General features: G+C 35.4%; 7 protein-coding genes across 14 annotated transcripts in view; 3 read left to right on the top strand and 4 right to left on the bottom strand.

Annotated features, from left to right (window-relative positions):
• Window positions 1–3,786: 3,786 nt before the first annotated feature.
• LOC122317471 (sm-like protein LSM4) lies at window positions 3,787–7,800 on the bottom strand. Of its 2 annotated transcripts, none has more exons than XM_043134581.1 (8): window positions 7,562–7,800; window positions 7,355–7,390; window positions 6,953–6,994; window positions 6,730–6,828; window positions 6,511–6,588; window positions 5,102–5,138; window positions 4,552–4,719; window positions 3,787–4,055 (listed from the first exon to the last, which is right to left on the bottom strand). In XM_043134581.1, exons 2-8 carry the CDS (start codon window positions 7,355–7,357, stop codon window positions 4,039–4,041), a joined length of 444 nt encoding a protein of 147 aa, XP_042990515.1. In that variant the 5' UTR covers window positions 7,358–7,390; window positions 7,562–7,800; the 3' UTR covers window positions 3,787–4,038. The 2 variants fall into 2 exon arrangements, with proteins under 2 accessions (XP_042990515.1, XP_042990514.1); XM_043134580.1 differs by having other exon boundaries at window positions 3,787–4,061; window positions 7,562–7,799.
• Window positions 7,801–32,244: 24,444 nt separating this feature from the next.
• Window positions 32,245–35,559, bottom strand: LOC122314715 (thiamine pyrophosphokinase 1). 2 transcript variants are annotated; one of them, XM_043130268.1, is made up of 6 exons: window positions 35,315–35,559; window positions 35,099–35,195; window positions 33,815–33,887; window positions 33,462–33,563; window positions 32,962–33,211; window positions 32,245–32,522 (listed from the first exon to the last, which is right to left on the bottom strand). In XM_043130268.1, the coding sequence occupies exons 1-6, from the start codon at window positions 35,445–35,447 to the stop codon at window positions 32,404–32,406; spliced, it is 774 nt and encodes a 257-aa protein (XP_042986202.1). In that variant the 5' UTR covers window positions 35,448–35,559; the 3' UTR covers window positions 32,245–32,403. The 2 variants fall into 2 exon arrangements, with proteins under 2 accessions (XP_042986202.1, XP_042986203.1); XM_043130269.1 differs by having other exon boundaries at window positions 35,099–35,200; window positions 35,315–35,458.
• Window positions 35,560–38,335: 2,776 nt separating this feature from the next.
• On the bottom strand, window positions 38,336–66,632 carry LOC122315265. Of its 2 annotated transcripts, none has more exons than XM_043131086.1 (27): window positions 66,305–66,632; window positions 65,934–66,153; window positions 65,679–65,809; window positions 61,910–62,026; window positions 61,654–61,800; window positions 60,743–61,413; window positions 60,363–60,484; window positions 60,171–60,262; window positions 59,737–59,956; window positions 59,526–59,592; window positions 59,148–59,311; window positions 58,964–59,037; window positions 58,711–58,884; window positions 58,510–58,581; window positions 56,605–56,706; window positions 56,425–56,514; window positions 54,696–54,771; window positions 54,508–54,604; window positions 54,317–54,386; window positions 54,005–54,184; window positions 53,726–53,848; window positions 53,558–53,641; window positions 53,189–53,373; window positions 52,953–53,091; window positions 52,790–52,849; window positions 41,559–41,663; window positions 38,336–38,783 (listed from the first exon to the last, which is right to left on the bottom strand). In XM_043131086.1, exons 1-27 carry the CDS (start codon window positions 66,383–66,385, stop codon window positions 38,670–38,672), a joined length of 3,777 nt encoding a protein of 1,258 aa, XP_042987020.1. In that variant the 5' UTR covers window positions 66,386–66,632; the 3' UTR covers window positions 38,336–38,669. The 2 variants fall into 2 exon arrangements, with proteins under 2 accessions (XP_042987020.1, XP_042987021.1); XM_043131087.1 differs by having other exon boundaries at window positions 59,148–59,296.
• Window positions 66,633–70,841: 4,209 nt separating this feature from the next.
• Window positions 70,842–72,942, top strand: LOC122316306. Its single transcript, XM_043132835.1, has 2 exons — window positions 70,842–71,413; window positions 72,735–72,942. The coding sequence occupies exons 1-2, from the start codon at window positions 70,842–70,844 to the stop codon at window positions 72,940–72,942; spliced, it is 780 nt and encodes a 259-aa protein (XP_042988769.1).
• An 8,613-nt stretch (window positions 72,943–81,555) lies between these two features.
• Window positions 81,556–84,305, top strand: LOC122314771 (alkylated DNA repair protein ALKBH8 homolog). Of its 3 annotated transcripts, none has more exons than XM_043130356.1 (4): window positions 81,566–81,931; window positions 82,248–82,279; window positions 82,598–82,799; window positions 83,707–83,843. In XM_043130356.1, the coding sequence occupies exons 1-4, from the start codon at window positions 81,577–81,579 to the stop codon at window positions 83,739–83,741; spliced, it is 624 nt and encodes a 207-aa protein (XP_042986290.1). In that variant the 5' UTR covers window positions 81,566–81,576; the 3' UTR covers window positions 83,742–83,843. The 3 variants fall into 3 exon arrangements, with proteins under 3 accessions (XP_042986288.1, XP_042986290.1, XP_042986287.1); XM_043130353.1 differs by having other exon boundaries at window positions 81,567–81,931; window positions 82,598–82,804; window positions 83,707–84,305; XM_043130354.1 differs by lacking the exon at window positions 82,248–82,279 and having other exon boundaries at window positions 81,556–81,931; window positions 82,598–82,804; window positions 83,707–84,305.
• An 11,445-nt stretch (window positions 84,306–95,750) lies between these two features.
• Window positions 95,751–96,543, bottom strand: LOC122315131 (translocator protein homolog). The gene has a single exon (XM_043130902.1). The coding sequence runs from the start codon at window positions 96,487–96,489 to the stop codon at window positions 95,926–95,928; it is 564 nt and encodes a 187-aa protein (XP_042986836.1). The 5' UTR covers window positions 96,490–96,543; the 3' UTR covers window positions 95,751–95,925.
• Window positions 96,544–119,900: 23,357 nt separating this feature from the next.
• LOC122316532 (dol-P-Man:Man(5)GlcNAc(2)-PP-Dol alpha-1,3-mannosyltransferase) overlaps window positions 119,901–123,219 on the top strand; it is an 8,290-nt gene continuing 4,971 nt past the window's right edge. The window contains exons 1-4 of one of the 3 annotated variants that reach the window (XR_006244265.1): window positions 119,901–120,153; window positions 120,243–120,277; window positions 121,181–121,318; window positions 121,686–121,754. Coding sequence is in view for 2 of the 3 variants with exons in the window: in XM_043133132.1 (XP_042989066.1) it covers window positions 120,003–120,153; window positions 120,243–120,277; window positions 121,181–121,318; window positions 121,686–121,754 (393 nt within the window). In the remaining variant the exon portion in view is untranslated. The remainder of the gene's footprint in view (window positions 120,154–120,242; window positions 120,278–121,180; window positions 121,319–121,685; window positions 121,755–123,219) is intronic. The other 2 variants (XM_043133132.1, XM_043133133.1) reach the window with 2 other exon arrangements.

Raw genomic sequence — 123,219 nt, 5'->3', positions numbered from 1 at the left:
CCTATTGTTTGCAGATGATACACTTATCATGTGTGGAGCGGAACAGAACCAGATGCAAGCACTGAAGGCTTTATTCCTTTGTTTCGAGGCAGTGTCCGGGTTGAAGGTGAATCTTGAGAAGTCAGAATTGGTGCCAATCGGGGTAGTGCCTAACAAGCGCCAGCTAGCTAGATTGTTGGGGTGCAAGTTAACGTCATTACCCATGACTTATTTGGGACTTCCTCTGGGAAGCGCCTCAAGGGCGTTATCGGTTTGGAATACTGTGATTGAGAAAGTTGAGAGAAGATTGGCGGGATGGAAGAGAATGTATTTGTCTAAAGGTGGTAGGATTACTCTAATAAAGAGTACACTCTCTAACCTACCAACTTACTTTTTATCTCTTTTCCCAATACCAGCGAGTGTAGCAGCCCGTATTGAGAAACTCCAACGTGACTTCCTGTGGGGGGGGGGGATGAGGGAGGAGTTTAAGTTTCATCTGGTTAAGTGGGCAGAGGTTTGTCGTCCTATCTCGGGTGGAGGGTTGGGGATTAGAAACCTAAGGGTGTTCAATCGAGCTTTACTAGGAAAATGGCTATGGAGATATGCGACAGAACCAGAATCCTTATGGAAAATGGTGATTGAAAAGAAATATGGTGCTCTATGGGGGGATTGGTGCTCTAGAGAAGTAAGGGGGGCCTATGGTGTTGGGTTGTGGAAAAACATAAGAAAGGGATGGGGGGTGTTTAATTGCTTTGTTAAGTTACAGCTGGGTGTGGGCTTAAGGATAAAATTTTGGAGTGATGTTTGGTGTGATAATAGGGCATTGCAAGATCTATTTCCCTCTCTCTTCCAGATAGCAAGCGCAAAGGACGTTTCAGTGGCAAATGTTGTGGAGACATCGGGGGGACACATTCACTGGAACGTTACCTTTAGTAGGGCGGCCCAAGATTGGGAAATAAGTTGCTTTGCTGATTTCTATAGCCTATTATATGCCATCAGACCAAACAGGCAGCTTGAAGATGTTATGTGGTGGAAGCCGACAGCTAAAGGCTCTTTCACTGTTCGCTCATTCTATAAGGCTCTTACTATGGAGCCAAATGCTCAGTTTCCTTGGAAAAAGATTTGGAGACACAAAGCACCACCCAAAGTCTCCTTCTTTGTCTGGACAGCTTCTCGGGGAAAGATTCTCACAATTGATAACTTGAGGAAAAGGAAGATTATCATTACAGAGTGGTGTTGTATGTGTAAAGGAGGGGGAGAGTCGGTAGATCACCTTCTCCTGCATTGTGATACAGCCGGAATACTATGGAATGAGGTATTTACTCGACTAGACCTGGCATGGGTTATGCCGAAGACGGTGAAGACAGCTTTGGCGAGTTGGCCAAATTTAAGAGGAAGGCAACCAATCAAAGCAATGTGGAAGATGATTCCTCTATGCATTATGTGGTGCTTATGGCAGGAGCGCAATGAGAGGACTTTTGAAGACCGAGAAAGATCCTTAGAGGAACTAAAAGTTTTATTTTTCAGAACTCTTTGTAGTTGGGCTATAGCTGTGGATTTTAATGGCATGGTTTTTCATGATTTTCTTGTCTCTAATGTGCCTACCTAGTTAGGGCATTAGACTAGTGTAACTGGCTTTGCTTTTCTTGGATCAATATATTTATTTATTCATCAAAAAAAATTATCTTGCTAATGTAAAGAAAAAGTGTTTTTTCACGTTTGTTTAAAGAGAATTTTCATTTAATCAAAAGTTTCAAATTCCATTCCTGATTGTGCTGACACAATATTTTTATTAACCGTGTACTGATATACTATTTCAAAATTAGCAATATATATATATATATATATATACATATTTATGAACTGAAAAATTACATAAAGAATATAAGTTGAAACCCATAAAAATTACGAGACCAAAGAAAGAACTCATAAAATGTGAGTTGAAATGGTAATGCACGGGTTGAAGTGCACTTATCACTTCCCCAAAACTGCAAAATGGCGACTGGGAGCAAAATCTAAAATTTTGATCAAACAACCAAAAAAGAGGGAAGCATATTATAATCGATAAATGTAAACGACCTGAATTTACTGCAGTAGAAATAATCTGTACAAGTCTCAAATAAATAATTCTTATACAAGCTATTCTAAAAGAGTAGACCTCACTTAAAAAAATATGTAAAAAAATAATAATAAATTATTCTTTATTAATAAAACTTATTTTTTTATAAAAGATTTAAATAAAATTTTACTATTTGAATCTTGTTCCCAACTGTACCGTTCCTTGCGATTGGGATAACAAGAAAATAAGAGGGTACGTGATAGATCTGCATAAACTATCACATCTTTTCAGTTTTTTGATTAAGATAAAAATCCCGCAGTTGAGACAAGGAAAATAATACCTGCACGGGACTTGGCGCAAAGATTGCGCACAAATTTTACGTAAAAAATGATACGGTGCATTTTGCACGGAAGATCTATTCAGATTCCCTCTTCCTTCTTCCTCCTCCATTCTCATTGTTGTCCATCTCCTCCATTCTCACAATCCATTCGCAGCCAAGACCTAAGATGGTTTTTGAACATTTTCCATCTCCGAAGCTTTCCCAACCCCAAGATGGGTTTTTGAACATCCTTCATCTCCTCCATTCTCACTATCCTCCATCTCCAAAGCACAACCAAGACCCAAGATGGGTTTCCTGGACATTGCGAAAACGTTCAACAGCCACAAACTCCCATTTTAATCTCAATGTCTTTAGTTGATTTCAACAGTTAAGGTACTCTCTCTCTCGCTAAATTTGATTTCATTTTGTTCTTGACTGAAGGCAGGCAGTTCATTTCTGCAATTAAATTTGCAAGTTTTGGAACTCTATCCGGGACTTCTTGTAGTTTCCAGCATGGCACTTGTTATGCCTCAAGCTCTCTAGCTGTCTTTGAGAAGGTACTTGGTCAGCTCTTTAATTTCTTCAGTCCAATTTTGTTGAGCATTCAAATTCAATTTAATATTGTTTAAACCCAATCCAGATTCATGTTCAATCTAGAATTCACTTATATTCTGTTCTTGATTCCAGAAATGCGTAAGCAAGCATAAATGAATGCTGACTGTATCAAACAGCAATTTTGGTGCAAACCCATGTCCAAACATATCAAAAAAATTATTGGTAGAAGCTATTTGTGGGGTGGTTGGCAGAGGAGTGCAATACAGCCCAATCGAGGAACAGGTCGCGAAGGAACAACAAACTTGAATAGATTTTGAAAATGGGTTGCAAAAATCAGTGATTTTGAGATGAACACAAATGAGAGACGAAAACGGGTTGCAGTTCTTCTACGGGCAGGGAACGACGAAGGCCTCTATTCATGTTTTGTGCATTTCAGCCTTCCAGTTCCATTCGTGGGCAATTGCCCATTAGTTATCTTCTATTTTCTTTTCTTTACTTAATAGTTGACGTGGCAATCCCAACTCGTACGTGCGCCCAGCCTGCACCAAGTTCCCTGCCCGTAGAAGCACTGTTGAGACAAATAGCAATGATTCTTTTGTTTTTGACAAGTAAAAAGTGGTTAGTAGAAACAAATAGCAATGATTCCTGAACGAGCAAACCAATCACGTAACATATCAGCTTACAGAAAAGGAGTTGGAAAAAGAAATACATAATAGTATATTAGTACGCTCTCATTGATATAATTAGTAGGAAAAGACACGAATACCAGATGTTGAGTATTTTTTTCCCCCTATTTTGCTTTTTTTTTCTTTTTTTTTGGGGGGCGGGGGGGGGGGGGGGGGGGGTGGAGGGGGTGATTTTATAACTTGTAAGATTCAGTAATATAGGGCTTCTCAATAAAAAGAAAAACAACGGTACAAGCTTGTCACTTAATTCTGAGATAATACACCTACATTAACTACTCAAAATTAATCAATTCCAACTGGATTAATCCTAAGAGGTAAGCACTGGAGCAACTGAACACCTGGACGTTTCCAGAAAAATCTAACCACCCAGACAGCACATATGACTTTGGACCCAATGCACCTTCAACCCACCCACCGAAGTTGTTTTGCCATAACATGAATCAACCACGGCCACGCCCTGCACCTGTCAAGAAAAGTACGAACATTATGGCTTATTATGGATTCACATTAATCTCTAATAATCTCTGTGTGTGTGTGTATTGAATGGTAAGTCACACTGCACTAGTGGGTATTGTACCCACAACTTATGGGGAAGGAAATCCCTTTTGAGTTGGAGCTCGTTGGTCACCAGCATTAAGCAGAAATAGCATGAAAACATATAATGTCATGCAATACTCTTTTTAAATCAGTGCATAGATTTTGGTCATTGTGCTGATAGTTCTAACCAGATGTGACACCACAGAAAGGGCAAGAATAGTCAATGAGTAAGCCACTTTTACTTTTGACATAAACATAGATTAAATGTCTATCAGCACCTTGTATGATGTGACTACAAAAGCATATAACTACCACTGCGCATACTTGTAAGATGGAATTCATCGTAAGCACACTTGCATTCAAATCAACAAGAATAGAAATCACTAAGCAATATATATGGGTTTAGATAAGTTCACCTCTGCTTCCACCTGCTTTTCCACCAGATCCACCTCTGCCTCGGCCTCCACCTGAACCCTTAGCACCTCCATCTTCCAAACCACGCCCGATTCCTTTTGGTTGGCGTCCACCAGGACCATCCTCTCTACCCCTTCCTCTTCCACGCCCAACACCAGGTGGTCTCCTATCTGGAAAACACAATTGATAAAATAAGAAGCTAAATTTAAAGTAATTTCCACTTTTCTGATATAAAAGGCTTTATATTACCCCATTGGAGGGGAAAGCCTAAAAGGAACTCAAAGCAGGATCATGATTGGGATAAACAAAATCATATTCGTCAAAATATGGCATTTACAGTAAATTTTGCCAATCCTGACAAGAATGAATCCTTATAACCCTAAATTTGTGTAAAGTAAGTGATGCATCCAGCAGCAGGTTACAACCTGATTTCACAGATTCAAGAATGCAAGATGCACCTATCTGAATGCATATCTATTTAAACTATCCCCTCATTGCAGAAGTGAGTATCAGAACAAATAACCTAGATGTCTCTGATGAAAAAGTTTATACCTGAGCGGCTCTTGTCTTCCTGAACCTTATCTATCACCTAATAACACGACAGAAAAACATCTGATCAGTGAAATACAACACTAAAACAACCAAAAGAAATAAGAAAAAACTAGCCAAAGCAAATGATAACAGAATCACGGCATCCAAATTTCAAAATGTGTAAGCTAACAGTCGACATCAATTCATTCACAACAATATTGGATCCTGGAGTGTCACACCCCAATGGAAGGTCCAACCACATGACCAATACTCTAAAAAGACTAGTCAATGATAAAATTAGAGCCCCATTGGAACCTTACAAAGAGCAGGAACTTCACCTTCCCAAGCAATGTGGGATCCCATATACCACCTATCCTTATTCTTATCATATGGGGTATTACAATCTACCCCCCTTAAATTCCCGACGTCCTCGTCAGGCTAGTCTATCATATGTGGCACAACTCAAGTCTCGCATTTTTTGTTGAGATAGGTTCTAATACTATTTGTAACGCCCCAATGGAAAGCCCAAACCACATAGCCTATACTCTAAAAGGACTAGTCAATGATATAATTAGAACCCAATTGGAACCTTACAAATAACAAGAACTTCACCTTCCCAAGCAATGTGGGATCCCATATACCACCTATCCTTATCCTTATCATATGGCGTATTACACTCTACCCTCCTTAAATTCCCGACGTCCTCGTCAGGCTAGTCTATCATATGTGGCACAGCTCATGTCTCGCATTTTTTGTTGAGATATGCTCTAATACCATTTGTAACGCCCCAATGTAAAGCCCAAACCACATAGCCTATACTCTAAAAGGACTAGTCAATGATACAATTAGAACCTAATTGGAACCTTACAAATAGCAAGAACTTTACCTTCCCAAGCAATGTGGGATCCCATATACCACCTATCCTTATCCTTATCATATGGGGTATTACATAGAGTCATTCAACCAAAACAGTTGTGTTTTATGCTCATCTTGACCCAATCAGGAAAAAAAAAAAAATTGAAAAAGTAACAGCCATGTATTTGAAATAAAGGTGGGGGGGACCTAGTAGGTGGAACCCAATGCAAAAAGTGAAGCTGACTATTAATCCAAATAAAAAGCCAAGCATCTTTAATATTCATTAAATAGAAGAATTAATCAGATGCAAATAGCTTCAAAGAAAATAAATCAATAAAAAGTAGTGATAGTGCCATTCACAAAGTATAACACAAACTCTAGTCAGCCCTCACTTAATGCTGCCGGAAGAAACTAATAACTAACAATAGGAGTAGAAAGGGTGACAGATCAAATTAAGAATCTCATTATGCCTAGAAGATGCATTAGCCAATGAAAAGAGTGACACTAAAAGAACAAAAGACTGCCATATTACTTCTCTATTATCTGCAGATAATTTTAAAAATATTCTAATGTACCTCATCAGGAACTCGAAGGTATTTGATTGTATTCCCCCGGATGTAGCATTCAGGCATTCGCCAAAACCTATCTCCATCCTACATTATGATTCCAATAGCATGTGGTCATAATCTTAATCAGAATGCAATATTCATATTATCAAGAACAAACTCTTAGGAGAACAAAAGAAAATTCTTTTACAAAACATCATAGGGGCCAGCCAAAGGCAATATAATTACTTTAGAGGTACAGATGACTTCACGGAGATGAATGTTCATCCAAGTATCACAGTTGACCAAATGCCCGTTGTAGGTCTCCCCATTTTTCAGTTCCACCAGCTGTTACAACGCATGATAACTTCACAATATGAATCCATAAACATAACAAAATGCCTAGGAAGCTTTACAGACTGATGTTTATTAAAAACGTATAATAACTTCATCAAGGAGATGAAACTCTCACCATCGGATGCCCTTGGGCACTCTTAAGTAGAGAAAGTGGAAGCTACAAAAAGAAAAAAAAAAAGTGAGTAGAAAAGGTTCGTTTCAAGATTAAATTAAAATCAATATCAACCCGAATTCTCGGTTTGGTCGCGGGAAAGTCATAGAAAAGAGAATAAACTGAACTAATAAACTTGAAACATTTCATATTATTCATGAATTTCGAGGGCAAAAAAAGGCAACTTAATTGAAATCAGTACAAGCAATCGGCTCGTTTCAGTTCAGCTTCATTTTTGTGCTCTGTTTAAATAAAAACCAAAACGGTGGGAGAGAACGTTCTCGGAACCAAAGTTTCGGTTTCGCGTTTTTTCCCTCTATTTCCTCAGCAAACAAACAGAAGGTAAAAACCTTGTTCGGAACATACCATATTTTAGGGCACAGAAAGCAGGCCCAACAAAACCTGCAACAAAAAGTCATAGTCAAAATCTAATGCTTTTGAAAATACAGAACTAAGCTTTTTGCTAGATCAAGCAATATATGAAAAAATAGAGTTCAAAATGCTAACCTAAAAATAAAATAAAAAAGAAGAAGAAGAAGAAGAAAAAAACAAAGTTACTGATTGCGCTCTTACAGGCAGAGAGAGATTGCGTGTACACAGAAGATGAATTGCTTTGGCAATGAGAACCTTTTTCTTTGGCTACGTATTAGCTTTGAAACCCTAAAGTGCGATGCTCCGATCGCAGCCGGAAGGCGAAACAGAGAGAGTTTACCGACGAATCGAGCGGGTTTTTAAGGTGTTATTTTTTTGGGCGAGTACGCATAAGCTACTGTTTGGGAACCAAAGTCCTAAAGGGTTTCTTTTTCTTTACCGCTCTTGAGTTTTGACAAACGAAGAATTTATTTTTATTGGCATTGATTATTAAATTATTCGAATGAAATAATAATCCCATCTTATCACGTGATTTTATTGAAAAATTCTGTTGTCCAAATGACTAACACAATAGAGGGTGAATTGATTTGTATTAAAAAAAAAATAACAATTATAAATTAAATATATAATATAAAATATAAACAAAATATGAAATAACAATAAATATAAAAAGTAAGGGTAAGAGAGAAGCAAACTCAGTATGTTAACGAGGTTCGGCCTCACTGCCTACGTCCTCGCCTCAAGCTACCCCTTGAGGATTTCCAAATTCACTATTCAACCTCCTTCAGGTGGAGATAGAAACCTATTACACCTTTGAACAACACCGCTACAAAGGATCCGTGTAGAACACCCTCTACACTTGCAATCACCTTACACGTGGTGATTCAACTATTCCCCGTGTAGAATACTTTCTACACACACAAGGGTTATACACACCTTTTTTATGATACAAGAGCTGATAGTGGGTAGGTTATCAGAAAACACTCCTCAATGAGTGAAATAAGAACAATACAGCGCAAAACTATATCTCTCAAAATAAACAAGGATTAAGGCTCAATGCTTAGAGAAGAGAGAATGAAAGCTTTGAATGAATGTTGTATGCTCTTGGTGTAGTAAATGTGAAGTTCTCAAATTATCTATTTATAGGCATATGAGACTTCATATTCAAATTTAAAAAGATTCACATGTCAAAGACAACATCATTCACTTTTTCAACAAATTCAAATAAAAGGTTCTTCCTTTTCAATTGTCAAAGACAACATCATTCACTTTTTTTAAAAAATCAAACCTAATATTTTACTTTTGGCAAATGACAAAATGAGCACACTTTCCTTTTCAAAAAATTCAAACCTAATCTTTTACTTTTTGTATATGACAAAATGAGCACACTTTACTTTTCAAATTTTTCAAACAAAATCATCTACCTTTTGTATAAGTCTAAAAAAGCATCAATCACTTTTGAAAATATTCAAATAAAACATGCACATGTGAAAGATGACAATCAATCATCTTTAATATTTTCAAAGTTCAACCCTTTAATCAAGGCATGCACATGTAAAAGATGACAATCAATCATCTTTCAAAATTTTCAAATTTAATTTTCAAAAATATTCATGCACATATGGAAAATGTATTTTAATGTTTTATGATAAAATATTAATTTTAAGCATTAATCCTAATTTCGAATTTTGAAGAGATTTACAACATTACTCTATAATTTTAATGTGAACTTGTTCCCTTCTTGCTCATGCTTGTTTCCTTGATGTGCTTGATTCCATTGTGTAGACAACTTGAGTTTGAGACTTCTTTATTCTTTGAATTCATTTGTTATCATCAAAATCCATGTGTAAATATATAATTACACAAAACTTGAAATCTTGGGTTCAACAAATTCTTTTTATCATTCTCACACATTATATATCACATTTATTTTTATTTATTTTTTATTTGATCAAATATATAATATATAGATAATGATTATAAGAATTTAATTAATTTAAGAAGAATAAAATTAAAAAATAAATATAATATGTGAAATATAAGAATAAAAAATAGCAAAACTCGAGCTTATTTTCTTATAATTTTTTTTATTTGTCAAATAGTACTTATAATTTTACGACAATATATTAAAGAGTGAAGTTACAGGCCGAACGGGTGGTTATCACATTTTTACACCCACTAATGACAATAAGCCACATTTGAGTTACAGCTTGTAACATTCTACATCCTTATGTATGATAAAAATGTGACCAGAAATATCACTAGCAAAAATCTCTCCCTCGGACAGCAATATTTCCTCTTCCCCTCTCCCTCGTGAAAATTTTTTTCATAACAGCTAAACACATTTTCCTCCTTCCTCTCCCATAATCAATTTCCTGTCCCCAATGACAAAAATGGATGAAGATATGCATTTCACATATGATATTGGTAATGAAAAAGACTTAGCATATTGAAATTGGTATGCGGGGATGGATGAAATGGGTATATTGATACGCAGGGGATGGATGCAAAATAAACAACCCAGCAAGAAAAAACAAAGAGAAGTGCTATACTTAAGCCGCTACAGTGGCATACACCACACACCGCTGATCTAGAATTTTTTTTTTTTAAAATTGCTACAGTAAACGCAGCATTTTACTCAAACTTTAGTCCTGATTTTATTTCCCCCAAATTTGATCTTCGAATTTGAAGTCCCGTTTCTCCCTCCAGCTTTGCCGGAGCTCCCACTCGGTTTCCTTTCCTCGGCTGCCGCTACCCTTCCCGTCCAGCCACCACCTATCGTCTTGTCCACCGGCGTCTCCATTCAAGGACACAGTTGAAATACGAGATATAGTACAGTCTCATTCTATTTAGATATGAAATTTTGGCCTAAGTGAGGTCTGTCGGAAGAAGTCCCAGAGAAACTATACACTCACTGCTTCTTCTTGATATATGCTATAGAATTATTTTTTTATTTAAAGAAAAACATTTTGTTATTTATTTTACATGTCCCGAGCAGAATGGGTTTGAGCATTTTGCGAGTCCTGGGTTTGAGAATGTTTTTGAGAACTTTTGATGCACCAAATTTATTTATTTTGTAAAAAAGAATATGCGATTGAATTGGTAAAAATTGTAAAGATTATTTCTTAATTTTAAATCTAGTTAGGGTAAGGCATTAAGGGGTTTAAGTAGTGTATTTCACAAAATAATTTTGGCGTTCAAGATCTATAATTTTTTGTAAAATTAGAGGCGACATCCTTAATTTTATTGATAATCTTCTCTTAGGATAAAGGAATACATTTTATAAATAAGAGAAGAGTGTTAAACAAGTGTTATAATAATTTTATTTTATACTTTTGAATAATGAAATACTCTTGTTACAAAATTTAAAAATAATAAATAAGAACTTTATGGTGATCATGTCAAGATTTGTAATTTTTTGTAAAATGAGAGGCGGTAACCTTAATTTTATTGATAATCTTCTCTTATGATAAACGAATATATTTTATAAATAAGAGAAGAGTTTTAAACATGTGTTATAATAATTTTATTTTATACTTTTGAATAATGAAGTACTCTTGTTACATAATTTAAAAATAATAAATATCAACTTTATGGTGATCATCTCTTTAAACTTGTTAAACTTTGAGTGTCAAATGTAATTGTAGTTAGTTTGAAGAAATTTGAATTAACATAATTTATTTCTTGTTACTGCATTCTATAAATTCAATAGAAATAGCATGATAGACAAAGAAGAAGATAAAAAGTCACCCAAACCTTCTACACCAATTCCACCGACTCAGATATGATACATTAATGTCTTTCATAAAAGGAATGTGTCTGGGTTCGATTTCAATTAGTTAATGTATTTTTATTTGTGTATTGTAGGAATATTATGGTTCAGGAAATGCCTACTACCTGCCATTTATGATGCATCCAAATACGTATCTGAATTCATATACATATGCATGGGGTAGCCAGGTACATATCTTTCTAAACTTTCAAATTTTATCTTCCTTGAGTTCATTCTTACCCATTCTAACACCGTGCCTGATTACAGGCCCCACCAATGTCACATTTTTCAACAACGTTCATATACCCTCCATTGACTAATGTAGAGGAATCAAGCCGTCTTCAACAAACGATCCAGGTACATAGCTTTCTAACCTTTTAGTTTTTTGATACGAGTTGTTTATTTCCTGTTATAACATCGTGTCTGATTACAACTCCCACCAATGCCACCTTTTTTGACAACGTTAATCTACCATCCGTCGACTAATGTAGAGGGTTTGGGTTGTCTTCAACAAACGACCCAGGTGAATTATATGCCTTACCTTTCAATTTTTTGGCTTAAATTGTTTATTTATTACCCGTTCTAACGCCCTGCTTGATTATAGCCCCCACCAATACCACATCTTCCAACAACGTTCATCTTTCTTCTTCTTCTTCTTCTTATTTTTATTTTTTATTTTTTATTTTTTTAAAAAAGAGGACGGTACCCCAATTTTATTAAAAAACCCTCACTTGTGGCGGAGGAAAATCGTGGTTACAAATTGGTACATGGGGGATACAAAAAGCCAAAACCCATGCGTAAAAAAACCTTAATAACCAAAACATTCAAATACAATGTCAATAGAAAAAACATGAACCTAACTCAAAACCAACCGAGGATAAGACAACCTGCAAAAAAAAAAAACAAGCAAACAAAAATGGAGCATATAAACAAAACAAATAGAAAAAACTGACCAATCACAAACCTTACGAAACCCTTAAGTAAGGAAGGCCCAATTTATCCATGCGAATAAGACCTCTTAAAAGACTGGGCAACGTCTGATCACCAGACCAATCAGAGTTCAAACCCTCAGCACCACTCTTTGCTAAAAAATCAGAAACTGCATTACCTTCACGAAAAATATGAGTCACAGTATAATCCATACAAGTAAGAAAAGCATGTAGTTCTTCCCAAAATTCTTCTAGATACCAGTTGGGGCAAGCATCCTTGGTGATCCAATTAACCAAAAGTTGAGAGTCAGTCTCAATTTGAACACGAGAAAAACCAAGAGTATGACACCTGCTAACTCCTTCTAATAAACTTTGAAATTCAGCAAAATTATTAGTACCATGACCCAGGGAGACAGAGTAAGCCACTATCAGTCTGCCAGTATCATTCCTAATTACACCCCCTGCACCAGAATGGCCAGGATTTTTAGACTACTGCCATCAATGTTAAGTTTAACCCAGCCTTGGCGAGGTCGAGTCCATCTAACCACACGAACTCTCTTAGGTTTAGGATTCAAAACCGGGATATCCAATCTATTCAAAATATCAATATCCTGAGTAGAAACAGAAGAGACTTTCATAACCTGATCCACAACACGACGGAGCCATAATTTAATAGCGTGCCAAACTGACTCAACCGTATTGGCCTTATCTTCATATCGGGCTTTACAACGCCTCTCCCAAAGTTTCCAGGATATAATAGAAGGAAGAATACCAAAGATAATACGCACCTAAGAGGAATTACTCGCACGACGAAACCAAAAATTTATTTGTTCTGTCCAAGTGTAAAAAGAAGCCATATGAACCCCTAAATGACTAGCCGCTAAATGCCAAACGTGTCTAGCGAACTCCCTCGTGCAAAGAACATGATTCAAGTCCTCAGTATGACCCTCTTGGCAGCAATTACATTTGGAAACTATCGGAATACCCACTATCTGAATCTTATCATCAACATTTAAACAATTATTAATCGCCTTCCACATCATAATGGAAATATTCTTAGGAAGATTAAGGTGCCAGATCCACTAAGCCCAAGGTAAAAGAGGCGCCCTAATCCTAATACAATCCCAGGCACTCTTAGTAGTAAAGTGACCATCCTTATCCTTCAACCAAACAAGCACATCTTGAGCCTCCTTACGTCTGGCCAAAAAATCATAGAACTCAAAAGCTTTCTGATGGCCCACTAAACTAGTCAAGCGAGAAATATCCCATCGATTCTCAAAAGAGAAATATCTCATCCAACAACGTTCATCTACCCTCCCTCGACTAATGAGAAAGAGTTGGGCCATGTTGAACAAGCTAACCAGGTTATAATTTTTGCGTATAATTATTTTTTCCCTCACGTTGTTACGCATTCTAATATCTTATTTACTACAGCCCCCACCAAGGCCACCTCTTCCAACAGTCAGTTCATCTACCCTCCCTCGACTAATGTAGAGGAGTCGGGCCATGTTTAGCAACCTAACTAGGTTAGAATTTTTGCGCATCTTTTTTTACAAATTTTGTTACCCGTTCTAATATCATGCTTGCCATCAGCCCCCTCCAATGCCACATTTTCCGACAATGTTCATCTACCCTTCCTTGACTAATGCAAAGGAGTCGGTCCATGTTCAACAAACGAACCAAGTTCTTAATTTTGCGTATAATTTTTTTCCCTTATGTTGTTACGCATTCTAATATCGTGCTTGATTACAGCCCCCTCCAATGCCACCCTTTCTAACAACCTTCATCTACCCTCCATCAACTAATACGGAGGAGTCCAGTCATGTTCAACAAATGAACCAGGTAACTACATTTTGACTTTGTATTTTTGTGATTTAGTGGATTGTTACTCGTAATGTATTAGTTCATCTACCTGATTACAGCCCCCACCGCCACGCCCTCCATCGAGTGTCAGAGAGGAGTTGAGAAGCTTAGAAAATTCTACAACAAATCCATCGACTACTGCGACATTTATATCTGAAAGTGAAACAGATGTTAGAGATACATCTCTTTTAAATGAATAGAATGAAGAAGCCGATGAAATAAATGAAGAATATTCTGATAATGACCAAGTTGAGGAGAATCCCAAACCTGGTATGGAGTTTGCCACTAAACATGAGCTTATGGCAAATTATAAGCGATATGCCAAGCAAAAAGGTTTTGATGTTATAACACAACGGACGAAGAGAGAGGTAGATGGGAGGGTGAGGTATTTGACGATTGGGTGTGCTCGAGGTGGCAAGTACCAACCTAGCCATAGTAATATCTCAAGGCCACGACCAACTATTAAAACGGATTATAAGGCAAGGATAAATGCTCACTTAGTGAATGGTACTTGGGAGGTGACCACTGTTGAGAATGCTCATAATTATAGCACTGTCAGCCCCCAAAAATCTATATTCTTTAGATCGCACAAGTATTTAGACGAATACAGTTAGAGGATGCTTGATTTGAACGACAGAGCAGGTATTAGAATGAACAAGAATTTTAATGCACTTGTTGTTGATGCAGGGGGTTTGAGAATCTTGATTTTCAAGAAAAAGACTGTCGAAATTTTATTGACAAAACCAGGAAATTAAGGTTGGGTAAAGGGGGTGGAGAAGCACTTACTGAGTACTTCAAGAATATGAGGTTGCAGAATGATGGTTTTACATATATGATTGTTGTGGATAAGGAGTTGAGATTGAGGAATGTGTTTTGAGCTGATGCACGTAGTCGAGCAGCATATGAGTATTTTGGAAATGTGATCACATCCGATACGACATGCCTAACCAATAGATACAGTATGCTATTTGCTCCATTTGTTGGGATAAATCACCATGGGCAGTTTATACTGTTAGGGGCTGGATTGCTTTCAAGCTAGGACACAAGTACTTTCGTGTGGTTGTTTCGAGCATGGTTAGAATGCATGAATGTTAGTGTTCCAAAAGCGATCATTACTGACCAAGATTGAGCAATGAAGAGTGTTATTGCTCTAATATTCCCAGACACACATCATAAATATTGTCTATGGCATATAATGTGAAAATTGTCAGAAAAATTGGGATCTCACACAATGTACAATACAGAGTTGAAGACTTCCATCCAAAGTGCCCTATATGATTAACAGACATGTGCAGAATTTGAGATGAAGTGGGGGCAACTTATTCAAAAGTATGGACTCGGTGATAATGTATGGTTGCAAAGGTTGTACAATGAGAGGTTGTTCTGGGTCCCGGTGTACCTTAAGGGAGTATTTTGGGCTGGCATGAGCACAATTCAGAGATCTGAAAGTATGAATGCTTTTTTTGATGGGTTTGTGCATTCTGGTACCACGTTAAAAGATTTTGTCAATCAATTTGACAATGCGCTCAGGAAAAAGGTGCAGCTTAAGACGACAGCTGATTTCAATTCCTCCAACCAAACCATCCCATATTCATTGGCATTCCGCATTGAGAAGCAATTTCAATCGGTGTATACGAGTGTAAAATTTAAAGAGGTCCAAAGAGAGGTGTGGGGAATGATTTTATATAATTGCATATTTATCAGCAAGGATGGTTGCATTTCAACCTATGATGTTTTGGATGAAATTACCACTAATGGTGACCATGTCAAGAGTGTGAAGTACACAGTTTACTTTAACCAGGAGGAAGTTGATGTTAAATGCACACGTGCTTTATTTGAGATTAGGGGAATTCTCTATAGGCATGCATTGAACGTTTGCCATATGAATAAGATTCATGCATTGCCAGATAAGTATATCTTGGATCGATGGAGGAAGGATTTAAAGAGGAGATATACGGTGGTAAAAAGTAGCTATGATGACTTGCGACAGAGTGCGGACTCAGGAAGGTATGAGTTCGTGGTTAAACGGTGCCTCACTTGGGCAACTCGTGTTTGTCCAAGTGATGACCATGTTTCTGCATTCATTTCCCACTTGGATGAATTTGAGAATAAATTTAAAGGATTAACACTTGAGTCTGGTTCAAGCAAGGTAAAAGAAACTATGGTCACAGAAAAGGGTAAGAAAATCTTAAGCTCCCACATTGTTCGAGGGAAAGGAAGGCCACCAACGAAAAGGAATGTTCTGCCTGTGGAGAAAGCTGCAACAAAGGAAAAGAAGAAACCGGTAAAACATCAAATATTATAGTGTTAATTATTGATTGCTTAAGAATGCACTCTATAATTGTTTCTAATAGATGTGTATTTTTTTTTATCTTTCAATTCATTTAGATTTGTAGGAAAATATTTGATGATGCATCACAGGATGGTGAGGTATCGGAAGCTCCAGAAACTGATAAGGTAATAGGTTTCCCTTACGTGCATTAGTTCCATTTTGCTTGAGTCAGAATTCAGAATTTTTTAGTAATTGGGTTGTATATGTGCTTTTTTCAAATTTTTAGGTACTCAATGGTTGCCAGGATGATTTTGTTGTTTTAACACAATAAAATACTGTCACACAGCCACCGCCATCAGTTAATGAGGAGAAATGACGTTATGGTTGCAAATTAGTATTTGATGAGAGGAAGGGTTTCGTGATGTTATGGTTCTGATGTATTTTGAAATATTTTGGTCGTTGTGATGTAATTGAGAATAATTAGATGGTTGTGGTGTATTTTGATGTATTTTGGTCAAAGCGAGGTTAGATTTTGATGCGTTAATGGTTGTTGTGATGTAATTGAAGTTTTTAGATGCTTGTGATAGGTTTTTGCATTTTTTTTTTCAAAGAAATATGTGTCCTTATTTATGGGTATTTACTCAATTTATTCTACACCTTATTTGTAATATCAGGTTGGGATATTATTTGGTTATTTGGCAGGTTATGATTTAATTGGTGTAATATCTATCAAATGAATTATACTAAGGTTTGCCATATCGTGATGTATTTTGGCATATTTATTGGCGTAATAAGATTCATAAGAGATTAAGCAATTTGTAATATCAGGTTGGGATATTATTTGGTTATTTGGCAGGTTGTGATTTAATTGGTGTATAGGGGTGTAACCGGTCCGGTTCGGTCTGGTTTTGTACAAAATCTAGGACCGAACCGGTAGGCACCGGTTTTACATTTTTCAAAATCAATTACGCACCGATTTTCCTCCTAAACCGGTATTCCGGTTTTACCGGTTTCCGGTCCGGTTTGGTCCGGTTTTAATAAAATACAAATTTTTTATAAAAATTCTGTTTAAAAGAAAAAACTGATTTAAAAAATTCTGTTTACCATTTACAAAAATCTGCTTTGTAAAAAAAAATCTGCTATGTAAAAAAATTCTGCTATCAAAAATCTGGTTTATAAAAAAATAAATCTGCTATGTAAAAAATTCTGATATAAAACATCTGCTTTATAAAAAAAATCTGTTATATAAACAAAATTCACTATATAAAAAACTGTTATAAAACAAAAACTAAAATAAGAAATCTAGTGTAAAAAAAAGTCTGCTATAATCCTATATTAGACGATTAGTATTAGTATATATATATTAGTATTAGTTATAACTATATAATATATTAGACAATATAATAGTATTAATACTAGACTATTAGTATAACTATATGTTAGTGTTAGTTTTGATGATTTAGTATAACTATATTAGTACGAGTATAACTATAATCTATATTAGAATATTAGTATTAGTATATATGTGATTATTTTTTATGTGATTAAAAATTATATATAATATAAAATATATTATATATAATATTAATATATAAATAGTACCGGTCCGGTCCGGTCCAAAACTAAGCGAAACCGAAACCGGACCGGTTCCGGCCGGTTTTTCATTTATGAAAACCGGTTCCGGACCGAACCGTTCCAAAATCGGCACAACCGGTCCGGTCCGGTTTGGTCCGGGCCGGTTTTCCGGTTTGCCGGTTTTTTCTTACACCCCTATTGGTGTAATATCTATCAGGAGAATTATACTAAGGTTTGCCATATCGTGATGTATTTTGGCATATTTACGGGTGTAATAAGATTCATAAGAGATTAAACAATTTGTAATATCAGATTGGGATATTATTTGATTATTTGGCAGGTTGTGATTTAATTGGTGTAATATCTATCAAGTGAATTATACTAAGGTTTGCCATATCGTGATGTATATTGGCATATTTATGGGTGTAATAAGATTCATAAGAGATTAAGCAATTTGTAATATCAGGTTGGGATATTATTTGGTTATTTGGCAGGTTGTGATTTATTTGGTTATTTGGTATAATATCAGGTGAATTATACTAAGGTGAATATCTACGCCATATTCAACAAATTAGGTGAATATCTACGACATGTTCAACATTCAGGAACCATCTATTTTACATATCAAAAGTTTACAACCGGTTCTTCAAATTACAATCGGGCCATGTTAAACATCTAGCAACCCATCCATTTTACATACCAAAAGTTTACAAACTACTAACACTTGATATCTCCCTTCACAATAAAAAGAAAAATACGCTTAAATATTTTAATCCGAACTATCCATTTCCGTCTAACTTCGACCAAAATACATTTATGGTCCAAGCCAACCAAAAATTATTACAATTGATACCACCCAATACATACACAAAGAGATGCAAATACATCTATTTTGTACGACCTGCTTCACAATTTGCTCATCTTGATTGTAAAGAACATCCTCTCTTTCAAGTAGTTTATCTTTTTTTTTCCTGAACTTTATACTCACGGAGCAATACATCGTCCTCCCTTTTTCAAACTGCATTCTCTCTTGTGCGAATTTTTTCATCTACCAATTGAAATATATTTGCCCATAAGAAGAATTGGCACTTTGTTTCTTCCTGCAGTGCAAAAGGTATATTTGAACTAAGTATGAATATGACATGTTAAAAAGTAATACAAAATATGACCAAAAAACTATGTTTTACCGTGTTGTACTTTGGGCATGTGTAAAACTTTCTTCCAGGATTTTTGTTAGTTTTGGAGGTCGTTAATGGGGCTTTCAAGCCATACCAACAGGTTGGTGATTCGAAAAAATCATCAACCACACATGATGATGCGCTCAATGCCATAGGTTATCTATCTCAAACAGTGAAGAAAAATTTTAAACCATTTTAGGAAAGTAAGTAGAATGACCATTTGTGATGTTCAAGAAGTTGTTAAAATATGACGTTAAATGGAACTCCAACTAAACAAATTAGTAACTGCTAAATTTATAAGTAATGTTAAAATTTATTGAGGAATTCTTAACACCACAACAAGATAAGCAATTTGACAGGCAATTGCAGCCAATGAACTCTAGAGCAAGTAGAATTTCTTTCCCAAGAAGTACACAGTCATAACTGAAATTTAATCACTAATGATCTCCACAATCCAAATGTGGCCATTTTTGGTTATAGAATGTGAATAATACTGAATTGATTTCTTTATTTACTCACCTTAATTAACTTAATTAACTACTTACCACATTTAGAAGGGTACAACATTCCCGTTCCATCGTACGTTATGGCTAGCTTATAATTTCAAATAAATTCTTAACATAACTTCAATTCTAATTAACTCCCCTCCTCCATATCAGGTTGAATAGACTAGTCTTAAAATAATTGAAGAGTTATAAAATTATTATTATTATCTTTTTACTTATGAGAAGTGATGAGATTATATCCTTTCTCATAAACACCTGCAGATCATGAAAAGGGAATGCATTACAGAGAACATCAACCTTTAAGGCAATATCCTATATATATATATATATATATATATTCCTTCCCAAGGAAAAAGAAAGTGATGTAATAATCATAATATGGACAGTACTACAGTGTAAACCAGGAGAAGAGACAATAAAACAACGTATGAGAAAACCAGGATGATCTGCCCAGAAGTTGAAGAACAAGGGTCAAGCCAAGCCCTTATTTATCATTTCACTTATCATTCTTTCAGAGCATAAGAAATCTGTTCTTTTCTATAAAAAATATTTGGGCAAATGGTAATGAATTTAGATATTATGGAGAACTTAAGCCTTTCAAACACTACATAGACAAGCAAATCATTTTCATCCAAGTTACCATAAGCCCAATTATAAAGTTCTACTTTTTCCAGGTACTTAAAATGTGTGCGTGTGCTACATAAATAAATACATATATATATATATATATACACACACACACACATGTATGTATACACAGCGTATGAGAAAACCAGGATGATCTGCCTAGAAGTTGAAGAACATAGGGTCAAGCCAAGCCCTTACTTATCATTTCACTTATCATTCTTTCAAAGCATAAGAAATCTGCTCTTTTCTATAAACAATATTTGGGCAAATGGTAATGAATTTGGATATTATGGAGAACTTAAGCCTTTCAAACACTACATAGACAAGCAAATCATTTTCATCCAAGTTACCATAAGCCCAATTATAAAATTCTACTTTTTCCAGGTACTTAAAATGTGTGCGTGTGCTACATAAATAAATATATATATACACACACATGTATGTATGTACGTACTACCCTGGAGGTCAAGCATTCAATGAGCATGTTTCACCCATTTCCAATATCGACAAATAGCACGTGTGGACAAAATAGAAATAAGGATCTACAAGGAGAACACAATAGACACATCCTTGAAAGCAACAAAAAGTGAAAAAGTTAGCAAACAAAACCTCAAGCTCTTCTAAGTTCCCAGTGGAATATAGACCACCCCAACCATCCTTGGACCCAACTTCAAGAGCAAAAACACAACCTCCGAAACCACAACACAAAAAACCCATCAACATATACGTTTTATTTAATATCAAAACTCCATCAAGATTTTTCCCACAACAAATACAAAATGAGGGAGTAAAATCCAACTTTCAAGAGTAAAATCACAACCTTAGAAACCATATCTCCAAGCATTAATAAACTAAAAAAAAATTAAAACAAAAAAAACCAACCAAAGTGAAAAAAGAGATTACCTTACTGTCGTGGAGTGGAAGATATTTGAGGCTTACGAAGGAGATGAAGAGACCGGGCGATTCAGACGTGAGTGGAGGAAGGGTTTGTAAGATCTAGGTTTTCTGTGATTTTAAATTTCTAGGGTTTTCTGTGGGTTTGAGGGAAACGCAACTTCGATTGGGGGAATTGTGTTGCTTGGTTTCGAGGAAGGGGGGGAAGGGGTGCTGCAGACCTCTGAATTTTCAGAGGAGCAGATCGTGCTTGAGGGAGATCAATCGAAGTTAGGGGAATCAGCAGATAGCACTTCTCGTTTTTTTTTTGGGGGGGGGGGGGGGGGGGAAGGAGAGATGGGAGAGATGGCCTTCAGACCCAAACTGCAAACCGTGTAAATGGAAATCGTGACATGGCGGTCAGACCGGGTTCGCCATGTCACAGTGTGGGGTGTATGCGCGTGGACTGGCCTTAGAATAGATTTTCTCAAAAAGAAAACGCAACCCAATGCAAAAACAACACAACTAACTGAAAAACACGTGCAAATATATAAGTCTCTTCTCCACACCCAAAAATCTAAAGAGCCAACAGGAGCCCCCCGGTGGAGGAAGAGCAAGTGGCGGCATTTTTTCGCATCAGCGGCCATAGCGGCGAGTCCATAGGGAATGAATTTCAACACTGCAAACCCAATCACTGGGTGCCAGAAGAAGTTTGAAATAGACGACAATACCAAGCTATAGGAACCATATGCTCTCTATTTCTTTTTCTCTCTGCAACCTTAATTTTCCTTTGCATTTTTAAGTTTTAAGGTTGGTGTTGGAATCAAAATTTTTTTTTTTATCCAATAAATACCATCGGTTCGTACTTGTGATTGTGGATTTGTTTCTTTACTTCCTAAATTGTGGGTTGGTTGCCGTAGTGTTCCTTGGAAAGTTTGTATGTAAAACTGTTGTTAGTGACAGTCCGATACAAACTTCCAAATCAACCATATCCCTAAAAAAAGAAAAAGAAAAAAGGAAAACACATTAAACCAACTACTCTATCATTGATTTTCTATAATAATGAACTGTAAAACACATTAAATCAAACCATTCTATCGTGGGGAGAGAAAATCGCTATGCGAGGGAGGGAAAGTGTTCAGTTGATGTGAAAAAAAATTTCACAAGGGAGGGAAAAGAGGAAAGATTGCTGTGCAACGGAGGGATTATTCACATTTTTATCATGCATGCAGATGTAGAATTTCACAAGCTACAACTCCAACGTGGTTTATGGTCATTGGTGGGTGTAAAAATGTAAAAACCACCCATCCGACCTTGAGCTTTTCTCTATATTAAAAACGTATGATCACGACTTCGACAGTCAGATTCAATGTCCATATTTTTTTTTTGTTTCTACAAAAAGGACTCTTACGTCCAAATTATAACATATGATCTTAGGAGGTCTTCGGACAGTGAGTTGAGATAAAATTTAAAAGTTGAATAAAATATTATTTTTTAATATTATTTTTATTTTGAGATTTGAAAATTTTGAATTATTTATTGTATTTTGTTTGAGAATTTGAAAAACTTAAAATGATTAAATGAGATAAGTTGATATAAGTTTGATATCTAAGGGCGGGTTATGGTAGGAGTCTTAAAAAATACTTAAATAACTTTAAAAGCTCTTTAATAAAAAAGTTAGATTGTTTGAATGTTACATATTAAAGTACTTTTAATTTCAAATAAGTTAAAAAGTAAGTTTTCAAACGTGCTTTTCAGAATAATGCGAGACATAATTTGAATTTTAAAAAGACTGTTAATGGATGAAAATATCTATACAACTTTAAGATAATTATAACTTTCAAATTTTAAAAGATATGATCATAATTTTTAAAAATTCAAATAATCGTTATTTCTATCTCAAAAAATATATATTTTTAATTCGTTTTCAAACAAACATAATATATTTGAAAATATTTTAAACAGATTACTACCAAACAGTAAATAACTTTTTAATAGTGAAATTTATTACTTAAGTTATAAGCTATAAATGCTACAGTTATACTTTTCACCGCAATCCTAAACATGCACTAAACATCCCTAATCTCTCATTTATTACAACAAAGGGAGAACACATCTGTTGAATTTTGAGTCAAGCAATTTATAGCATTATAATTATTTATATAATAATTAGTCCTTATAGATATAAAATTAATAAGATAAGAATATCCTATGTTCGTTCTTTAAGATCACTTAATAATTAATTAGTCTTGATATTTAAAAAAAAAAAACAAATGGCTTAAAATATAGATTGATAATTCACAACTATTGATTAAAATAAGTTATCTTCGTCACCAAGTTACTTTCGTTTTGGTTGTGAAAATAACTCATAAATGACATCATTTTTCATAATATACTATAGAAAATAAAGTAAAAAAAAAATTCTATTAATCATTCTTTTAACTATTGGATTTTACTTATCTATAAATTATTTACTATAATGTCAAAAAATGATGTTTAAAGAAGGATAAATTACATTAGTTCCTCAATTATGTAAATTGTTGGTATTTTTTTAATAGATTATATTTGAGTAAATTTTATTTAGCTTGACGTTGAACTCTTCAAAATCTGTTGAGGGAGGTTTCCAAAAATCATTTCTTTTCCCGTTAAGATTTATTTGGTTGTTTTTCAGCTTTCTTTACTACCTAGTCAACAACTGACTTTTCTAATAAAATCTTATTTTATTTGCTTTTAAGGGCTATATGATAGCTAGGCTATGTGATGCTGTTGGGATGCTTTCGATATTTTAGGAAGCACGTATCAGATATGTTTTTAGAAGATCAAGTCACCAACGTTCAGTTTAGGCTTTTAAAACTCTATAAATAGGTGGCTAGGTTAGTACGTAGAATCACACAAAAGAAATTCATTTCTTCATCATTATACGTGTGGTGAAAACAAGATAGTGTTTTGAGATATTGAGAATTTCTAGATAAAAGAGAGGTGTTATTTTTAGAGGAGTTTTAAGCTCAATAACTTGTGTAGAGTTTATTCGAGTTATATGACAATCAGTTGTGCTGTTGTATCTTAGAGAAAACAAGTTAAAAAGGAGTCTACTGCACCGGTTCAATTGAAACTTTACATACCGCAAAGGGTTTGAATCTCCTTAAAGAGAGCGACATTTTCGTGCCTCAATCCAATTTGATTTCGTTTGTATTTTTCATTTCATTATAATTTTTATTTTATTATAGTGTATTTCACTAACAAGTTTGAGGAGATTCAACCGTGGAGCTTACAAACAAAAAATCTACGAAAAATGTTTGAGATCTCAACAAGCCCTTCCACTTCAAGGGAGCCCATTTCAAGAGATAGAAGTGCAATGTGCTCTTCTATCTAAGCCTTCTCAACGTCTCATATGTTCTCATTGAGAAGAATCCAAACAAGTTCACTACCAAGAACATGATCGAAGCACAAGTCAAAGCTCATGAAGAAAAAATTGAGAAATATACAAGAGATGAGTATAACTATAGATGTTACCTTTTAAATTGTCTTGCTGATCAATTTTATGATTTCTACAATACCACTTACTCCTCTGCAAAGAAGATTTGAAAATCCTTATAGAATAAATATGATACGGAAGAAGCTGGAGCAAATAAGTATGCAGCAAGTCATTTCTTTCGATATCAAATGGTAGATGGAAAGTCCATCGCTAAACAAGCGCAAGATTTCCAAATGGTTGTAGCAAAAGTTCAATCTAAAGACATCAAAATTGGAGACAACCTAATCGTCTGCAGTGTCATTGACAAGCTACCACCTTCATGAAGAGAGTTTCAAAAGTCGATGCGTCACAAACAAAAAGAGACGTCCTTGGAGACCTTAATTACATGTATTTGGGTAGAAGAAGAAGCTAGAGGCCAAGATGCGCTGATGGTTCAAAATGGAAATGAGAATTCCATGACGAAGGTACATTTAATTTTTGAAAAATGGTGTCTTTCCCAAAGGTCAGATTTCTAAAGATAGTCATTTGAAGCTGCAAAGAAAAATTTTCAAAAAATTTAGTAGACCTCACAAAAAAGGTTTTTCCAACCAAAAGGACAAGAACCAAGGACCCTCTTCACAAAATTAAGCCTGTTTTGTCTGTGGCAAAAGTGGGCATTTTGCTCGAATTTGTAAATTTCGAAAGCGAGGAAATAATCCTCAAGTGAATGTAATCGAGGAGCAATTTATAGCAATGATTACAGACATTAACATGGTTCATTTTGTTGAAGGGTGGTGGGCAGATTCTGGTGCCAATAGGCACGTCTGCTATGAAAAAATTGGTTCAAAAAGTATACTCCCTTTGAAGAAGAGAAATTTATTATACTTGGTGATTCAAGCAAAACTAAGGTCCTTGGGAATGGTGAGGTCAAACTGAAATTCACATTTGGACGTATATTGACGCTTAAAGATGTGCTATACACCCTCAATGAGGAAGAATTTGATGTCAAGTTTTCTTCTGAACAAAGCTGGCTTCAAGCAAACTATGGAATCTGATCAATATGTTATTACTAAAAATGGAGTTTTTGTGGGCAAGGGCTATGTTTGTGATGGAATGTTTAAATTGAACGTTGATAATAAAGCATTGGATGTTTCTGTTTATATGCTTTCTTCTTTAAATTTTTGGCATGCACGTTTATGTCGTATTAATAGTAGATATGTTGGAATCATGAGTAGTTTAGGATTAATTCCCAAATTGAAAAATGATTTTCAAAAATGTGAAATTTGTAGTCAAGCAAAAATTACAAAAAGGCCCCGTAAAAATGTTGAGAAAAACACCAAATTGTTAGATTTAATTCACAGTGATCTTTGTGAATTTGAAGGAATTTTAACTCATGGAGAAAATAGATATTTTATCTCTTTTATAGATGATTTTTCAAAATATACATATGTTTATTTATTAAAAAATAAAAGTGATGCTTTTAAAAAATTCAAAGAATTCCTCCATGAAGTTGAAAATCAATTTGGTAGAAAGATTAAAAGATTTAGAAGTGATAGAGGCTGAGAGTATGATTCAAATGAGTTTAATTATTTTATTCAGTCATTGGGAACTATCCATGAAACTACCACACCATACTCACCTGCTTCTAATGATGTGACTGAAAGAAAAAATAAAACGTTAATTGAATTGACAAATGCCATGCTGATTTATTCAGGTGCTCCATCAAGTTTTTGAGGTGAAGCAATTTTGACTATTTGTCATGTTTTAAATAAGGTGCCTTATAAAAATTCAAAAACTACTCCTTTTGAATTATGGAGAGGGTATAAGCCAAGTTTGGGATATTTTAAAGTTTGGGGTTATTTGGCATTTGTAAGGCTAACAGATCCTAAAAGGCAAAAATTAGGTGTTAGAACTACCACTTGTGTCTTTCTTGGTTATGCAAAAAATAGCAAAGCCTATACGTTTTTTGATACTGAGAATAAAGTGATTTTTTATTCAGGCAATACAATTTTCCATAAAGAAAAATTTCTTTTTAAATCCAAAAATAGTGGGGGTTAAGAATTTAAACTTTTTTTTTTTTTTTTTTTTTCTGAAACTAGTTCTTCTATTCCTTTAGAATATGAAGAAAATTTTGAATTAAGAAGGAGTAAGAGAGCTAGAATTGAAAAAGATTTTGGTCCCAACTATTATATTTATAATATTAAGGAAAATCCAAATACTCTACAAGAAGCTTTAGCATCACCTGATTCAGTGTTTTGGAAAGATGCTATAAATGATGAGATGGATTCACTAATTTCTAATAGAACTTGAGAATTAGTTGAGTTACCACCGGGTTGCAAAACCATAGGGAGTAAATGGGTCCTTAGGAAAAAATTTAGACCAGATAGAACCGTTGAAAAATTCAAGGCTAGACTCATCACAAAAGGTTTTAAACAAAAAGCTGACCTTGATTTTTTCGACACCTTTTCTCCGGTTACAAGAATAACATCTATTAGATTATTGATTGCCATTGCAGCAATATATAATTTAAAAATTCATCAGATGAATGTTAAAACAGTATTTTTGAATGGGGACCTAGGTGAAGAAATTTATATGGATCAACCCGAAAGCTTTGTAGGGCCTGGCTATGAAAGAAAAGTGTGTAAGTTGACAAAATCCCTATATGGTTTAAAACAGGCCCCTAAACAGTGGCATGAGAAATTTGACTCTTGCATGGTTGAGAATGGCTATAAGTTAAATGAAAGTGATAAATGTATTTATTATAAATCTTGAAAAAATTTTCATGTTATTATTAGCTTTTATGTTGATGATTTATTGATTTTTGGCTCTAATTTGCATGTTATAGATGAAACAAAAAGCATGCTTAGCAATCATTTTGATATGAAAGATCTTGGTGAGGCTAATTTTATTTTGGGAATAAAAATCACCAATATATGTGATGGTATTTTTCTAGATCAATTGCATTACATAGAAAAATTATTAAATAAATGTAATTATGTTGGATGCAAGCATGTTGTTAATCCTTTTGATCCTAGTGTTCATTTATTTTCTATTGAAAATGATGATGATGTGATTAATCAAAAGGAATATGCTAGCATGATTGGTAGTTTATGTTATGTAACTGATTGTACTAGATCTGACGTTGCTTATGCAATAGTAGTACTTAGTAGATTTACTATCAAGCCTGGAAGAGACAATTGGTTTGCAATGGATCGGATAATGAAATATTTATCCGATACAAAAAATTATGGCTTGTTTTATAAAAAATATCCTGCTGTACTCGAAGGCTTCAGTGATGCCAATTGGAATACCTTGTCAGGTGATTCTCTTTCAACTACTGGTTATACTTTTACATTGGGTGGTGGTGCTGTATGTTGAAAGTCTAAAAAATAAACTATTATTGCTAACTCAACTATAAAAGCTGAGCTTATAGCTTTAGCTTCAGCAAGTGAGGAAGCAAACTAGTTGAGAGATCTACTACATGAGATTCCATTGTGGGAAAAACTAGTTCCACCCATATTAATTCATTGTGATAGTACTGCTACTATTTGTAGGGTACAAAACCGTTATTATAATGGTAAATCCAGATCCATAAGAAGAAAACACAGTGCTGTGAGATCTTATTTGAGCAATGGTGCCATTAACATGGATTATATTAAATCTTGTGATAATTTAGTAGATTCACTAACCAAGGCTTTGACAAGAGAAAAGGTTTGGAATACATTGAGGAGAATGGGATTAAATTCTATACAATCATGAACCACAGATGAGGATACCTAACCCAAAGATCAGAGATCCTAAGAACTGGGTTCAATGGGAAGAACGAATCATTTGGTGGTCGTAAGAAATGCACTATTTTTTTTAGAGTTTTCTTCATTCCTATGGTGTAAGTGCATTAATCCTGTAATGATGGAGGATGAGTTTTTTTTTTTTTTTAAAGAAACTCTTAATGAAATTCTATAGCTCTTATGAGTAGGGTGTTAGAATTACAAGAGTACCCTTGACAGATTTCACCTATGTGAATGTGAAAGTGGGGCCACTCTCTATGAGAATTAGACTTATTCTCAAATACACTCATGAAACCAAGAATAGCATAAGGGCGTAATGTGCTGGCTAATAAAGTTCATGTCAACACCTGGACTGTTATGTGTGAACAATAATTTTTTATTTTTCTTTAGAAGTTATAGTTCAAGTCTGAGACTACTACTAATTCTGGAGTAAAAATTATTATTTCACTAAGTGAGAGTTCAATGCAGAGCATACTTTCATGATGCATAATAATCCTTCTTTGTTTCGAAGTATCTTTTATTATTATTATTATTATTAAAAAATAGTGGGGGATTGTTGGTATTTTTTTTAATATATTCTATTTGAGTAAATTTTATTTAGCTTGACATTGAACTCTTCAAAATCTGTTGAGGGAGGTTTCCACAAAATCATTTACTACCCGTTAAGATTTATTTATTTACTACCCACAAAATCATTTGAGGGAGGTTTCCACAAAATCTATTTAGCCATAAACTTTTCCCGTTAAGATTTATTTGGTTGTTTTTCAGCTTTCTTTACTACCTAGTCAACAATCGACTTTTCTAATAAAATCTTATTTTATTTGCTTTTAACGGCTATGTGAGAGCTAGGCTATGTGATGCTGTTGGGATGCTTTCGATATTTTAGGAAGCACATGTCAAATATGTTTTTATAAGACCAAGTCACCAACATTCAGTTTATGGCTTTTAAAACTCTATAAATAGGTGGCTGGGGTAGTACGTAGAATCACACAGAAGAAATTCATTTCTTCATCACTATACGTGTGGTGAAAGCAAGATAGTGTTTTGAGATATTGAGAATTTCTAGACAAAAGAGAGGTGTTATTTTTAGAGGAGTTTTAAGCTCAATAACTTGTGCAGAATTTATTCAAGCTATACGACGATCAGTTGGGCTGTTGTATCCTGGAGGAGACAATCTAAGAGGGAATCTGTTGCACCAGTTTAATTGAAACTTTACATATCGCAGATGGCTTGAATATCATTAAAGAGAGTGACATTTCCGTGCCTCAATCCAATTTGATTTCGTTTGTATTTTTCATTTCATTGTAATTTTTTATTTTATTATAGTGTATTTCACTAACATAAATCAGTGTAAGTTGAGAGCCAAGGGTAATTGTCACTAAATCATTTAGAACAAGAAGTTCTGAAATGAATTAGATATAAACCACATGACGATGTATACTTATGGAAAGATCATTAAAAGGTATCATCTTTTTTCTTCCGAACTTTTGCAAATGTTTTCATCTTGCATTCGGGCAATTCCAACTAGAATTCGACCTATTATTTATTAAGAATTAATAAAAGGATAATTATTTATGTAGATCCGAACAAACTTCAATTCTACTTTTTTTTTTTGTTAGGTCCTAATTTTTTTTAAGAAGTTTGCATCAGGCTTGAACATGATGAGCTATCTAACATTATTCTAATATAAAATGTAATATTTCAAAATATTTTCATAATTTTATGAAAATATTTAGATGAGCTTTTAGGCTTGTTGGACACTTGAAATATTTCATAATTTTATGAATAGAAATCAAATAATTTGAATTAAAATATTTTATTGAGTTTTAAAAAATAATAGAGAAATGGTTTAATACTATTTTTAGGAAATGAGATAAACAATTTAATGCATTTTTGTTATGAAGTTTGAGTGTTTTATTGTAAAGTTGTAAAAATTGTAATGATAAAATAATAATTAGATGAAAAAAATAAAAAATAAAAAAATTATTTGAGTGACGTTTGGAAAAATAATTACGGAATTTATTATTATTTTAAAATTTCTATCTCATTTGCCAAATCAAAGGTATCTTCAAGAGTCTGTTTGGCAACACAATTACTTTCAAGTATTTTTATATAGTTCATTTTTAAATATCACTAAAACACAACTACTTCTCAATTTCAAGTTTTCAACTTTTTCATATAACAATTTACCTAATAATTACAATTTTTTGAAACTCTCAAACAAAATATAAAAAAGAATACCACTTTTTCAAATTTTAAAACAAAAATTCTATTCAAACAATTTTTTAACTTCATAATTTTTTTTATTTAATTTTTTTTCTCACATCTCTTAAAATTCAATAAAATATTTGAATTTAAACAATTTTATTACTATACATTTTGAAGTATACAAATGGCCGCGAGAGTCTAGTGAGAATATTTATACGAAGCCTCCAAGATTGCCACGAGGCCATCATTATCCTTGTCTTTTTTATTTTTAAAAATAAATTGTATAAATTTTAAATAGATAAATTCTATATAAATCTTTATAAAAAATTAAACTTTACTTTAAAAAATTATAAAAAAGTATTATTTATTAATAAAACTTTTTCTTTTTGTTTTTTTTTTGCGTGGACATCCATTTTCAGACATTAAAAAGGCAGAAGGTTGCCTGGCACTTCCTCCGTGGAATAACATCTAAGAGCTGGTTTGAAGATTTAAAAATTTTGTAAATAGTAATGAAATAATTTATAAATACTAGTGAGATAATTTAAGTTAAGTATTTTTAAAATGATAAAATAAAATAAAATAAAAAATATTATAAAATTAAAATATTGTAAAAATATAATTTTATAATATTGTTTTTATTTAAAAATTTTAAAAAAAGTTGAAATTATTTTTTAAAAGTTGACAAAATTATAATAATTTATTTAAAAAAATTATAATGATTATTTAGAAAATTTTATATTTAAATTATATTTAAAAATAAAATAAAATAAAATTAGATAAAAATTTTATATTTCATTGAAACCCCAAACCCGCCCTGAGCTTTAATGTTGTCAAAATAGACTTTTGTATTCCATGAGGACAGAAGTCTTCTCCATGCCTAGGCATGCAGAAGCCCATCCGATGAACCCATTTTGGGAAGGGAAATTGACTCGAGTGTACAGTCTACTTATAAAAAAACAAAAAAGACATGGACTCCTCGTCATCTGTCAATAATAATCACCTCATGCATTTTGCCAAAATGGAGAAGGCCGAAGATTCATAAAAGTGTCAATTTGGTAAAGGAAAAATCTAATTACAAGCATAACCACGTATTAATATATACATCAATCTAATGTAATTGGTTAAAGAATAGATTTTATTAAAAACAATATTAGTTTAAATTTTGAATATAAAAGAATCAATATTAATATGTAGATTAATACACGATTTTATTTATATCTAGTAAAACTCATAAAAGAAAAATCTCTTTGTACATTTAGAGTTCGAAGGCATATACATGGTGCCAACCCCACAATGCCCCAAAGCTCACCCATGGTTACCGGATTTTAAGGGATCCAGAACCCTAATAAAAGTGATTGTCAAGGGGAAAAGATGTTCAAATGTTTCCAATCTTGATTTGGGCCTACATCTGGTGCAAAAAATTCATTAGATGTGTCCAAGTGAGATCATTCTTTTTTCCTAACCACAATCAATCTCATTTGTTCATTTAATGGAAAAATATAATTGCAAGCATAATTATACACTAATCTGTGCATCAATATGATATGATTAGTCAAAAAGTAGATTTTATTGAAAACAGTTTTAATTTAAATTTTAAGTATGAATAAATCAGTATTGGTACACAGATTAGTGCACAACTGTGTTTGTATGTAGCAAAACTCTCATTTAATTAACAGGACATATCCAATAACTTTTTCACTTAATGGAAGCCTAACTCAGAACTTCTTTAGAATTCTCAAGAACACTTATTGTTCTTGAAAATATGACAGAATGCCCAATAAATCATCCCCAAAATTTGAAAAGGAGCATCATAAAATGAAATGCTTGAAGAAAAAGAGATACTAAATCCCCAATTAATTACAAATACTAAAATCCAACAAGAGTTCAGGAGACATTCACCTTAACTTCAATAATTTAAAGGTGATCCTGACAATTTACGAAGGTTATAAGAAATTGTGAAAACTAGTGTGTGCGCGCCACTCTAAAAAGTAATATTGATTATGACTTCTTAATAGAGATCGTCCAAAGAAGATCTGAATCGGATCGTACTGTTATTTTTTCTTCTTTTACAATATTTGATGTGCTTATTAAACCACCAAACTTCATCTCCATGTCAACTGGAATAGAAAGAACACAAAAATCAAAGTATATCAGACATGGTATCAAATCAGGTAGTGAAAGAGGAAAGATAACAAGAACAAAACGTAAAAGACCATCAGGACCATCAGCACCACAACAACACGCCTATAGCACTATCGCCTAACCCCAATATGTGAATATTTAATCGGTTTCCCACCAACCATCCGCATTTGGATGAATAATGGATGGAGGGGTCAACCACTAGAGGACTTGCATCACTCATTGGAGAACCAGCACCATTACTCAGTGCCTAATAAATCAGCCGTTGCCACCAATTTGGGCATATCTTTACGCACGATTTGAAGGCAATGATTGGTGATCCGACCATCAAAGCCAAGAAAGGATTTCTTCCCATTAAAGCTTGGTAAATGAAAGCAAGAACTCAGATAGTAAGTGTTGGATTGTGGTTATACTTACTCAGATCCCACTGGAGTCCAGTGGTTGTAGTGCTTCCAGATGGCATACCAATAGGAATGAGTCCACAATGCGGACCCTCAACAGAGGACTGGATATGGATCTCATGATGATGAGTTTTTGGAAGAAGGTGAATGAGACAATCATCAGATAAAAGAATTATTCGCATGCTTGAAAAGCGGCAAAGAACATTGATGTTTCCAATCTCGTGGTCAAACCGCCCACCAAGTGCTCCGGCGACAAGAATACATAACTGGCATTTAAATCAAGAACAAAAATGAATAACAATGCCAAACGGAGCATGCATGCTGGTGACTAATTCAGCAGAATCAGAGTGTCTGGCACACTAAAAAAGAAAAAACAACCAGTATCTAATCAGGAGGTGCAAGAACAGATGCAAATAGAATTGCATAATCACAATTTGGAATACAGAACCAGACAGATTCAAGCTAACACTGGCAGTTTCACATAAAGAGATTCTATGATGACCATACTTGACTTACATTTGACTTATCAATGTCTGGTGTGAAATCACGCAAATATGCTATACACTTATGTAGATCTGTTGTGTCCTGGTCCTGAGATTCATCCAATGTCTCGGTTCCCTGAATTCAGTAAACAAATATAGACATACTAAGAATCGTTCCAGAGCACTGAAAATGTTAAAACCAAACAGAAACACCCCCATAATAACATAATATATATGAAACTTGTAAACTTGGATGCATATATAATGGTCTTTAGATGCTAGCTCCAGGTATAAAATCATCCTTGTAAAGTCAGGTCACAAGTTCTAGAGTCAAGACTCCACAACAGGATAGCTGAAGGGTTTTCCAGAGAAAATGAACCTAGTTACCAGGTTTGCATAAAAGTCCAGTACTTCTGTTCGAATTGAATCCATGTCACCTTTGATAACATCCGGCTTGTACCTGCACAAATATCAGAAGTAAGTGTTACTTAACATACCAGCTTTATTTTAGAAACCACGCTGTAATGAACTAAACCAAAATCCAGCATCTATATAGCTTTCAGAACAAGACAATACAACCAACTCGATAACCACTCAAGCTCTATCTTGTGCAGTCTAACATGGTGGCTTCAGATGCACACAGAGGCACTTGGCAGGTTTGCATCTAGAGGAGCAAAATTGATTTAGTTAAAAGCCAAAGTAGCACAAATACTGCCAATGAATTCTAGGTCAAATGAGATCCTCCTCCAAAAGAATGGGATGGAGGGAGAGATTTTGGGTTAAAAAGAAAGTGTGCATAGAATTTTTTTTTTTTTTTTTTTTTTTTTAAACTGTCTCATTTGAAAGAGCATCAGGGAACAGCAGAAACAGCCTTTCATCACGAGAGACAGAAGGCGTGAATGATGGAATTATGAAACATAAACGCTGAAGTAGTTAATGCCAGATCTAAGAAAAATTCAAGCTTATATGCATCCATTTCAGTTGGTAAAACAGGATGCTCAATTTTCTTTTTAGTGAAGTAACGGGAAGCTTCATGATGCCATGATCCAAAAACAGGCAGCCAAACAATGAGCCCTAAATTGTTGTAGCTAACATAAACTAAAGTAAGAAACTATCTTAGCAGTTCTCCGCCATGTTCCAAATGATTGGCAAAATGATACTCGGAACTAACGATAAAGAAATGGAAACCACAAAACGTGTTAAATTTCAGCTATTTCTTGGTAGTAGCAATAGCACGTATCTGTTATTAAACTTCGGCAGTTTTTAATTGACTTCAAATTGGCAGCGGTTCCTCATGCCTCTCTAAATCCGTATAGGGGCTTCTTTCGCACAGGTTAAGCAATTGTTCAATCGTTTACCACCCAAAAAAAAAAAAAAAAAAATTTAATCCTATCAACTTTCCATGTACCGACACAAACTGGAACTATTCCTAAAGCTTAAAAGGCCAAAAAATTGTCTTTTCCATACTGAAAATTACGTCCCCGCGCACGCACAAACCGATCTCGTCAAAATCAAAACTTAAAGTACAACCACTTTAACTGAAAAAAGATTTCTGCATCGAGTACGAATTCAAAGAAACGATAAACATAAAAAGAAAAATTCAAATTAAAAAAAAAAAAAACAGCAAAACAAGCACATACCCTAGATTAAAGCTACAAAAGAAATTCAAACCTGTTTCGAACATGGACAGCTTCCTCGCGAGGAAAGAGCAGAGGCATTTCATCATACAAGCGGTTCGCGCCTCCATCAGCACAGAGACGGAGTTGTGCTGCTCTACACAAGCGCATGCACGCACCGTATTATTTCTCAGAGAGCCAAAAATCACCGATTAAAACCCTATGAATGCAAACAAGAAACAGAGCGGGAAGAAAGGTGCAAGAAAAGTACCGTGCTCCCAGAGCAAGGGAGTAAATTTCGGGATGTGTTGGTTAAGCACGACAAGCGCGTACGTTAGAGAGGGGCGGTGGTCGGGCGGGATTTTGGGCAAAAGGAAGGCCGAAGAATGAGACATGACGTCCATCGCTAACGTGCGCGTTTTTGGTACGCAGACTAATTTCACAGATACAAGGAAAGACAGAGAGAGATATAGAGGGGAAGACTGAAGGCCCTGCCGTTATAGAAGATGATGACGTGTCATGAGGGGTAACGTGGGACCGCGGTCTATAATGGCTGCCGGGCTCATAATAATAATTCATCAACTATACATATTTTATACAATATAGAATTTTTCATAATTGGCATTCATTTAGAATTCTAAAAAAGAATAAAAATACACGCATTATTTTTTTTATATAATTATTTTTTAAAATAAAGAGATATATATATAAAGTAATATTATTTTTAAAAATTATTATTTTATAAAAATATATATTAATTAGCATGAAACACAGCTTAATGGTTGACTTGGACAACCAAAGGGTGGGTACACCCCAATCCAATTAGTTGGAAAAGGGGTTTGCTATATACCCTCGGTAATAAATACAGTCAGCGTGCAGTCGGCTATACGGAATGAATAAAAAAAATTATAAATTTTTTTTTTATATTCAGGGGGACCTACATGAATAAAAAAAAGTTATAAAAATAATTTTTTTTTATATAAGTCTTGTATTAATTCACTTTTTTACAACCGACTGCACGCCGACTGCATCTGCCGACTGCAAAAAGTATTTCTCGTTGGAAAAATGCGTCCCCTGAGCGGGCCTCTTTTGTCTTTTTGTGTGACGTGGTATTTTATTTTATTTAATTATATATTAAAAAAAACTAAGCAGGAAACAGACTTCGACCCAATGAGAGTAATTTTATTTACAATCTTCACTTAGATTGAGTTTAGATGTTGGATTGAGTTGAATAAAATATTATTAAAATATTAATTTTAAATATTATAAATATGTTAGGATTTAGAAAAGTTAATTTTTTATTATATTTTATATAAAAATTTAAAAATGTGTATGAAAATTTAAAAAATGTGTAATGATGAAATGAAGTGAATTAAAGAAGATCTGGAAACCAAACTGGGCGAAATGTGCATGTCTTTATTAAGAGGAATATTTTAATAAATAAAAAAAAATTAAAAATAAAATTACCTATACTTATATTTAAAAGTTATACGTAGCATTATTAAAAGTATTAGTAATGGATTTAACAAAGCTAAATTATAACTGAAGAATAGCTAAAATATGAAATAAAATGCTGCAATGGATTCAATAAATCTACAATAAATTTAGCTATCAATCATTTAACTGGTCAATTTATTGAGCCAAAGAGACTAGGCTAATGTTATTTTTAGAGTAAAATATTAAACACCAGTTAGTATTTGTGCAAACTCAAGGATTTAGCTTTTTACCTAACACGGTTTGGCCAATGTTGGATTATTATGTAGGAAGTGTTGCCCAATTTGGGTTTTTGTTGTGGATTGACTGGAGTATATATAATCATAAACTTTAATTCAATCATAAATTTTAATATAACAATAATATAATTATAAATTTTAATACAGTAATGATATAACTATAAATTTTAATATAATAATAAGCTTTAATACAATCATAATTTTAATATAATTATATTTAAATTACAATTAAAATTAAAATATATAAAAAGTTTAAAATTAATATTTTAATAAAATAGTGAAAGATTTGTTGAGTCTATTATTTAGTATTGTAAAAAATGATTAGTTAAAATTTATAAAAATAAATTTTTTAATTAAATTTTAATTAAAATTTATTGAACCCACTACTAATATTTTAATAACAAAAACTAAGAGAAAAAAACCTTTTACGAAATCTGAATGGAGAGAAAAATCCTTTCATAATCAGGGGGTCTTCTTCTTCTACATGAGCTGCGTCTTCTTCGTCCTTTCAAATAAAACGTGTATATATTTTAAAAAGTGGACCTATCTGTCAAGCAACTGTATGCCGACTGCACACATATAGATTGTATATAGAGTTTCTGTTAAACAAAATAAAACACCACGTCACGCAAAAAGACAATAAAACAAAATTGGCTGTTGGTTATAGAATTATTGATTTACAAATGGTGCATGTGGCACTTGAAGGGTTGAAAAATGGGCCGTGCACAAGGCCATTTTAGGAGAACCGACGGCATTGCGTGAAAGAGACGGCCACAAAGCACAAACTCTCAGTGCATACCAATACGTTTCAGAGTTGATATCGACACATGCTACAAGTTTCTGGAAAAATTGAACCTAAGTTGTCTTTTGTAGTGGCTTCTCCTAATTAATTCTGAAGCCAAATGAGAGAAGCTGCTCTTCGAGAATATATGACAAAAAAGGCCCAAGGAATGATTGCTTTGTGAAGAGAATATGTTGATCAAGGCAGCCTGCTGCTTCAATTGTAGATTAAGCACATTGACTGATGCTTTCTTGTAAATCCCATGGATATGCTGAGCAAATTTGGTGATTGGTTAGCCTGACAAAAGCCATGCACCTATCTTGTTCCTGAATCCTGATCATCCATATCAGATGGTAGCTATTTTAAGTGACAGCTTGAAAATAGACAAGTCCAAAGTTTCAGTCATTTGAACATCTGGGTCCCTAAAAACATCTGGGGTCTAATGGAAAGAAATAATCCAGCAGGCAACTCTTCCAATGGAGCTCTTCATTTTTTGCTTTCCATTTTAGTTTCTATTCCTTCTTCACTGGAAAGGTGTTTGAGTTCAGATGATATGTCAAGGACAGTGATATATAAGCAATACCCTTCTTTGATCAATTAGAAAAATAAACAATATTATTTATCATCTTTGATTTACAATTATAAAGTAAGCTCTACACCTACTTGCAAACAGTATTTTTCTAATATATTAGTAATTTTTTTGAAAAAAAGAGAGAGATTGGATAACCATTGAGGCAATCACAATTGTGAAGCAGAGAGAGGGAGAGATGACAGGTTGTGAACAAAAGAATCATCAGCATGATCGATATACACTTTCTGCAACTTATTATCCTGAACTTACAATTTGTTTTAGAGAAGAAATAGATTGGATTAAAAAGATGCTACAGTTAAATTTACTGCTCGGGCACTTGTAATTTTCCTAACAAAAAGGTTAAAGAAATTTAAAATAATAAAAAAAAAACAATAAAAGGGGAAAACCCTATATATAATACAATGGGGGTTAAGGACCTGCAAAGGAATTTCCACAAATTGAGGTCCCTAATCTCATCTCGCTACACTTAAGCGTGACGAAGAATGACCTAAAGAAATGCTATACAAAAGATACATCCACCCTACATGAAATAGCTTAGAGATCTCTTCTTCCTTGATCCACCTTCTCCATAAAGGTCATTCCACTGCAAGAGTTCGTTCATATTTGTCGACTCTGATGACACACTTGCACACACCTGCATTAAGACGAATGATTCAATGAAGTAGTAGTCTTCAAGTCCCATAAATATGGAGAATATCATTGATAGGGGAGCAACCTGGCGGCTAGTTAAAAGTTTTCAAACCTTAGGTCCCAACAAAACCAAACTCCTACTTCAATTTGTACAAATAAAATTTAATATGGTACTTAACTCCCAATTAAGAAATAAGATATAATGTGATGCATCAATAGGAAATAAAAACTAGAATGATAATAATACCACGGCTGCAAAAATATAAAACAAAAATAAATACACCTCAAAATAAGAACCAATTGACATTACAACAAAAATCAGTACTAGGTCTACAAAGAGATTTTATAAAAAGTTTTGCAACCTGGCTTGTCCTAATGCTATACGTCGCATGACTTCACAATTAAAGAGCTTTATAATATAATGTACCATATTAAATCATGTAAGTTTGTAAGCTTCCTTTGTAAGTTGTAGACCAAGTATTTCTCAAAATCAATATATAACTAAATATGAAAGTTAAAAGCCACAGATATTAAAAACATGGGTCAATTGAAGTCAAATAAGCATGCATATCTGACAGCTTAAGGGTATGGAATGAGCAAGTCTTCAGTAATGAGGGCATCGTAATATCTATTGGAGGAATGACAGAGTTTGGATGGTGCAGAAGAGAAGAGAGCATTATCTGAAGAAAAACTAAGAAAAAACAAAGCAAGCATTGATCTAGAAAGAATCACTTTACTAGAGGAGTCTTGGAGGCAAAATAAGAGCTCTACTGTTAAAAGGAGATTGATATACAAAGGTTTTTGCCTCAAGTGACTCTCGGATAGGAGAAACGATGCTATTGAAATGCTTCTAGTCGATGACTCAACCTCTCTTATCAGATGATGCTGTTGAGTGGTTGCTAGGAGGCACAAACCTGCCGGATAAGCACTTGAGTCCGTAGCGCAAGAGATGGCTATGTGGCTTGAAAGTAAGGCTCATAAAGTTGTAAAAGGTACAATCAATGATGAAGCACCAGACAAGGATGGTTGTACAATGACTTTCTTTTGAGCTTGCTGGGATCTGATTAAAGAACGCCCCATGTGCGTAATCAAGAAGTTTCATACCAATAGTAAGTTTGAAAAAAGCCTTATTGCCACCTTCACAACATCATTTGTAAAAAATAGGGCAAGTTGATGATTATCACCATAAACAATGGGGTGTATAAAATAATTACCAAAATTGCCACATTGGGGAAGGTTGTTCTTATCTGTTTTGTATGGTTTATTTGGTGGGAAAGAATGATAGAAATTTTGTGAGTGAATAATAGAGGAGCCTATAAATTTATTCATAATACTCTGTTCCTTTGGCAACATCTATAGACTTTAATAGGCTGAATTTCCATTATTTTTTTTGTCACCTTTTCTATTTCTAGCTGGGTGTTCTTCTTGTACAATTTCTTTGTACCAGGGCGATCTTTTGCATTTTCATAAAATATTAAATTAACTATCAATTTAAAATTTAGGACAGCGACTAGAAATCAACATTTAGTTTACATTTATTAGAAATATTATGTAATTATTTCCAAATATTTGGTTTGGTATCTTAATCTACATGTTAGGGTTACAAGTTGGGTTTGAACAACTACCAAAAAGTAGTAATGTGCACAATCAGTTAATTGACCATCAACAATTTGACGGAATGTGTTATTTGAAACAAAGTTGTAGTTTAGGGATGAAAAGTGTCAAAAGTAATAGTTTGCGTCACATTGTTGAACGGGTGATAGTTTAAGCATGCAATGTGTATTTTTCCTCTTTAATTGAAAGTGAGAGTTTTCAACCCAAGCCCACCATGGGCTTTGAAAAATTCCAACCGGAGCTAGAACTTTAGGCTTGAGTTGGTCTGGGCTGGTTTGCGTCGCATTGTTAAACGGGTGATAGTTTAAGCATGCAATGTGTATTTTTACTCTTTAATTGAAAGTGAGTTTTCAACCCAAGCCCACCATGGGCTTGAAAAATTCCAACCGGAGCTAGAACTTCAGGCTTGAGTTGGTCTGGGCTGGCTTGCCTAAGTTGGACCCCTAATCGCTGAAAAGATGTGCCACAGGCACCAAGTGGAGAAAAAATCTACACCTAAAACTAAAACACATGCGGGATCTGTACTCCCAAACTAAAAAATCACACATACCTTCTTTTAATTTTTTTCAAAGAGCCGAGGTCACATGTCCAATAGTGACCCCTTCCAACTTTTATTAAAAAAATAATAATAATAAATAAATCACACATACCATCCTATATTATATTGCTAGAGATCTTTGTTGACATAACTCCCAACAAATCCCCATATATTCAAATTTAGCATATTCCATAAGTTTTTAAATCCCAGCAGCTACTTTATGAAGTTTGACTCCACCTATGATGAAGTAAAGAATTACACCATGACATAAATTTAAAGACATGTTTAAACTCTATTACACAACCAAATACAATACTCGTAATCATAAAGACCACAAGAAAAGAAAAAGGACCTAATTTGTTCCCTAAAAAAAGAGTGATTGATTCCAAGAAATACAATCCAAAAATCAAACAAAGAGAGATATCAATTACCCAACATTGGCTAAAACAAAACTATTAACGAAATACGAATGCTATTTTTAACACGATACCTTTGTAGCTAAATGGTGCAATGTGATTCATGCTGGGAAAAAATACTTAAAATTGCTGTCTTAAAACCACGCGACCTATATTTTCAAGGGTTCAAAACTAACTTCTCAAATTTTTTTTCTTAAACAATGCATCATACCTGCTCATGCGCATATTTGAAATCCTCCATCTTCAGAGAACGAACATCAGCACTGCTATGCAATGATGGTAAAGCCCTATTCTCTGCCAGCGCTGCATTCTTTTCCTGGAATATACACAAGGGGGGGTTTTCTTTAAACCAAAATAGACCTGTTATGAATATCACTAGCTAGCACATAGGTGTAAAGAGAATAACAACAGAGGTGGACACAAACTAGGAGACGCGACGTAATTGCAAATTTAAACTAATTCCTTGAAATTCCACAAAAAATAGCCAAAGTTCAGCGGAGAAAAAGCCAAGAAGATAACATGATGATTAGATACAATAATAAAATCTTATTTATGATACCCCATACTAAATGATAATGATAGGTGGGGTATGGGATCCTACATTGCTTGGAAAGGAAAAGTTCTTGCTCTTTATAATGGTTCCAATGAGGCTCCAATTATATGATTAACTAGTCCTTTTGGAAGTTCTTGTTCTTTATAATAGTTCCAATGCAGCTTCAATTATATTATTGACTAGTCCTTAGTAGTATAGGCTCAGGTGCGACTTGGGCCTACATTATTAGTATACAAACAATTTCACTACATGAAGTGTTATGGCCAAGGTACCCTATTACCCACTCAATAGGAAAGCTCCATGAATCAAGGCTTCTAATTTTGGTTTATAATAAAACATTTTATTAAAAACAAGAATGTAGGCCAAGTGCACAGGACGTATATCAACTTCCTAAAGCATCTATAGGCGTAGAAGAGAATCATTTTCCCATTTAAGAGTGTTCAGGAAAGAACATTCTCGTAATAAATGTTTGAGGGCACCCATGTAATAAAATATAAATATACAATCCAAAGGTGTACTAGTCAATTCATTCATCATTCCCACTACATTTAGTAAAAGATTGAGAGGGAGAAAGCATGACTTCCTCTCATTTTGTGCCGCTCTAGAGTTGACATGGTATCAGAGCAAGATCCTAGGATTCAGCATTTTTCTCCCTTTCTCGAAACACTTCTCTCTCTTCCCAACCATTTTTCTTTGTAATGTTCTTGTTTCGCATTTTGTTCTCCCTAGTTCTCAAACAATACTCACCAATGGGCTTGGGACATAACCGAAGCCCATGGAGGTGGATGGCTTTGTCATCATTGCCACAAATGGAGGGATGTCATTTTTTCCATTGCATCGCTTCTCATCTACGTGGTAGACAACAGATCTAGATGGTCGCTGTTGAGGAGGTTATTTTCCCTCAAAAAAGCTACTCGTCAAAAATAAATAATCCCTCAATAAGCTTATCGATTCAAGGATGTTGGCGGTGATGGAAAATAATGTTTGTTCAATTAAGTGGTGATTACTAATGTAATTGCTGGGGTTATTGGTCATCTGTGTGATGGTGTGGGCATGTCTGTGTTGAGAATCATCAATCTCAACTATAATTGATTTTAGTGGTTATATTTTGGTGATTGCTTTCATTGTGACTATGGTGGATGTTGGCCCATCGGTATGGAGCAACAGGCCTGAAAACAAGGTTTGAAAACTGTAAAGCTCGATCTGCAGATTTTATCCTTGTAATTATACCAACCTACACTCCCAATCATGATTGAAACCGATCAATTCTGCCAATTTTTTTTTTTTTTTTGATAATTAATCAATTATGTAAAATTCCATTCAATTCAGGTGGGTTTTCCTGCCAATTCAATTGAATCCATGCTATTTGGGCTATTTCAAACATGAGTTCCTTTGAATGAGATTCCGATGCCTAATGCACAGTGTCATCTGTTTAAAACTATACTAAGATTGGCTTTTGTACTTTTTTTGTTCCAGTTTAGCTTTATTCTCTCATTTCAATAGTTCCTACTGAGCGCACTTTCTGTTTGGTCTGGTTGGCAGCCTTTGGGCAATTATTTGGTTGGTTGGGAAATTCAAGTTATTACCACTAATTTTGCTTGTTAATATTAGTGTATGGTTTTGCTACCACCATGTGTTTGTACAATTATTTGGTTGGTTGGGAAATTCAAGGTATTACCACTAATTAATTTGATTGGCTTGCTTGCTACTGTTAGGTTTTGAACAACTATCATGGATGCTAAGGGCTCATTTGGGAATTGAGATCAGATGAGATGAGAAATCTATGAATAGTGGTGAGATGGTTTGAGTTAAGATGTTTGAAATGGTTTTGTAAAAGCGTGGGTCCCATTGTCAAAAATGTTTGGATGTAGAATTGAGATGAGATGGTTTTAACTTTTTATGGAAGTTTGAAAAAGTGATGGGTCCCCAAATTCCAATTATTAGACTGTTTTTAACGATTAATATTGATGAATCTTATTAACGGAAAATTTCTCTCCTCGGTTTCTCTCTATTTTTTAGAAGCTCTCTCGGTGTCCCTCTCTCTCAACTTCTCTCTTCTCCACCATGAGACCAAGAAACTGCTGCCAAGGATTGGTCACCGACGGAAGCAAACCCAAGTACAACATCAGCCCAAACACCAGATGCACCGCCACCAACCCAATCGAGAGCCACCCCTCCATAAAAACACAGCCGCTGTCTCCTGCACTGAGGGATTCCTACACATCCAATAGCAGCTGCAGCCCACATCCAAGCTCCATCTCCCACAGCCAGTTGCACCACTGAAAAAACCAACGATGGAAGCATCAAGCCAAGACACCGTTGCATAGAACCACGACGCCTCAGCCAATAAACTGCCAGCTGCCACCGACATCCCGCACGGCATCAAAACGCACCTTGGGAAACCAATCAATGAAGCCTCTGTAACACCCTCCCCATGAACCACTGTAGTTGCACCACCGAAGCAGTCAAACAACCTCTGTTTTACCAACCTGAAAACAAAGCAACCACTTCGGCAGTGTAATTGTCACAACCCCTAGGAGGATTGCCCAAGACCACACCTCGACATAGCTCTTGGAGAGTCAAGACAATCACATGGCTAGCCTGCATACATGCCTTGATTCAGGCCCAGACATGCAGTAGGTGCCCATGGAGGCTACTGGCCGAGTGCAGTCCCTGTGTGCAAGCCTATGCATTCCCTTGCCCATGCGCATGCGCGCCCTAGCACCACTCAGCAAGGTTAGTGGCATGGCCTCGCAGACACGCCATCCAGGGCACAGCTCCAGCCCGTACCTTGGTAGGCAAGGCTAGTGGAATGCCCACCAGGCATGCCATCCAACGCAAGGCTCCAGGCCGTTCCTTGCAGCCCTAGCACCCAGACCGTCAGCTTGGGCCATGCATGCCCATCTCCCAGGCCATGCAGGACCGGCACCCAAGCCACTTGACTGGGCCTCACAACAGCAGCACAACACCACATTGTGCCCACCATCAAGCCTAGGCATGCCCACCATCAACAAGCCATGCAAAACGCCATTCCGTGCCCACCACCAGACCAACGCATGGCACTATGCTATGCCATGCCATGCCATGCAACCAGCCATCGGACCGACTAGGACTAGCCCAACCGTGGGCCATGCACCATCCTTGCCCACCATAGGCCTTGCATGCCACGGCCACCATAGGGCCTTTTATCCATTATATTTATTTTATTATTAGCTTTATTTATTTAATTTAATAATTAGCTAGGGACCTTTTGGGGGTTTCTAATTTGTAAGCTCTACAAATAGGACCCTTAGTCATTTCATTTGGAGCTTTTGAACATTAGACATTTTGCCTTGTGTGGCCGGCCATTGTGCCTAGGATTCTCTATTCAGTGCTTAGCACTTAGGCTTCTTGGGGTGCAATTTGTGAATCCCCAAGGAGAAAAATCACATTTTGCAATTCGGGAATAGGTGTGATTCTATTTATCTTTATTTATCATTTGAGGTTTCCTTTCAATCTTTGTGCAATTCATGAATCAAAGTTGATTGGTTATCTTTTTTCTTTGGAATTTATCTTTGTTATTGTTGTGGAGTGTTGTTGATTGGAGGGGCATTGTGCTTTTCGGATTTGTGATTGAAGTTCAAGTTCTTCTTGTGTTCATGTATTTCTTGGAAATTCATAAGTTTTCCTTTAAGTTTCTTGAAGATCCCATTTACCAAAGACCATATTCAGCCAAACGTAGCCCCACCACTTTCCATAGCCGACCATCACTCAAAACCCTAATTACCATATTGAGCCATTCGGCCATAGCCTAAGTGGCTTGACCGAAACCCTACTTCCCATATTACCCCCACCTTATCTTTCCATATGTTATTTGATTAGTCATTATCTCTTAATTGACTCAATCAAATCTCATCCCCAACCAAATCAAATTCAGCCCTATCTTTTATCCCTATATTCGGCCAACCCATTCCAAATTCAAATTCAAATTCCAATCCCAATAATTTAGGAGATCACCATCCATCTAAGCCCTAGCCGAAACCCATCACTACCCTTGGCCAAAACACACATCCAACCCTAGCCTCATTCACCCATCTTCCAACCCTAAATTACTCAAGTGGCATGTAGCACCCAAGAGAGACCTTGTTGTGGCCCATTACCACCATACCCGAGATCACCATAGCCCATACACCACCATTATTCCCACCCTTAAACACTAGCCACCATTCACCGAAGCTTCCATATTGGGCTACACGTGATCAAGACCAAGCATAGGAATCCATTTGATCAATCAAGGAGCAACGAGGAGAGGATAGACCCCTTAGTGTGTGAGGGCTTGACCAAGGCCCCCAACAGTAATGCTCTTCGTACCAAAGTATTTGAGATGTGAGTGTCTCTATGTAAACAAAGTGAGAATGGTGCAGGCACAGGTGGGAAGTAGGATTTTACTTTCTAGGCCTTGTGAAACAGAGGAAGGAATGGCAAAAGAAAGTAGAAGAATCCTTAGGGTAACATGGGATGAGAGAGGAGCCATTCTAGGCAGAGGCTTGGGATTGTGCATCTGTATTTTGTGTTAGTGTATAGTGTTGAGATGATGAGAGACTGATTGGGATGAGATGAGATACACTTGGATTTATATTTGGATACCAAAGGTTGTCTATCTATACCAAACACACTCAAGACAATTTGTGTTTCATCTCAGTGTCCAAACAGGCCCTAAGACTATTAATCACCTCAACCTTTTTTTTAATGCCAAAATGACTTGCGTCGAACTTAATGGCAAAAATCATATCATGGCCAGATTTGTGGAAGTGTTTTTTTATTAAATAGGTAAAAAAATAGGCTTAGCCTAAGGGCACGGTATGTATACAAAGAAAGCACCTATCTAAGGACTAGAAATAGATACAAGAAAATCACTGAAACTTAGCCCATTGAAATCTTTAGCTATTGCTCATAAAAACAAGGTATTGATGAAGAGATTTCTAAAGTCATCCAATGACTGTTCAAGATCTCCAAGCTATTGCCCTTATGGAATGAACTCTTCACTCGGGTGGGACTAACTTAGGTGATGCCGAGAAGGGTGATCGATCTCCTAGCTTCTTAGAGAGGACTTCGAAGGTAACTCTCATATTGCAACAATATAGAAGATGGTCCCAACATGCCTATGTGCATTTAGAGGGAGAGGAAACAAAAAAGGCTTCCAAGATCGAGGGCAGTCAATGGATGAGCTTAGAAAATTTGTTTTTCAATACTCTACTCCATTGGTTGGTTGTAATTGATTTTATCAGAATAAGTTTTCATGAACTTCTTGTATCACTAAGCTGGCATGCTTGGGCGATGCTCTTGTATATGTCATGTATACTTTGGTCTTTGCTTATTCTAATGATCAATAAAATCTTGTTTACCGATTAAAAAACTGTTCATAACATATGGAATTCCGATAATTTATTTCCCTTTAAATACATCATAGTGAGCATGTGGGCCATCTGTCATACTGCTATGACTTGGGGATTGCCTTATAATCTTCTCCAATTTGCAAGAACAACCACCCTTATGAACATCACCCATATTAACCCAACTCTCCTGATTCTGGTGTTTCCTTAAGTTTTCCTAATGAGGATATTCTCTAAAGAAGCTGTCATTACAAAAAAAGTTTATAGAGGTATTGCAGAGGCAAAGGGCATTATCATCATGCAACATCAAATACGTCCAACATAGCTCTCAACATTGCAATCCAAATGGTTTGAAAATTGTAGGCTCAGTCATGAACACTAAGGATGAAACCAAAAAAGGGCAGGTCAATGTTCAACTAAACCAGCCCACTCAATAGTGGATTAAAACGAAGGCCAAAGCCCTCAAACCATCATCCTCAAGGACCTCAACCTTTGAATTTTGACCTACTGAAACAGTAGGTCAAACTCAACCTTTGAATTTTGACCTACTGAAACAGTACAAGCTACGTTTGGATGTTGAGGTAAGTTGAATTGAGTTGTGAATAGTAGTATTTTATAGGTCCCATTGAGATGGGTTTAACTTTTTAGGTTGAAATATATGAAATAGGTTGAGATAAGTTTAATTTTTTTATGAAAAGTTGAAAAAGTAGTGGGTCTCATCAATGATTGGTTTCAAATGAGTTGAATTGGGTTCAACAACCAAACACACCAAAAGAAGCACTTGAGTGGGATGAACAATTGTGGCCTACTCCAAGCACTATTGTAGTCCTATAGGCCCCAAAGAAGGATGAAACTCACTTTGCTTTTGTAGAAAATCATCGAGAGGAGACCCAATGGAGGAGGCATAGTCTGACAACATGTCTACCAACACCTATCAAGTACAGATTTCAAACACCATTATCCCTTTTTTATGCATAGAGATTGTGGGAAAGGGTTATGGACTATGGGACCCTTGGGGAAAATCTATTGAGCATCCCCTTTGCATAGGGAGACATGATGATGGTCCTAGAGCTGAGCCCAGAACTAACAACCATTATTTCAGGGTGCAAGCACTCCAATTCAGTTTTAGTAACAAGAAAAGGTTAGAAGGAATCTGATTACTCTTCTCATTTTTCCTTCCTTCTATTATTGCCATTGGAGGAAAATGTGGGGGTAACCTGAGCAAATGAAAGGCTGTCGCTATGTCTTCAATGGATGCTTGTGGAATTAAGATCCCCCTTAAGTGCAATAGGTAATTACAAGGGACGGCAATATTGTGAACCTCTGACTGTGTCTTCCTTTGAGAGGGATGACTAATGTCACCGTGCAGAGAAGTTTGATATCAGGCTTTTAAGTGCATGTTGGGAATGGGATGGATCTCAGTATTTCCCATCTACTTTTCACAAATGACACCAACATTTTGTGAGGTGAGTCATGACCATTTCCAAAAGCTAAGCTGTTTATTCCTGTACTTTTTACCTATAAAAAAAATAAAAATAAAATAAAAAAAAAAAGGTAGTTAGTGATTTAAAGATCAACTTAGCTAAATCTTAATTGCTTTTGGTTGGTAGGGTTGAGAATGTCACTAGTTTGACGGATCCCTCGATGTGAGAATGGGATGTGTCCTTGAGAGCTCTATCTCTACACAATCTATCACGCCATAATTTGATTTTAGATCCGTATCCCATCACAATTCTAGTATGTCAAAAAAAATCTCCAACCTCTTCTAATAGGCTTCCAGATTCCAACCCCTTCTACCACCGTAGTGGTCCACCCCTCCTCCCCCAACATACCCACATACTTACAATCAATCACCAACTTCCACAAAACCTCCCTCTCAACGTTATACCGCCACAACCATTTCCCAATAAGAGCTTGTTACCTTCAAATTTCTAATCCCCAACCCACCAAAACAGATTGGAGAGCAGAGCTTCCTCACTTGACCAGGTGAAACTTAATTCATCACCTACCCGCTCCAAAGGAAGTCACGTTGGAGCTTCTCAATACAATTCGCCACATAGGCTAGAAGTGGGAACAAAGATAAGAAATAGGTTGGCATATTGGACAAAATGCTATTGATTAAAGTGGTACTCCCCACCTTTCGACAAATACAACATCTTCCAACCTGCAAATCTTCGTTCGATCTTCTCTATTACTTCATCCCATATTGATTTAACCCGAAAAGAGGCAACCGAAGGAAGGCCAAAGTATTTCATGGGAAAGGAGGATACCTTGCACCCCAAAGTTTTAGCCTACATCCAAAGCTTGCAAACGTTTCCAACTAAAACCAACTCCAACTTGTAAAAGTTCACTTTCAAACCAGACACAGCTTCAAAGCAAAGTAGGAGTGACTGTAAAGGACGAATTTGACTTTGTTCTTCCAAAAAAAAAAAAAAAATTCAAAGTATCATCTGCAAACAGCAAATGAGAAATGTCAAGAGTACCGCGATTAGTTTCACCAATCAAAAAAGGCACTTCCAACCATAGCAAGCATCATTCTGTTAGGTGCCTCCATAACAATGACAAAAAGAAAATGGGACAAAGGATCCCCCTACTTTAGCCCTCGAGAACTATTAAAGAAATCAACTAGACTGCCATTCACCAAAACTGAGAACCTTATTGTGCAGATGCAATGCCTAATCCATGAGCACCACCGTTCCCCAAAACCACATCTCCCAAGCAAGTATATTAGGAAGTCCCAATTAATGTGATTATAAGCCTTCTCCATATCCAACTTGCATAAAATACCCCGATACGCCCGATTTTAATCTACTCTTCAAACGTTCATTGGTAATTAATAACAGATCCAATATTTGTCTTCCCCTTATAAATGCGTTTTGGGGCCTCAATATAATCCTTCCCAAGACATCCCCCGATCAGTTTGCTCGAACCTTGGAGATAATCTTATACACCACATTCATAAGATTAAAGGTCGAAAATCCTTTACGTTCATTGCCCCAACCTTCTTGGGAATAAGCGCAATAAAAGTGACATTGAGGCTTTTCTCAAACTTCCCAAATGCGAAAAATTTCTGGATGACCTTCATCATATCATCCTTCACCACTTACCAACAGGATTGGAAAAAACCCATACAAAAACCGTTTGGATCAAGTGCTTGATCTTTGACTATCCTCCGCACCAGTTACTAGACCCCTACCTCATCTAAAGACCTCTCCAATCAAGAATCACTCTAATGCTCAATGGTCTCAAAAGCTAACCCATCATCCAAGACATCAGCTCGATGAACAACTATTCATAAAAACCAGCAACATTCTCCTTAATCACAGAAAGGAAAAACTTCATTGATGTTCAACATCTCAATGGTAGTAGTCCTCCTATGTGAATTGGCCACTCTTTGGAAAAACTTCATACTTCGATCCCCCTCTTTTAACCATAGAGCCCAAGATTTTGGACGCCATGAAATCTCCTCCAATAAGGTGACCCTCTAAAGTTCTGAAACTAGCTGTGTCTTCCAAGAGAGTTCTTCTAGAGATAATCCCCTATCCTCCTCTTCACTCTCTACCTCTTGTAGCTTCTCCAACAAAGACTTCTTCTGATCATCTATATCACCAAAAGATTGTTCATTCCATATCTTCAAATAATTTTTTAGAGCATGGATCTGATAGAAGGAGGACCACCATTATCTGACCCTCTCCACAAAATCTTCAATTTTAAGCCACATATTCTCAAACTTGAAGTACCTACGCCCCTTTGAATACCTCCGCAATCCAACAAGATCCGAACAGAGGAGATGTAATCTTTTCTAACATAACTTCGTATAATGAGTTTCCCAATCCGAGAAAACTAAAAATTTGTCCAATCTAGACCATATTTGATTGTTTGACCATGTGCATGTTCCACCCATTAGAGGAATATCCACTAAGCCCAAATCAAATATAAACTCCAAGAACTCCATCATTGCAGGCCGAAGCCCACTCTGCCCCGATCTCTAGCTTGGGAATCTAATAACATTAAAATCACCATCGATGCACCATGTCAAGTCCCACCAGCTATGCAACCAACATATGGACAAATCCACAAGCTTCGAACAATACTTCTGGAAATAACTTCCATCACAATTTCCTGCAAGCAAACAATGTCCACCGTCCATTCACAAAGCAAATTTTTTATCTGAAGATGCTTATTAGCCACATTAAGCTCCAGGACATTCCAAGATGCAATCTTAGGCTTCAAAAAGAAGTTGAATGCACCCTCCCTTTGGAACCTGACTTCTTAATCTAAGCATGACCTACGGCTACTACAATGGCAGTGAGCAATGCCATAAATTGTTCCTCAAAGCCCTCACACACAACCCCTACACAGCCTTGGATCTCCTTCACCTTTGGTATCACCCAATCAAAGTAAGCTAAGCTAACATGGAGGCAAATAATTTAAAGGAACAGGTTCATCTTCCATCTCAGTTCCTTCCCTTGTGGCTCATTGCAATTCCATCAAGTCCCCCATCTCTCCCTCAAGAAAGAGAGATCTGCACTCCCAATCTTGATCCTTATTAGTAGCTACCAGCATCCGTAAGGCATCCTTATTACCATCGAGAAATGAAACTGAAAACTCTGGACCCACCTTAGTACAAGGCTCTCAAGAGCCTTCTCCTTTCAGAGATTCCTTCGTTGGCGATGACACCCCTTTGGACTCCAGTGGAATAGCTTCTGTGCAGCCCATCATATCTTTCTGTCCATCTTGGACCAAAGCTCCAATGCAAAGCAATGAGTTTTCATGTTGGCCTGATTTTGTACCCATTAAACACCCTACTGCCAACTCCTCTTCCACTATTTTCTCCATCTAGACCACTAGCAATGAAACAGGCCTGCCATGTATCCAAATCATGGACTTTAGGAGGATCGAGGATCACTATTCAAAGATCCCGCTTATCAAAAAAGTTATTCCTAATCCTAGCAAATATCCTTAATAAGTTAGGAAGCTAAATTATCATACCATCAATAGCACAGATATGTCATATGATGTTGGTATAGCCAATTCTAGGAATTCCTACAGTCCCAATTGGGACACCATCTTCATAAGCTCCTAGACCCAAGTCATAATATATGTTAAAATGGGGACCTTAAAATAGGCTCTTCTTCAAATAGAAGATATATTTGCAAGATATTGTACTTTCGAGGCAGTAATTTGATTACGTGTAAGAATAAGTAAAAGGTCGCAGCGCAAATCAATGCAAAAGCAAAATATAAAGCAATGGATCACCAATCTTATTGTTTATTCCTAGCATATATAACAGAATCTAGAGAGGGAGGAAGCATGCTTTTCGTCACATTGTTGACAAAGGATGTGGCCAAGCTTAGAATACAATTAGCACCAAACATATAGATAAAACTTGACCAAACAGGTGTGTCAGGCTAAGCTTATTATGCCCTCATTAAAAGATAAAGCAAATTTTCATTCATATTCCAAGATAGCAAACCAAAAAGAAACACATCCTTGAACTAAAAACGTCAAACTCACCTTCTTTTCCTTCTCCAAAATTTCTCTAATCGGACAATGTGCCGCAGTCACACAGAGATTCTACAACCAAAAAAGTAATTAGATGAACCCAAAATGCAATAAAGAGATAAATTATCTAGCTGAAGGAGAGCAGATTAAAAAAAAAAAAAGAAGTAATGGGAACCTTTAGGTCACTCCCAGAATATCCATCAGTCATATTTGCAATTGCTTCCAAATCAACATCAGGTGACAACTCTTCTTTGGCTAAAATAACTCTCAGAATTTTTTCTCTATTTGGTGCATCTGGCAGATTGACCATCAGTCTGTACACAACAATTGCATGCAGAAAGCATATGAAACTTGTTTTGTGCCAAATAGTAATGGAACGAAGTGATGACAAGTATGAAGCGATTACTTTACCTCCGGGGAAGCCTCCTAATAACAGCCTCATCAAGATCAAAAGGCCTATTGGTAGCAGCAAGTACCAGCACTCGCTCCTTATCCTTTGTTCGCAGACCATCCCAATTCACCATAAACTCATTTTTCATTTTACGCATAGCCTCATGCTCTCCTGGATTTTCCCTTCTTCCTAGCATGCTATCGACCTGTAAAAATAATTGAAGTGAACAGTTTTTTCTCTGTTAGAGAGGAGGGAGAAGCTTATATGAGGGCTGTGGTGAACCCCCCCCCCCCCCCCCAAAAAAAAAAAAAACAAAAAGGTGGGGCAAGGTTTGGATCAAACTGATCTATCAATAAATAAATAAATAAAAACCGATGCATTAAACTTACCTCATCAACAAAGACAACACTAGGAGCAATTTTACTAGCTAAAGAAAAAACTGCTTTGACATACTTCTCCCCTTCACCAAACCACTGCAAGCAATAGAGAGACATCACTAGAAGTTCAGAAGAAGCAACAGAATAGAGTGCAGACAACCTTTTCATATCCATAAATACCTTTGAAGTAATGCTCGACATTGATATATTGATAAAATTTGCTCCGGCCTCAGTTGCAACAGCCTTTGCAAGCATTGTTTTCCCAGTACCAGGAGGCCCAAAGAGCAATATTCCCTTGCATGGCTGTCACATGAGTAATTATATTAAGAAGGTGAATCACAGTCCCCCACCCCCCAAAAGAGAGATCCAAAATAGGTGTACATGGGAAAATAAAGCATAGTTTCTTAGCCAAATATAGGTAGGAGAAACTAGTGAAAACACATATATAGATCCTCTCACCTTAGTCAGCTGCCCTCTACAAAATAATTCAGGCCTCTGAAGAGGAAGCATCACCAATTCCTTCAAAGTATCCTTTACATTTTCTAAAGCCCCAATATTATCAAAAGTAACCCCAATGTCACTTGGTGGAATAACATCAGCAAGAAGTTTCTTCTCAAATTCATTCTCAGTAACCACATCCTGAAAAATTTTGAGCTTAAACAGAATATAAAGTACAAACAAATCGGGGGAGTACATTTCATTCCCAGAAAGGAATGGGAGAGGTGACAATTGAATCTGTGAGAACCACCAATAAGTAGATGTTAACTTTACCTTAAGTGATTTCTTCAAGTTTTTGCTTTCATTTTGAATGCTCTGCAGAATGTTCAGCCCATACTTAATGCTGCAAATTAACAGTCATGAGCAATGTTAACATGGGGAAACAGAGAGGTAAACCATTTTTTAACTATTTGATTATGAATTTCCAAAACAATGATGACCACAACTCAAAAGAATTGTACTACCTTTCAGCAGAAATCACAAGTTTAGCATCTTTGACTGACGCTTCAGTATGATGCATAAAGTGGTTACTTAGAGCCCATCCTATTATTTTCTCAACACCTAGCATAAGAATAAGTAAAGGAAAAATGATATCACAGTGAAGATCCCCGCATAAATTGAAGAAACAAAGGTTGAGACAAAGAATACATACTTTCAGTAGTAAGGGCTTGATCTTTAATAAACAAAGTTTCAAGGTCAGGACAATCCAAGCCAATTCGGTTTAGAACCTGAAACCAAAACTTATTTTGTTAACATCCAACAATAGCACAAAGTCAACAAAAACTAAACAATCTGACTATCATAACAAAAATAAATTTCAAAGAAATACAAATATTAAGGATTCCTGAAGCTGATGAGACATAGTCTATGAATGCATTTGTCCTGCGTCTGCACATGCACGTGCGTGAGAGAGAGAGAGAGAGATCATACTATTCAACCTCAGATATTATTCATGAATGGATATCTAATTCCCACTAGGCCCCAAATATGGGACAAATGTACAAGCACTAATGCACTACCACTGCCATAATGTCAAATGGTTCTATAAAAGCCAAGAAGAATGAGCCAATGGATTCTTTTTCTAGGCAGAAATGTCTATGGTGGATACCGGCAGCCAAAGGCACTTTCTCGATGCACTCTTTTTATAAGTCTCTTACTCAAGAGACACCTGCCCAGTTCCCTTGGAGAAAGTTATGGAGACATAAGGCACCTCCCAAAGCTGCGTTCTTTGTGTGGACAGCATCCTTAGGCAAGATTCTTACTACTGATAATCTGAGGAAGCGTAGGGTGTCACCTCCAAAAGCCTCATTCTTTGTCTGGACAGCATCCTTGGGTAAGATTCTTACCATTGATAATCTAAGGAAAAGAAGGATCATTATCGCAGACTGGTGTTGTATGTGCAAAGGAGGGGGAGAGTAGGTAGATCATCTTCTGTTATATTGTGATGTGGCAAGGACTTTATGGAATGAGGTATTCGCTCGTTCGGCAATGGTCTGGGTGATGCCAAAAACGGTTGAGGCAGCTTTGGCCAGTTGGCCAACCATAAGAGGCAGGCAACCGATTAAAGCTATGTTGAAGATGATCCCTATTTGCATCTTGTGGAGTTTGTGGCGGGAGCGCAATGAGAGGACTTTCAAAGACCAGGAAAGATCTTTAGAGGAGCTTAAACTGTTATTTTTTAGAACTCTTTGTAGATAGCCCATAGCTGTAGATTTTAATGACATGGCCCTTCGAGATTTTATTGCCTTGTGCCCACCTAGGTGGTACATCAAAGTTGTAATTCAAGCGTTGTCATTTTTTGATCAATAAAATTATTTATTTATCAAAAAAAGGAAGCGTAGGGTGATCATCGCAGATTGGTGTTGCATGTGTAGGAAGGGGGGCGAATCGGTGGACCATCTCTTAATACATTGCGAGATAGCGAGAGGGTTATGGAATGAGGTGCTGGGCAGAATTGACTTGGCTTGGGTTATGCCTGAGAATGTGGTAGGAGTAGTGGCTAGCTGGACAAATTTGAGAGGCAACCAACAGATAAAAGAGATGTGGAAAATGATACCCATATGCATCATGTGGTGTTTAAGGCAAGAACGCAATGCAAGGACCTTCAAAGACAGAGAGATCGATGGAGGAATTGAAAGTTTTCTTTATTAGAACTCTTTGTATTTGGACCATGGCGGTTGATTTTAATGGCTTAGAGCTACATGATTTGTTGATGTCCATCGCCCATACCTAGCGATGGAAACTATACTTTGTACTGGGCATTTGCCTATTCTTTGATAATATAATTTATTTACTTATCAAAAAAAGAAATAGCTATCAGCATAGAGGAACGTGGAGAGTGAAAGTAAGATCCCCAAACAATAGGATCAGGTGCTACTCACCAAGCGAATGCTGACAATATTAGACTGAGCTTTCAAAGTTTCAATATCACGCTCCAACTGCTGCTTCCAGTCTGAAAGTAAAGTTTCATCCTGTCAAGAATAACAGAATTATGAAATATGAAATATTTTCAGAAAATAACAGCATCATCATGGCAGTATAGATGAAGGTGGGCCCCATACCTGAGGCAGTTGTACCATCACTTTGTTAGGGAAAAGTCGAGCGAGTTGCTTCATTGCTTTTGGGATTTCTTTGCTCCTATCATGCAATCTACCAAAATTATCCTGAAATTAAAGTAGTAACCATATCATTTAGATCAACATCGACCATTGTGCATATGTGTGAGTGCATGTCTATCTCTGTTTGCATTGAAAGAGGGAGAGAGATCGTATAATAAACTTTCTATCCAATAGCAAATTTTATGTGCAGTAGACAAGATTGTATTCCATAAACAGAGTAGTGACCAGAAATCAGATTGGTGGCTGCCTTGCCATCATGGCACTCAAAGCAAAGGTAATGCTATCAGTGTTAAAAGCCAACCATTCCTCGTCCTGAAGGCCAATTTCAACTCTATCCTAGAGGAAGAGGAATCACACAAGCCTTGATAGGTTATTTTTTAATGCCACCAACAGACCCAAAATCTTAAATGATCCAACTTCCATTTCATGAAGAGAACCATGTCAAGTTCCACAGTCCTATATAATCATGGTCCCCAAATAGCCATGCAATACCATAATACAAACCAAGCAGAATTGACATGTGGAAAAGTAAGAATACACCTTTCAGCTTTTTGGCCAAAGAAGAAAATCTAATTAAAACAAGATTGATGAAGGCTACCCGGATGAAACCTAGAAAATGGGGCTTACTTCTTTCCAAGGCTATCTGAAAAACTTAGGAAATGGAGCTTACTTCCCTTCAAGGTTATTTGAATAATTTAGCTCCAAAGAAATATTAAACCTTAACAGAGATTAATATTTTCCAAAATTTATAACACATAATGGCAATTGATAGAGGTGAAAGTAAAGAAAAAAGTGCGGAAGAGATCCTAAGGCATAGTCATGCGAGGATTTATTTCATGTGATTCTTATCCTTAATTCTTCATAAATAATCATAATCTGATCAATTCCCAGGTTAGAGTTTTCAAGTCAGGGCCTTGCTATTTTTAAGGCAAACAGTCAATGATTATCAACAAATTAGTTCAATTTGTCTTTTCTAGAATTGCCCAAACCACACCTAATACACGGTGATCACTGATTATTTTAAAAACTGTAGCTGTGATTTTGCAGGTTCTTCTCATCCTTCACAACCACCATTATCCTTTAGTCATTCATCTGCAAAATAAGACTCATTTTCTGTAGCCATCTCAACTAATTAATACAGGATCTGTGAGGATCATCTCAAGTGGACCAATTTGAGAATAATCCATAGACATGTGCTTGATCTGCTTTGGTTGCCTTTATGCTACATAATAGAACTGTAGTCAGAGGACCACATAGCTAATTTCTTAACATGCTGAATATCGTGCATGTCATCTATCATTGTTCGACAATTATCTACCATGAGCTAAACTAACTAGAGGGGGAAGGAAAATACTGGTGCTAGATCTGCTTTGGTTGCCTTTATGCTACATAATAGAACTGTAGTCAGAGGACTGCATAGCTCATTTCTTAACATGCTGAATTTCACGCATGTCATCTATCATTGTTGGACAATTATCTACCATGAGCTAAACTAACTAGATGGGGGAAGGAAAAAAAAAACAAGTAAAACAGCGTGACATCAGCAAATGTGCAATTGCAAGAGATATTTCAAGTTTCCCAAACATATATACGAAAATGACAACTCTGAAAAACTATGCCACTAAGGAGATGTTAGGTATTGCATGCAGTGTATATACACGATAACAAATTGAGACACTAGTTAGAATCATCTACATATATAAGTTAGTGACAATCTTTATAGGCTAGAGAACAGAGCTAAGACACCCAAACAAATACATATGGATGCACACATGCACCCAAGTGCTACAATTACTTCAAAAGCAGAAAGGGCAGAAGGGAAAAGAGAAATGGCAGAGGTCAGCATACCGGAAAAGCAAGATCAAGCAAAGCTGTCTGGTTGCTTCCAAACTTAGTGAACAGAAGCCCACCAGGATGGCACTGGAAAAATGGGAGTCATAAACATTAAGTAGGAACAGTATTTCAGCAGGCTAAATACAAATCTTGGACAAGAATGTCAGTACCTACATTTGCAAACAACCCAACAGAGGAAAACAAGCAATTTCTTACCTTCTCCTTACGACTGTCCATCTGGGTATGGGAGCCAATTATAACAACATTCTCTGGTAAATTTTCGAGCTTACTCTTTAAGACCGTATATGAATCCGAGCTACCCACCATAGCCTTTTCTATGTCTTTGATGAACAATATTAATGGACCAACATTACTTTCTTTAGCAGTAACCTACAAACACGAGACATCTCAATCTTGATTCCAAAACACCACCACCACCACCACTTAGACCAGTAAAGAGTGGAACTACCTCAAAGAGCTCATTAATAGCAAGCTTGTCAATATCATCACCTCCAAAACCATCTAAGCGTTGTAAACTATTGGCTGCAGAGTAAAGTATCAATAAGTCACACAAGACAACAGAAAACTGCAACAAATAGAAAGCCAGGATTCAAAATGAAGAAAATAGAGGAGATCTGGATCAAAGGAATCACCCGAACAAAAGAAACCATGGTCATCTTCACAAAGGCCACCGAGATTGTTGCCATCTGGAATTGATTTATCAAATCTAACCCCAATTTTTGAATTACCATTTTCTTCAAAAGCAAGAACAACTTTGCCACGACAACCAACTGTTGGTCCCCTGCTTAGGGATGAACTAAATACAAATAAATAAATTTGCAACAACATAGGTGTTTTACACAAAATACCTTTAATTTTGCATCAAAGAAATTAATACAAAAGATCACTAATCATTCCCTCAATACAAAGAATTAGTACCAGATCCTGATACACAAAATAAAACCCCAATCCCCAATCAATCCTTATATGATAATAAATGGTATGCGGTTTATAGCATGCAAAAAGAATACCTTAGCGGACAATTAGGCAATGGAGGAACTCCAGAAGGTATTGTACCGACAAATTTTACTCTATCACCTGTAAATTTTACATGATGCAGCAATAAATTATGTGTATACTAAATAAATAATGATACAACCATTCATAGCATAGTAACCAAGCACATGGATAATCAATCATCCATATATTATAGTTACAGAAGAGAGCAGAGGAATAGCATGCCTGCTTTGAGTGTAGTGCTTTTTGATGATGCAGTGGATGCCTCCTGCTTCGGCATAGCCTGAGAACTTAATGTGGATCCACCTGTAATATCAGCCTCAACGCTAGAAGCTGGTTTCTTAAACTGAAACCCAGCAGCCTGCGCAGCTCGTTTAACAAAAATTGATGCTCGGTCAGGCCTCAAAGCTTCTTTCACAGAATCAGAATCTTTTGGTGGTGGTCCCTAAAATTATTTGCAAGGGTGCAAAAAAAAGGTAAGATGCATGCAAACTGATAATTATTTGGTCCAACCAAAAGCTTATATTACAATAATGTAGAACAGCTTTTGTTAACAGAAAATTGCAGCTTAAAAGACAGTAATAAAATCGTTACAACACAGAGGAGGTAAATTTCAAAAATGAAAGAGAAAATTATATAAAGACATCAAGGAAGCTTACACCAGGCAACAGAAGAGAATCAACGATTAGCAGTCTAGCGCCAAAATGTTTGGCAAGCGCCTTTACCAAAGTCTCCTGATATATCTCTGAACCTATAAAATTCCATTGACAATGTCTCATCCAGGATTAGGAGTAGAAAAACTTCAACACGCACAACATAGGAATCACATCAACACAGAAATGGCAGATTACCTGCAGGACCAGAGAGTAATATACGTGGGGACACAGTAGGTAGGTCTGAGGCATACTTCACAAATTTATTACATTTCAAATGAACATGCGTTGAAGCAATCAAAACATCCCTGGTAGTATCACTGCCACATCACACATAATTCAAAGAAGATAAGTCTCCAATGTACAGCAGGATATGTAACATGTACGGGCAATATCAGGCTATCAGCCTGGATCAAACAAGGAAGTACAGGAACGATATGCCTTTTTCTTTTTCTTTCTTTGTGTAGTTTCCTAGGCATGGAATGTGCAACACATTGCCAAATAAAGCATATGCAATGATTAAAATAAGTTTCAAATGACGTACAACCTAATTATAAAATAAAAGTAAATTTTTATACCTCAAGTAATATGGAAAACTGTCAAATGAGGCTTCAATATTGTCAGAACTGAAAATTCCTTGTTGTAATCTATCCTTATATGCTTGCCTCCTACTTATCAAATTTGATGGAGGATCAAAATCCTTAAGGATTTCTCTCATTTCCCTCTGCTCATCAAGTCTTTTAGAGATGCTGCTGCTTAAACCAAAATCTGAAGATGCACCAGCAAGCATCCGCAATAGTGGCCTTAATTCATAGTTTGCTGGAGGGACTTTTCCAACATCAGAGTCCATAAAAGGATCCAATCCAAGATTAGCAAGATTAGGGTTCTCATTGACAGCATCAGGGGATGGAACAATAGTTTTCTCTCTTGGAGAAATACCGGCAAGATCATTATCATTAGCACTATCCTTCAAGTCAATGTCTGGAGTATGATCATCTGACCCTCCACATCCAGAAGGTAGCGTGGATATCTCAGTATTCTGTTCCACATCCTCACCAGTCTTGGCAGGTTCCTGAAGTAAGGTTAGCTCCTCTGGCAAATTAGACAAAGAAGCTAAAATTGATGCTCCAGCAACAGCTGAGGGGTCCCCAGATCTTGCCTCGATATGAATCCCCTTTATTGGAGCACTATGTGCTTCTAATATACTTACAGGAGCAGCTAAATTATCACTGGTGAGCTGCTGAAAGATCTGATTTCATGTCAAGGAATATATAGAATATCCATATGAGAAAAAAAAAGATTGCATGAAGCAACTGTATCACACCAAGCCACCACGTCAAAAGAAAACAAAGGGATTTCTTCTTTTTCTGAAGGGTGGGGGGATGTTTTAAAATAAATAAATTAAACAGCTTTACCCACGATGGGATTCACTGTAAAAAAATTTGGGGGGGGGGGGGGGGGGGGGGGGGGGGTGTGGTTTAAAGGATACATATGCATGCTTCCCAAAAGTGCTGAAGACCAACTCATCACCTCCGCTTAGAATTACACTAGAATTCTTTCTATAGGTCTTGCCATTTACTTGCACGACACCTTTTCCCCCAGTGACTTCCAGTAATGTAACAGATGACCCTTCACGCTATCCAGAATTATTTTCAACAAAAAAAAAAAAAAAAAAAACAGGTCAGTAGTATTACGAGTCATCTGAAATATATAAGCAAGGTCCTTGCACTGTAAAGAGAACCAACCTCTATGTGCTTGAATCTACACAATTTAGCACTAATGGATTCATCATTAATACACAAATCGCATTGAGGGCTTTGACCAACAGTGAAGGTAGTACCACATAATGACAGGTGAGGGTTCTGGGAAAAGATAAGGACCAAACAGCAGATTAGTTCAAAAGCAATGATACAACATCAAGATCAAGTTAAGACCCTGCCTGCCTCACTAGAAGAGATGAGAAATAAATAAAATAAAAAATTCTAGGTAAAGAAACGGTAAGAAATGAGAAATAAAAATCAAGTCCTCATTTACCTGTTTACTGTGGCAACCATAATTCACCCCCAAAATATACAAGGATTGAAGCTAATTAAGCAGATTCGGACTCCAGGATATATTTGTAATAAAAAACAGGATCCAAGTTTTTTAAGGCAAGGAAAAAACTAAGATTAAGAGAGATGGGAAGAGGGCGAGTTTCATTAACCAAGTTACAGATTCTTTTCAACTAAGCTTTTCATCTCAACAATAATATCCATTAGTTTCTTGATCAGCCAAAACAAACAATGATATGTTGAAAAGGCTGCATGAAAAAAATTTTGGTAGGAAGTACATTAATGATTAAAGGGAAAAACAACTTTTGGCAAAAAGAGAAGAAGAAATTCTCAATAGACAAATCAAAAGGATAGGATAAAATACCTTCTTCGAAGGATAAATGTTACCAAAAACAAAAAAGGAAAGGCACGTTCTCAGTTGTGCTATTCTTTTCTTTTTTCTTTTTCACTGATTGGTAAGTAAAAAACACACCCAAGGGTCTTGGACTCACAACCATACTCTCCACCTTGCTCTTCTTGAGTCTTGGCTGGGTGGGTGGTCCTCTTTTTTTTTTTTTTTTTGGGGGGGGGGGGGGGTTGCTGGGGAGCTTCTTAGGAACTTTCTGCTTTCTTTGATAATATTTATACTTCCATAGATTCCACTAAGCAACTCTGGCCAAGGAAAGAAGAAATTTGACAAGCTAAGAAATCACTGCACACCAAACCCCTAGGGCTTGGCTCAAGTGGTAAAGGCTTTGGGCTTGAGGGTATACTTCCCCTAGGTCTAAGGTTCAAATCCCCTTAGGTGCAAGCAATCTCTAGGGCCATCGGACTAGAGGATTTTTCCCTTGAATTACCCAATATGCACTTGCAGGAAACTCCTTGCCGAGGGTCTATGCACCCCCAGGATTAGTCGGGACATCTGGTGCCAATCAAAAAAAGAAAAGAAATCACTGCACACCACTAAAAGCCTCACAAGAGAACTTCAAAAAACTTTCCCATCAATTCTACTGGCTGCATCTCATGATCCAAACTCATATCTCAATAAATACAGGCATTCTAAACCTGCATCACGCAACACTAACGGTTCCACATAGACATGCAGAGTAAGGTTTTTTCCTTCATAAGTAGAGGATACATTATAAGACCACCCTTCTAAACCGGTAATGTCACTTCCACCCCTCAAGAGTACACCAAATCATCTTCTTTCACCTTGCTCTTAGCTGGGGCGGGGGCTGGGCTCCTATTAGCAGCGTTCTGCTTTCTTTGACAAATTATTATTTACACTTCCAGAAAATTTTTCACTAAGACACTCTGGCCAAGGAAAGAAGAAATTGACAAGCTAAGCAATTAGTACACACCACTAAAAGCCTCACAAGAGAACTTCAAGCAACTTTCCCATCAATTCTGCAGGTTGCATCATGATCCAAACTCATGTCTCAAGAAATACAGGCATTCTAAACCTGCATTGAACAACACTCCGGATTGAGGAAGACATGAAGAGTAAGGTTTTTTTTCTTCATGAAACAGAGGATACATGATAAGACCACCGTTCTGAACCAGTAATGTCACTTCCACCCCTCATGAGAACACCAAGTCATCCTCCTCCCTCCTCCTCCTACTTACACTTTGATGAGTGAATTCATTTCATTAAAAGCACAACCCTAGTACACAAGATGTATATAGATGAGATAACCCTGTTTTTTTATAAGTGAGAGAGAGAATCCCTTTAATGGTTAAAAGAAGTACAAGAATTCATAAATCCAGAAATATTACAAACTTGGGAAATATTATACATCGTCATCCATGTATGAAGTATTTGACCAATATCTTCTATAGATCAACTACCAGCATCTCACAATCTTCAAAGCATCTTCCACTGCACTCTCTCCATATGCTCTGCAATAAACAAAAGGTACTGTCCTCAAAGCAGCTAAAACTGGGTGATCTCCCAATCGAACTCTAACAATCTAATAACTCCATCACCCTTCTAGGCATGACCCCATTCTACTCTGACAAGGCTTAAAATTGCAGTCTTCCTGCTTCACAATGGAGAAGATGACTAATGGATTCCCTGCTTCCATTGCACATACAATACCAATCCATCACAGAAATTTATATAAATTTCTCCCTTAGGTTATATAAAGTCAAAACCTTCCCAAGGTCCACCATCCACACGATAACATTTCACAGGCACATTAACTTTTCAAAAACTCTTCTACAGAAAATAATCTTCCAACATAAATAATGCTTGATAGTGCAACCTAACTTCAAACTTCCTCCTCTTGGAAGGGAACCACTAAATACTATTTTCACCACCTTGTCTCACTTTGAGAGAGTACAACATTCAAAAAAAATAATTCCCAATCTTGAACAGATCTAATAAAAGATAAATTTCACTGAAGAGTTTCATATAATATTGAATAATCAACTACCCACACCTCCGTACTACAAGCAATACAGAACGACTACAGAAAAGTCATTTAATGGTTGATCCCCGCACCATAGGTCATGTCAAAGCCTCATGTTAATTCCATCCCCAACTTCATATCTGAAAAAACTCAAAAATCTCCCCACCCCTCCTAATGCATTTCCAAACGCAACTCCATAAGGACCCAGTACCACTTTAGTCTATCCTCCATTCAAATGATATTCTGTTTTCACTACCCTTCTCTATAAAGCTTCCCTCTCTGTAGAGTAACAATGTAATCTTTTCCCCTGGTAGCACTTTCTTAAACTGATTTAGCTTCTTACCCCCTTTCCCTTTTTATTCTTTCAAAATATAAATTAGTCTTAAAAGCAATCATTTTTTTCGTAGGATATTCTTAAAAAGATTATAAATGCAAACAAGACTAAGTTCAAGTAAAATGGTAGTAACAAATTTATCGCCAAAAAGCATATCAAGTTTAAGGCCATTGTAAAGTCTCATCTTCTACTTATCCAATAATTACCAGTCCAATTGCAAACCTCCCTAATGAGAAGAATTACAGGGTCACATTCCAAATGAAAGTAATTGATCCATGCCTACTTTTTCCCTTCGTGATTTCAACTTACTTGAACAGAAATCAAACTTCCCCACTTCACACTGCTACTCCAGACAAAAGGTACCCACCATAAAGAAGGCAACCAAAACAATTTTATCAGGCCTAGCAGATCTAACAAATGCAGGCTTGAGAAGGGAGTCACAGCTCAAAAAATCATGCATAACCCAATAAAAGATTTAACAAATCATGTATAACCAATTCAACCAAATCTCAAAAGTTCAATACAAAAAACCCAGAGTCCTGGCTCGATTGCTTAGAAAACCCAGGAGAATGCAACAAGATAAAATATTGATTCTATTTGGAAACGTTCAAGTAACAAACAGCCGTCAAAATGTAATTCTTTCCTCTCCATGGATTTTCCCAATAAACCAAACAGAGCAACGATCGCATCAAAATAATCCAGATTTCGGAGGAAGCACAGGGAAATAAGAAAAGCCCACCTGAGAGCACTGGGAAAGAAGCTTTCCCCAAGCGGCTTTGGAACTCGATTTGGTCAGCTTTGTAGGACGCTTCTTCGAACGTAGTGCAGTGCCCGCCGCCTTTGATTTATCAGCATCCACGGCAGTTCCACCTAAATCCACCACAAACCCCAGAACAAAAAATAAAACCACCTAAATGTACAACTCAAACAAAAACCCAGATTTCAAACACACTCAAGAGCACATGCAAAAGCTAAAGCTTCGAAGTTACTTTACCCAAAGACAGCGACGACACCAAGGCCTCGCCTTCGACAACGAAACCAGCACATTTATCCGCATCGCAGGCATCAGTGGGCTTTGGCGAACCGGTGTTCAGCAGATCAGGGGATTGCAGCTCCGGGTCTCCAGTTTCTGACCCAGATTCCTTAACTGGACCTAAATTCTCCACCGACGGAGCGCTCAGAGCATCATTGGTTGACGAGGACGCCTCGGATACCTAGAGTTTCACGCCACAATCAATCCAAAAATAAAAAAAAACCATACCCCCAACAATATGCATACATAGAACAAAAATAAAACATACACTGGACCCAGAAATCTCACACACCCATATGCACCTAGACAACCGTAAAGGATAAAGAGGGTACCTTGGATCGTTTGGCGGTGGTGGGAGGAGGGGAGGAGAGGGCACGTTTGGAAGAGGAGGAGCTGCGTCTGGTTTCAACCATGGTGTTGTTGGTTGTTGATAGTTTTTTTTTTTTTTTTTAATTTCCTTTTTGTCTCTGATCCAAACAAGGTCTTTGCCGGGGAGGGAGATCAAGGTGGGCTTCTTAATGATTGACGAAGATCAGTTGTGGGATTTTTCTTGTGTTCTGTTTGGCTTTATAGATTTCTGCATTTTTCTTAGCCTACGGGGGACAACACAAGTTGTGAAGCGGTGGTGGGTGGTAGGAACTTGGAGAAGGGGGCTCTCTGGCTTTTGTGGAATTGGGGATTTAATATGTATTTCTTTTTTTTATTTTACTATTAATATTTTTAGTTATTTATTAATTAAGTACTTTTTAATAATATTATCATTTTTTTACGAGTAATGTTATACATCATATTACAATTTTACTTACATCTCATTATATATAATATGACGTATTTATCATCATTTAATAATAAATAAGTATATAATAAATGATTATTTAATTGTGATAAATATGTCACATCTTATTTAGTGAAATATAAATAAAATAATAGTATGATGTATAGAATTTTTTTTTTTCACACACACATATTTTCCACGTTATATTTTCTATGGAAAATGATACTCTTCTCTAATTCTGCCGGATTATTGTAGGAATTTTTTATTTTTTTATTATTAATTTTTTTATTAATAATTAAGTAAGTATTTTTTTAATAATATTATAAAATTTAAAAAAAATACACAAAATAAACTTTACCGTTAAAAAAAAAAAAAAGAAGCACAAAATAAAGTGAAAGCGCTCAAAAAATAAAGTTACTGTGATGAATTTTCCGTTACAAAAAATATACCTTAAAATCTTAAATCAGAGAGAATAAAAACCCACTATTTTTGTTGTAAGCAGGATGTATTTTGTCATGTGATCAATATTAGAATTAGATCTTACAGCTACTACAACACAAAAATGGAACAGAAAATGGATATGGGTCTATCCTCCCATTTTATGTAGCAATTTTAATACACTCAAGTCTACAGACTTATGGACTGTAGAGCCAAACCTAGAAGGCATGACGATTTGAGTGATGTCCTATCTTCTTTGGATTGCTTGATGGCTAAATCTATTACCTCTTATTTTCTATCTTTGATTAGAAAACCAACGATAATCTGGCTCGATTGCTACCTATGAATTATTCGAGTCACTAATGTGAGAGATATATTGCTATTATATTTTCTAGTGCGGCGCATGTCACATGCCGGTGGATGTCTTGTGGTGGCGTAACAAATTAAACCATACGTGAATCTTATGTTTCGGTTATTGAGTAATACTACATATAATTATTTTATATATTTTTTGTATATTTTATTAATATGATTGGCTGCGTCTTTTTTTTTAAATACAATCAATCATATTAATAAAGTGTGTAAAAAAATACGTAAAAATAACTACACATAAAATTTTTATTTTTTTTATTGCATTCAATTATTTTGTCCCAACAAAACTCACAGAGGAAAACCTTAAAAAGCTAAACATGTGTATTAAATACTAAATAGTGTTTATTCAAACCATCTTTTGTAATTCAACAAAATTAAATATATGGTGCAAACAGTAAAAAATCTGAAAAATGATTTCTACAAATTTCAAATAGATAAATTATATATAAAGAAACTATTTTTTATTAGTGAAATCTACTTTTTTACGACAACTTATATGAAATTTGTTTATTTGAAATTTATACCTAACATTATTCATCTTATATTTCTATAGGTATATTTATACGAAAAAATATTTTCTCTTGATTAGTATAAATTATCCCATGTAGGGTACAATGGTTCTATCATTGTTCTGGATGCATGATTTTTTTTATACAAATGGGTGAGATTATTAAAATTAAAAATTTTAATTAGATAATCGAGTTATATGTTATTAAGTCACCAAACTCTTGACGCATTAATGTGTGATATTTATGAGTATCCGTATGAATTTTTAAAAATATGTCAAGTCAGCATTTTTTTTTATAAGCTAATGGTGAATATTGGCCACCAAACTCCGACGGCTGTTGACCGGATTCAAGCGAATATCTCGAGTCTACGGCCAGAATAATGGGTAAAAAAATTTAAAAAATAATTAAAATTAAAAATTTTAAAGATTTTATGATTTGTATTTTGAAATCTTAGATATTTTCTTTTTAAATTAAAAATAATTATTTTTTAAATCAATCTATGTTATATAAGAACTTTATTATGTGTGTTCTATATACCAACGTGAGAATATAATTTTTCTGGTTAGGTTTGGATATAAAAATATTTAGACTCATATCATCTCATTTTATTATATAATTTTTAAATAAAATATAATAATTAATTAAATTTTTTTAAAATTTAAAATAATAGTTATATTAAAAATAATATTTTATTTTATTTTATTTTTTATTTTAATTCATCACATCTCAATTCATTTTTCATACCGACTTTTAATGCAAACATCGAGTCGTGCCTAAGATAGACAGGACACTTGAGTCATCCATGATGTTTATTAGATATTATTTCCACGGCGGAGCTTAGCAAGCGTAGATTTTTATTTATTTATTTTTAATTACCATTAATAAGATATGATAGGGGAGCTTAGGTAGTGTAATGAGAAATTATGAAGAATGCATGTGAATGGAATTTGATTGGATAATTAGCTTGTCAACTGTCAAGGCGAAAAGGCATTTGACACCAAAACTATAAGTACATCGACGTCAAGTTGCTTTTAAAAGCGAAAAAGGATGGCATGGCCCAGGGATAGCCATCTATACATGTGTGTGTAGGTTCAACCTCGGCGCGCGGCTAATTTATGACCGGTTTGATGTTAAGTTGGATTGAATTGAATTGTGATAGAAAGTTAATTAAAAGTTATATAAAATATTATTAGAATATTATTTTTAATATTATTATTATTTTAAAATTTTAAAAAATTAAATTATTTATTATATTTTATATTAAAAATTAAAAAGTTATAATAATTAAATGAGATAAATTGAGAAGAATTGAAGAATTAAATATAGCCTTAGGCAGCATTTGGTTATTAAGTTTAGTCCAACTCAACTTAACTTATTTCATCTAATTATTATAATTTTTTCAACTTCTATCACAAAATATAATAAATAATTTAAATTTTTTAAATTTTAAAATAATAATAATATTAAAAAATAACATTTTAACTTTCATCAAAATTAATCTCAACTCAACCCATTGTCTAAATCAGACCTTAGCCATTATAGAATACTGTGGTCTAAAACCGGGGGGACACAATAATCTCAAAACGGCACCATCCAAGTGTTCCAAAGTCGTTCGACGTAAAGAATAGCAATGCATAAATAAATGCATATAAAGAAAATACTATAACTAATAAAAGATTTTTATAAAATTAATTTGATAAAATGGAATGATTTTATATTATATATTAAATCTATTTTATAATAAAAATAGTCTTATAATTTAACATATAACATTAAGTCATATCAATTTATAAATTTTATTTTATAAAAATAATATTTTTTGATATATAAAAATAAAAAATAAAAAATTATTCTCTTGTTGGACAGAACATTTTAGTTCACCCATGTAATTATTTTGATACACTTTGAAAGAAGATCACGATTTGTTCATTCAACGGATCAGGAAAAAGAGATTGAAGGTTGAAGAGACTAGTCAGTCCCTCTCTTTCCTTGTGGGTGTGACTCAAAATGAGATGTACTTTAGACTTTAGAGGAGTTTGGACTTTGGAGGAGGAAAAAAAAAAGTTTTTTTAAAATAAAACATGATAGAAAGGGACAATCGAATGATGCTTTCATATTTGGGTGCGATCATAGAGACATTTTACTTGCTGAAAACCAGACAGAAAAGACTATTTTTATGTACGAAATTATGTCTGATAATAGAGATCACAGACGTACCAAATTAAAGACTTGCAGCAGGGGCGTCGGAGCTTTTATTATTTCCCATGTGAAACACTCTTTTACAAACAACTACCATTTCTCTCTTGGCCAGTGGCCACGCTCCAATTATATATTTATATAGAGAAATACTTTTTACAATTAAGAGATGCAGTCGACGTGCAGTCGGCTATAAAAAAAAATTAATACGGGACCTACATGAAAAAAAAAATTATTTTTATAACTTTTTATAATTCATGTAGGTCCCCTTGAATATAAAAAAAAAATTTATAATTTTTTTTTATTCATTCCGTACAGCTGACTGCACGCCGACTGAATATGACGACTGTATATAGCAAAGCTGATTTATATATATATATATGCAAAGTCAAGTTAGACAAGAGGACCATTATGAGAATCTCTCTCAGTCCCCTACCTAAATCAGACAAGTTAATTTAGAGGTGTATTAATTCATGAGTTTTCATTGTCAAAAGTGCATACCATTTAAAGAATGCACTCTCTAATCAAAGCTTGGGACAACCTTTTGAGGGCTCAAGGGAAGACAGACCTTAGACAAGAATGTGGCATCTCCATGTTATCCCTGTTGCCAAAAACTTCCTATGGAGGGCATGCATCGATGGTCTTCTCACAAGAGTTAAGATATTCCAGAGGAAGATCATCAATGATGATTCGTACCCAATCTATCTATCTCAGACAGAAACAATTGAACACGCTCTATGGTCCTGCCCCTCAGTCCAAGATGTTTGGTATAACAATAAAATGAGATTTCAAAAAGCAAACCTGTCATCCCATACTTTCACCAACCTTGTGGAAACTCTCATTGAGGAACTTGAAGATGAAGAAATGATATCCTTTTCCTTAATAGCAAGGAAAATATGGAAGAGGATGAACGAACTTGTTTTTAAACAAAACTTCAAGCACCTCAATTCTCTTATTCAGAAAGTAAAGCAACTAAAGCAGGATCTCATCCAACTTCACCAGCTTGCAAACTCCATTCTAAGAGACCAAAGTACACCCCCTCAATGGATAGCTCCCCCCCGAGGCAAACTTAGAGTCAACTGGAATGCTACACTCGATAAGACTCATTGCAAAGCTGGATTTGGTATTGTTATCAGGACAGTGAAAGCCAGGTCAGAGCAACATTGAGGAAAACTCAAGACCTATTTCATGATCCTTTGCTAGCATAAACATATGCAGTACTTGAAACCTCCATTTTTTGCAAATCACTAGGCTGGAATGATCTCGTATTAGAGGGAGATTCTCTTCAAATTGTCAACTACCTAAACGCTAACTCAGATGCTAAGTCCTATGTGGGGACATTGATTAAGGATATTGAAACAACTTTAGATTCATTTACTTCATGGTCTGTAAGTCACATAGTGATAGCTAGCAACAATGTAGCTCATGGCCTAAGCAAAGATGCACTTGGCATCATTGGAAGTATCTCATCTTTGGATACTATCCCATTTTGTGTTAGAACATTGTTATGAATCCAATCCGTTAAGGTTTTTTCTCAAAAAAAAAAAAAAAAAAAAAAAGTTAGACAAGAGCAAAGTCAAGTTAGACTAGCACTCTTGCATGTGGGGATCTAAGGGCTTTACATCTGTTCTAGTTCAATGGCTAGGAGTGCAATGGGTCGATGCTAGCCAATAAAGTGGCTCTCTCTCTCTCTCTCTCTCTCTCTCTCTCTCTCTCTCTCTCTCTCTCTCTCTCTCTCTCTCTCTCTCTCTCTCTCTCTCTCTCTCTCTCTCTCTCTCTCTCTCTCTCTCTCTCTCTCTCTCTCTATATATATATATATATATATAAATACAATTCTTCTATGGACGGTCGACATGATGCGTAGCTGCGGTGCAATCAGTATGCCACGTCAGCCTTTATTTATTTTAAACAGATATCGAAAAGAGAAAATACGGAAAGATGAAAACAATACAAGTAGACAAAGCTTCTATTCATCATCATGGAGCTCCTCTTCATGCGTAATAGAGCTTCTTTTTGTGCCGAGCAGTGGCGGACCTACCTTATGTCTAAAGGGGGCCATGCCCCCCTCAAAGTTTTTAAAAAATTCAAAATATACCTTATATTTTATTTATAATTTTATAAATATATCAAATGCCCCCCCCCCCAAATTTACACTCGCCATATGTTCTTTAAAATTTTCTAACATATCAATATATTTAGAAATGTCTCTCTTCAATTTTTTTCTTATAGTCTTGAAATTTTGTATAATTTTTATATATTATTTATTTTCAAAGATATGACCTCACTAAAATTAAATTAAAACTAAATTTAGAAAAAATAATAAACTTGTTAATATGGATCTCCAAGTTTTTTTTTTTTTGTATACAATATTACACTTCTTAATATGGAGTCCAAATTGAAAATACAAGTATTAGGGGGTATTTTCGTCAAGGCTCATAGCCCATAATACTGCCTCGTCCATTATGTTATCAGGCCCCATGAGCCATGGGAACGTCGGCCCGAGCTCAAAAAGGTCCCTTCTGGTAGCCAAGGGCGGGTCCCAGACCCATGCAAGTCAGAGATAATCATTAACATTGAGATGAGACGTTGCAGAAGGACGCGTAAAACCATAATTGAGAAAAAGGGGAAGATATGCCACCAGGCAACTCTGTCAGAGACTCACGCCACATTAAATGATTGACACCAAAAAACCTATGCCTCATTAAATGCAGCATGATAGTGGAGACTTGAGAGGGAGGCGTCCCTCTACCCTAGAACATAGGACATGGCCCACGTGACTCAAAAGATCAAGTATAAAGGTCGCTAGAACTGCAAGGTAAGGGGAGGTTGAACCCAAATCTGTTGTGAATTATACTCTATTGTTGTCTTCTTCTTAAAGCATTTTGATCTCTATATTAACTTTGGCATCGAAGATTCCCCGGGCCACCGCAGAGCCACTCATCTCTTGTCTCATGATCTAGTTTTAGTGAAAACTCAGTCTAGCTGAGCGACCCGACCCATGGGCGTACAAAACATGATGTTAACAACAAGGAAAATAATTTAAAATTGATAATTTATATGAAAAATAGTTGAGAGATTTTATCCTCTAAACTTCATTGAATAAATATATATATATATATATATTTAAGGTCTCAATTATAACATTAAATGCTTAATGTAACACAAAAATATCTAGATTTTGCATGAAACTTGATAAACTAGCTTACAAATTAGAATTAAATATGACCTTTTAAAATATCACTTGATAGTACTTTCTATGAAGAAAATAAATTCTAAGTATTTCATTATAAAAATAATAATAAATTAATATTATTCTATGAAGTGATAGTACTTTCTATGAAGAAAATAATAGTTTTGTTTTTTTATAATTTTATTTCTATGTATATGTAGCAAATTATTGAAATCTAATTTTATATATATTTATATTTTATGATTTTTTTAGTTTCTTTTTATTTATATAAACGTGTCATACAAAAGAAAAATTGACCCCCCCTCATTAAAGTTCATGGTTCCACTACTGGTGTCGAGCTTCTCTTCATGGGTTGGCAAAAATCGATCTGTTTAACATAGGTTCTTCCACAAATCAGCAAAGAGTTTGTGCATCTGGGTTCACAACCTTCACTTTCCATCCTTCTCCTTCGTTTTCATCGTCCCCCTTTGTCTCGGTTCATAACTCATGGCGCGGTACTTGTTAACCTATTTATTTGAAACAAGAAAGAATTTTCACCTGCAAAAACTTTCCTACTTCCTAACTTGTAACCTTACTTGGGTTGTTACTGGATAGGGGCTACATCTACCTTCTAATCTCAATTATGAGATTTTTTTTAAATATCAAAGTTTCGTATTTTTTGTCTCGGTTATTCTTCGGGGGAATTATTTCTTTTTCTTCTTCTCTGATAACCTAGTTGAATCAACAAACTATTTCTCAAAAGACTTTCTTTAAATCTAATAACAAAGACTCTCTCATATCCCACTTATGCAAAAACAAGAATTTCAAAGAGACCATTGGCATTCTTTGTGAACAAAATCGCTCAAAGGAAGCGGTGCAGTTGCTTGACCATATTGACTGACCCTTTATTTCAGTATACGTAAATCTCATTCAGCTTTGTCTCTAATATCGTGCTCTTTAATAGGGCAAAAAGGTCCATACTCATACCAAAGCCTCCGGGTTTGTGGCCCAGGGTCTTCATTTGTAATCATTTTTTTAAATATGTATGTGAAATGTGGGAGGATGGAAATACGAATGGGCACAATCGGGAGTGAGATGAAGTAGATTCGAAAAAGAAAAAAAAATGAAGGGAAGGATGGAGAAGAAAAAACGAAGGGAAGGGTTTGGGAAAGGAAAAATGAAGGGGAGGGGGAAGCTAAAAACAAATGAAACGTTTTACACGTGGACACCAGCTGCGTGACAACAAGTATTTTTTATATATATATGCATGCACTGCTACAATGCTCGAAAAAACCAAGAGTAGTGAAGAAATAAAACTTTTATGTATAGTTATTTTTACGTATTTTTTTGTATACTCTATTGATATGATTGACTAAATGACAAAAGATGATACTTTTATGTTACCTACTCCAAAGTCGTTTGCTGTTGCTGTAGCAGTTGCAAGTGCCCGAATTTTTTAGGTACATGAACACTATTTCTATCGAAAAATTGTCCCAAATTTGTATTTCGATTTTATTTTATTTTATTTTTTACTTATTGATTAAGAAAACTTTTTTAAATAATATTGTGATTTTTTTTATTTTAAAAAAAATTATGATGATTATAAAAATGTATAAAGAAATTTTAAAAAAATATATATTGTTCGGGAGTTTTTTGGAAATGACTTTCGGTGGGTGTAGAAGTACTCTGCGGGTAAGGAGTTAACAAATCATGTAGAACTGCCCTGTAAAGTTGAAACCCGCAAAAAGCTTGTCATAAGGAGATTGTCATGCACGGATCATTATCAATGTGCAGGAAACTACAATGTTATATTCGGAGGATGAGTTTGCGGACGGGAGGAGAACCTTTGCAGTCACGCAAAGTGATATTGTTATATATATTTTTTTAATATTTCGGTGGATGTTTAGCTTTAAAGAAAGCGTTTAGTTTATAAAGAGGTATTATAAAATAAATTATAAATAGACGTAGTTTATTATAATGTATTATGTAAAATTATTTTTATTATAAATAAAAACAATATATTATATCTTGACACTTTAATTTATAAATTTTATTTTTATAAGAGGTCTGCGTGAATATGATTTTTTTAATAATATTATATATAATCGTAGAGTGTATAAGTATTATACAGTTATTTTGAAAATGTGTAAGATTTATTATTAAAAAAATTAAATTTTTTTATATAAATATTATATTTATTTATTTATTTTTTTAAAATAATTATATAATACTTACGTACTCAAGATTATAACTCTATATATATATATGTATATTTGCTTTTGGCGTTACTTGTTTTCAACTTTTTTAGGGGGATCACATGCACGTTAGAAAGTGGAAGAAGGAATCGGGTTAGACTTAAATGAATTAAATATGCATGGTTTTTAGTAGATTTAATCATTGATGGGTTTGTTTACGTGGATGTAAGATTTGTTGTGGGGCCAATATAAATTATTAGCTTGATTACTAAAATTAAAAACTAATGCAAAACAATAAATATGGAAGATAGGTATTATCAAATCAAATAATGATCCATCATTAGGTTAACAGTACTCTGAATTTAAAGGGCCGCACATGACACGATAGTCCAAATCCATGCATGCATGCATCCTTTTGTATTGTGAATTAATATTTCCATTTTGGGAGCTCCTATGATAACAATCATAGGTCAGATCCAAAGCAAGACTTCATTTATGAAAGCGAGACATCATTAATATCATTTTTTTTTTAATTTTTTCTTTTGATCATCCCTCTCTTGGGTGGGGAAAGTTCCTTTGTTATTTGAACATGAAATATATTTTAGTCATAAATAAATTTTATAAAAATAATTTTGTAAAGTAACGTGACTTGATATAGTATGTTGGATTTTAAAATTATTTTTTTATAAAATAGATCTAACGTATCGTATGAAATCATATCAACTTGTAAATTTATTTTTATAAAAAAATTTTGTAGTCATAATACTTTTCTTTGAACATTTGTGATGGGACCGAAGCGCCTAAATTATTTTCTATATTCTTGAGGTGAATCAAGCCAAGAATAAAAGAAAAGAAGAAATAATTATGGCTAAATTGTTTGAGATGATCATAAGTAGTCTTGGACATGTATCCATTACCTTTTTTGAGCAAATAATCGATAATTTCTATTAATATGCATGCTACATTTATAAGCATTACAAACCCAATTTCATGCTCTTTATTTATCATTTCTGTTTGAGTAGATTACTTTAAATAAATTTCTTAAGAGTTCTTTTGATTGAAAACCATGAAAAGTTGTCTAAAAAATTAGCTTAAAAAGTCAATGAAGTTCATGCCTAAAAGATTTGATATGTTGGCACAATAATTCATCACTCCAAACACGAAGTTGTTGGGTGGTTTTGGCCCTTTGGTCTCTCTCAATTTTAAAAATTAGTTCAAGAGGTGAGATTTTATCTTATATTTATATATTGACCACCAACCTCATTCCACAACTAATATGCGACAAGTACAATAGAAGCATCAGTTCTTGGGAGAAAAACTTGGCATTATTTACTGAATCAGAATATTCTACATTTTATTCACGTAGTATCGATTGTTTCAATTGAATGTTTTAAAGCAACCTCTTAGATCTCATCTTCATCCACCTTTGCTGTCATTATATGCACAGCAATTACTGACATGAGAATCTAAATTGTATAATGCATTTGTATCTGATTTCATAACATGAAATACACATAATTTATTGGTCATTCAGGCAGTAACTTAAAATATTTATTAATCTTATGTTCAAATATCATTATAAAAGAGATATATATTTATGACGAGTCAATAAACAATTTTCTTACCTTATGTCTACATTCAGGCAATAACCATTTGTACCATCTGATAGACTTTTCAAATGGGTTATCGAGAGTGGAGGGTAGGCTTTTCAATTGGGTCGAAAGCCGAATTATCCAGTGGGCTGCTGGCATCTGCGCCCTTGGGTCCCTTACCCAAATGCATACTCCTATCGTCCCAACAAATGTGAAATATTGGCCATGCATTTAAGATAAGAAATGAAGGGGGAGTAAACAAAACACGTGATGACAAAATAACTCAAACATCTCAAATGTTATATCTTCCTAATGCAACCAAAAAATTTTTTTTAAAAAAAAAAGAAAATATTTCGATAAACTTCACAATACCAACGTTTGAATATCACAAATTGCCAGAATCTCAGTCGTTCGGTTGTTTAGATAAGATCTTGTCGTTAAAAGAAAGTGGGAGTGAGTGTTATTTGCTAGAAAAAGACAGATTAATATTACTCTATAAATTCAAATTATATGAATTTTGTAAGAAATATGTTATTTATTGCCCATTTAATTATTATTTTTCTATTAATTTTTAGAATTTTATTATGTACAGTCACTTTTATGTATTCATTATACACTTTACTGATAAATACCTTTAACATGAAATTCATTAATTAAAATTTTATTTGTTATTTTCCATTTATTCACTAATGATTTGACCATACATAGGAGATGATAAATAGAAACTTTTCTTTGCATTTTGCATTCAAGATTGAGTCATCAATATTATATATATCAGGTCATAATATTTTTCATTCATTTTAAAGGTCAGAAAATAGTGTTGTATGTGCTTTTTTCCCCTTTTTTGTTATAGTTAAGAGTGTGAAATACATTTATATATGTCTATTTTGTTATATTTTGATATATATATATATATATATATAAGCCCACCATAGCATATTCATTGATTTAGCTAAATGCATATTTAAAATTTAGCCAATATCATATTTTTTTACATTTGTCTATTTCATTTAAATTCAATCATCGCATTTAATTATCCATTCACTCTTTATATAACAATAAAATATTATTAATATAATAATTTTTTTATTTAATTTATTTTTATCACATTTTATAGTTCTACCAATTAAATATTAATAATAATTATATTCTACTTAAATTAATATTAAAAAAAATCATATTTTCAAATGTCATTTAATGCTAATAACAAGAAATATTTGATTAAATTCAACTAAAAATTTGTCTAAATTTCTTGATTACTAACCAAATAATATTTTTGCTTAGAGTGAGAAGCTAATATTTTAATATTTGATAAACTAATAGTAATATTTTATATTTGGCCAAGTACTGTAGCTGAAATCTAAATTATTTTAGATGTGCCAAATATAATGTCGAGTCTTTTTAACACATATTATCCAAATTTTAACAATCCTTCTCATTTGGCCAAAGTAATGAAGATGCTCTAAACAATTCTTAGCTTATAGACTCAGTAGGACTAGGGAAAAAACAAGGAAAGAAAACTTGTGATCGAAATCCTTCGGATTTAAGTGGAAATTTCATAGAAAGTGAAATGGAAAGAATTTTACTACGTATAAATAAAGTCACATATTAATTTGCGTATCAATATTGATTCCTTCATATTTAAAATTTAAATTAGTACTATTTTCAATAAAATTTATTTTTGACTAATCATATTAAATTAATATACATATTAATGCATAGTTATACTTGTAACTATATTTTTTTAAATAGAAAAGAAATATGTGGCCATGCAACCGAAAAAACCAATTTTCCCTATTAAAAGAAAACACCATCTTCCAAAATTAATTCTTTTTGATTTCAATCCTTCAAAAAAAATTTTCTGTTCATATATATATATATATATATATATTTTTTTTCTGTTTTTGGTTACTGTATGAACTTCAACTTTCACGCGTATTAGTTTCACGTATCATCACACCTTAAGTAACATGTGCTACACCATCCCATTCTTTGAATTTTTATTGAAAAATGCTACTATACCGTTTAAATTTGTTCTTTAATTTGACTCTTTATGTATTTTATTTTATTTATTTTTATTTAATAATTAAAAAAATAACTATTACTAAATTGATTTTTTTTTTAATTTTTTAAAAAATATTTTTTTAAAAAAGTAAAAAAACAAAATGCAATTTGCGTGGGGCACACCCAATGGGCCAATAGACAACTCTGGGTGGCATGTAGCCTTGCAGCACTATCTTTTTATTTCCCTCGGTTTAACCCCATTGGCACGTGGCCAATGAGCTGGTATTATTACAGTGTGAATCATCAAATGTCTAATCTCATACAAGTTTTCTAATAAACATAATATTGTGATATCTCATTGCATGCAGTGGTCAAAAGACACAAAACACAATAAGTCATAATAAGATTGTTCAATTAAGAATAATTCTATTATGAAAATTCACACCATACACAATTTCCGTAACATTAGATTTGAAATATAGATTTAAATTTTAAATTTTACAAATTAAATTATCTTACGTGGATGATCAGTAGTATAAAAACCATCAATTAATACTATTCTTCAATTAAATAATATGTGATGATCCTTTTTTTTAATACTTTGGATCTGTTTGATAACACAACTATTCTCAAGTATTTTATGATATTTTCAAACATTCATATTTCTTTCTTAAATATAATTCAAACACAAAACGTTTTCAAGTTTCAAATCTTCAATTTTCTCATTCAATTATTAACTAATCATTATAACTTTCTATAACAACAAAACATAAAGGACAATATTTCTTTAAAATAAAAATAATATTAAAAAGTAATATTTAAATTATTTTTTAATTTTATAATATTTCTATTCAATTTTTACTCTCTCATTTTTCAAAATCCATTAAAATATTTTAATTCAAAGTATTTCACTACTATTAATAAATATAATGATATATTCTAGTATCCAATCTACTCTTAAGCCTCATTTGAATGTTGAAATGAGATGATAAGTACGAGAATGATAGGGAAATAGTATGTGAATGGTAGTAAAATAGTTTAAATTAAGATGTTTTATGATATTTTGAGAAATGAGAGATAAAAAATTAAAAAAAAATTATAAAGTTAAAATATTATTATAATACAATTTTTTAATACTATTTTAGTTTTTAAATTTGAAAAAGTTGAATTGTTTTTTATTATGTTTGGAAGTTTGAAAATGTTGTAATGATTAGATACAAAAGTTAAAAATTTGAAAATGAAAAATATTTATATTTGAATGAGATTTAAGTATTGAGATGAAATAAATTTGGAGAAGATGGGTTTAGACCATCTTAAAGATGCCTTAGTTAATAAGACTATGGAGGAATCCATTTGACTTAATCTTTCAATTTTTATATTTTTCACTTACACATTTGTACGTAGGTTTATATTTAGCTTATATTTTGATAATAGTGTGATGTATAAAATTTTTATAAAATAAATGATAGTGTTACTACTTATACATAACTTTAATACTATTTGCACTCAAAAAATAGTTTTTTTTTTTTGTCTTCCTCTCTCCTCCCGGAATCCTCTCTCACTCCTAAAAATAAACCTCCAGATTTGTTTTTTGCCTTCTCTCTCTCATTCCCTGCCCTCTCACTTCTCTTGCTACTTCAGTCCTTCTCCATTTTCTTCCCTTATTTCTTAATTTATTTTTCTTCTTTCAAGATTGAAAAAGTCATATCTATAGTTTTTAGCAACTCTTGAGAGACCAATGCAGTATAAGAAGACTCTCAGACTGTAAATTATTTGGAGGATATTGGCGGTTTCATAGAAATCACCACGTATGGTCCTCACACGCCATCCCTTCTGGCAACTCTTCTAGCCACATATGCTGGATCACTAGAATCGCCACAATCAAATTTTTCAAATATAACTTTTGTGGCTGAAAAGAGGTAAATTTGTTGTCTTCACATACTTTCAAAGTCTACTAAAGTTAGTCTAAATTGTAATATATCATTTTTCGTTATTGTTTTCTTTATTGTACAATAAAAATTAAAAAAGAGCTTGTCTCTTGGATGATTGTATTCGTAAAGGTTGAGTTCGCATTTTCTATAAAAGAATGATGTTGAGTCTTTATTTAGATAGAGTGTTATCTTTTGAATGTTTGTTATAAAAATTATTAGCAATGAAATCTAGATCAGTTTAGTAGTGTATTGGCTCTAAATAATTGATGCGAGAATATTCTCGCATATATCTAGTTATGAATGAAAATTTTTCTTAATGAATGAATGAACGACGACATTTTTTTTAAAAAAATATTACTTTAAGTTAGAATTTTTTTTATCTTATTTTTTTGTTTGTATTTCTCAAAAAATTAATTAGTTAAAATGTATCGAATTCTGGGAAAAAAGAATGGAAATTACTTGGGAAAAAAGAAGAAAGTAGGTTGCCTTTGCCCAGTCAGAATCAATTTCGAGCTAATTTTCGAAGAAATGGATGATCAAGAGGCAGTTTTCAAAGAAGTGTTTGGCGAGTCATCGGACAGCGAAGGCTACGAGTACGAACAACAACAATCGTCTCAATTGGAAGAACATGATGAAATGCACGAAGATCGACCTACCCCAACAACGTTCGATCAAAACACCAACTGGGAACAAATCAAAGAGATCAGAGGGTTGTGGTTGTGCAGGGATTTTCTCTCGCCTGGACAACAGTCTTCCCTGCTCTTCTCCATCGAAAATGGTGCTTTTCATTCCCACCCACTCTTCTTTCTGTCCTTTACCTTTTCCTCCCCTTTCCCAGATTTTCGATATTGATTTTTTTTTTTTTTTTGGTTTATAAGGAAAAATCGAAGAAATGGAAGGATAAAGAGGAGTCCATTGCCACTGATACGAAACAGAAATAATTTTCCATCTAATGAATAAAGTTTCAATTGAATAGAATTTTATTTTAACATTATAAGGCTGTGTAATGTTATGTAGTAAATTCATATGATTTTAGGTTTAACATCATTGTTAAAGTCTCACATGGTGTGTTTTGTGCGAACGTGTGGTTGCAGAAGGATGGTTCACTGAAGCCTCTCATAACCAGGTCCGTGCCAGCCTAGAATGTAACATAAGATTAGCATAGTGTTCTAAATCTTGAATATATAATCTGGTACTAATTATGGGTATGCTAACGTCAAGATAAGGCTTTTACCTGTCACATTGGTTGTCGTGTATGAAGCAGTTTACCCGTTGGTTATTAGTTTAGATGGTAGTTGAGAACAGCTTGATGGTAGTTGGATACTGTATGAAGATTTCATTTGCAAACTGGGGATCACAATTAACGTGATGATAGCAATTACATGTGAAACTTACTTTTGATATAGGTTTTTTCAGATAAGCTTATCGGTTTCTTGCTCTGCAGGCTATGAGGTTTGGAAATCTTCCGGCATGGGCAAGTGAGATTTCAGATTCTATCCGTGAGCTGGTGCTTTTAAATGATCCTGGTCTTGATCCTATGAACTCGGGAACTTATTATGGGGCTGAAGAAGAATGTGCATTTCCATCAGATTTACTTTGGAGGGAACCTCTCTTTGATCAACTCATTGTAAATGCATACCAGCCAGGTGAGGTGCGAGATAACTACTTCTAGTTCCAAGTACATGGTCTTGAGGCATTAGTCATGAAGTTATGGGGCTTTGAGATTGTTGATTTTGGCTTATTTCTGCAAACTTCTATGTGATCAGTTTAACCTCTTGTGCTTCCCTTGGAAGTAATAATGGTTTCTAAAGATTGTATTGGCGGTGTCTTTTATGAGGGTTTCTAAAGATTGTACCGGTGGTGTCTATGTTGTCTATCTTTTTATAAATAACGATAAAATCAAGCCAGGTCACGTTGTTCGAAATGAAAATTTCCGGTCTCAAATTTTATTTATCGACATTGTTTTGGTAGAACCTTAACTCTGTTTTGGCTTTTGTGTGTTAAGTGGGTTAGTTTGGATCTCAGGAAGGGTGAGGAAAAAGAAGGGAGCAAAAGAAAACTGAGAAACTGGGTTATTTGCTTGGGTATTTTTTTAATTTCTTTTTACTATGTATATATATTGATATATATATTTATATAGATATATGGATGTATGCAAGTTTGTTGAGTATTGATGCGGCAAAGAGAGAAAATGCTGCAATCAAGCTCTGTTGCATCTTTCGCATCTGAAGTGAATGGCCTTTTGTGGTTCCACATCAAGTGTCTTTACCAAGGCATCTATAATATATCCGCAATTCTCTTATGCAATCGCCATGTTGCAATGTAGAGTTGTGTGTTGAGGAGATAATCTCCCTGGGGAGTCCTTTTAGTAAGATTCAATATTTATATTTTGGGATGTCACTCAACCTAAAAGCTTAAGCCTATGGGCCTTCTGGTGCTTTATATATTGCCAATTATACTCTTCTTGACTTAAAAGTTTAAAGTACTTGCCCTATGCTTTATTTATTGGTGTCAAATAAAATTTACATGACATTCCAGCACACGTATGTGCAGGGGATCTGTGCACATGTAGACCTTATGCGCTTTGAAGATGGTATTGCAATTGTCTCCTTGGAGTCATCATGTGTGATGCATTTCACCAAAGTTGGACAACCTCATTGTGACGCTGCAAATGGGGGAAAGTCGCATCCACCCACGACAAGGATTCCGGTTTATATGACCCCTGGATCGCTAGTTCTTATATCAGGAGAAGCTCGCTACAGTTGGAAGCACGAAATCAACCGGAAGCCAGGGTTTCAAATATGGGAAGGGCAGGAACTAAATCAGAGAAGGAGAATCTCGGTAACTCTAAGGAAGCTCTGCAGTGTTGATTAGCATATTAACCATCACATTTTGAGTTGCAGTATACATCCGTTCAATTGTTTTGATTGAGCCCTCGTTCTTCTTGATCTTAGGGCTTGTACTTCATATGAGGTGACTCGAGGATAATGCTCGATTGAGAACGTCAATAAGAGTGCTCCCATAAATCCTAGTTACTGAAAATTAGTTTGTGTGGTATCTCTTTTCCTCTTTATGGGACTTCTGAAGCTTTTTGTGTCTCGAAAGAAAAAAGAATAAAGGACGTCTGGCACCATATGTTTAACCAACTGAAACTCTAGAAGTACCTAATTTCCTTAAATTTTTAAGTCCTGGGAAGTCCTCTTCCAATATGGCATGACTGTTAGTTTGTTCGGATAATTCTCATGCCTGCATATCATTTAGTGTTCTCATATAAGAATTTTGATTCTGATTCATTCCAGTCAACAACTGATGCGTTCGCACGATTTGCCCTGGCAGAACGGAAGTTGAATAAGAAATGCAATATTAAAAATGGTCTCTTGTAAATTATAAGATCATTTGAATTACCTTTCCATTATTGCTTGACTCGAGTGCTGAGATAGGACCATACAAGGAAAAATTAGATTAGATGGATGTTTAACTTCTTTAGTGTCACTTCATTCGGCATTCGGACTCATCTGCTTTCGTGACTAAAAACCAAAATTTTGAACACTTCTCAAAGTTTTCGTATGGTTAGAACTTTTACAAAAATAAAGACATTTCGATCTATTAATTTTCATCTTAAAAGATTTTAAGTTTATTCTCAATTTTTTATCTTCCCGGATCTCACCTTATTTTAATATTGTTCCCTCTAATAATATAATTTAAATAAACAGTATATTGACATGAATACACACTGCAAAAAAAGTAAAAGTTATACCAAATGTGAAGCAAAATATTTGATTAAAAGAAAAAATATTTACACATAAGGTAAATAAATAAAGAAAGCAGTTAAAAAAAAATAAAAATTGCACCATTGGTAAATAAATCAACAAAAGAAGCAGCAAAAAAAAAAAAAAAAGACCAATTTTTTTTTTTTTTTTAAAAAGGAAGTAGCAAAAAAAAAAATAAATTGCATAATTGGTAAATAAATAAACAAAGAAAACAGCCAAAAAAAAAAAAAAAAAGACCAAATGGTTAAAAAAAAAAAGAAGCAGCATAAAAAAATAAAATAAAATTGCACCATTGGTAAATAAATAAAAAAATAAAATACTATAAAAAGTACTACAAGTACTTGTGGGTCTTATCATATTACTAATTATAACAAAGTCAAACTATCTCATCTCATCTCTATAAATAAATATATATTTAATCTAATCTCATCTCATATACTTTTTTTTTTTTTTTATCTTATCTTATCTCATCTCTGAAAACAAACGAGGCACACTTGCTCTGTTCTGTATGTATGATGCGTGTATTTCTTTGCAACCAGCCAATAAGAAAGTAATAAAAGCTATTTAACAGTCAACTGATTTTGGTCATAAAATGGATAACCTGTCGAGGAGAATCGCAAATCTCGTAAGCTATTCATTGGGTTCCTTCGAATCTCTTAACATTGAATCTGTTTGGGACTTGTCTCACTTCCAATCCCTCACAGTTTAGCTGTTCTTCTTTGATGAAACTCGAGGGGGCTCCTCATGCAAACACTCCGATGTTAAAGTTAGTTCAGAGAGATCATTCCCCTTAAACCTTAAAGATTACTTGTATATATAAGCTCGTTTGTCATACATATCTCATCCAGGATTTATCGGAACAGATCAGGTCTTAGGATTTTGAATAATCCTATCACTTCTTACTGTTTTTATCCTTCCGTTAAAGATGGCGCCATGTATGTCTCTTTTTGAATTCCTCTTAACCATCCTTCGTGACTTTTGGACTCATGTTGGGCCCAAACTTTGAGCTTCTTGGTGTTTAATGTATTATGGGCCCTTTTTATATGCTCCAGGGTCCTCTGGTTGGAATGGTCCCTCTAACTACCCCGCCAATTCTATTCGCCTTCTGGCGAATGAAATTTATTTTCGACCAATCTTGTCGGTGTGAAAGTGCTGGTGTGACTGCATGAGCTTAGGTATTTGGAAATTATGTAGAGATGGTCATGGGCCCAAATAACCCACGACCTTTTTGTGTTTTTGGCCCGTTACACCCTTTGGCAGGTTTATGTCATTTCCTTTTCCCCATAAAGATTTGGTTACGAAGAACTGTAGATTTGATATCATTTCCCGCTATTGTGGCATAGAAGACAAACAGTTTACTTATGCTTGTTAGTCTTCTTGCAAAGTTACTTTTTCTTTCCGTTTGGCCTTTCGCATTTCACTACCCTTCAAAACTTCATTTTTTTTCCTTGCTACGTTCTCTACCTCTTCATTCCTTTCCCTGTTATGCTCTCTGCTCGTCTTGCTATCTTTTTCCAATCGATTTTAATGGCTTCTTACGTTGAAGGCGAGGTTTCTGAAAGCTCCTTTGCGATCCCTGAGAGCACAGTTTTCACTGGGTACCGATGGCGTTCATGTCTCTGAGAGAAAAATCTTCTCACGATTTGTGAGGACTATCATATTCCTAATATTGTTGTCTTACGTCTTCCTGAATATGGAGTTTGTGATAGTGAGGGCTTTGCCCCTAGAGTGGCTATCCTCGTTTCTGATTTGCAGCATAGGTTGAGGTTCCCTTTCTACTGCCCACTCCGCGACCTTTTGGATCTCCTCAACTTCGCTCCCTCTCAAATGCACCATTTCGCGTTAAGGATGTATCTCTGCGCTTGTATTGTGTTTTGCATGGCTTTGGAGCTTCTCGGGGACCCTTATCCTGATTTGACCGCTTGAGAGTTTTTGTCGTTCTATAACCTGAGGGAAGCTTCCAAGGGCAATGTCCTCGGCTTCCGTAGAAAAGATGATGGGCAAACATTGGCCGGTTCGAGACTCGCTACTCCAATGCCAAGGCGTGGACCACTAGGTTCTTTTATGTCTTCGGCCAAAATTGGGAATACACCGGCACGGAAGAAGTTTTCCGTGATTTTTCAATTAGAACGATTTGGCACCCTCTTCCCGATGAGAAGGATCTGTGGTGTAAGATGCCGACCCTGTCGTGTCGTGAACTGGCTCGAATCGCGACAGTTGATTCTTGGACCAAAGCTAATCCAGAGGTGCTCTGGACTGACAACTTGCTAACTATCGCCCACATTGATTGGTTCTTGAAGTCTCCCAACCGGTCTTTTGTTCAAGGGTGTGACTTCATGATTACAGACACCATTCCTCCTCCCCTGCCGAAGTCCACCGAGAAAACTGCGAGGTCTAAATCCTCTAAGCGGAAGAAGCGTTCGGAAGAGGAGGAGGATGAAGAGGCCGCTGAAAAGAGGGAAAAAAGGAGCAAAAAGAAGAACAATGGAGAAAAGGAGGTGGCCGCCGAGAAGAGAGAGAAGAGGATTAAGAAGAAGAATGAAGCAGGCGGTCGCCAAAAGAAAGCTTGCTCTGGAAGTCTCTCTCCGCCTTCTTTTGCTCTACAGGATACTCTGACGCCCTCAAGGGGCGCCTAAGGCTTGGTGCCGCAGGAGGGCATTCCTTCTCTTGGGTCTCTGTAGTTGGCCACCGCTGAGTCCCTGTTGCCCCAACTGGAGGTCCTTGCAGTATCTTCGGAGGAGGGCCACAGCCAGGGTTCTACCCCACCTACAAAAAAAAAAGGGCAAAGATACGAAATAAGTATATACAAGAAAGGACACGAAGTATAATACCTCAGAAAGCCAAATTTTCAGATGATTTGCCATCTGGGCAGTGGTCTCTGCCTGAGAGTGGGCTGATGTTGAAGAACCACCACCACTAGTATCCCCCCTCATGATCTTGCTAGGGGCTGAAAGATTTTCTCCCTCGGGCCTTGCAGACGGAGCCATCGTCCTCCCCAATGGACCAGCCAAGCTCAAAGGGGGCAGAGGAGGTGGTAGTTGAGCCAAGTCAGCATCACGAAGGTGAGCTTCTTCCTTCAAGAAATTCGCCCACTTCTTCTCAAGGAAAGAGTCAATATCCCCGCCAACAGATGAGGCATGGGTAGGAGGAAGAGAAAGTCCAGGCCCACTGCCAATGGGCGAGGGGGTTTTTTCCTCAGAGATGGTGTCTGGTAAGCTCTCTGGGGAAGTTGGGTGTGAACCAACCTCGCCACCTGTTTCAACTGGGCGTGGAGGGACGTCCCTTGTGGCGCCTTCTGCCTCATCCACAAGTAAGGCGCCTGGCGTTTCGCCGTGGCTGCCTATGGGCAAAACAGTGGTCGCCTTTGCAAGGGCAACAGTAGTAGAAGGGGGCGAGCAAGCTCCCATTAGAGTGATTGAATCGAGATTGAGGGCCGCAACCACTCTGGTGCTTAGCTCAAACTGACTCGCCCGCCCCACCAGCACAGGAAACTCAAAAGCAGGGCAGGTGTTGGGGCGGGCTGTTGTATCCCAGACACGGCCTAGGGGGAGGCGGCCAGGCCAAAAAGGGCCAGGTCAGCTAAGCTCTCCATGTCCCTTAGGCTGCGAGAACATGGCGGCGATGGGGACGGCAGTGGCAAGGAGGGTTGTTTTTCTTTTTTGCAGGGGATCAATGATTTGGCTGCATGGATTGTTGCTGATTGTGCTTATCTCGAGGAGGAGGTCAGGGGGCGTCGCCAGCTATGCTTCATAGCCAAACGTGCCTTGAAGAGATGGCGAGGAGAGATGGCTGGCTGACAAGGTTGTATTGGCTGCTCTGGCTGAGGATAGGGAGGAGAAAATCCTACTAGAGCAATCCAAGAGCTACTCCCACTCTTTACAAGGTGATCTGGAGATAGGTGAGGTTGAACTCCTTGCGCAACATAAAGCAGCCTGCCTAGCAAACGAGGCCAAGGCCAAGGTCTACTTTGCCTCGTCAATTCTCCTTTCGGAGAGGGATTCTGCCAGGCGGCAACTTTTAGAAGCTCAGGAGAGTCTTAAGGCTGAGAACTCTAGTCTAAATTTCGAGCTTGCCGCCCGTGGTGAGGCACTGTCCTCTCTTCATAGAGACCTGGCCTGTTCTCAAGACAACTGCAGGTCTTCCAAGGAGGAGGTCTGTTTGAGAAAGAGGGAGAGCTGACTGTTGCTCGGGAGGAGGTCGCACTGCTTTGCGACCAATTGGCCCATGTCCCTGCTACGAGGGATGATGCCTTTCGCTTTTGGGTATGGCTGCGGTATTGGGAGGCTAAGGGACCGTCTTCTGGCTGATCTTGCCACCAAACTCAGGATTCTTGACCAGAATTTGTTCTATCCTGAGGAAGGTTCCCTCCGAGTGGTTGATGAATTTTGGCGAAAAGAGATGCCTGATGTTTTTGCTAACGTGCCTCGGGCCTTCCCACCTGAAGATGCCCCTTCCCTTTTTTGTTAAGCCCATTTTTTGTATTTGACTGTGAAGAACAACATCGTTTCTTGATATATGTTATACACTTGTAATATTGGACTTTGGTTTGCTACGTTGAGCGTTTTTGGCTTCTATGTTTCTTTACTTCCCATCTTTTCAATGACATCATAAGTTGTTGAGGCTTACCTTTAGTGTTTAAGGTTGGCGTGGTCTGAGGACCTACGCGCCATTTTTTCATAGCACCACAAGTTGTTAAGGCTTGTCTTTGGTGTTTAGAGTCGACATGGTCTAAGGACCTACGCACCACTTTTTCATGGCACCACAAGCTGCTAAAGCTTGTCTTTGGTGTTTAGGGTTGGTGTGGTCTGAGGACCTAGGCGCCATTTTCTCATGGCACCACAAGCTGCTAAAGCTTGTCTTTGGTGTTTAGGGTCAAGCGGTCCCTGACCTTTCTTACCCTTTTTTCATAGTACCACAAGTTGTTAAGGCTTGTCTTTGGTGTTTAGGGTTAAGCGGTCCCTGACCTTTCTTGCCCTTTTTTCATGGCATTTGTATTCACCTTGGGACCTTTTTTCTCTTTAAAGAATTCTCAATGAGCAAAAATGAATATACTCATAAATAGTGAAGTCGCAAACATTGAATAAAGATAAGGAATGTTCAATCAACAAATACTACAAAAATTATTGATAAAATTTCTTCAAATGCTTTACGTTCCATGGGTGCAGCAGTTCCTTGCCCTCACTGTCTTTCAATCTGTACGATCCAAGCTGGTTGTTGGCTACTACCAGATAAGGACCTTCCCATCAGGGTCCCATTTTTCCCTCACCTTGTGTAGTTACTCCACTTTTCTTCAAAACCAAGGTCGCTCACTTTAAAGGGTCTGGGCCTTACTCTTTTGTTGAAGTACTACGCGGCTTTCCTCTTTTCATGCAGCATTCGAGCCTCGGCTATCTCTCTCTCTCTTCTTCGAGTAAGTCGAGGTATTCTGCTATTTTTTCATCATTCCGAGTAGCCGAGAAATGACTTGTTCTGTAGGTTGGCAGCCCTACTTCTGCTGCTGTGACCGCCTCGCATCCGTATGCCAGCGTAAATGAGGATTCCTCTGTCGGAGTTTTTGCTGTAGTTCTATACGCCCAGACTACCCCTGGCAGCTCGTCCGCCCAATCTCCTTTCTTCTCTGCGACCTTTTTCTTGAGGATTGAGAGTAATGCTTTGTTTGTCGCCTCAGTTTGACCATTTGCTTGGGAGTGGCCTGGGGAGGAGTACTTTGCCTTGATCCTAAACTCCGTGCACCATTCTCTATAATGATCCGAGTCGAATTGGCTCCCATTATCGATTACAATACTCTGGGGAATCCCAAACCTGTAGACGACATTCTTCCACAAGAATTTTGTCATGGCTTTGCCTGTGATTGTTGCCAACGGCTCCGCTTCTACCCATTTTGTAAAATAGTAGACGACGACTATCATGAATTTAACACCACCTTTTCCTGGCGGGAAGGGTCCCACCAGATCTACCTCCCACTGGGCAAATGACCATGGTGCTGTTACTGATGGTAATTCTTCTGGAGGGGCATGCAGTATAGGTGTTTAAGTCTGGCATTTTGCACACCTCTTGGCAAACTCCCGTGCATCCCTTAGAGCATTAGACCAGTAATATCCTACTTGGACCGCTCTCCTAGCTAAGGTTCTTCCCCCACTGTGGTTTCCACATATTCCTTCATGTATCTCAGTCAGGACAGAGATGCATCGCAGTAAAGGAACAGAGAAACATCTTTTATCATCGATGAGTAGGAACCTAGCCGCCATTTTCTTTATCTTTCTTGCCTCTTCTTTTGCTTCCTACAATTTTCCTCCATCCAAGTACTCCACTATACTGCTCGCCAAGTCTGAGGTACTTGACCCTAGAACTTCTACTTCGACGCCCACAGTTGGGACCTCGATGACCCTTCTCTCGACTGGCCATGGTAGGGGTACTTCCTCCCCTCCTTATGCCGCTCGTGCCAATCTATCTGCGACCTTGTTTTCTGCCCTTGGTATCTGAGTTATAGCAAAGTATGAGAAGAGATTGCGTATTTCCCAAACTCGTGCCAGATATTTCTTCAACTTTTCGCCCTTTGCAGTGTACACGCCCAAAACTTGATTTACTATTACTTGTGAATCTGACCTGGTGTCTACTTCGGTTTCCCCAATCTGGGCGGCCACAGACAAACCCGCTATCAATGCTTCATACTTAGCTTTGTTGTTCGTTACTTTGAATGCTAGTGTGACCATGTAATACCGATCCTGACCATCGGGGCTTAGTAAATGTATTCTCAGGCCTCTGCCTATTCGGCAGGACGACCAGTCTATAAACAATACCCAGGGCTTTCCTGACGGTGCTATCACCTCCTCCTAGGGAAAACTTGAGAATTCTGCTACAAAATCTGCCATTGCTTGCCCTTTTATGGCTTTTCTTGGCTCGTACTCTATATTGAACTCACTCATCTTGATTGACCAACCTATCAACCTCCCTGTACAATCTGGCTTTCTCAATATTTTCGCCAATGGAGCCTCCGTCAATACCTTCGCTGTGTGGGCCTAGAAATAAGGACAGAGTTTCCTAGACGCCACTACCAAGGAAAATGCCAACAACTCAATTTGAGGGTATCTTTCCTCTGCTCCTCTGAGTGCTCTACTCACATAATACACTGAATGTTGCACAGCTTCTTCTTCCTTCATGAGGACAGCGAATACAGCGTGCGAGGAGATTGCTAGATACGCATAGAGTACATCTCCCTTCTCTGGTCGCTTTAAAAGGCGCGGACTGGTCAGATACTGTTTTAATCTTTCGAACGCTTTGTTGCATTGCTCATTCCAAGGATGTACCTTCTGCAATACTTGAAAAAAGGGGAGGCACTTGTCTGTTGACTTGGCTATGAACCTTCCAGGGCGGCCACTCTCCCCACCAATCGTTGAGTTTCGTTCAAATTTTTTGGCGGCTTCATATTAATTATGGCCTCTATCTTATCTGGAGAAACTTCAATTCCTCTCTTCGATACGATGAAGCCCAAGAATTTCCCTGATTGGATCCTGAAAGCACATTTTGATGGGTTCAGCCTCATTCTGTAACGGCGTAAGACTCCAAATGCCGTTCGCAAATCCACAAGATGCTGGGCGGACTCTTTACTTTTTACCAGCAGGTCATCCACATATACCTCCATGGATTTCCCAATCTGTTCCTTGAACATTCGATTAACCAGTCTTTGGTAAGTCGTCCCTGTATTCTTCAGACCGAAGGGCATGACCTGGTAGCAATATAGCCCCCGGTCTGTGATGAAAGATGTTTTCTCTTCGTCCGTTGCATTCATCCGTATCTGGTTGTAACCTGAATATGCATCCATGAAGCTTAACATATGATGCCCTACTGTAGCATCTACGATGATGTCAATACTTGGCAAGGGGAAGCTATCTTTCAGGCAAGTTTTGTTTAAATCTGTGAAGTCTACTCACATCCTCCACTTCTCGTTCGCATTTTTTACCATGACAACGTTGGATAACCACTCCGGGTAGTGGGCTTCTCTGATGAAGCAGGCCGCGAGCAACCTCTCAACTTCTTCGTTAATGGCGGCGTACTTCTCTGTGCTGAACGATCTCCTCTTTTGTCTTACTGCCTTGTGTGTTGGGTCTATGCCTAAGCGATGCTTAATGATATCGTTACGAGTTGTGGTCCTAGGGCGATCAGTGTGCAATGCCACGAGTTCCAGAGGTTCATTGACTTCTGCATGCTGCTGAACCCGATCATCCCTGACTTCTATATCTCTCTCGTAAGTTATCGCCATAGGTGGTGGTAGAGGTGGCAAGACCTGTCCTGTCCTACGACCGTGCAGATTTCCTTCTTGACTTTCTTTAATTCCTGCACATAACATTCTCGAGCTAGGGCTTGCTTGCCTCTCACCTCTCCCACGCCACCATCTGTTTGGAACTTCATCTTGAGGTGGTAGGTGGACGTTACTGCCCTTAAATGGTTGAGTGTTGATCTGCCCAGTATGGCATTGTAGGAGGAAGGAGCTTTTACTACTAAAAAGTCGGTCATCGTGGTTGTTGTTCGAGCCCCTGTGCCCGCAGTTACTGGAGCATGATCGCCCCTACTGGCTGGATGGTATCCCCTGAGAAACCCTTTAATGACGTAGGGGAGAGCCTCAGTTTTCCAACATCAATCCCCATTTTGACAAACGCCTCCTAGAACAGTATATCAGCCGAACTCCCATTGTCTACTAGTACCCGCTTAGTTGTGTAATTGGCTATCACGAGGGTTATCACCAGAGCATCGTCATGTGGATATATGATTCCTTCCCTGTTCGCCTCGTTGAAGGATATCACCATTCGCTCATTGCTAAACTTTGGTTGCTTGTGTGCCCTATCCGCCATGAACACCTCTTCATATCTTGCCTTCCATGCATACGCCTTTCGACTGGACGTGGAAATACCACCCCGAGCAAAACCTTCGGCTATGGTCTTTATTTCCCCTATGGGCGCCCTATTCTGATTGTTTCTTGGGGGCGACCTCACCCTTCTATCCTGGTGGTTATTGGCATGCTGCCTTTTTTTCGAACTAAAACTCCGCCTTGCTTTTTGCCTAGCCTCCTGACGCCTTTTAGGTTTTCACTGCTCTGCGACCATTTGCTCCAACTCGTCGGTTCCTGCTAACTCAACGGCACTCTTTCTCATGGTTGTGCAGTCCTCAGTCCAATGCGAGCTCGTCTGATGGTACTTGCAGTACCGATCGTCTGTTTTGACAGGGCGCTGGCTTTCCTTTTCTCTCTCTCCTTCCTGTACACCCAGATTATTGTGCACCAATCTGACGTTGGATTTGATCGCCCTTCCCTCACTCTTTCTCGCCTACTAGGATTACCTTTCTTGTCAGCCTGCTTATTTCTCCGATCGTCCCGAGTATCTTCTCTACAAGAGTCCATCAAAGCCTGCAGAGTATCTTATGCATTGACAAAATCATTCTCCCTGTCCATGAACTCCCTGAGGGTGGAAGGAGTTCTCCTGGCCAACTCCGCCATGAAAGGACTGCATGGCCATACCCCTCCTAAAAGGGCGGCCAGAGTGATCTTCTCATCTTGGTCATTCGTTGTTAAGCACTCCTTGTTGAAATGGGCCAAGTAGGCTTTTAAATTCTCATATTCCCTTTACTTAACCGTTAACAGGTAGGCGGCTGGGCGCCGACGTCTTCAGCTAGGCATGAACTGAGTCAAGAACTGTTTTGCTAGTTCCTTAAAACTATCTATCGACCTTGGTCTAAGGGTCCCAAACCATCCTCGAGTGGTCCCTTTTAGGGTCAAAGGGAAAGCTCGGCATGCAATCTTCCATTGGAAACCGTGAAGCGTGATGTGAGCTTTAAAGTTTTCCAGATGTTCTATCGGGTGCTTGGACCTATCGTACATATCTATATGGAGAACTTTAAACTTTGGCGGGAGCGGTACAACCATAATACGGGCACTGTATGACAGGTCTGTTTGGTGGAGCAGACTTTCCACCGAGGAAGAACCGCCCATCTTTTTCACCATCTCTTCATATTTTCTTGCTAACTCCTTCAACTCATCATGCATCTTTTATTTTTCTTCGCGTTCAACATCCTTTTCGACCATGTAATGTGCTTCTTGCTCACCTTGCTCGATGTGGGCGGGCACATCGTCATTATGAGAATTTGCGTTTTTTTTTTTCTCAAGTCGTTGTGCTCCTTTTGCAAGACTTCCATGGCCTCCAGAGCTTGTTTCAACTTCTCCTCTGCTACTGCTAGTCGCGCTTCTACAGATGACAGTCCGGCGTCCATCGTTTGGCTTGTTACTGAGCGTGTTACAATTGGCATGTGAGAATCACGCTGAATCACAAGATCCCACAGACAACGCCAAATGTTCGGGACGTGTCTCACTTCCAATCTCGTATAGTTCAGCCGTTCTTCTTTGATGAACCTCGAGGGAGGCTTCTCCTGCAAACACTCTATTGCTTAAAGTCAGTTCAGAGAGATCATTACCCTTAAACCTTAAAGATTATATGTATATATAGACTCATTTGCCTTATATATCTCATCCAGGATTTATTAGAATAGATCAAGACTTAGGATTTTGAATAATCCTATCACTTTTAGCTGTTTTTATCCTTCCGTTAAAGATGACGCCATGTATGTCTCTTTTTGAATTCCTCTTAACCATCTTTTCCTAACTTTTAGCCTCATGCTGAGCCCAAATTCTAGGTTTTTTGGTATTTAATGTATTAAGGGCCCTCTGGTTGGAATGATCCATTCAGAACCATATGTTTTCAAAGAACACAAAAGTGTCCTTAGCTTTTGAGGTTAGATTACATTGTTTTTACTGATCATCGTGAAATTCCTAGGGAAAAATACAAAGCAATATCTCTTAGTCTTATCATTATTATACAGTCACAACAATACATATTCAACATACCATGTATCTACTAATTGTATGCAGAAAATGTTTTTACAAACTATATATAGGATAACAGTGTGCTCTTCATGCCATAAAGGGGAGAAAAAGAAGGAAAAATCGTCAGAATTTTCAAAGAAAAAGAAGCTTGAGATTTACAATAGCCAAAAACGCAGTCCACGCCAAACAGGGTTTAGCCAGATCACCGGCTATCGGATTCGCCTCCTTAAACATCCGATAACACCCGACTACAGCCCCAAACATCGTCAAACACACCAGCAGCCCGACCCGACTGGCTCCCGCGCCGAGAACAATCTGGTTCCAAGCCAAGCTCAATCCGAGTTGAGCCATGTAAAGGTACAGCGCTGTCGGTTTCCTATGGAACCCACCCACCGCCCAGACAAGCCAAGCCGACAGACTCATCAGGAAACTCGAAGCCAGGCATGTCATGTGCAGGGCCCACGGCGGCGGTAACCAGAAGCGCTTTGACAGAGTGCCGTAGCAGCTGCGGTCGGCGCCGAGGTGAAGGCTTAAGAGGGTGAGAGAAAGCGGGACGGAAATACCCATGGCCAGGGACCTAAGGCCGCGTTTGGTTATGGCCGCGTTTCTAAGAGGTTTGGCTTTGTTTTCCCTGTCGTTGTAGGTGCGGGGGGTGATGTCGGGGTCCCCTCTAGTACGATGTTTGAGGGAAGCCATAAACGTGTGTGCGTCTGTACGGATTGTGCGAGTGATAAGAGATTTTGTGGGCCGGTCGTTATATATAGACAAGGGGTGGGGACGGAAGTTAAACGTGGAGTAGGAGGTGGGGAGGAAGTGGACAGAGATGTTCCACGTGGATAAGGCTTAGCGCAAGCAGATCAAGAGAAGATGGTCTTCATCATCTTCTTGCTGTTTGAGTGTGGGGGCGTGGGGGTAGGGTGGGGTGGGCAGGAGCTCAGCCCCACGTGTGTTAATTTGTCAGTGTCCGATGATGATAAGTTCTATTACTTGCGCCACGACAAAAGATGAAGAATCAATAAAAAACCGATGCTTTCTTAAGAGCTTTTTTAATGGGTGATGTGTCTGTCAAGTTTTCCAACTGATGCTTTATTTTATTCAGTTTGTTACAGGGTTACGTGTATATCTAGCGAGAATTGTGCACAAATGTAAATAATTTTTAATTCATTTTTCTTTCTTACGTTTACTTTTTTCTCCATAGAGAAATTTCATCTTATTTCATTTTCGCCCCCTCAGTTTGTTTCGCGCTATCTTCCCTTCCTCGTTTGGTTTCTACTCGTCGATTCCATCAACCACAACCATCCTTTCTTGTGCTTCAAATATGCAAGAATCCGGTTCAAGTATCCCATATGTATTCTCCCCACCGCTCCTCCTTTTTTCGAGTAAGTTTTGGGTCTGCTTCAACCTCTTCCTTCTCAATTTTTCTATCCTCCTGATAAGCTGTTGTAAAAATTTTTAGCAATTGAAATATAAGATTTTCGAGCATGTTGGTACGAGTTTGGATTTTTTTCTTGTGCAAATTTGGGGATGGCAGCATATTTCGGATTTTTTGTCTTATTTTCCTTGGTTCGGCAGCTTCCACGCCTTCAAACTCGCAACACTTGTTGGGTTTGATTGCTTCTATGTATTTGTTGGGTTTAAGTCTATTTAAAGTCTTGAGATGCAATGATTCAATTAAAAAACCCACTTATTGCATATATGATTTTAAAAATTGGTTTGAGTTTGTTGTTGTCGTCTTCCCAAGAAAGCAAATATGGGAGTGTGGTTTCTGTTGAGTGTGGGGCGTTTCTAGTTTGAGTGTGATTATGAAGTCTCTATTTTCCATTCGTGCCCTAAATGCCAATTCATTTTTTCTCCAATTTCTAATGTTACAACAATGTAGTTCTTTGAAGTCATAGAAAAATATTTAAAATATAAAGTGATTGAACTAGAAACACCCATTAGCAGTTAGATTTATAAAACATGGGTCATGATTCTCATCACCTTTGTTTTTCTCTTTTAATGCTTGAAATGCTAAAACTGTTTTTCTCATTATCTAAAACTGTCTAAATGACAAACTAGAATTGCATGCAAATTTCACTTCTTTTCACATTATGAACCAAAAAATTAAAATGTATAAAATAAATAAACTGTCTTTTATTATAGTAGCTGCAGATATTTTACAAACCATATCAATTATTGTCTCTGTTTTTGTAGTGGTTAGATAAGGTGTCATGTTTACCTTTGTTTTTTGCAGTAGGTGTCAATTTTTGCCTCTGTTTTTGTTGTAGCTAGATAAAGTGTCAATTTTTGCCTCTGTTTTTTAGTAGCTAGAAACCATATCAATTTTTGCCTTTATTTTTAATTGAGTTTTTGTCAAAACGAGAGGTACTTATCATTTAGGATTTTACAAACTTTTTTATTGAGTTTGATTGGGTTCCTTGATCCCAACTCTTTTTATTTTGAAGGATGTATTCACAACTCCATAGAGTTCCATCCTTCACTACCCTCTTACAAGAGAGGGAAGAAAGCTACAATGACTACCCCAAGGCATCTTTAAATGACAACTTAAAATCCCAAGTTACTCCTCCCAAACCAAAACAAGCAAATACTAGAAAATTAAAAATCAAGATAAGGAAACTTTAGTATAGAAGAGGAAAATTTATTAGTATAAACTTGGCTTAATATTAGTTTGGACTCCATCCATGGAGTTGATCAATCTAGACATTCATTTTGGGTTAGAGTATGTGAATACTATGAGGAAAACCAAAAAACCTCTTCTTGTCAACCATATAATATGCCACAAACAAATTTTGTGTGGCCTTGGCCCAAATTGAAGGAAAGTTGACAAGTGGGGTTATCGAGCAAGCAAAAGGGCTTTATCGAAGTAATCACTTTGTCACATTTAATTTCCTTCATTGTTAGACTATTCTAAGGTATTACCTAAAATGAAAACTGACGGTGGCTAAAGGGAAGATGAAAATCAAGAGGAAATTAGTAACTGAAGAAGCTTATGTGCCAGAGTTTACATGTATAGTGAATATACCATGCTCCATCTATACATGTGGATTTGGAGAGACCAATTGGAAAGAATACTGAAAAAGAGTGAGAAAAAGAGAAAGATGTAAGTTATCACAAATTCCAATCTTGTTGACTTGGTGAATGAGATTAAACAGGAGATGAAAATAGCAAATGTTGTGAAAAGAGAATATAGGAAAGAGATTATCTGCCTCACAAAAGAGAGGCTTGAGCTGGACCAGCAAAAAGATGAGAAGGAAATTATGAGGATGGACACCTCAACTTTACCTCCAATGCAGTAAGAGTATTTTCATTACATCCAATTGAAAATACTTGAGAAGTGAAGGTCTAAAAAATTGTGATTGTGGGTTCGACATGAGTTGCAATGGACAGTCTTTTGAAAATTAACAATGTAGTCACTATCAATAGTTATATTTTGATCATTTTTCGTAAATAACACAACTCAAAGCTAGGAAGCCCATGTGTGGATGTGTAACACCCCTTTCCCCTAGGGTAGAGATATTACTAACATACATAGCATAATGCCGGTAAAGAGACTCAAAATTATGAAATATCTCTTTTATTGGAAACATAAAAAACATTTAAAACTGAACTGACCATAATTGTCTTGAAACTAAAATGTAAAGTAAAAGAACATAAACTAGTCCTACAAATGACTCTTATTCATAAAAGAAAAACTAATTCTTGTGTGAACAACAATTATTCCTCTCTAAGTCTTTATACTGAATCTACTCCTGGCCATCCAGCTCTTCGTCATCATAATCATCATCTGTGACAATAAAACATAAAAGAAAATAGAAAGACAAAAAAAAAAAGAGTTGAGTATTTAGTAAATAGCACATCATACTGTAAAATATAATTTAGCTTAGCATAGACTTAATTTCTGAAAGACTCTTCACAACATACATATATCATCATAGATTCACATAGCATATCTATTCATCATTAACATGAGTGAAATCATACATAATCATGGTATACATGTAACATAAATGCATAAATGATTGACTTCATGCATTTTCTAACAATCATACATGACTTGTTTATATTGTCTTTCACTTATCATATGGTGACTCACGATTGAGTCCGTGGTACCGCATAACTTGTCATAACATGGAGTAAAACATGCTTGAGTCCGTGTTTCACCTAACATATGGTGAACCACGCTAAGGTTCGTGGCACCGCTTATCATAACTTGTGGTGAACACGCTTAGGTCTGTGTCACCCTTTAATATATCATGGAGTGAAACACGCTTAGATCCGTGTTTCACTTAACATATGGTAAACCACATTTAGGTTCGTAGCATCTCTTATCATAACTTATGGTGAACATGTTTATGTCCGTGTCACCCTTTAACATATCATGAGTGAAACACGTTTAGGTCAGTGTTTCACTTAACATATGGTGAATCATGCTTAGGTCCATGGCACCGCTTATCATAACTTGTAGTAAGCACGCTTAGGTCCATGTAACCCTTATCATAGCTTTTAGTGAACAAGCTTAGATCCATGTCACCCTTAACATTTTATCTTTCTTAATGCATGAGAAGTTTGTTGGACTTCATGAACTTTTCTAGCATAACATAACATCATATGACATGACACAACATGATCTAAACATTTTTATAACATTCTATGGTATACATAATCTAAGTACTACGTAAACATTGCATGGCACACATGACTTGAATACTACGTGGACAGTACAAGGAATACGTGACTTTTTAATAATATTCAATCCATCAAGCAACAAATCCATACATACAAGCATCATATTATAATCCATCAAAGATCGTGAAAGGGATCTAACCTTGACTTAGCTTGTAGCGTAGCGTAGACAAACATCACATTTTCATATACCATTAGAACATTTATGGTACACATGCAATTATATGATCATACTAATTACCTTTTAACGCTGCTTTCTAATTTCCAACTTGTAGCGAGTTACCTGACAGAGTAAGTGTGACATGACTAGGATGGGTGGCAGTTTTTGGCACCATGGGTGGTGCTCTGATGTCTTGGGGTGATCGGCGGTGGCTGGACAAAGTACTAAGCTATACGAGAGTGAGTTCTTCCTCAAGATGTTTTTGTGTGTTAATTCAAAGGGTTTCGTAGGATTTTTATAGATGGTGGGGAGGGAAGTGGCGTTAGTCCTCAGAAGATATGCTAGGGTTTGAAGTTGGATATTGGTTTAAATCTAAGAATCTGTTCAAACTGGAAACTAAAGAATAACTATGTCGATAAGGAAACTTCCTAATGAAATACAAACCCTTTTTAATCTTATCTATTGTCAAATTCTGGACATAATAAGAATAAAAATAAAATTAGATAAAAATGAAATAAATCAAAATAATAAAAAATAAAAAATAATAATAAAATCACACTTTTAAGGCCTGGATGTTACAGGATGCCTATTGACTATGTAAATGCAGCCACTTTAGATAGTTATATTTTGATCCCTTTTTGTAAAAAACACAACTTAAAGCTGGAAACCCACGTGTGAGTAGTTGCTAGAAACATAAAAGCAGCTATGCTGGATAGTTAGATTTTGATCTTTATTTTTTTTAAAGAACAATACTATAAGCTGGAAACCCACATTTGCTTGCATACTGACTATAGAAATAGGCACAGACTATGTTATTCTCTGTTTTGATAAATTGGGCAGCACACTAAACTCCTATGCCATCATAACAACTTTGTTATATTTGTAGATTTTGACAGTGGTGTAGAGATTTCATGAATATTAATTGTCATGTATGAATATTGTAGATTACTATAGATTTCATGAATATTATTAATACAACTATATGTATAATGTATGCATGCAAGTAGTGAGGCTTATGTTGTATGCAATAGTATTGACAAGGCTGTATATATGCAAATGGTGAGACCTCTATTGTATGCAAATGACAAGGCTCACTAGTCATATAATATAGGGTTGTATGTATACATTATGGTGGGGCTGCTGTTGTAAACAAATGGGATTGTATGTATGTTATTGGCAGGACTGTATGTATGTATGGACTGCATATAGGTTGGAAAAATGACATTTTATTTCTTAAAAAGACTAACTATTAGGAAAGGAAAACATTAGAGATGATAAGACTATGTAAGCTGGCAAGCCTGTATGTATGTAGGGTGCTATATGTATGTTATTGACATGGTTATACGTATGTATGGGCTGTATGTATGTTGGAAATGACTTTTTATTTCTGATAAAGACTAATTGTTTGGAAAGGAAAACAATAGAGATAATATTATTTCTTAATCATTTTACATCTTTTTAATTCTTTGTGGGAATGAAAGGAGGATAGTAAACTTATATGTCTACTTTTTGTGAATATATGCATGGGGAGGGGAAGAGTAGGGAAAAAGTAGATAATTTAGAGTATAAGTAATGACTTTTTGAGAAGTTGGGAAAGTTGCTTGTAAGAGGCACGATAAGCAAATTAGTTCTAGATTATAATACATGATGGTTGAAGATATTGAAGTATGACGTTCTTAGCTATTTTGAGAGATTAATTATTTATAGTTGGATAGTGACTAAGCATACATATTAACTATATATTTATCATAAATGTTTAAAGAGATCCAATTGGAGTTAAGAATGAAGTTGTCGATCTCTAATGTGATGATGATGTTCAAAGAAGTTGAAAAATTCATCTGTATGCTCATGGGATACTGGATCTTGGAATATTTCATTGTTTTGTTCATAAATATGCCAGTTCTCTTAGCGATCATCAGTATCATGATGCAAGGTGTTGCCAATCAATTTTGATTACATGGTTGGATCGGTTGTATCCGATGACTAGAAGCTTGAAGCATCCCTCATAAGAAGAGATGCTACAAGTTCTGAAGGCAAAGGCCTAATTGCATGAGAATAATAACCAGTGATATCTTTGATCTTGGCCCTCCCTTGTCTTCAATTTCAGTGTTTCCTCGACTCTTCCCATGTCTCCCTCAAATCCCTGTGTTTTTCTATATATATATATATATAATCAAAATGTTGTATGTGTGCCAGAGAATCAAGAGTCATTCTATTTAGTTGCTTACCCTGCACACTATTGACGTTTTAATTTTTTTTTTTAATTTCTATTAAACTAATTGAGTTCTTCTGCTTATCATTTCTACATCACATACTTGTTAAGGAAAAAAATAAAAAGATAAAAAATAAAAGTAGGTGTATGATGTAAGGACGATGACTATAATTATTTGAGAATTAATATCTATCAAAATTATTACTTTGTGAGAGTAGTAGGAGTTCTATATAGGGAATAGCTAAATCACTACTTGCAAGATGATTATAAGTGTAAAAAGGGTTCTACACAAATTTTTTGAAGCAGTGTTACTTAAATGTATAATATGTTTTTATTTGCACCTAAAAGAAGTTGAATAGAAAATTTAGGAATATTCAAGAGATAGCTTGAGGTGAAGATGTAGGTAGTGGGGTTGAAGTTCATTAAAATATTGAATTTACATATCTCTTACCCTTAATCGTTATACTTACTGCTATTTAATATTATATCACATTTTAAGTTGTGTATTTAATTTATAATTATTATTTTTTTTAAACAACTCAATTTACTACCCTCTTGGGTTAGCCATCTGGATAACACTATTCAGTATAAAAGACCTAGCCAAATATCTCTATCACTCGAAATGATATTTTATCCAATTTCACCTAACTAAATCTATTAAGTATTACAAGTCAATCATTGAATGTACTAAGTCAATTGTTTTCAACCTTATCGTGGAATTTGACCCTATTGGAAAAAAAACATACATTTCATAAATTGTGCATTTTAAATATAACTTCCAAAAAAAAAAATAGGGAACTCACTTATCCGTTCTCAAGAAATTACAAGATCATCAAGAACCATTCAGTTATTATGACTACAAGGAAGCATGGTTCAAAGTTCTTCTCTACCAAAATGAGAGTCATACTCATTCTTAGTTAGTAAGTTTTGACAACTCATTCAAGAGCAAAATTTCAAGTTGGTTCTTAAGATGGTAGACTATTTATGGCCCATCATGAAAATTTACATTGAATAATTACTTGAAATCATTAAATAATTTTCAACTGTCTTCCAAGTTCATAGACATATTCCTAATTTCCTACTTCTCTCCTTCTCATAATTAAGAATAAAGTCTATTGGATCCTGAAATGAGAATTTGCCAAATAATGAGATAATTGTATACGAAAGTTTATGTAAAATTGTGAGATCAATTCAAGTTTTCACATATTAGTTTTACAAGCTCAGAAAAATTCCCAACACCAAAAGACAAACCAAGTTCATTGTAGGGAAAGTAGGACTTCAGACACTCATGACTTTATCCATGATCGATGTCAAGACCAAGGATGACCTTTTAAAAAAAGATCTACTACAAAATGAAGGAATGTAATAAAATGAGCCAAGAACAAGAACAAGAAAATGAGTCCTTAATAAAGCTTAGACAAAGTCACACTCTTAAGATTAAGTCTAATTCACGACTTAGTAAGGTTTTCCAATAAGCACAATATCCCTATTCCTACCTCGGTGAAGGTTTTTAAACTTGGGAAGAGAAGGTAACAAATAAAAATATAGTAGAAAAATCAAGTCATCAATAGTATTCTTAGAATAGTAAAATACAATAAATTACTATTCATGAATAGTGTGTCGCCCCTTGATCAAATTTGCCTTGTCTATAGAGGTTTTGGGTGATAGAAATAATTGTTACAAGACAAGAAACTTTTGATGCTACCATTAAATGGAAAAAACAAAAAGACATGTGTAAGAATCTTTAGAGCAGTCCATGTTGCTAAGTAAAAAAGAAAATAATTTGATTGAAGAAAAAGAAAAAACCACAGCTAGAGGAATTTTTAGAGCATTCCAAACTTTATAAAAAGAAGATTTGATGAAGAAAAAAGGCATGGCAAAAAATATTAGTAACCAAGAGCGAATTGTAAAGAGAGAATTAGAGAGAAACCCCTATCTTATTTTTCTCATGTATCCCCTGTCTTTGAATCCAAGTTAAAACTTCAAATCATGTATTTGGAAAAAATCTAAGATTGTAAGTAATCTTAATATTATCAATAAAATTTATATTTCAAAGTATGTTCATTGTTTATATGCTATTATGTTTATTGTTTACATTTTTTATAAGGTGTTATTAAGAGAATCTATGTCTTGCCTTCATCAAAAACTCAAGTTTAAGCCCACCAATTTCAAAGTATCTTCCCTGACCTCCAAGTTGCTCAATGTTATATGTGGTTAAGTATCTTCCCATATGACTCAAGGTGAACTTCAACAATTATATTTTAATTATTTGGTAGCCAAAAGTGAATCTTACATAAGTATTCCATGTTATATAGCTAGGTTTGACAACATGGAAGAAGACGAACAAAATTTCCCAACAAAAATAGATTTAAAAGAACCTATAAATTCTCAATTGTTAATCATAAAAAATATACACAAAACATCTTAATAAGGAAAAGAAAATAAAAGACAAGATGAAGAAGGAAACCTAAGATGTTTGTTTTTTGTGAATATTTCTCATCTTTGCTTTTTTGACAAAATTTTGTTAAAAATCTTGAACATAAGTCATTTTTATCTTTATATTTTCTTTCTTGTTGTAATTTTTCCCACGGAGGAAGAGAATGTGACAAGTAGAAATGTAGTAAAAAAATCAAGTCAAGACACTATTCATGGAATTGTAAAATATGACTAAGTACTATTAATGAACAATGCATCACTCCATTACCAATCTCACCTCAAGTTTGCAGAAGTTTTGAATGCTAGAGATAATTACTACATGACAAGAAATTTTTAGTGCTACCAAGCCAAAAGGAAAATAATTTGACAAAACAGAAAGCAAAACAACAGCTGTAGGAATTTTTCGAGCATTTAATGCTGCCAAGTCAAAAAAAAAATTTGACAGAGTAAAAAGAAAAAATCGCACCTATTGGAATCCTTAGAAGATTTCAAGCTCTATAAAAAGAAGAATATATGAATAAATTATGAACAAGGAAAAATATCAATAACCAATAGGGGTGAAGATTTTTCAGTTTGGAGTGGAAAAACTGATTGAATCGGAACAAAATGCTAAATAGTTGCTTTCAGTTTTAGTTGTAAGGAGATTTTGGGAATCTGTCCATTCTCAGTGTGGGGTTCTTTCACCCCAGACCGACCGAATTATAAATATATATTTTTAAATATTATTTTATATAGTAGTTGTATAAGTGAATTATGTATTTTTTTTAATCTAAACTATCACCATTTACAATATAAAATGTTAAATATATAAATATTAACATATTATCAATTAACTAATATATCATATGACTCATGATAAATCATAAATTCATAATATTTTATGCAGAGATTCATAATATTATATGCAAAGATACATATTCTATTTTGTTTTTCTTTTATTTAGAGTTTGGATGATACTGCATTTTTCAACTTGATTTTCTCTATTTATTTTTTAGTTTTTAACTTTGTTATGGAGAATGGATGGGTATGGATAATTTTGATAATTTTTTCAACTTTTTTATACTATTTTTAAGGACAAAATGTGCTAATAAAGCTAGATAGTTGAATTATTCAAAATCATAAACATTGTAGGTTTTTTAATTTATTTTATTTTATTTTTAATATACTAATGGGCTTAAAATACACATTTTGTGCTTTTTGGTATACTAATGGAGTGATGAGCTTTTTGTATGATAGGGGCCCCATTTTAAACTCGCCCGAATCGATATGGACCAAGTGGATCGATAGTTAACTGTCTAGTCCTATGCTTAGGGGTGGTTTGGTCTGGAAAAATGGTGGACCAAACTTTTACTTTTTCAGTCCATGATCCCCTTGAACCGAACCACACTGGACCATTTACACCCTTAATAACCAATAGTGAATTGTAAATAGAGGAAATCAAAAGGAAACCCCTTCCTATTTTTCTCATGTATCCCTATTTATTTGAATCAAAGTTGAAAGTTCAAGTCATATATTTGATAAAAGCCTAAAATTATAAGTAATATTAATATTTTCAATAAAGTTTATATTTCAAAATATGTTTAGTGTCTAGTTACTTTACATATTATGTTTATTGTTTACCTTCTTTACAGAGTTAATAAATTTAGAAGAGCATCCATATCTTGCCTTCATCATAAACTCAAGTTTAACTCACTAATTATCTTCCTTGACCTCCAAATTACTCAATGTAATATGTAGTCAAGTAGCTTTCCATATGATTCAAGATGAACTCCAACAATTCCATTTTAATTATTTAGTAGTCAAAAGTGAGTCTCATATAAGTACTTCATGTTATACAACCAAGTTTGGAAATATGGAAAAATAGGAACAAAATTCTTCAACACAAACAAATTTAGAAGAGACTATAAATTTTCAATTTTTAACCATAAAAAGTAGACACATAAATATCTCACTAAGGAAGAGAAGGTAACAAGCAAAAACAATATAAATAAAGATAAGATGAAGAAGGAAACCCAAGATGTCTACTTTTTTTAACATTTATTGTCTATGCTTTTCTAGTATATTTTTGTCAAAAATCCTAAACGTAAGTTATTCTTATATTTCTTTTATTTTTTTCTTGTTTTCCACGGAGGAAGAGAAGGTGACAAGTAAAAATGTAGTAGAAAAATAAGTGACGGATACTATTTATGAAATAGTAAAATCTGATAAAGTACTATTCATGAACAATGCATCATCCTGTGACCATGTTCGCCTCAAGTCTGCAGAAGTTTTAAGTGCTAAAGATAATTGCTACAAGACAAGAAACTTTTGATGCTGCCAAATCAAAAGGAAAATAATTTGACAAAAGAAAAGGAAAACAATAGCTGCAGGAACTTTTAGAGCAGTTTACGCTACCAATTACAAAAAATCTTGATAGAAAAAAAAGAAAAAACCATAGTTGAAGGAATCCTCGGAGTATTTCCAGCTCTATAAAAAGAATGATAGATGAATAAATAAGGAACGACAAAAAATATAAAAACCAAGAGCAAATTGTAAGATGTGGAGATCACAGGGAAACCCCTCCTTTATTTTTCTCATACATCCTTATTCGTTTGAACCTAAGTGTAAACTTTAAGTCATATATTTGATAAAACCCTAAGATTGTAAGTAATCTTACTATTTTTAATTAAATTTATATTTCAAAGTATGTTTAGTGTCTATTTGTTTTATATATTATGTTTATTGTTTACCTTCTTAAGAGCATTAGTAGTGGCCTCAACAAACTTTAGTTAAACTTTAGTTAGAAAATTCCCTTTTACAAATTTTAGCTAGTCACTTTTTACAATACCAAATAATAGGCTCAACAAATCTTTCACTATTCTATTAAAATATTGATTTTAAACTTTTTATTATTTTAATTTTAATTGTAATTTGAATATGATTATATTAAATATTATGGTTGTATTATAGTTTAATGTTGTATTCGCACCGTAAACAAACTCTCAAAAGTCAAAACCACAACCCAAAAGTGAAAAAAAACAAAAAAACAAAAAAACAAACGGAGTTCAAAGTGGCGAGGATGATAAAGAAGCAGCGTCTGTGTTTGTTTTTCATTATTTCTTTGTGTGGGAAAGAAGCAGGAAGATAATATTTTAGTTGAAAAATACTATTTAGCTAGTCCATTTGGCTTAACATATTTGGCCAACCATATAGTCTTTGGCTAAAATTACTGTTCATTTGTTGAGTCTATTGTTACACTTTATCTTGCACTTTAGTTATTCTTTGGCTAAAATTTAACTTTGTTGAGCCCACTACTAATGTTCTAATAGAGTTATTAAATTATTAAGAGCATCCATGCCTTGCCTTCATTATAAACTCAAGTTTAAAGTGAAACCCACAAATTTTCAAGTATCTTCCTTGACCTCAAAATTACTCAATGTCATATGCAGCCAAGTACCTTTCCCTGTGATTCAAGATGAACACCAACAATTCTATTTTAATTATTTGGTAGTCAAAAGTGAGTCTTATATAGGTACGTTATGTTATACAACAAGGTCTGAAAATATGAACAAAATTCTTTAATACAAATGGATTTAGAAGAACCTATAAATTCTCAATTGTTAACTAGACACATAAATATATCACTAAAGAAGAGAAAGTAACAAGTAAAAGTAATAAAAATAAAAGATAAGATGAAGAAGGAAACCCAAATGTGTACTTTTTCTCACCATTTCTCACCTTTGCTGTTTTGACAAAATTTTGTAGGAAATATTGAATGTAAGTCATTCTCATCTTTGCCTTTACTTTCTTGTAATTTTTTCCATGGAGGAATAGAATGTGACAAGTAAAAATGTAGCAGAAAAATCAAGTCACAAACACTATTAATGAAATAGTAAAATCTGATAAAGTAGAATTAATCAACAATGCATCTCCTGTGACCACGTTCGCCTCAAGTCTATAGAAGTTTTGGGTGCTAGAGATAATTACTACAAGATAAGAAACTTTTGGTGCTACCAAATCAAAAAGAAAATAATTTGACAAAAGAAAAAGCAAAATGATAGTCTCATGAACTTTGAGAGCAATTTATGCTGCTAAATCAAAAAAACATTTTGACAAAAGTAAAAGAAAAACCCACAATTGGAGGAATCCTTAGAATATTTTTGACTATATAAAAAGAATGATCAATGAATAAAGAAGGAATAATAAAAAATATAATAACCGAGAGCGAATTGTAAAGTGAGGAAACCACAGGGAAACCCCTTCTTTATTTTTCCATTGTATCCCTATTTGTTTGAATTTAAGTTGAAACTTCAAGTCATATATTTGATAAAAGCCTAAGATTGTAAGTAATCTTGCTATTTTCAATAAAATTTATATTTCAAAGTATGTTTAGTGTCTAGTTGCTGACATATTATGTTTATTGTTTACCTTCTTTACAAAGTTATTAAATTATTAAGAGCATCTATGTCTCGCATTCATCATAAACTCAAGTTTAAATCCACCAATTTCAAAGTCTCTTCCTTGACCTCCAAGCCATTCAATGTCATATGTGATCAAGTAACTTTCTCTATGAGTTAAGATGAACTCCAACAATTCCATTTTAATTATTTGGTAGTCAAAAGTGAATCTCATGTAACTATTTCATATTATAAAGCTAGATTTGAAACATGAAAAAATAAGAACAAAATTTTTCAACACAAACATATTTAGAAGAACCTATATATTCCCAATTGTTGACCATAAAAAATAGAAACATAAATACCTCACTAAGGAAGAGAATGTAACAAGTAAAAGCAATAGGAATAAAAGAAAAGATGAAGAAGGAAATCCAAGATGTCTGTTTTTTCTAACCATTTCTCGTCTTTGTTTTTGTGGTAAAATTTTGTCAAAAATCTTGAATTTAAGTTAGTCTCATCTTTTTCTTTACTTTCATATTGTAATTTTTTCCATAGAGGAAGAGAATGTGGCAAGTAAAAATGTAGCAGAAAAATCATATCACGGATACTATTTATGAAATAGTAAAATCTGACAAAATACTATTTATAAAGAGTGCATTCCCTCGTAATCAAATTTGACTCAAGTTTGTGAAAGTTTTGGGTGCTAGAACTACAAGACAAGAAACTTTTGGTGTTACAAAATCAAAAGGAAAAAATAATTTGATAGAAAAAAAACAAAGCTACAGTTGCAAGAATCTTCAAAGCACTCTTGTGCTGCCAAGTTAAAAGGAAAATAATTTAATAGATGTAAAAGAAAAAACCAAAGTCGAAGAAGTTCTCATGGCATTCCCAGCTTTAAGAAAAGAAGAATCAATGAACAGAGAATGCATGACGAAAAATATCAATAATCGAGAGCGAATTGTAGAGAGAGAATTAAAGAGCAACTCATTCCTTATTTTTCTTATATATCATTGTTCGTTCGAATTAAAGTACAAATTTTAAATCATGTATTCAAGAAAAGTAAAAAATTGTAAGTAATTTTATTATTTTCAATAAAATTTATATTTCAAGGTGTATATATATATATATTCTTTGCCTATTATGTTTATTGTCTATCTGCTTTACATATTATATTTATTGTTTGACTCCTGCTACACTTACTGAATATTTATCCCGAATAGTCACTGAATGCTGCCTTTTTTTTCGATTTTTGATTTTTTTTCATTCATCTTTTTGAGATTCTTAAATATTTTTTTTTAAAATAAAAGAATTCACAAAACACTAAGAAATATTTACTTAATCACTAAGGTAAAAAAAAAAAAAAATCGGTACACAATTTGGGACCCAAAGCATTTCTCTTATTGTTTACCTCATTTACAAAGGTATTAAATTATTGAAGAGTCTGTGAGTAGATCTACTACTTCTGGTTATTTTATTTCTTGGTTGACTAAATACTTGCTAGCTACCATTGTCATGTGTTGAAGTTTATTAATGATTTCTTATTCAGAAAAACAATCTACGTTCTATCTTATATTTTATGCAAAAATATTGAAAATTGACTTTAAAAGCCTATTTCTTCAAATTGGATATCTAGATGTGTTGGTCTAGGATACCAATTTTTTGTTAGGCTTGTTGGGTTGTCTTGTACTTTTTATTTTGTTTAGTTCTAGATGTTGAAAATTTTCCAACTTACTTTGATAGAAGTAGTTTAAAAAAACGCTTCTTCTAAGCTATCATCTGTATCAACCTTTATAGTTTTTAAGGTAGATGCATTCACCTATTTTATTTTTTGTTAATTCTTTTAGCATTTGATTTACTCTATCAATTGCTTTTGTTTCTCCTTGTTTTGTTCGTATTGCTTTTATAGGTAATTGGAATAAGGCAACCCAAGATAAAACTCAACTCATCTGCACTATTCACTTTGTATAAGAGAATGGTGGAAAAAATATTTCACACATGAAAACATACATCTTGGGTTCAAAAAATCCTAAAAATAAGGCATTCTCGTCTTTTTCTTGTCTTTAATATGTCCCATCTATATATAGTAATTGTAATTTTCTATTTTAATAGACAAATTAATATAAACATTTTTGGGATATTAATGTAATAGAATATGTTTTTAAAAGTTATCCTTATCATATGACACGATTTTTATATGTATGTCAATAGGTTTAAATTTACTCACTCATACTAGTGATCACCTTTGACACTACAAAGAGGTAGTAAGCAAAGATGAAACATTGTGTCTTTTGGTACCTGTTCAAAAGGGATATGTTGAATTATATAAAAATATGTCGTCTTAGTGAGAGTTAAGATGAGATTTATTATATTAAGAGGACTATGCATGGACACCCCATAATCGACATAGCTTGTAGTTAGCTAGAGGCAAGATCCACTTTGGCATCTTGGAGGTGAGCAAATGGAGGGACTTGGGTTAAACACACATATAGTGTCCCATTCTTATTTATAGGTGCCCTTATTTACCTTTGACTATGTTCTAAGATAGATTTTTGATGTATACTACTCTAGCATATTATTATCTAAGACTATGATTGATTTGGTTTAAAGACGTATTGTTGGAAAAGTAGTTAGGCCAAAGTTGAACATGAGGGTGAAGAGAAGACAATTTGACAATACATTTTCTTTTGTGTTTGCTGATGTCACATTTTGGTGCTAGAATGTGGAAGCAACAAAGTTTGTGTTTCACATGGTTTAGAGGTGATCAAGCATATTATGGGTTTCTTAAACTCAAGAAGGACCAAAAAAAAAAAAAAAGAGCCTTGATCAGATGCGATCGAATGAATCTAGGGAATGAAGAGACATTCTAAAGATGCTGCTATGTTGGTCTTCTCTCAAAGAGATTTGGTATAGTATTCCCACATTTCTTTTGCAGATGTAATTCGTTGTTGAACAATTTATTTGCTAGCATGAACAATATTGAGAGCACATTAAAATATGCAAGCCTAAGGCCGTATCCACTATGTACAAATATGAGATGTAATAAAGAGCGTAGGGGCACCATTAATGAGCACTCTCTTCACCCTTGGTTGCTAGGTAATAAAACCTATTATTATTCCAAAGTTACACCTGAATAATGAAGTAGCCAAAAAACCACTTTATAGTCATTGATGGTTGGGTTTAATGCCTAGCCATAGGTTGCACGGTTGGAGATATTGTGATGACCCGTTTTTGAGTGTATTTTCGCTGTAATATTTGTTTTTATTTTAATTAATATATTAGCTATTTATTTTAATTTATTCGCGTTTTTAAAATTGGTTTTCAATTTAATTTAGTTTATTTGATGTTGCGTTTTATTTAGTTGTTTTGTGGTTTTTAATCTTTTTGGCGGGTTAGTTTTGCTTTCCGAAATGAGGATTGGACCTCATCTTTTCCCTACATCTTTTCCCTTTTTCCTTTCTTTTTCTTTTTCCTTTTTTTTTTTTCTTCTTCTTTCTTTTTTTTCTTTTCTTTTCTTTTTTTCTCTCTTTTTCTCTCTCCCCGATCGGCTCTCCCCCCCCCGAGCTCTCTCTTTCCTCCCTCTCCCCCGCGTCGTCTCTCTCTCTCCTCCAGCCCAACGCCGTCCGGCCACCAACCGGACCCCCACCGGTCCCATTTTCTTCCCCTCCCTCCGGTGCGCCTCCCCACCGAAAACCACCCCCAACCGGCCGGCCATTTGGCCGGAAAAAGCCCAACAAGCCTCCACGGATTTCACTCCGATCCGCCGCCGTCGCTCCACCTCCGGCCACCATTTCTTCACCACTTCATTACCGGTCCCTTGCCGTCCTAACCCACCCATTTCCGGCCTCCAACGACCACCGGAGCAGCTCCCACGAGCTTGTTTTCCGATTTGCTCTTTTTGGCCATTTCCGGCCATTCCGCCGCCACCCACGGCCGTCCGTCACTTCCATTAGCTTCACAACCATCCATTGACCATCCCCCATCAATCTCGTGTCCTAGTTTGTCCCCGTTCAAAAGTGAGTTTTTCAGACCCACGGCCACAGTGAATTTTCACTGTGACGTTGCTGTTTTTCCGCTGCTTGCAACGCCGCTTGTTTTCTAAAATTTCCGTATAGCGCTGTAAGTATTTTCCAAACCCTATTTTCAGATTTAAATATATATTGCTCATTCAATATTTTACTGTTGTTGGTTGTTGATTCCGGACTGAGTCCGAGGAGTTTCGGGGGTCGGATGGATGGAGGACGGAGTTGTCTGTTTAATTGATTATGTTGGTTGGTTATTTTATTATGCATTGATTTGGCATTTCATGGTGCATGCATGTGTGTTTTTGTTCACGTGTGAAAAGCCTGTGTATTGGCGTGAGTGGTTTTACGGGTGCGTGTGTATCACGAGCCCAAGCCGGGATGGGTTATTATCTCGGTGGAGCTCCTCTGGTCACTCGGGAGCGGAATAAACTGAGTGATGTCCCCTGAGTTGTCGAGAGAGATGACGGGAGTGGGGCTAGGGGATGCTTGGCTACGAACGCGCCGGGCGCGGAACCGGGCATCGCCCTACTCACCGACTCCGTGGCCCTTCGCTGGCGAGGGCTAGAGGATGCTTGGCTACGCACGCGCGGGAGGCGCGGAACTGGGCATCGCTCGTTAGGTGTCACATGCGTGGTGGTACTCTACGGTGTGACACCGGAGCCAGGGTGTGCGGGTGACCCCTAGGGGAGGTCATGGTGCATACGGTTAAAATTGGATAATGGTTTATGAGGCCAAATGGGACTTTTGGTGTGGGCCAGATGGACTTCTGGCGAGATATTGGGCCGGATGGACTTCCGGCGAGATATTGGGCCAAATGGACTTTTGGCGGCCAAATGTGACTTTTGGCATGTTTTTCAGAAAGGATATGCTTTTGGGCCAAATGGGTTTTTGGCGTGTGTGGAAAACTTGGGTTTTTGTGGGCTTTGTGCATTGGGCATGTTTCATGCATCTTGTATGAGTTTTATGTGTTTTTATCTGGTAGTGTTTGGGTTTTACTTACCTGCGGTACCATTCGTGGTTCCGTAGCTTTTGGTGCAGAGTTAGAGGACGAAGAGGAGGAGGCTGAGCCCGAGGATGCGGCTCCGCCGGGTTGCTGATGCTATCTTTATATTTGTTTAAAACTGTATTCGTGTTTTGTAATATTTATCTATATACGTTTTAAACAGCTTGTATTACGTTAAGAGAAATTCTGGTACTTAGTTATGACTTTCTTTATCCGCTGCGTGTTTCTCTGTACACATCTGTTGCCTTGCACACACTCGGCACCCGTCGATGGGATGGTGACCCGGGTTGTCACCATCCGGACGTCTCAATTTCCCCGTGTTCGGGCGTGGGGATTTGGGGGCGTCACAGATATAGTCCTTAACCTTTGTTGAAAATATACCCCAAAAACAAGTACACATACAATAACATTTCTCTTTAAAAAACTAGTTTTTCATGAAAAAGGGCATCTAAGTTCTGTGTTTGAGTGTATGGCCCTAGACTATCTATGTAGTACACTCACCTACCATGTGGAGACAATCTTGAATTGATTAGAGCTTTATAAACTTGGTACACTCATGGAACGACTGCAGAAAATAAGTTTGAGGAATACATTAAATTTATTCTTCTACTGTGCATATATATGTGTGTGATATAACACGAAGTCTTCCTTGACCCCTGACCATACCATGTTCATTTCTACTTTGGTATCCCATTTTTGTTCTTTCTTTCATTGTTCAAGCTAAAAATTTAATTACTCATACAATAATAAAGTGGTGTTCTTTCTAAATGTGAACTATAAGAATGGAAAATATTAAAACAGATGAATCATAATACAAATCGGAGTACAGTCCAACATCTACCATCCACCATCAGTCAGAACTACCCCCTATAATCTTATTTAGTCTAAATCAAACCCATTTAAGAAAAAAAAAACACATATATTACATTGCAATACCAAAAAATCCACATCAATCATAACCAAGCAAATATGAACATCAAATGAACATAATCAATAATGACTAAATTCACCTGGAAGTTTAAAAACTCAAGAAAAAGAAATTATAATTAATTTTCCTTACCTCTTTCATAGACAAGAAAAGCTCGATACTTGTCAATTTATACGGAATATTGACTAAATGTTTACCAAGGAGATAACTCATCTTAGAGATTAAGGCCACACTTGCTTGAAAAGTCTATGAATATATCAATTCAATCCTCAATTTTGTATGCTCATGTTTGGTGTGAGAGATCCGATTATGTTCCCAAAAAAGCTCCCTAGCATAACCTGAAAAGTAAAGGGATTAAGTTCATTAAGAAGGAAAATAACCAAGAACTCAATAAAGCACAAAGCTTTCAATAATTGGAATTAAAACCTTCAAAATGGATACAGGATAATTTAGCGATCATAAGATGACATCCAATGAAGTCTTCTACTCGAAAATATGAATGTCACTTATCTTCTACAATCATATTATGCAAAATTATGCATGCCATCATACGTTTCTTTAGCATTTGACCATAAAAAAAAAAAAAAAAAAAAAAAAAAAAAATACTACCCAGGTCGCATGTTTGCTTATAATTTCAAATTATGCTTGAAGCACTTCAAATGCCAATTCTACATCTTTCTTTGCAAACTCTGAAGCTGCATCAAAATATTTTTTCTTACTTCCCTGTGGAGTATGAATTGTTTTGAAAAATGTTGACTACTAAGGATATATATCATCAGCAAAATAATATTTCATTATGTAGTCATTTTCATTAATTGAGTAGTTAACCTTAGGAGCACATCTTTCAGCAAACTCTTTAAAAACATAATAATGTTCTAGTACATTAATATCATTATGAGAGCCCGGTAATCCAAAAAATGTATGTCATATCCAAATATAGTATGACGCTACAGTTTCAAAAATTATCATTGGTTCATGAATATGACCACAATGCATTCTTTTATATGAACTTTGATAATTTTTCTATTTCCAATATATGCAATCAATACTCCTTAACATCCATAGAAATTTACGACTATCCAAGTGTTCTTCGTTCATGGCAAGAATTAAAATTAATGTCGACTCATCATTAGACGATGAAGAGTCAAAATCTCAAAGACAGAATCCATAAGAGTGTATGGAAAGGTGAACTAGAAGAATTGTGTAAAGAAAAGGAAATGATAATGTTGGTAAAATTTTAAAACAAATGATCTTATTTATAGATGAAGTTTTGAGTATACGAAACTAAGGTATATTCTCAAAATATACTTAGGAATATGTTGAGAAAATTCTTTCACAATTATCAAAAATGGATATTCTCATAATATGTCTAAGAAAATCTTGAGAATATTCTTTCACAATTATCGAAAATGAATGATAGTCTTACAAATATATAATCTCTTTTTTATATTTTGAGTCAATTTTAATTTTGATTTGGCTTATAAATTTGAATTAATCTAAAATATGAAATAATTATATGATATTATACACAGGGAGATATTGCAAATATCAATATATATGAGCATATTATTAGTAGTTAGAAGAAATATTTGAAATGAATAAAAATATTAAAAAAGAATATTTAAATGATATAGAGAAAAAATAAATAAACTGATATATGATATATTATAAAAATTAATATCTAAAATAAAAAAATATATTTTAATAATATATTTTAAAAAATTGGATAAAGAAACTAATGAGAGTGCTATAAGAGTATGGAACGGTAAAATTGTGTGAGAGCACATTAGTCTTCATACTCACTATAACTTAGATGCTGGACACTCGCGATTTAAAAGAATCTTGCAGTTTATTTAGAATCTTTAAAGGCCGAGAGAGATATTTATGAAATATTTGGTATTATAAAAAATAAAAAGATTTAGGGTAAGTTTGATAAACATGAAAATATCTCAAAAACTTAAAATTTTTTATAACTTCATTCCCAATATCACTTAAATATAAAACACTTTTTAATTTTAAATTCCTATTTTTTTATCTAATAATTAGTCAAACATAAAAATCGATACAACTTTTACAAATTTTAAAATAAAAATAATATTAAAAATTTATATTAACTTTTTTAACTTTATTTATTCACTTTTACAAACTTCGATACAGTATTTATTTTAAAATATATTTTTAGTTAATTTTTTTCTCATTTTCTAAAATCTAATAAAATATATTCATTCAAATCATTTCATTACTATTCACAAAATTCTAAAATACTCTACGTATCCGAACATGCCCTTAAGTGTATGATAATATATATTATAGGATTCATCTCACAATGTTATAACTTAAAGGATGCTGCTATGTCCACATAGAAATGCTACCGAAAAGGCAATTTTTTTTTTTTCATTTTATATATATATATTTTAATATTTTTTAAAAAAAAAAGCACGACATCATTTAAAAATATTTTTTAATCATTAAATAAAAAAATATATATTAAAAAAAATAAAAAAGTATAATCGGTGGCCACCTTTTGTAGATAAAACATTATCCTAACTTAAATTCTAATCCATCTTGCCTAAATATTTATGGTTAGGGTGTAGGTGAGAAGATATGTAACATTTATAGAGCATATAATATAATCAACAAAATTTATATGTAAAATAATAAGTATTATGCTTTTCTTTTTTAAAATTGCTTATGAGAACCTATATCTCATATTTTCAATACTATACTTTCTAAAATTAGTACTTATTTAGCTATAAAGAATCACTGTACAAAATTATATTTTACATTTATTTATTTTGCATATACTCTGAATTAAAGTAAATATTTTGAATTGTTGTTAAAAATGCAAAATGGCTAACCAAACATTAAGAATGTGATTGCTCTAACAAGTACCAAGATAGCATTGGTATTGGATCATGGATTATGCATTAGGAGATGGATAATGCTTTTTTAACTTACGCTTTCGATCGATGATGTATACGGATCACTTCATTTTGTATTTTTCTGTTTTTATGAATTTTTATGTTTTTTTAATATATTTTTTAAAATTAATATAAAAAACATAGAAATAAATAAATACAAAATAAAGTGATCGGTACACTACATCGATCTCACCAGCAAGATCTTTGGGAGAAAGAAAAACTACAATAAATGAATGAAAAAAAGGAAGAGAACATGAAGAGTTGGAGTGTAGGTGTTAGATAATAAAAAAATAAAAAATTACATGTGGTGTGTAGGAATGATGAGTATATTTTTTTAATAGATAATGTCAGATTTCTCACGTGATGAATTTTTATCATTTGCATAAGTTTCACCATCCAATTGGTTTTCATTTCAAAAGGCTCCACTGGTCATCACTCCTCCATCTTTCGTCTTAGCTCTGATTCTAATTTAGAGTTAAAAAATTTAGAATTTGAAGTCAAAATCGAAATTGTTATTAAACAACTACGAAAACACTCCGCATTAGATTGTGTAAGTTAGTTAAACTAATCAAGTACTTAACTTCATCTACAATTTGTTGGATATTGTAGTTTATGTAAATGAGAATTTTATTCTTAGAGTTATGTTACTCGTCCTTTCAATTCTCATCATCTTCTCATCATCTCATGATGCGGCATTAGATAATTGGAGACTATTTATTATATTTCACTTAAGAATCTATCATCTAATGTCACATCATGAGACGATGAGAGAATGATGACAAAATGTATGATAAATAAATTTTTTCTTATTCTTATATTCTTTAATTACTTTAGTTATATGATTTATCTACTGGAATGTAGTTATATGATCAATGTCTGATGCAATGGTGTAAAAAACTTCATATAGACCATGTAAAAATAATTTCTCCCAGATGAAATTCTAGGGAATGTTTGCAAAGTAAAATGTAAAACAATAAAAACTTATTAATTATGAAAATTTGTTTAATGAAATCTTGTTATTATATATGCAATCTTTGCAATTGACTAATTTAGAGAAATGCTCCTAAAAAGTTCAAATGTACTTTGGGTTTACAGCACAAGGAGACTGATATTATTGTAATAACTTTTTAAATCAAACACATAAAAATCATTCTTATTTTATCCACTTAAGTTAGATATAGCATAGTGATAGTTTACAATTATAATGTTTATAAATAAAAGTTACCGTTAAAATAAAAATAATATTATAAAAATAATATTTATTTAATTTTTATTTCATAACAGGTCAGAATTCAATCGACTGAATTCGCATGAATTCTGCGAATACCGTTAAAGCCCAATAACATCTAAAACGATCCGAGCTTCGATACCGTTAAAGCCCAATAACATCTCAAACGATCCGTACTACTTCCGCGACGCCGTCTACTCTCTGGTACTGGGACTGGGAGCAACGACAGAGAAAATAACCATGGCGGCGCGATCGGCGTTGCATGCGAAACCCTCGCCGAGATCGACGGCTCCGACATCCAAACTGTTCAGAAACCCTCAAGTACCCTTCGCTTTCGCTTTGATTTTGGCCGATTCCATCCTCGTCTCTCTCATCATCGCCTACGTTCCCTGTAAATAATCCATTTCCTTTCTGTATCTCTTTCTTTTGTTCTCTCTTGAAATGACCCTTTTTTTGTGACATTGTGATTGTTGGTTTCAGATACGAAGATTGACTGGGACGCTTACATGTCACAGGTATGCGAACGAACAAATCAAAGTCTTTTTAGACTTTGTTTCGTTCCCGAGAAAACGAAACAGAAAATCCAATTCTAATTCTTTGAATGAAATAAATAATATTCCATATTAAAGGCGCTATTTTTTATTTCTGAGCTACTGATTGGGCTCTTTGGTATTGCTGTTGAGGTCAATTTCGGTATGGTCACTGTCCTGCTGAATACCTGTGAACAGACTGGCCCCTGAGTATTCAGGAAAGCCTCCAATGCCAAAGTTAGTTCCTTTTCGTCCTCTTACAGGGAAGGTATATAGAAAAAGGAAGAGGAGATAGTTGGACTGATGATCATACCGTTTGGCTTACCTCCCGCATGCTGTATATTTTTTAGAGCGTAGTGGCTGCCTTTCCTTTCCCTAGGTAATCTGACGCCTGCCCATGCTCTGACGGAGACATCACCGTGTTTACTGTGACGTCCTCTCTTGGACCCTATGGCATTCCGGGCCTGGCACAGGCATGTCCCTTGAGGGGCCACTTCATTGCATTTAATACGGTAACCCTCTCAGCATTGCGTCAGGGAGGGGTGGGTGATTCCGACTTGCCCTGTGCCAACTGAATCAGTAGTCGTTCCTTCGGGCGCAAGTCTCCTTGTCCAAACCCCGCCGGTTCGCTTGAGTGCGGTTAGTTGGGCCATTCTCGTTCGGGGTGCTTGAGGCCTGCGATTGGGCCCCGCTTGGTGTTGCCCATTTTCCCCCTAACACTTATCTTTTGTGTTTGTTAGGTGATTAGTTTCGATTGAAGGCCTTGTATAACTTGGTCTGGTTGTTCTAAACCACCAAATGAGGTGTTGAGTAGTTTTGTTTTCTGGCTTGGTATGACTTTTATTTTGGTGAAATGGGTCAGTACCGTTTGATCTGTCTGTGAAACAGGTAAGTGGGTTTCTTGGAGGAGAAAGGGATTACAGCAAATTGAAAGGGGACACAGGGCCTCTGGTCTATCCAGCTGGGTTTCTCTATATTTATTCTGCAATTCAATATGTTACAGGTGGGGAGGTCTCTGCAGCTCAGGTACTTCAATTTTATTTTGAAAAATAAAATTGAAGTTGTTCGTATTTGCTTGACTCAATGAAAATGACTGCCTAGTTGGTTCACTTGGCACCAAAAACTTGTGCTAATGTGTTTTAAAGTAAAATGAGTGGTCATGCACTGTGGATTTCTATGAGAACTTGAATTGAGGGGAGTGATTTTGGTTGCAGTTATGCCATTATAAGCTGATATCGTAACCTCCTCTGTCCCTCACCCCCACTCCAACCCCTCTTTTTTCTTTCGATACTGAAGTGAAATCATTTGTATATTGAAGAGTTTAGATTGATATCCATGTATGTCCCACAGTAAATGACTACCTTATTGTTAATATTCTTTTATGGTGGTGCAGATTTTGTTCGGCTTTTTGTACATTATAAATCTGGGAATTGTCTTAGTCATCTACATGAAGACTGATGTGGTATGAATATGCTCCATTTTGTTGAAGATAAAGTGCTAATTTTGACTTTAAGAGACATTTATGTCACTCTTAACTTGAAAAAGAGTAACATAGATTTGCATTACTTATGAAACTAAAAAAAGAGACATCTATGTCACTGATGGTTGCTTGATAGTGATTTTGATTTATTTATTTTATATGTAGTTAACTTTATTAATCTATGCAAAATGTGTCCAATTACACGGGCTGTATACAAGAGATTAGTTGGATTTTGAATGCCCAGGGGTTGGCTCAAGTGGTAATATCCTTGGTGTTGGTAGTATGCTCCTTCTAGGTCTAAGGTTTGAATCCTTGGGTGTAAACAATTTCTAGGGGCCATTGGACTAGTGAAATTTCCTCTTGAATTACTTGAGGTGTACTTGTAGGAAACTCCTAGTTGAGAGCATGTGCACCCCACAAGATTAGTTAGGACTTTGTTCCTGGACACTTGTTGCCAATCCAAAAAGAAGGATTTTTATATAAAAGATATTAGTTCATATATGGTGTATAACTGTAGATTCAATAGTTGGATTGTGTATATTTTCAAACCAATGCATGCATTTTCAGGGTGGTGTGAGTTGCCATAAACTGTATTGTGATATGTCTGGCAATTGATAGCAGCTGCCAGTGTTACTGGTATATGATATTTAGTGCTAGTTGAGAATATCCGTTTCACAGTGAGCTGTGCTCTTAATGAAATTTGAATTACTTAAACAAGTGCTTGAGGAGCATAATCAGGCTTAGCTGTGGACATATGGAGCCTTCACTGCATCCGAAAAGTTAGAAGGGGGAAGGGATGGGAGTGAAAGGATGTGAGGATCAGGGATCTAAATCGACTTGAGCACTGAAGGAAGAGGGGGAGAGGTGCAGCGTGGAGAACTATGAGATAGACTGCGTTTAAGCTTGGTCTGATTGATTGTTTACCACAGTTTGTTTTATTAGGCAATTAAATGGTGCTTCTGGAACATGGATGCTGGGAAGAAGGTGATAGTATTGTCTAGTCCTTCAAAAGGTATGGTTTTTTCACAGAATTTTGAAAAACAAAGTCCTCTAGATGTCTAAAATGTCTGTAGGACTTGGCTTGGTCTAATATATGGGACTCTCTATTATGCATAGATTCAGGCCAACTTTGACTGCTGGGCCCGGGATAGGTGGTCTGTTGTCACGACAGTGCCTCTAATTAAGTTTACCTTTTTCCCTCTTAGGTTAATTTAGCATTAGGCTCGTATCAGTAAAGCTTTCTGGTCAATTGGAGTCTCTCATATCTATCCTCTATTAAGTTTTTAAGGATGGCTTATAAAAAAGAAGTTTTAAAGGATGGCTGAGAAAGTCAAGCCTACAAGATTCCTGTGTATTTTGATAGGTAAGATTCCTATTTTTGTTCAGGTGCTGTTGCTATCAACTTATTTTCAGAGTCTCTCACATTAGTATCTAGTTTCTTTTTTAT

Source organism: Carya illinoinensis, chromosome 7 (assembly GCF_018687715.1).
Source record: "Carya illinoinensis cultivar Pawnee chromosome 7, C.illinoinensisPawnee_v1, whole genome shotgun sequence".
Classification (NCBI taxonomy): domain Eukaryota; kingdom Viridiplantae; phylum Streptophyta; class Magnoliopsida; order Fagales; family Juglandaceae; genus Carya; species Carya illinoinensis.
The sequence above is the reverse complement of the archived record's forward strand: the minus strand, read 5'-3'. Positions and strand labels throughout refer to the sequence as shown.

Excerpts from the sequence above, each read along its gene's own strand:
- LOC122315265 (XM_043131086.1), bottom strand. The coding sequence starts at position 66,385 with ATGGTTGAAACCAGACGCAGCTCCTCCTCTTCCAAACGTGCCCTCTCC. Across the intron at positions 59,038-59,147 it reads CCATGGTTTCTTTTGTTCGG|CCAATAGTTTACAACGCTTA; the intron begins GTGATTCCTTTG and ends TTTACTCTGCAG. Across the intron at positions 54,772-56,424 it reads ATATTGTCAGCATTCGCTTG|GTTCTAAACCGAATTGGCTT; the intron begins GTGAGTAGCACC and ends TTTTGGTTTCAG.
- LOC122316306 (XM_043132835.1), top strand. The coding sequence starts at position 70,842 with ATGTGGCATCTCCATGTTATCCCTGTTGCCAAAAACTTCCTATGGAGG. Across the intron at positions 71,414-72,734 it reads ATCAGGACAGTGAAAGCCAG|GCCCCATGAGCCATGGGAAC; the intron begins GTCAGAGCAACA and ends TTATGTTATCAG.
- LOC122317471 (XM_043134580.1), bottom strand. Across the intron at positions 5,139-6,510 it reads ACCTTCGAGTTCCTGATGAG|GTGATAGATAAGGTTCAGGA; the intron begins GTACATTAGAAT and ends TCGTGTTATTAG. Across the intron at positions 4,062-4,551 it reads AAAAGCAGGTGGAAGCAGAG|GTGCAGGGCGTGGCCGTGGT; the intron begins GTGAACTTATCT and ends TTTTCTTGACAG.
- LOC122315131 (XM_043130902.1), bottom strand. The coding sequence starts at position 96,489 with ATGGCTTCCCTCAAACATCGTACTAGAGGGGACCCCGACATCACCCCC.
- LOC122314771 (XM_043130353.1), top strand. The coding sequence starts at position 81,577 with ATGTATCGAATTCTGGGAAAAAAGAATGGAAATTACTTGGGAAAAAAG. Across the intron at positions 81,932-82,247 it reads GCTCTTCTCCATCGAAAATG|AAGGATGGTTCACTGAAGCC; the intron begins GTGCTTTTCATT and ends GTGTGGTTGCAG. Across the intron at positions 82,805-83,706 it reads ATGCATACCAGCCAGGTGAG|GGGATCTGTGCACATGTAGA; the intron begins GTGCGAGATAAC and ends ACGTATGTGCAG.
- LOC122314715 (XM_043130268.1), bottom strand. The coding sequence starts at position 35,447 with ATGGACGTCATGTCTCATTCTTCGGCCTTCCTTTTGCCCAAAATCCCG. Across the intron at positions 35,196-35,314 it reads TCCCTTGCTCTGGGAGCACG|CACAACTCCGTCTCTGTGCT; the intron begins GTACTTTTCTTG and ends TGTGTAGAGCAG. Across the intron at positions 32,523-32,961 it reads TGGACTCCAGTGGGATCTGA|TTGACATGGAGATGAAGTTT; the intron begins GTAAGTATAACC and ends TTTCTATTCCAG.